The sequence below is a fragment of the Nycticebus coucang genome, chromosome X (genome assembly GCF_027406575.1).
Source record: "Nycticebus coucang isolate mNycCou1 chromosome X, mNycCou1.pri, whole genome shotgun sequence".
Lineage (NCBI taxonomy): Eukaryota > Metazoa > Chordata > Mammalia > Primates > Lorisidae > Nycticebus > Nycticebus coucang.
This window is the reverse complement of record NC_069804.1, coordinates 144,093,452-144,198,943: the sequence shown is the minus strand read 5'-3', so window position 1 is coordinate 144,198,943 and position 105,492 is coordinate 144,093,452. Positions and strand designations below refer to the sequence as shown.

Genomic DNA, 105,492 nt, shown 5'->3' with positions numbered 1-105,492 from the left:
ACCTGATAAAAGAGTAAATTTTTTTTTTTTTTGTTTGAGACAGAGTCTCACTATGTCACCCTCGGTAGAGTGGCATGGCGTCACAGCTCACAGCAACTTCAAACTCTTGGGCTTCAGTAATTCTCTTGCCTCAGCCTCCTGAGCAGCTGGGACTATGGGCTCTCGCCACAATGCCTGGCTATTGTTTTGTTGCAGTTGTCATTGTTGTTCAGTAGGCCTGGGCTGGGTTTGAACCTGCCAGCCCTGGTATATGTGGCTGGTGCCCTAACCACTAAGCTATGGGCGCCAAGCCTAGATAAAGAAGATTTAAACTTAAGACATGAAACTATAAAAATACTAGAAAAGAGTACCGGGAAAATGCTTAAAGATATTGGCCTGGGAAAATATTTTATGAGGAGTACCCCCCTGGCAATTTAAGCAACACCTCCCCAAATATATATATACCTACATACACACACAGTCTCAAGCTGTTGCCCTGGGTAGAGTGCTATGGTGTTATAGCTCACAGCAACCTCCAACTCTTGGGCTCAAGCGATCCTCTTGCCTCAGTTTTTCTATTTTAGTAGAGATGGGGGTCTCACTTTCGCTCAGGCTAGTTTCAAACTCGTCAGCCACCCAGAGTGCTAGGATTACAGGCGTGAGCCACTGCGCTCAGTCCAACATCAAAAATACATTACTGGGATCTGATCAAACTAAAAAGCTTCTGCACCCCTAAGGGCACTGTAAGTAAAGCAAACAGACAGCCTTCAGAATGGGAGAAGATTTTTGCAGGTTATGATTCCAACAAAGGTCTGATAACTAGAACCCACAGATAACTCAAATGAATCAATAAGGAAAGAACAAACAACCCCATTTCTTTGTGGGCAAGAGACTTGAACAGAAACTTCTCTGAAGATGACAGGCACATGGCCTACAACACATGAAAAAATGCTCTTTAAATCATCTTTAATCATAAGAGAAATGCAAATCAAAACCACTTTGAGATATCACCTAACTCCAGTAAGATTAGTCCACATCACAAAATCCCCAAACTGCAGATGTTGGCGTGGATGTGGAAAGAAAAGAACACTTCTACATTGCCGGTGGGACTGCAAACTAATACAGCCATTTTGGTAAGAAGTATGGAGAATTCTCAAGGAACTAAAAGTTGACCTACTATTTGATCTTGCAAAATCATTACTAGGTATCTATACAGATTAAAAAAAAAATCATTTACAACAAAGACATTTGTACCAGAATGTTTATTGCAGCCCAATTCACAATAGCCAAGTCGTGGAAGCAGCCTAAATGCCCATCAACCTATGAATGGATAAACAACTTGTGGTATATGTATACCATGGAATACTATGCAGCCATAAAAGAGGGAGATTTTACAACTTTTATGTTTACCTATATGGAGCTGGAACATATTCTTCTTAGTAAAGTATCTCAAGAATGGAAAAAAAATGTATCCAATGTACTCAGTAGTATTATGAAACCAGTACATAAACACACATTTACTTGAATGATAAAACACAAAGACAGTCCAAAAAGAAAGAGGAGAAAGGAGGGAGAGCGGGGGTTGGGGGGTGGGGTGGGGGAAGGTGAGCGAAGGGAGGGCATTTTGCAGGATCTCACCTAATGTGCACAATGCAAGGGTACATTTCAAAACAACTAAGAGTGTATTATAAATGTCTCACCATAAAAATAAGTGAGGTGATGGTTATGTTAGTTTGATTTAAGTATTCCTCATTGTATATCAAATCATCATATTGTATCCCATAAATGTATACAGTTATTATTATTTTTTTTTTTTTGGTTTTTGGCCAAGGCTGGGTTTGAACCCGCCACCTCTGGCATATGGGACCGGCGCCCTACTCCTTGAGCCACAGGCGCTGCCCATACAGTTATTATTTAATAAAAATTAAGAAAAAAATGCCCTCTCCACTTGAGTTACACATGAAGACTATGAGAAGCAATTAATTCTTGTCAGTTATGTGAAGAATTTCTTTTTCTCAGCTTCATGATGAGTTGGGCAATGACCATAAATAACTACTTTGGCTCAAGGAAGTCATTGAATTCCATAAGGCAAAACAATTACTTGATTTGAATTTTGAGAAAAAGCTTATGTCTTTCTGGAACAAAACCCATCACTCTGAATGATGATAAGCATGATCAGGATTAACTTTGAACAACTTAAATTTATGCTTGTATGACAAGTTTCCTCAGCATTGGACCTTGCAAGAGAAACTGAATGCAATGACTGTAAAGACTGTAGCTGCAGCACACATGCCTTGATGGGGATCATGAGGCCGGGTATTAAATAGTTTTTATTGTCAGAATTATCTAGCTGTGATTGTAACTAAAGAACTTACTGAAAACTTTGTTGATCATAATGAAGAGACTCTTGAAATGCTGATTAAGTGTCTTCTGAAGAATTTTCCCAAAGTGGATGGCAGTGGTGAGTGGCTAATTGTGCCAATTTGGGTCCTCTAGGAAGCAGATGCTAACATGGAGTTTGAAATACAAGATGCTGATTGGGGATAATGTCTGTGAAAGATAAATGGCCAAGGAGCAAGTTTGGGTAGGAAAGCCTTCAGATCATAAGGCAGATCCACTACATGTGAAAGGACAAGGGGAAGAAGCAGAATTGGATAGAATTGCCTCAGATGGTAAAGCAGAGGTGACAAAGTCTTAATCAACTCAATGGGGGGAGTTCTAGAGGAAAGACTGCCAATTAGAAGACTGCTACATTGGGCAGAGATGGCCAGACCCTAGTATTGCCATCATGCTTAGGCATTGACTGGAGGCTGCCCAACATGGCCTTTTCAAAGACACTGCAGCTGATTTCTGAAGGCCTGTGATTGTCAGCTAACTGCACACCTCACATCTGTATGGCAAATTCTTTCTTTCTGAAGGCAGACCATCAGAGCTGTGCACCTTCATGTGTGGGCACACTTCACTTTTTGCACTGCATGTATTAAATTTTGCAAACATGTTTAGAATTCCTGTGAACCTCTCTTCCTGAGGGAAAACTTAGAAGAGAAGGTTACAGTTTCAGGGCTGCCACTGATCTCATCTTCTGCCTTCTTCACTATCCATTCTATATTTGTACTGATCTGCTGCCTGCTTAATCTGTTAATTACTGACAGAGGGGTGTGAAGTGTTCAGTGATAATAGTAGATATATTTATTTCTTCTTGCAGTTCCATCAGTTTTTGTCTCATTTATTTTGAAGCTTTGTTGTTAGGTGCATATATGTTTTAACATAGTACTGTCTTCTCAAGAATTGACCCTTTTATCATTATTAATAAAACCTCTGTTTTATTCTTGATAATATTCCTTGTTATGAAGCCTACTTTGATAGAAGTATAGCTACTCTTACTTTCTTTTGGTTAGCATTTTATTGGTATATTTGTGGCTATCCTTTTACTTTTATATTTAAAGTGGGTTCCTTGTAGACAATATATAATTGGGTCTTATTTTTCATCCACTCTGACAATCTGTCATATATATATATATATATATATACATACATATATATATACATATATATATAGCCATTTTATTTCAATCACACAAACAAAGTTAGCATGTAAGAAATTTAAATGAAATAAAACTTAAGGCTTGGCACTGTAGCTCAGTGGCTAGGGTGCCAGCCACATATACCGAAGCTGGCAGGTTCGAATCCAGCCCTGGCCTGCCAAACAATGACAACTACAACCAAAAAATAGCCAGGCATTGTGGCGGGCACCTATAGTCCCAGCCACTTGGGAGGCTGAGGCAAGACAATCACTTTAGCCCAAAAGTTTGAGGTTGCTGTGAGCTGTGACCCCATGGCATTCTACTGAAGACAACATAGTGAGACTGTATCTCAAAAAAAAAAAAAGAAAGAAAATTTAAATGAAAACAGTTACAGTAAAAATGGCAGAGAACTGAAAAATCGAAAAAATACACCTAAAGCATGAGAATTCAACATTCATTAGTGTTTCATCTTTACTTTTGATTGACACTTGATGCTGGCAATTTTTTAAAATTAATTAATTAGTCAATTTTTTTTGAGATGGAGTCTCACTATGTCCCCTCAGTAGAGTGCTGTGGCATTACAGCTCACAGCAACCTAAAACTCTTGGGCTTAAGTGATTCTCTTGCCTCAGCCTCCCAAGTAGCTGGGACTACAGGTGCCTGCCACAATTCCCAGCTATTTTTTGTTTATAGTTGTCATTGTTGTTTGGCAGGCCTGGGCTGGGTTGGAACTCGCCAGCTCCTGTGTACATAGCTGGCGCCCTAGCCACTGAACTACAGGTGCTGAGCCGATGATGGCAAACTTTTAAACTTTTAAATCATCATACTATTCTGAAGAGATTTCAGCACTAGCACTAAGATTTGTACATTGAGTTTGTTTGCAATTGACTTTTCAGCCATTTACATAGTGTATAATACAGATTTGACACAGGTCAGATCAGTGTTGAGGAAAGCAGTACTTTCCTGTAATTCAAAAGGATCCCCTCAACTGTACTTAGCGTAAGACATCAAATGTACAAGAGTACAAAAAACCATTATAATAATGTGGTTCTGGGAAACATAGTTTTGATAAAATAACTTAAGCTTCTATTTCCCATTTTAATTACTGAAATCTCTAACAATGATACAACTGTCATGTATTACAAGAAATGTATATAATAATTCAATCTAACTTTATGGAAAGAGCATATTCAGCAATCTGGGATAATGCAAAATGATGGAAAATCTAGTGTGATTTAACCTGGTTCTTCTTTGTCATTTTACACAAACATGTTAATATTAGACAGAGGCACAAAACGTTTACTGCACAAACCAGTTTAAGATTGAGCATTTTAGGGGTGGCATCTGTGGCTCAGTGGGCAGGGCACCAGCCCCATATGCTGAGTGTGGCTAGTTTGAACCCAGCCCCAGCCAAACTGCAACAACAAAAAAAATAGCTGGGCCTTCTGGAGGGCACCTGTAGTCCCAGCTACTTGGGAGGCTAAGTCAAGAGGATCACTTAAGCCCAGGAGTTGGAGGTTGCTATGAGCTGTGATGCCATAGCACTCTACCAAGGGTGACAAAGTGAGACTCTGTCTCTAAAAAAAAAAAAAAAGATTTAGCATTTTATTTTAGTATTTTAGTCTATTATTATTATTATTATTCTTTAAGGTTTTTATTTTAGTTTGGACCACTTGTACCCAGTACTCTACCGACTATAGACTATTCAACTTACCCAACAAAACCAAAAGAGATTTCTGACAAGGTTTATAGAGGACATAAATGTTTATAATGTTAAAGTATTTACATAAACAAAAGTATAATAATAAAGGTGAAAATGCCTCCTATTTCTTTTAGAAAATAGTACATTATAAGTTTGCTTCATCTTTGATGTCTTTACTATTTCTGCATGACAATGAACACTTGATTAGAAAAGAACTGTATATTAGAATTATGATAGCTCATCCATCACAATTTAATCTAAGAAGAAATTTATATAACAAAAGGAACTATTTTAACAAGGAAAAAAAGGTCTCCCAAACATCTTTGTAGTGGTAATGGCTGCAAATTTGCAGCATTGAGAAAAATATGCCATCAACAAGCTTTGTTTTATGAACTGAGATTTTTTTTTTTTTTTTTTTTGGTAGAGACAGAGTCTCACTTTATGGCCCTCGGTAGAGTGCCATGGCCTCACACAGCTCACAGCAACCTCCAACTCCTGGGCTTAAGCGATTCTCCTGCCTCAGCCTCCCGAGTAGCTGGGACTACAGGCACCCGCCACAACGCCCGGCTATTTTTTGGTTGCAGTTTGGCCGGGGCCGGGTTTGAACCCGCCACCCTCGGTATATGGGGCCGGCGCCTTACCGACTGAGCCACAGGCGCCGCCCATGAACTGAGATTTTAATATGAATCTCGAAAGCAGGTGAAAGTGAATTATTTCTTCAAAAATTTGGCAAAATTTCTGATATTCAAAGATTTCAAATGGCATATAACAACTCAAGCATAAATCAAGATGGAGAGCCTGGAGGATTTTTGATTTCCTAAATTTTCCAAAACACTACCGTTTTCGTTTTTTTTTTTGAGACAGAACCTCAAGCTGTTGCCCTGGGTAGAGTGCTGTGGCATTATGGCTCACAGCAGCTTCCAACTCCTGGGCTTAAGTGATTCTCTTGCCTCAGTCTCCCAAGTAGCTGGGACTACAGGTGCCCACCACAATGCCTGGCTGTTTTTTGGTTGTAGTTGTCATTGTTTGGCATGCCTGGGCTGGATTCAAACCACCAGCTCTGGTGTATGTGGCTGGTGCCTTAGCTGCTTGTGCTACAGGTGCTGAGCCCCAAAACATTACCATTTCATCATACAGGATTTTTTTTGTATTTTAATCTTACCAGTTTTTTTTTTTCTTCTCTCTCTTTTTTTTTATTGTTGGGGATTCATTGAGGGTACAATAAGCCAGGTTACACTGATTGCAATTGTTAGGTAAAGTCCCTCTTGCAATCATGTCTTGCCCCCATAAAGTGGGACACACACCAAGGCCCTACCCCCCTCCCTCCATCCCTCTTTCTGCTTTTCCTCCCCCCCATCACCTTAATTGTCATTAATTATCCTCATATCAAAATGGAGTACATAGGATTCATGCTTCTCCATTATTGTGATGCTTTACTAAGAATAATGTCTTCCACTTCCATCCAGGTTAATACGAAGGATGTAAAGTCTCCATTTTTTTTTTTTAATAGCTGAATAGTATTCCATGGTATACATATACAACAGCTTGTTAATCCATTCCTGGATTGGTGGGCATTTAGGCTGTTTCCATATTTTGGCAATTGTAAATTGAGCTGCAATAAACAGTCTAGTACAAGTGTCCTTATGATAAAAGGATTTTTTTCCTTCTGGGTAGATGTCCAGTAATGGGATTGCAGGATCAAATGGGAGGTCTAGCTTGAGTGCTTTGAGGTTTCTCCATACTTCCTTCCAGAAAGGTTGTACTAGTTTGCAGTCCCACCAGCAGTGTAAAAGTGTTCCCTTCTCTCCACATCCCCGCCAGCATCCGCAGTTTTGAGATTTTGTGATGTGGGCCATTCTCACTGGGGTTAGATGATATCTCAGGGTTGTTTTGATTTGCATTTCTTTAATATATAGAGATGATGAACATTTTTTCATGTGTTTGTTAGCCATTAGTCTGTCGTCTTTAGAGAAAGTTCTATTCATGTCTCTTGCCCATTGATATAAGGGATTGTTGGCTTTTTTCATGTGGATTAATTTGAGTTCTCTCTCTACAAACAAGCGAGCAGAGTTCTGATATCCTCCTATTTTATCCCATGGGAGAGACCCTCTAAAAACCAGAACTCCTTCCCCAGAGAGGACTCACTAACACTAGTGGCACTCTCCCACCGAGCATAAAACTGTATATATTCTCTACTTGTAGTTCCGAACTCCCAGCACTCCCCTCCACACTCACCCCGAGGTCTGGAAGCCTGACCCCATGGAGTCCAGATTCTGGGGCATTTTCTCAAGAGGTGTGGACAAGGCGTGGGCTGTTGCAGGTCTGTGCTGATTCTGTGACATTGGGGTAAAGAGAGGACTGTGGACTGAGAGGGAGAGGGAGAAGTGGTGCCCTGCAGCACAGAGCATCAGTGGCAGTGGTGGGAACACTAGGGCTCATACCCCTGGGGATATTGTGGAGAGACACTTCTTGCCTCTCGTGGCAACTGGTGGCAGCCACTGGCAGAACAGATCTGGGGCAGAAACGCAGGCCCCATGAGTAAAGGGTATGCCTGAGGTGGTACCTTCCCGGGCAGGGTGCTGTGGGGACAGAGACCAGAATATGTGCCCACAGAGATGGCATACTCCCAAATGGGGCTGGGTCAGAAGTGCTGCTTTAGTGAGCCTAAGAAGCCCCCAGCCCCCAGGGGAACATAGCTGAGACAAAAGCAGGTGGGGCAACAGCACTAGCCCAGGGAGAAATAGATACTGAGAGCCGAGTGTGAGCTCTAACTGTGCCCACCCCAACACAGAGTGCAGCAGAGACAGAGAGGCTCCATGAGAATTGGTACATTGGCAGTGGCACAGGGCAAGTCTGAGCCGCAGTTTCTGTGAACTCAAACAGAGCCTGGCCTGCAGGGGAATATAGCCAGGACAGAAACACTAATTCTGCAAGACTATAAGTGGCAGCAACATCAATCTGGGGTGGGGCTGGAACTGAGTAAATCGCCCCAGTTCCCATTAAGCACCTGAGGTTGTCCAGCTTCAGCTCCCCCTGCTGGCTGGTGGCAGAATGCTGTGGTCTGGCAGAGGAGATATAGATCTCCCTGTGACTCAGGCAGGCACAAAATTCTAGAGCATCTGCTCTTTGGAGGGAACTGGGTCACAGTCCTGCGGGATTACCAGTGACTGGGTGTGACAGAGGTGCAAGGTGGAGAAGGAGGCATCAACCTTCCTGGACTAATTCATTTGCTGGGTGGATCCTTCTGACTCCACGGAGCACTAGAGTGAATCATACTTGAGCTTCCAGCAGACCCCTGCTATCTAGTTGCATGAGACCTTTTGAATCCTCACATTTGAGACTGGGTCCTGACTTGGACAATTGATTTGGAACTCTTGACCTGGGCCAATCATCTGAGGACTATCCAAAGTGGTACCCTGGGTGTGTATTTCTGGGAAGGTTTTATTTTCCTTTTCCAGTTGTTGCCTATGGGGGCAGGGTGACTTAGTTGCTGGTATTTCTCCACAGCTGAGACTTCAACCCAGAGTTACTGATTCACTAGGATTGGACAGAGACCAGCTGAAAACAAGACAGAGCCACTTAGCCCCACCACACCAAGCAGGTCCCCAGTGTCTCAGATCATAGCACTGTACGGGTCCTTTGCAAAGCTCTAGGGGAAAAGGTACAGACACCAGTCCCAGCTCTTGGGCAAAGGGCTGGTTAATCCCTACTCCAGAGCCCCCAACCCAACTTCACCTTATCTGCTCATCTAGCCAATGGTGTAAAATAATCATGGGGCAGAATCAGCAGAAAAGTTCTGGCAACATAAATAATCAGAGTAGATCAACTCCCCCAAGGAACAACATGGCGGACACACCAGAAGATCCCATTCATAAACAAATAGCTGAGATGTCAGAAATTGAATTCAGAATTTTGATTGCAAATAAGATTAATAGAATGGAGGTAAAGTTGAAATTAGAAATTCAAGGAGCATTTCAAAAGTTGTCTCAAGAATTCAATGAATTCAAAGAGAAAATCACCAAAGATTTTGACACAGTGAGACAGGAACTTGCAGCCATCAAAGATCTGAGAAATACAGTAGAATCCCCCAGTAACAGAATGGAACAGGCAGAAGAAAGGATTTCTGACATTGAAGACAAAGCTTTTGAATGCTCCCAAACACTCAAAGAGGAAGAGAAGTGGAGAGCAAAAATGGATCATTCTCTCAGAGAGCTCTGGGATAATTCAAAGAAAGCTAATATTTGCCTTCTAGGAATTTCTGAAGGCTACTAGGTGGCTTGGAAAGGCCCAGATGCTCTACTCCATGAGATAATCAAAGAGAACTTCCCAGGCATGCCAAGAGATTCTGAAATTCAGATATCAGTTTCAGAACCCCAACACTACTCAACCCAAATAAGACGCCTCCCAGACACATTATAATTAACTTCACCAAAGTTAATGTGAAGGAGAAAATTCTGCAAGCAGCTAGACGTAAGAAAACCATAACCTACAAGGGGAAGAATATTAGAATGACTGCAGATCATTCTGTTGAAACCTTTCAAGCTAGAAGAGGGTGGTGATTGACTATTAATCTCCTAAAACAAAATAATATTCACCCAGGATCCTGTATCCAGCTAAACTGAGTTTCATTTCTGATGGAGAAATTAAATACTTTAATGGCATTCACATGTTGAAGAAATTTGCCATAACTAAACCAACTCTCCAGGATATTCTCAAACTTATCCTCCATAATGACCAGCGCAATCCTCTACCACCAAAGTAAACTCACTCAGAAATTTTTGATCAAATCCTAACTTCAACAGTGGCAAAAGAATTAAAAATGTCCACTGGATTTTCAAAAAACTTGATACCCAGGCTTATCAACATTCTCAATTAATGTGAATGGTTTAAATTATCCTCTAAAGAGGCACAGGTTGGCTGACTGGATACAAAAACTCAGGCTAGATATCTGCTGCATATAAGAATCTCATCTTACCTTAAAAGATAAATATAATCTCAGGGTGAAGGGATGGTCACTTATATTTTGGACAAATGGAAATCAGGAAAAAGCAGGTGTTGCAATTCTATTCATAGATACAATATGTTTTAAAACAACAAAAGTAAGGAAAATAAGGATGGACACTTCATATTTGTTAAGGGTAACACTCAACATGATGAGATTTCAATTACTAATTGAGCAACTTCTTCAGCACCATAATAGTCAGAGATTTTAACACTCCTTTGGCAGTGTTGGATAGATCCTCCAATAAGAAACTCAGCAAAGAAATTTTAGATTTTTTTTTTTTTTTTTTTTGTAGAGATGGAGTCTCACTTTATGGCCCTCGGTAGAGGGCCGTGGCCTCACACAGCTCACAGCAACCTCCAACTCCTGGGCTTAAGCGATTCTCTTGCCTCAGCCTCCTGAGTAGCTGGGACTACAGGGGCCCGCCACAACGCCCGGCTAAGAAATTTTAGATTTAAACTTAACCATTCAACAATGGGATTTAAGAGACATCTACAGAACATTTCATCCTAATGAAATGGAATACTCATTCTTCTCATCAGCCCATGGAACATCCTCCAAAATTGATCACATCTTAGGTAACAAGTCTAACCTCAGCAAATTTAAAAGAATAGAAATTATTCCTTGTATCTTCTCAGACCATCATGGAATAAATTTGAAGTCAGTAACAACAGGAATCTGCATACTCAGACAAAAACATGGAAACTAAATGATCTTATGCTGAATGATAGCTGGGTCATAGATGAGATTAAGAAGGAAATTACCAAACTTTTGGAACAAAATGATAATGAAGATATGAATTACCAGAACCTCTGGGATACCGCAAAGGCAGTCCTAAGAGGGAAATTTATAGCACTGCAAGCCTTCCTCAAGAGAATGGAAAGAGAAGAAGTTAACAACTTAATGGGACTTCTCAAGCAAGTGGAAAAAGAAGAACATTCCAAACCTAAACCCAGCAGAAGAAAAAAAAATAACCAAAATTAGAGCAGAATTAAATGAAATTGAAAACAAAAGGATTATACAACAGATCAATAAATCTAAAAATTGTTTTTTGAAAAGGTCAATAAGATAGATAAACCTTTGACTAACCTAACCAGGAAAAAAAGTAAAATCTCTAATTTCATCAATCGTAAATGGCAAAGATGAAATAACAACAGACTCCTCAGAAATTCAAAAAATCCTTAATAAATATTACAAGTAACTCTATTCTCAGAAATATGAAAATTTGAAGGAAATAGACCAATGCTTAGAAGCATGCCACCTTCCTAGACTTAGCCAGAATGAAGTAGAAATGTTGAACAGGCCTATATCAAGTTCTGAAGTAGCATCAACTATATAAAATCTCCCTAAAAAGAAAAGCCCTGGACCAGATGGCTTCACGTCAGAATTCTACCAAACCTTTAAAGAGGAACTAGTACCTATATTACTTAACCTTTTCCAAAATATAGAAAAAGAAGGAATACTACCCAACACATTCCATGAAGCAAACATCACCTTGATTCCCAAACCAGGAAAAGACCCAACAAGAAAAGAAAATTATAGACCAATATCACTAATGAATATTGATGCAAAAATATTCAACAAGATCCTAGCAAACAGAATCCAGCAACACATCAAACAAATTATATACCATGACCAAGTGGGTTTTATCCCAGGGTCTCAAGGCTGGTTCAATATATGTAAATCTATAAATATAATTCATCACATAAATTAATTAAAAAACAAAGACCATATGATTCTCTCAATTGATGCAGAAAAAGCTTTTGATATCATGATCAGAAGACTTAAGAAAATTGGTATAGAAGGGACATTTCTTAAACTGATAGAGGCCATGTACAGCAAATGCACAGCCAATATCATATTGAATGAAGTTAAATTAAAATCATTTCCACTCAGATCAGGAACCAGGCATGGTTGCCTATTGTCTCCACTGTTTTTCAACATTGTAATGGAAGTCTTAGCCATAGCAATTAGGCAAGAAAAGGTGATCAAGGGTATACATATAGGATCAGAGGAGATCAAACTTTCAATCTTCACAGATGATATGATTGCATATCTGGAAAACACCAGGGATTCTACTACAAAACTCTTAGAAGTGATCAAGGAATACGGCAGCGTCTCAGGTTACAAAATCAATACTCATAAATTTGTAGCCTTTATATATACCAACAATAGTCAAGCAGAGAAAACAGTCAGGGGTTCTATTCCTTTCACAGTAGTGCCAAAGAAGATGAAATATTTAGGAGTTTACCTAACAAAGTACATGAAAGATCTCTATAAAGAGAACTATGAACCTTTAAGAAAAGAAATAGCTGAAGATGTTAACAAATGGAAAAACATACCATGCTCATGGCTGGGAAGAATCAACATTGTTAAAATGTCCATATTACCCAAAGCAACATACAATTTTGATGCACTCCCTATTAACGCTCCACTGTCATACTTTAAAGATCTTGAAAAAACAATACTTCGTTTTATATGGAATCAGAAAAAACCTTGAATAGCCAAGACGTTACTCAGAAATAAATCAAAGTGGGAGGAATCACACTACCAGACCTAAGACTGTACTATAAATCGATAGTGATCAAAACAGCATGGTACTGGCACAAAAACAGAGAGGTAGATGTGTGGAACAGAATAGAGAACCAAGAGATGAACCCAGCTACTTACCGTTATTTGATCTTTGATAAGCCAATTAAAAACATTCACTGGGGAAAAGATTCCCTATTTAACAAATGGTGCTGGGTGAACTGGCTGGCAACCTGTAGAAGACTGAAACTGGACCCACACCTTTCACCATTAACTAAGATAGACTCTCACTGGATTAAAGACCTAAACTTAAGACATGAAACTATAAAAATACTTGAAGAAAGTGCAGGGAAAACTCTTGAAGAAATCAGCTTTGGCAAATATTTTATGAGGAGGACCCCCCCTGGGGCAATTGAAGCAACACCAAAAATACATTACTGGGATCTGATCAAACAAAAAGCTCTTGCACAGCCAAGAACACAGTCAGTAAAGCAAGCAGACAGCCCTCAAAATGGGAGAAGGTATTTTCAGGTTATGTCTGTGACAAAGGTTTAATAACCAGAATCCACAGAGAACTCAAACATATAAGCAAGAAAAGAACAAGTGAGCCCATCTCAGGGTGGTCAAGGGGCTTGAAGAGAAACTTCTCTGAAAAAGATAGGTGCACGGCCTACAGACATATGAAAAAATGCTCATCATTCTTAATCATCAGAGAAATGCAAATCAAAACTACTTTGAGATATCATCTAACTCCAGTAAGATTAGCCCATATCACAAAATCCCAAGACCGGAGATGTTGGTGTAGATGTGGAAAGAAGGGAACACTTCTGCACTGCTCATGGGAATGGAAACTAATACATTCCTTTTGGAAAGATGTTTTGAGATCATTTAGGGATCTAAAAATAGACTTGCCATTCGATCCTTCAATTTCTCTACTAAGTATATATCCAGAAGACCTGAAATCACTTTATAACAAAGATATTTGCACCAGAATATTTATTGTAGCCCAATTCATAATTGCTAATTCATGGAAGAAGCCCAAGTGCCCATCAAGCCATGAATGGATCAATAAATTGTGGTATATGTACACCATGGAATATTATGCAGCCTTAAAGAAAGATGGAGACTTTACCTCTTTCATGTTTACATGGATGGAGCTGGAACATATTCTTCTTAGCAAAGTATCTCAAGAATGAAAGAAAAAGTATCCAATGTACTAACCCCTACTATGAAACCAATTTATAGCTTTCATATGAAAGCTATAACCAAACTATAGCCCAAGAAGAAGGGGAAAGAGGAGAGGGAGGGGAGTGGAACGGGGAAGATGGGTGGAGGGAGGGTAATTGGTGAGACCACACCCACGGTGCATTTTACAAGTGTACATGTTAAATTTACTAAGTGTAGAGTATAAATGTCTGAACACAATAACTAAGAAAATGCGGTGAAGGCTATGTTAACCAGTTTGATGAAAATATTTCAAATTGTATATAAAACCAGCACATTGTACCCCAAGATTGCATTAATGTACACAGCTATGATTTAATAAAAAAAAAAAAGGAAAGAAAAAAAAGAGAATTTCTTAAGCCAAAGAGTTTGAGGTTGCTGTGAGCTGTAATGGCACAGCACTCTACCAAGGGAAACATAGTGAGACTCTGTCTCAAAAAAACAAAAAAAAAAAAGAAGAAAAAACAAAAAAAATACTGCTGTCATCAATGTTATTTCTTGTATTTCAATATAACAAAACTCAAAAGCAGCTTCTTGGGTGGTGCCTGTGGCTCAGTGAGTAGGGCTCCAGCCCCATATACCAAAGGTGGCGGGTTCAAACCTGGCCCCGGCCAAACTGCAAAAAAAATAGCTGGGCATTGTGGCGGGCACCTGTAGTCCCAGCTACTTGGGAGGCTGAGGCAAGAGAATCACCTAAGCCCAAGAGCTGGAGTTTGCTGTGAGCTGTGACGCCATGGCACTCTACTGAGGGCGACAAAGTGAGACTCTGTCTCTCTAAAAAAAAAAAAAAAAAATCAGCTTCTTGGTTAGTAATATGTATGGTAACACCTGTGTAACTCCAGGGCCACCTAGGTGACAATAACTTCCAAATTCAGTGATCAAGCTTTTCAGTACTACAATAAGATATAATTCATATGAAGCTCAGAATCATGATTTAGACTATTGAAATTACTGGGTAAAATACAAATAGCTCAAGACATGATGTAGAAGATTAAGTACTTGGTTATGTGACATATTTACCAATTAAAGTCACAAAATATTCCTCATTATTATTCATGCAGGTGAGGTGATTATGAAAAAAGTGCAGAAATTGACTTATAATAAAAAATTATTCCCTCCTTTCCTACCACTCTCCTATTATGCTACAAAATTTTTCCCTGGGACTAAACCTTGAAAAGGCCACTACATATTAGTGTGACATTCATTACCGTCTGTGATTTTTTTTTTTTTTTTTTGAGACAGAGTCTCAAGTTGTCATCTTGGGTAGAGTGTCATACTATCACAGCTCACAGCAACCTCAAACTCTTGGGTTTAAGCAATTCTCTTGCCTCAGCCTCCTGAGTAGCTGGGACTACAGGAGCCCACCACAACACCTGGCTATTTTTTGGTTTCAGTTGTCATTGTTGTTTAGCAGGCCCAGGCTGGTCTTGAACCCGCCAACCTCAGTGTATGTGGCTGGTGCCCTACTCACTGAGCTATGGGCACCGAGCAACTGTCTATGACTAAAAAAGCTAACTTGGTGGTGACTGTAATAACATTATGAAAATGTCCACATGCATAAATCTAAAAATGGTTGAAAACCTACAGTAAATCTACGATACATTGTTTTACATTTGTCTACTAGTTTGTGTTATGTAGAAGTCATAGATTTGGTAAAGCATTGTAACAATTTAGGAAGGCATCTAAATCCTTAAATTCTGGCCAGGAACCGTGGCTCACACCTATAATCCTAACAGTCTGGGAGGCCGAGGCAGGTATATTCCTTGAGCTCATGAGTTTGAGACCAGCCTGAGCAAAAGGGAGACCCAGTCTCTACTAAGAATAAAACAAACAAACAAACAAACTGAGGCAAGAGGATTGCTTGAGCCCCGGAGTTGGAGGTTGTTGTGAGCTATGTATGACAACAGGGCACTCTACCCAGGGTGACAGCTTGAGACTCTGTTTCAAAAAAAAAAAAAAAAATCCTCAAATTCTAGACTTCCTATCATTCTAAAATTCCTCAAGCTGGACAAACATTTTTAGGACACTTTCTTTTTTTCTTTTTTGATACAGAGTCTTACTATGTTGCCCTGGGTAGAGGGCGGTGGCGTCCCAGCTCACAGCAACCTCAAACTCCTGGGCTTAAGCTATTCTCCTGCCTCAGCCTCCCAAGTATCTGGGACTACAGGCACCTGCCACAATGCCCAGCTATTTGTTGTTGTTGTTGTAGTTGTCAATGTTGTTTAGCAGGCCTGGGGCAGGTTCGAATCCACCAGCCCTGGTATATGCCACCTGCGCCCTTGCTGCTGAGCTACAGGTGCTGAGCCAGGACACTTTCTTATAAATATCAACCTCTGAAACAATTCCATTTGTTCCACATTTTATGATCTTAACCATATAGGGCTGATCTCAATTATTCATGGAATATTAAATATGATAGTGATACAAATTACGATACAATAGCGTAACTTACTAAATTCTTCATCAGTCCTTTCTGAAGAAAAACTTCTGAAGCCTTTATCCCCTTTATCTTAGCAATGAATGGATAGTGGAAAATGTGCAATTTTATCTTGACATGAAAATATCTCAATGCACGGTGATCTTGCCTTATGAGTTTAATATTTTCTGCATAACCCTTATAGGAACTCTTTTATTTATTTATTTATTTTATTGTTAAATCATAGCTATGTACATTAGTGCAATCAAGGGGTATAATGTGCTGGTTTCATATACAATCTAAAGTAATCTCATCAAACTGTTCAACATAGCCTTCATGGCATTTTCTTAGTTATTGTATGTAGACATTTGTATTCTTCATTTAGTAAGTTTCGCCTGTACCCATTCTAAGATGCACCATAACTGTGGCCCCACCCATTACCCTTCATTCCACCCCCCTCCCTTCCCCTTCCTTGGCCGTTTCCCCATATTCTTGTGCTATAGTTGTGTTATAGCCTTCATGTGAAAGCTATAAATTAGCTTCATAGTAGGGCTGAGTGCATTGGATACTTTTTCTTCCGTTCCTGAGATACTTTGCTAAGAAGAATATGTTCCAGCTCCATCCATGTAACCATGAAAGAGGTAAAGTCTCCATCTTTCTTTAAGGCTGCATAATATTCCATGGTATACATGTACCACAATTTGCTAGTCCATTCATGGGTCAATGGGCACTTGGGCTTCTTCCATGACTTAGCGATTATGAATTGGGCTGCAATTAGCATTCTGGTACAGATGTCTTTGTTATATTGTGATTTTTGGTCTTCTGGGTATATACCTAGTGGAGGAATTATAGGGTTGAATGGCAGGTCTATTTTTAGATCTCTAAGTATTCTCCAAACATCTTTCCAGAAGGAACGTGTTAGTGTGCATTCCCACCAGCAATGTAGAAGTGTGCCCTTTTCTCCACACCCACGCCAACATCTCTGGTTTTGGGATTTTGTTATGTGGGCTACTCTTACTGGGGTTAGGTGATATCTCAGAGTAGTTTTGATTTGCATTTCTCTGATTAAGGATGATGAGCTTTTTTTCATGTATTTGTAGATCGTGCATCTGTCTTCTTTTAGAGAAGTTTCTCTTCAAGTCCTTTGCCCACCCTGAGATGGGATCACTTGTTCTTTTCTCGCTAATACATTTGAGTTCTCTGTGCATTCTGGTTATTAAACCTTTATTGGAGGTATAACCTGCAAATATTTTCTCCCATTCTGAGGGCAGTCTGCTTGCCTTACTTACTATGTTTTTGGCTGTGCAGAAGAACACACAGTTTATTGTGATCAGGTTCCAGTAATGTATTTTTGATACTGCTTCAGTTGCCTAGGGAGTCCTCCTCATAAAGTATTCACCCAGGCCGATTCCTTCAAGAGTTTTCCCTGCACTTTCTTCAAGTATTTTTATAGTTTCATGTCTTAAGTTTAAATCTTTTATCCAGTGAGAGTCTATCTTAGTTAATGGTGAAAGGCGTGGGTCCAGTTTCAGTCTTTTACAGATGGCCAGCCAGTTCACCCAGCACCATTTGTTAAATAGGGAATCTTTTCCCCACTGAATGTTTTTAATTGGCTTGTCAAAGATCAAATAACGGTAAGTGGCTGGATTCATCTCTTGGTTCTCTATTCTGTTCCAGACATCTACTTCTCTGTTTTTGTGCCAGTACCATGCTGTTTTGATCACTATTGATTTATAGTACAGTCTCAGGTCTGGTAGCATGATTCCTCCTGCTTTGTTTTTATTGCTGAGTAATGTTTTGGCTATGCGAGGTTTTTTTCTGATTCCATATAATATGAAGTATTATTTTTTCAAGGTCTTTAAAATATGACAATGGAGCTTTAATAGGAATTGCATTAAAATTATATATTGCTTTGGGTAGTATAGACATTTTAACAATGTTGATTCTTCCCAGCCATGCATGGTATGTTTTTCCATTTGTTAACATCTTCAGCTATTTATTTTCTTAAAGTTTCATAGTTCTCTTTACAGAGATCTTTCACGTCCTTTGTTAGGTATACTCCCAAATATTTCATCTTCTTTGGCACTACTGTGAAAGGAATAGAGGCCTTGAGTGTTTTTTCACCTTGGTTATTGTTGGTATATATAAAGGCTACAGATTTATGGGTGTTGATTTTGTAGCCTTTACAGGAACTCTTATGCGACTCTCTTCTCTTCTCTTGTAAAGATCAGAAAAAAGCAGCTGAGAGGGAAATAGCTCATCGCCAGAATCATAGTATCTGAAGGTTTTCAGAGGATGTTGTTTTTTCCTCCTTCTGAATGTTTGTCTCTATTTTCTTTTTTATTTTTTTTTGAGACAGTCTCACTTTGTCTCCCTTGGTAGAGTGCTGTGGTGTCATAGCTCACGTTAACCTCAAACTCTCGCGCTCAAGTGAGTCTCTTGCCCTCTCCTCCAGAGTAGCTGGGACTACAGGCGCCCAGCTATTTTTTAGAGCTGGGGGTCTCGCTCTGGCTCAGGATGGTGTCCAACCTGTGAGCTCAGGCAATTCGCCCACCTGGGCCCTCCCAGAGTGCTAGGATTGCAGGCTTGAGCCACCATGCCTAGCCCTCCATTTTCTTCTAACTGCTCATACAAAGTAGCTTTTGCTACGTTTTGTTAACAGTAGTTGTAGGATTTTGTCCTCCAATCCTATCTCTCCTTAGTTTGTTTCTCTGTGCTCTATTTAACGTGCTCAGCTCCTGCCTGTTTGCATCAAGGAGTTCTTCTTTAAGCTTTGTTAATTCTTTTCTCATTTCATCTAAAATGTCCTGTTTCTGTCTGTCCTACTCGAGTCCTTCTGTCTGGACTCCATTGGCACTGGGCTGTGATATGGCGGGTGTGGAGTTGGGTCCGGAGATAAGAGGTGAGTCGCTGCTATTTTCCTCCTATTTGTTCTTTGCCTCGGTTTGCTTGTTGGCTCAGGTCGACTTATTGAAGAGTCCTTAGAAGTTACAGACTCTGAATCTTCACTTGCGTCTTCTGTTCTGTTTCTGTTGTTGATCCCTTTTCAGCAATTCGTCTCCTCCTGGTCAGCAGGGCACTCATTTCTTACATTAAACCACTGCCCCCTAAACAAAGGGATCCATTTCCACCGCCCGCCGTGTCTGTTTCAGATGAAGCATTGGCATTCCCTCCGCTTGGGAAAGAGGTAGCCTTCCTCCTTGACACCTTCCTAAGTTTTCTCCAGCAATTGCTGCTGCAAGTCCAGTTAAGGGGGGATTGTCTTCTGACTTGGATCCCGAAAAAAATCCCCATGCGGGGTGCGGTGGGGGAGGGGCAGGAGTCGGTACTCGGTTAGGAAGAGGAGCGGGAGGAGGTGGCTGGCGGCCGGGGGCTCGGAGCGGGGACGTGGAGGCGGTGGAGGGGTCCTGGGGGAGGAGGAGTGCTGCTGAAGCCTGGAAAGGACCCGGTGGGAGGGTGGAGGGGGTGGAGGTGCAGGGAGTCCCAAGACAATGCCCTGTCCGGCTGGAGTCTCGTCCGACTGAGAGGCTGCCTGCAAGCCTGGCTCAGAAGCAGAAGAGTCTCTCACCGCAGTTTAGAGTCAAAGGCAGGGGCGGCCGCATTTGATATTCTGCGCTCTCTTTCCCATCCCAACTGTTCCCTTTCTGTCTCTGTCGCTCCCTTTCTCGCCTCTCTTGTTCCAGCCTCTCCAGCCTCTCACGTTCTCGTCTTTCTCGCCTCTCCCACTCCAGGCGTTCCCGCCGTTCCCTTTCTCGGTCTCTGTCCTTTTGTCTCCAGCGGTTCTTGCTCCAACCTTCCCCTTTCCATTCTTTCCCTTTCCAGTCGTTACTACTCCAGATCCCTTTCTCCTAGTTATCCCTATTTCACCTCAAACTCTTCAGCAGAACTGTAAACCCTCTCCACGTGCCAAACACAGCAAGTTATCAGGTTTTGTGGTTTTCTGGGTTTTGACTTTCTTCTTCTCAGAAACATCAGGAGCCCTCAGCCCTTCTGGCTCCAACCATGCGATGCGTTGTTCCCTAGGTTTTGTTTTCACCTTAGTCATAAAGAATGGCCTTATTTCTTTCCTGAGTTGGATCCCTGTTTTTCTGGATCCTCTTATAGCTTCATCATTCTTGTTTCATTCTCATTTTAACAGAACACATCTTCCAGTAGTTTCCAAGGAAGAGAGCCAATGTGTCTTTTAATTGGTGCATTGAGACCATTCACATTTAAAGTGATTATTGAATAGTCAGATTAATCTCTACTCTATCTTTATAACTTTTTATTTATTTTAATTCATACACGTTAGATGTATGCATTTTCAGGGTACATATGATAATTTGATACATTCATATAGTCAAAGCAGGGTAATCGGGATGTTCATCACCTTAAATATTTATCTCTTCTTTTTGCTAGGAACATTCAAATTATTCTCTTCAAACGAAAATGTACCATCAATTAATGTTAACTATAGTACCCTACTGATTTATCAAAAACTAGGTCTTACTTCTTCTTCTTTGTGTGTGTGTGTGTGTGTAGGTGTGTGTATGTGTGTGACAGTCTCCCTCTATTGCCCAGTCTAGAGTGCTGTGGCATCAGCCTAGTTCACAGCAACCTCAAACTCCTGGGTTCAAGTGATCCTCCTGCCTCAGCCTCCTGAGTAGGTGGGACTACAGACACCCACCACAAGGCCTGGGTATTTTTTCTATTTTTAGTAGACATAGGGTCTGGATCTTGCTCAGACTGGTCTGGAACACCTGAGCTCAAGTGATCCACCTGCCTTGGCCTCCCAGAGTGAGGATTACAGGTGTGAGCCATGTTGCCCAGCCTAGATATCAATCTTCGATAGTCCTCTAAATGTCTGTCCTTAGTATAGAGTGATCCAAGTCCCTTTGGGGAAGGACTGAAACTATTGTTATGTTATAAAATTGTCATGGTGTTGGAGGATTGTTCCTCCCGGGGATCTAGCCACCTCTTCACTCACTGGGTCCTGGGTCTGATAACTGATTCAGATCCTGGAACCGGGAAGGGAAATCATGGCTTTTCATTGGGGTGATGACCCTTCACTTCCTGTTCATCATTTGCTGCTTTAAAAAGTTATTTAATTAATATCCTTGTTGGCAGTCCATCTATTTTGTTTCTAGAGACACCATGCTCTATTAATCCTCTTGACTCCCTGAGGGTCAAGTCCCTTTGGCTGCCCACTGATTGCCAGTCATTATGATAATTGCAGCCTCCTGGCTTTGGGCAGTTAAACACAGCCACCTGGCATTTATTATAATACTTTGGATTCTATTAATAAGCCCAGCTCTGTAGTTGCCTTTCCTACCATCCACCTTGGCCTGCAGAGAAAAACCACCACAGAATGTCTTGATGATGCTGGCTCCCCTCTCCCCAGTGCACTCCTCACGGCATTGGTGAATGGTGCGTCTCCTGAGCCCTGCCGTACAACATACTTCTCTTCTGGCCCTAGGTAATATATCCTCTCCAGCATGTTCACCTCCTTGAGGCTTTGAGTTTCATTCTTTACCACCTGCCCTGGAAATTCAGGCATTTCACCCTCACTCAGTGTAGGTCACCACTTTCCCCAGGCTTCTAAGGGTTAACCTAACTGCAAGTTTGCACCTAGGGTCCTTGCCAGGGTGTTAAGTCTTGTATTTCAAGAGAGTGCTCTGATATCAATAAATGTTCCCTCATCTACTCTTATGTTTTGGCCCCATTGCTGGGATACCCTTGAAATCCAGTCCAGGACCTCTGTGACTCCTACCAGCATATGTTGGTGAGGTCTTAAGTGCCTTTGAGGTATAGACCCTTTCCTTTCTTACCAGGTCCAGCACATCCCTGGCTGGCTTCCCAATCTGCCTTAAACTTACTTATATTCAGGAGAAAAGGTGGAGGCAGTTCTTGTTGCCGTATAGGGGAAAGACCTTTGTACTGTTTTCCCTCAAGAGGTGGGGTAATACCAGCCCTTAATAGGGAGGGAATACTTACGTTTTCAGATTCGAAGGGTTTTGAGCAGGCCCTGAACAGTCTTGGGAGCCAAAATCTTTGGCTTTCATACTGAGTTTTTAATTGATAACTGCCCTCAGTAGCCTAATTATCTCTCCATAGGATGTCAATGCAACTTAATAACAGCCAGCCAATTCCACCGTCCTTATATGCAAAGGTATCAGTTTTTATTTTTCTTGCACCTGCCAGGGAATCTTTTTTTTTTACCAGAACATTCTCCCAAGTCATTACCAGTGAAACGTTGCCATTTTGTACCAGGGACTATTTGCAGTCCACATGTCACCTGGGAGGAAGTCCTCATCTCATTTCAGTTAGTGATCCAGTGCCAAAGCCCAGCCTACCCCTGCTTTCTCAGACCAATGCTGGTACCAACCGCATCGGTTCAGGTCCTTTGGGAAGCAGACACTGAGAGTGCAAGAAGTTTGTTGGGGATCCTGCCTATGAAATACAAAGGGCAAAGGGGTCAGGACTGGTTTCTTCTGAGGGCTATAAGGGACAATCTTTTCCATGCCTCTTTCTTTGCTTCCCGTGGTTTGCTGCCAATCTTTGGTGTTTCTTGTCTTAGAGATGTATTGCTTCAATTTCTGCCTTCATCTTCATGTGGCTTTTCTCCATATCTTCGTCTCTGTGTCCAAACTTTCCCTTTTTGTAAGGACACCAATCATACTGAAGTAGGGGCCCCTAACAATCTCATTTTGTCTCCATTACCTCTGTAAAGACCCTCTATCCCAGTGGTTCTCAACCTTCCTTATGCCACGGCCCTTTAATACAGTTCCTGTGGGTCGCGACCCACAGGTTGAGAACCGCTGCTCTATCCAAACCAGGTCACATTCTGAAGTACTGGGGATTAGGGCTTCAACATGTCTTTTTTGATGAGGCTACAATCAAACCCATAACACCAGCCCTTTTGAGGTGTGGGATAAAAGAGTAGAATATTTATATTTGTAAACCAAAGACTAAGATATTAACATTTAGTACATGGATTGACACAATGGGCATGCTCACCTAGTTGTAAGCCTGCTTGTTGGGTTCAGAAGCAGAGTAGGAAGCATTCTGGAAGAAGACTAGGAGTTCCACAACACAGAGGGTTTGGCGGTGGCGCCATCCTCATTCTTTCACTTCTAGTGTACTGCAGTGTTTTGCTTTTTACTGCGCCAAGTCTAGCGAATTTATGGATAACATGATCTTGCTTTAACTAAAATAACTCTTACAACATGTAAAAGTGGATTAAAAAGATTTCTGTTAAAACGAATACCCCTCTGCTCAACCTCTCCACAAACCCAGCCATCTGATTAAAAATTTCACTGAGATTAAAAATAACACTAATATATAAAAATATCAATAATGTACCAATTATAGCAGTTGTAATGCCAAACAACTGTGTATAGCCCTGATGTACGTCACCAGTACAATAGAAAAATAAACATAGCCTATTCATAGAACAAAATACTACATGGCTATAAAAATGAACAAATTATAACTCTACACATTGATAGATGAATTTCATAAATACAGTGAAGGGAATCAATTGCAGAATATGTGCTATATAATTCCTTTTCTGTGAAGTTTCAAAACATAATAAACTACTGTGTATGGATAGATGAATATACGGTAAAGGAATAGTGATTACTACTGGAGTGAGAGGGAGTGGCATGGGATCAGAGGAGGTTGAAACTGCATGTTTTCTTTCCTTTTCTTTTCTTTTCTTTCTTTCTTTTTTTTTTTTTTGGAGACAGAGTCTCGCTTTGTCGCCCTTGGTAGAGTGCTGTGGGATCACAGCTCACAGCAACCTCACATTCTTGGGCTTCAGCAATTCTCTTGCCTCAGCCTCCCAAGTAGCTGGGACTACAGGTGCCCACCACAATGCCTGGCTATTTTGAGAGACAAGGTCTCGCTCTGGCTCGGGCTAGTCTCGAACCCCTGAGCTCAGGCAATCCACCTGCCTTGGCCTCCCAAGTGCTGGGATTACAGGCATGAGCTACTGCGCCCAGCTACATGTTTTCTATTACTTTAAAAAGAAGAAAATATGGGCTTGGCACCCATAGCTCAGTGGTTAGGGCACTGGCCACATACACCAGGGCTGGCGGGTTGGAACCTGACCCTGGCCTGCTAAACAACAATGACAACTACAACAACAACAACAACAACAAAAATAGCCAGGCATTGTGGTGGGTGCCTATAGTCCCAGCTACTTGGGAGGCTGAGGCAAGAGAATCACTTAAGCCCAAGAGTTGGAGGTTGCTGTGAGCTGTGACACCACAGCACTCTACCCAGGGCAACATAGTGAGATTCTGTCTCAAAAAAAAAAAGAAGCAAATACAGTAGAACCTCCATAGTTGACCACCTCCTTCCATTGACCTAATTTTCATAGACTGGCCATGCACCACATGCATGTATGTATCAGTACAATGGGCCTTGTTCCTTATGTTGACCACCTCCATATGTGAACCAGTTTGTCACAGTCCCTTGGATGGTCAAGTTATATTAAGATTTGACAAAGATCAGTCATGATAATGTCATGGCATGGCCTGAATTATCATTTGATTAAGCCCTTAGTGTGTGCTAGAAATGACTCATTTGAAAAAGTATCATTAATTCGGTATCATCTATGTATGTGTGTGTGAGAGCTAAAGAGCTTAAACAATTTGGTACCACTGCTATTTTCTCACCTTTGGGGCTGCTTCTTTCTATTTGCACTATCCCACATTTAGAGTTATTTGCTGAACAGGGAGCATGGTTTTTCAGTTTGAAACTCATTTTATTTAAGACAAAGGTCAGCAAATGTTTTCTGTACAGGACCAAATAGTGAGTATTTTGAGCTTTATGGGCTATATGGTCTCTGTGGCAACTAGGCAATCTGCTGTTGTAGTGCAAAGGCAGTGTGATCGGCAGAATTCTTAAGGTGGCCTCCGAGATTCCTGGGCACTTGCTGCACACAAACTTTATCTCAGTTATTTAATCAGTTACTAATCTAGGTGCTGCTGTGAAGAGATTCTAGTAATGTCATTAAAAATGTCCCAAATCAGTTGACCTTGACATAGGGAGATTGTGCTTGGTAGGCTTGACCTACTCAGGTGAGCCTTTTAAAGAGATGGGCCTCTTCCCAGTAAGGGAGATTTAAAGTGTTAAAGAGGCTCAATGTGAGGGAGAATCTGCTGCTGACTTTGAAGATGGAGGGGCCATGTGGCAAGGAAGAGAGGTGTCTTCTAGTAGCTGAGGGGCATCGGTGGCTGATGGCCAGCACAGGTATGGCAGCTCAGTCCTATAACAGCAAGGAAGTGAATTCTGCCAACAGCTAACATGAGCTGGAAAGAAGACCTGGAGCCTCAGAGGTCAGCCAGCCGACCTCTTATCTATTAATTAGCATCATACAATCAAAAGAATAAAGAGTACTTCCTTGGGGGGATATAAAATAAATAAATACAATAAAAAGAAAATGAGCTGTAACTCATTTTTCTAATGATTGATTTCAGCCTGGTGAGACCCTGAAAAAAGAACCCAACAAAATCCTGACTGGATTGCTGACCCACAGAAACTGTGAGATAATAAATTTGTGTTGTTTTAAGTTATTGGGGCTGTTTGGTAATTTGTTAGATAGCAATAGGAAACTGATACAAACAGCTATAGACAATATGTAAGTGAATTAGCAGGGGAGGCTGTGTTCTAATAAAACTTTATTCATGGACACTGAAATTTGAATTTCATGTAATTTTCACGTGTCCAAAATATTCTTCTTTTGATTTTTTTCTCCTAACCTTTTTAATATAGAAAACCACTCTTAGTGGTGGGATGGATTTAGCCTGTGGGTTATAGTTTTGCAACCCCCTGACCTAGGAATTGGAGTACTTTTGGTCAAATGCTCTGAACTTTTGAGAATATTTCAGGTTGCATAGGAGTATGAAAATGAGTCTCTAAAACATTCTTTTGTTTAAGATTTGAAACGAGTTGCAGCTCATTTTCTTCAAATAACATTTGCAAATACACAATACATTTTAGAACAATTTTCTCTAATGGTCTAAATGTCTTCTAAATATCAAATGTAAACCATAAAACCATTTAATTTATACATCAATTTCTAAGACTCAAATAGGTTCAAAGGAACATTGCCAACTCTAATGAAAATATTGTATTTATTTATTTATTTTATATCCCCCAAGGAAGTACTCTTTATTCTTTTGATTGTATGATGCTAATTAGTAGATAAATATGCGTGGCCTTTCTGAAGACATGTTAATTAGTATGAATGTTGCTATAACAATCTTCTGGCAATTTACATTTTCCACATATCTGGTATATCATGCATTAATTTTTACCATTTAATGGAATTGCTAAATCAGGAATTTAGAATGCTGTGCTTAAACTTTCTTTAATGAGAAGTGGAGTTATAAAAGCAGGTATGACTGTTGGAAATGACAGTTTGATAGCATAAGATAGACATATTTGGGGGAAGACTTTCTGGATTTGTTTCCTGTGTGGAGAGGGGGGTAGGGTCTGGGCTGCTATCACAGAGTACCACAAACTGAGCAGCTTACAGCAATAGAAATTTGTTCTCTCACAGTTCTGGAGACTAGCAATCTGACATCAAAGTGTCTTTAGTGTCTGCTCCCTCTACACCCTGGAGGTAAGAATTCTTCCTTGTAGGCTTACCCTTGTAATCCCAGCACTCTGGGAGGCTGAGGCAGGTGGATTGCTTGAGCCCAGGAGTTGAGACCAGCCTGAGCAAGAGCAAGACCCCATCTCTACTAAAAATAGCAAAAACTAGCTGGGCTTTGTGGCAGGTGCCTGTAGTCCCAGCTATTCTGGAGGCTGAGGCAAGAGGATTGATCACTTGAGCTCAAGAGTTTGAGATTGCTGTGAGCTATGATGCCACAGCACTCTACCCAGGGCAACAGAGTGAGACTCTGTCTCAAAAAAAAAAAAAAAAGAATTTTTTTCTTGCCTCTTTCTAGGTTCTGTTATTCTCTGACAGTTGGCATTCCTCGGGTTATAGACAGATCACTCCAATCTCTGCCTCCGTAACCACATGGCCATCTTCTCCTTGTGCATCCCTGTGTCTTCTACTCTTTTCTTATAAGGATGTCAACCATATTAGATTAGGGCCCACCCTAATGACCTTGCCTCAGCTGATCACATTTGTAATTATTTCCAAATAAGGTCACATTTACATTCATAGGTACTGGGCATTAAGACTTCAACCTATCATTTTGGGGAACACAATTCAACCTCTAACACTTTCCTAAAGAAAAAGATAAGAATGTAAGGTAGAACCAGAATGTTAGAAAGACCTTAACGGTTTTCTATAAGAAGTACATTTTACATTTGGGGAAACTGAGGCATGGAGCAATTAGGAGATTGCTCAAGGTCATAGAGATGGGAAAGGACAGAACTGGGACTGGAATTTGGTAATGATAGAGAGATACACAAATCATGCAAATATGCTTCTGGTTCCAGGGGTTGCCAATCTGTGGCCCACAGTCCACATGCTAATTTTGTGAGGACTTTTTTGCTTGTCTGTGATGTCCGATATCACAAGAAGTATGCATGGACCTTTTGTTTGTTTTGCTAATTAGATTTCATTAGTGTTTGTGTATTTACTGTGTGACCCAAGACAACTCTTATTCTTCCAAAGTGCAGCAGAGGAAAAAAAAACAAAAGTTGCAGCAATAAACACCTAAAATGCTCAAGGCTGGCCTAGAGAAAAAGTGGGAATTAGACAGTTTCTCTGAGTCTTTCTCACCTCCCTTCATTCCCCCTTCCCTCCCTGTTGGAACCTCCTTAGCTTCATTCTTTCTTCTAGGAACAGGTGACATTTACTGAGTGCTTCCTATGTGCTGGTCGTCGTGCTACACCTTCTGTGGTGCTATCTCAGTTAATTGTCATAACATAGAGGCAAATGATATAATAGTCCTATTTTACCAATGTGGAAACAGCTTCTGAGAGGTTAATGAACTTGTCCAGAGTCTCAAGCTTGTAAGAGGCTGGGCTAAGATGCAAGCCAGGCAGAGCTCAGCCTCTGAACTATTCTGTTCTGCATCCTCCTCCTTGCCATCATCACCCACTACCATATGCTCGCTCCCCCTTTATACTTTATCCTCCCCAGAGGCTCTTCCTAAGCCTGCTTTCCCAGACAGGGTCCTATTATTTCAGAATCATCTTTTGGACTCTGCCTTTTTCAGTGATGAGGCGAGAAAGAACCATCTGGCTGTGTGAGCAAGGCTTCCTGAGGGCCCAGGGTCTGTTCCTCTAACTTGAAGACTCATAACCTTTGTCTTATTGCTTTCCCTAGAAGTGTTCGGGCTTAGAGATAGAAATGCCCTACCTGAATTTACAAGTGGTTGATTGCTAATCTGGAATACCAATTTGGGTATACTCTAAGAAGTATGCCTGCCAAGCGTTGCAACCAGACAGTGATATTGGAAAGGGATCGCTGCTTAGACCTTGCCAGGGGACTGTTAGTGAGATTCTTATGCCTGTGAGCGGGGGCCTGGTTTCCCAGCCCCCACCCCCCAAAAGAGACCAGGGCAAATGAGGCAGGAGTGCTGGCTGCAGACTCAACTCCTGGGTAGCAGGGTTCTAGGGGCTGGGTTGTCTCAGGGCTTTTCCTCAGGCAGTCAGGCAGAGAGCCAGATGCTAGGGGGAGAAGGGCCAACATTCTAGCAAGAAAGCCAACACTGTGATTTGGGTCTAGAGGACAGAAAGGGGAACGTGAGGAGGGAATTCAGTAGCCCAGAGAGATCTGGGCAGGAGAGCAGAGAGGACAAGCAGTGCAGGGTCATTTGCACAGTCTGAATGTCGCCTCTGACTCTTTGCATTTAGACCTGTACTAGGTTATCCTGGTGACCGAACCTCAATTTTCTCCTAATGACTTCGACTTGACCTGACCTTCAGGTTCATGGCAGCCTATGCTGCTTCTGGCAGAAGTCTCATACTCTGGTGCTGGCCCCACAAATCTTAGTGCTCCCCAAGATGGGAAGACTGGGATATTTAGCCACAAATACATAGTTCTTGGGGTCCCCACTAGCTACCCTGGCAGTGCCCTGCCACTCACTCTCCACTCCCTGAGTCTATGATGATCCAGAAGGAGAATGCACAGTTCCATGGGTAGGTTTCCATGTTGGCAGACCAGAAAGCACAAGTGAGGGCAGAGTTGATTCCACAGTCAGTTTGAAGAGCTAGAAAGCAGACTTTTGTAGGCAGACATTTTACAAGAACTATGTTAGATTTTCCCAATGCTGATTGCTTTTTTCTTTTTGCATCATTAGATTCATGTTTACTGCCTCTGTCATGGTTTCACTCACTTTTGGACATCATTGTGCTAGGCATTTACTTTTTATTAGTTGCCATTAATCATACACAACTGACCTATACAGCTTCTAAAGAGCTACATGAATTGTTCCTGTGGTTCAGTCACCCTGTTTTTTCTTTCTTCCTTTTTTTTTTGTTTTTGAGACGGAGTTTCACTTTGTCACCCTCGGTAGAGTACCATGGGGTCACAGCTCACAGCAACCTCAAAATCTTGGGCTCAAGTGATTCTCTTGCCTTAGCCTCCTAAGTAGCTGGGACTGCAGACACCTGCCACAACGCCGGCTATTTTTAGAGAAAGGATCTTGCTCTTGCTCAGGCTGGTCTCGAACTTCCAAGCTCAGGCAATCCACCTGCCGTGACCTCTTGGAGTGCTAGGATTACACGTGTGAGCCACTGTGCCTGGCCCTGGTTCAGTCACCTTCTCTGACACTTGGATGAGCTGCCTTGGCTCAGAGCATTGGCTGTTAATCAGCAGTAGGCACCAAACATGTAGAAGTAAATATTTGTTGAATGAATGAATGAATGAATATGTGATACAATGTAAACTTTGAAGGTGGATGAAGGTGGCTCACGCCTATAATCCTAGCACTCTAGGAGGCTGAGGTGGGAGGATTGCTTGAGTTCAGGAGTTGGAGACTAGTCTGAGCAAGAGCAAGACCCCATCTCTAATAAAAATAGAAAAACTGAGGCAAAAAGATTTCTTGAGCCCAAGAGTTTGAGGTTACTGTGAGCTATGATGCCACTGCATTTTACCTAAGTAGCTCTCCATGTCAGCACACACAATGCTGCCTCCATATTTTCAAACTATTGCATTATATATATATTTTTTTTAATGTTTTTTTTTTTTTTTTTTTTTTTGAGATTGAGTCTTACTATGTCACCTTTGGTAGAGTGCTGTGGGATCACAGCTCACAGCAACCTCAAACTCATGGGCTCAACCGATTCTCTTGCCTCAGCCTCCCAAGTAGCTGGGAAAACTGGCCCCTGCCAGAACGCCTGGCTATTTTCTGGTTGTAGTTGTCATTATTGTTCTTTTTTAGCAGGCCCAGGCCAGGTTCCGCCAGTCCCAGTGTATGTGGCGGGCGCCCTAGCCACTGAGGTACAGGTGTTGAGCCTGTTGCAATTTATTACACTCTGTGGATATACATTTAAAAACCAATGCAATGCCCTGTGGTAAGACATTTGTATGTATCCAAATTTTATTATTATAAACCATTTTATGCATAATAAACATCCTTATTATATAGGTTCACCCATATTGTACATTTTTTTTTTTCATATTGTACATTTTTGTAGAATAAATTCCTGACGTGACAGTGGAATCACTGGTGTCAAAAGGTATCTCGTGCATTTAGCATTTTAACTGATATTGCCAAATTACACTCCAAAAAGTTTGTACCAATGGTGAAAGAGTGTATATTTTTCCAAAACTTTGTTGACATCTGTTGATTTGTACTTTTCATTTCTATTTCTGAATTAAGAGCGGAGCATTTTCTCATATATAGTCATATGTAATAATGATCTATTTTTCATATTTTTTTGCAAGTATTTTCCTTAATTTTATGATTTTTAAAGAATTCTTTTCTGGCCAAGTGCGGTGGCTCATGCCTGTAATTCTGGAACTCTGGGAGGTTGAGGGGGGTGGATCGTTTGAGCTTAGGGGTTCAAGACCAGCCTGAGCAAGAGCAAGGCCCTGTCTCTACTAAAAGTAGAAAAACTAGCCAGGGTATTATGGTGGATGCCTGTAGTCCCAGCTACTCAGGAGGCTAAGGCAAGAGGATTGCTCAAATGCAGGCATTTGAGGTAGCTGTGAGCTATGATGCCACGGCATTCTACCCAGGGTAACAGAGTGAGACTCTCTATCAAAAAAAAAAAAAAAAAATTCCTTTCTGTGACAGAATCTCATTTTTTCACCCAGGCTAGAGTGCCATGGCCTCAGTATAGCTCACAGTGACCTCAAACCCCTAGGTTCAAGCCATCCTCCTGAGTAACTGGGACTAATGGTGTGTGCCACCATGCCTGGCCAATTTTATGCTTTTTGACTTTGGTTATGAAGCATCTTTGCTGTTTACGAGTTGTACAATTTTATATATCCAAGCGTTTGAATCTTTTCCTTTTTGGATTCTAGATTCCAAAATAAAGTATTCTGTATTTTATTTTACTCCCTGTATTGTTTTATTTTGAAGTTGCAATCGTAACTCCATATGGAATTTATTGTGTGGGCAGTGAGATACATCCAGCTGTATGTTTCTACATGGCTAGTGAATTAAAGATCTTTTGGTGCTAGGAAAGGAACTAACTCAACCTACCTTGATGGGGAAAGGGGGGGAATTGATCATGAGAATATGGAGTATTTCCTTGGAACAAGGTCTGGGATGGAGCTTAATTTCCCAAAAGGCTGGGATCTGAGAAGGAAAAGGTGTTAGAAAAGCAGAGTATTTTATTTTCCCTTCTCAGCTCTGCTGCCCCTGGAGCTGCCACTTCAGTCATCCATCCTGTGGATGGGCCTCCTCTGCTACTTGGGCCTGGTGGTAGAGGCTGACCATAGCAAAGCTCGGTGACTGAGAGTTTAAGTCTTTTTTCTTCAAGATGTCAACTCTTCAGATTGGAAAAGACTCTGCTTAGTCTAGCTTGGGTCAGGGGTTCACCTTTAGGGGGTATAGGCCATTTAATGTAAACATGGTTGTTGTGGACTCACTCCTGAAACCCTGGGGATTAGAATGGAGATTAGAATGGGCATTCTCTGGGAGGAATTACTGTGAGCTACGCAGACGTATCTTCTATACCATTGTTCTTGTACCATTTTATTTTTATTTTTTTTAATTAAATCATAGCTGTGTACATTAATGCGATCATGGGGCACCATACGCTGGTTTTATAAACCATTTCACATATTTTCATCACACTGGCTAACATAGCCTTCCTGGCATTTTCTTTTTTTTTTTAATTGTTGGGGATTCATTGAGGGTAAAATAAGCCAGGTTACACTGATTGCAATTGTTAGGTAAAGTCCCTCTTGCAATCATGTCTTGCCCCCATAAAGTGTGACACACACCAAGGCCCCACCCCCCTCCCTCCTTCCCTCTTTCTGCTTCCCCCCCATAACCTTAATTGTCATTAATTGTCCTCATATCAAAATTGAGTACATAGGATTCATGCTTCTCCATTATTGTGATGCTTTACTAAGAATAATGTCTTCCACTTCCATCCAGGTTAATACGAAGGATGTAAAGTCTCCATTTTTTTTAATGGCTGAATAGTATTCCATGGTATACATATACCACAGCTTGTTAATCCATTCCTGGGTTGGTGGGCATTTAGGCTGTTTCCACATTTTGGCGATTGTAAATTGAGCTGCAATAAACAGTCTAGTATAAGTGTCTTTATGATAAAAGGATTTTTTTCCTTCTGGGTAGATGCCCAGTAATGGGATTGCAGGATCAAATGGGAGGTCTAGCTTGAGTGCTTTGAGGTTTCTCCATACTTCCTTCCAGAAAGGTTGTACTAGTTTGCAGTCCCACTAGCAGTGTAAAAGTGTTCCCTTCTCTCCACATCCACGCCAGCATCTGCAGTTTTGAGATTTTGTGATGTGGGCCATTCTCACTGGGGTTAGATGATATCTCAGGGTTGTTTTGATTTGCATTTCTCTAATATATAGAGATGATGAACATTTTTTCATGTGTTTGTTAGCCATTCATCTGTCATCTTTAGAGAAAGTTCTATTCATGTCTCTTGCCCATTGATATATGGGATTGTTGGCTTTTTTCATGTGGATTAATTTGAGTTCTCTATAGATCCTAGTTATCAAGCTTTTGTCTGATTGAAAATATGCAAATATCCTTACCCATTGTGTAGGTTGTCTCTTTGCTTTGGTTATTGTCTCCTTAGCTGTACAGAAGCTTTTCAGTTTAATGAAGTCCCATTTGTTTATTTTTGTTGTTGTTGCAATTGCCATGGCAGTCTTCTTCATGAAGTCTTTCCCCAGGCCAATATCTTCCAGTGTTTTTCCTATGCTTTCTTTGAGGATTTTTATTATTTCATGCCTTAAATTTAAGTCCTTTATCCATCTTGAATCAATTTTTGTGAGTGGGGAAAGGTGTGGGTCCAGTTTCAGTCTTTTACATGTAGACATCCAGTTCTCCCAACACCATTTATTGAATAGGGAGTCATTCCCCCAAGGTATGTTCTTGTTTGGTTTATCTAAGATTAGGTGGTTGTAAGATGTTAGTTTCATTTCTTGGTTTTCAATTCAATTCCAAGTGTCTATGTCTCTGTTTTTGTGCCAGTACCATGCTGCCTTGACCACTATGGCTTTGTAGTACAGACTAAAATCTGGTATGCTGATGCCCCCAGCTTTATTTTTGTTACAAGGCACTGCCTTAGCTATACGAGTTTTTTTCCGGTTCCATACAAAACGCAGAATCATTTTCTCCAAATCTTGGAAGTACGAGGTTGGTATTTTGATAGGAATGGCATTGAATAGGTAGATTGCTTTGGGAAGTATAGACATTTTAACAATGTTGATTCTTCCCATCCATGAGCATGGTATGTTCTTCCATTTGTTAATATCCTCTGCTATTTCCTTTCTTAGGATTTCATAGTTTTCTTTATAGAGGTCCTTCACCTCCTTCGTTAGGTATATTCCTAGGTATTTCATTTTCTTTGAAACTATGGTGAAGGGAGTTGTGTCCTTAATTAGCTTCTCATCTTGACTGTTATAGGTGTATACAAAGGCTACTGACTTGTGGACATTGATTTTATATCCTGAAACATTACTGTATTTTTTGATGACTTCTAAGAGTCTTGTGGTTGAGTCTTTGGTGTTCTCTAAGTATAAGATCATGTCATCAGCAAAGAGGGAGAGTTTGACCTCCTCTGCTCCCATTTGGATTCCCTTTATTTCCTTGTCTTGCCTAATTGTATTGGCTAGAACTTCCAGCACTACGTTGAATAGTAAAGGTAACAGAGGACAACCTTGTCTGGTTCCAGTTCTAAGAGGAAAAGCTTTCAGTTTTACTCCATTTAGTAAAATATTGGCTGTGGGTTTGTCATAGATAGCTTCAATCAGTTTTAGAAATGTGCCACCTATGCCTATACTCTTCAGTGTTCTAATTAGAAAAGGAAGCTGGATTTTATCAAATGCTTTTTCTGCATCTATTGAGAGGATCATATGATCTTTATTTTTGCCTCTGTTAATATGGTGGATAACGTTTATAGACTTGCGTATGTTAAACCAGCCTTGCATCCCTGGGATGAAGCCTACTTGATCATGATGAATGACTTTTTTGATGATAAGCTGTGATCTATTGGCTAGGATTTTGTTGAGAATTTTTGCATCTATATTTATGAGTGAGATTGGTCTGAAATTCTCCTTTTTGGTTGGGTCTTTTCCTGGTTTTGGTATCAGGGTGATGTTTGCTTCATAGAATGTGTTGGGGAAGATGCCTTCTTCCTCAATTTTTTGGAATAATTTCTGCAGTACAGGAGTAAGCTCTTCCTTGAACGTTTGATAGAATTCTGGAGTGAAGCCATCTGGACCAGGGCATTTTTTGGTTGGAAGATTTTTTATTGTTTCTTTGATCTCAGTGCTTGAAATTGGTCTGTTCAGGAGCTCTATTTCTTCCTGGCTGAGTCTAGGGAGAGGGTGTGATTCCAAATATTTATCCATTTCCTTCACATTGTCAAATTTCTGGGCGTAGAGTTTCTGGTAGTATTCAGAGATGATCTCTTGTATCTCTGTGGGATCAGTTGTTATTTCCCCTTTATCATTTCTGATTGAGGTTACTGGAGATTTTACTTTTCTGTTCCTCATTAGTCTGGCCAATGGTTTATCTATTTTATTTATTTTTTCAAAAAACCAACTCCTTGTTTCATTAATTTTCTGAATGATTCTTTTGTTTTCAATTTCATTGATCTCTGATTTGATTTTGGATATTTCTTTTCTTCTACTGAGTTTAGGCTTAGATTGTTCTTCTTTTTCCAATTCCATAAAATCTCTTGTGAGATTGTTGATGCTCTCTCTTTCTGTTTTTCGAATGTAGGCATCTAAAGCGATGAATTTTCCTCTCAAAACTGCTTTTGCAGTATCCCACAGGTTTTGGTAGCTTGTGTCTTCATTGTTGTTATGCTCAAGGAAGTTAATGATTTCCTGTTTTATTTCTTCCTGCACCCATCTGTTATTCAACAGAAGATTGTTTAATTTCCATGCCTTTGGGTGGGGTCGAGTATTTTTGTTAGAGTTGAGTTCCACCTTTAGTGCCTTATGGTCTGAGAAGATACAAGGTAAAATTTCAATTCTTTTGATTCTGTTGATATTTGTTTTGTGTCCCAGGATATGATCAATGTTGGAGAATGTTCCATGGGGTGATGAGAAGAATGTATGTTCTTTATCTTTGGGATGGAGTGTTCTATATGCGTCTATCAAGCCCAGTTGTTCTAGGGTCTCATTTAAATCTCTTATATCTTTGTTTAATTTCTGTTTAGAGGATCTGTCCAGCTCTGTAAGAGGAGTGTTAAAATCCCCTGTTATCATGGTATTATCAGATATCATATTGCTCAGACTGAGTAAGGTCTGTTTCAAGAATCTGGGAGCATTTATTTAAATTGGGTGCATAAATATTTAGAATTGAAATGTCTTCTTGTTGTAGTTTTCCCTTGACCAATATAAAGTGACCATCTTTGTCTTTTTTGACTTTAGTTGCTTTAAATCCACATGTATCTGAAAATAAGATTGCAACTCCTCTTTTCTTCTGAATTCCATTTGCCTGAAAAATTGTCTTCCAACCCTTGACTCAGACCTTTAATTTGTCTTTTGAAGCCAGGTGTGTTTCTTGCAGACAGCAGATGGATGGCTTGTGTTTTTTAATCCAGTCAGCCAATCTATGTCTCTTCAGTGGGGAATTCAAGCCATTGACATTTATTGAGATAATTGATAAGTGTGGTAGTATTCTATTCGTCTTATTTTGTGAGAGTCCATTGCTTAGTTTTATCTTTTGCATCAGTGTGGAGGTTAGGTTCTGTCCTTTAGTTTCTGAGTTCTTACTTTGCTGCTGATCCATTGTGGTGGTCAGTGTGCAGAACAGGTTGAAGTATTTCCTGTAGAGCTGGTCTTGTTGTGGCGAATTTCCTCAATGTTTGTATATCCGTAAATGATTTGATTTCTCCGTCAATTTTTAAGCTTAGCTTAGCAGGGTACAGAATTCTGGGCTGGAAATTGTTCTGTTTAAGTAGATTAAAGGTAGATGACCATTGTCTTCTTGCTTGGAAAGTTTCATTAGAGAAGTCTGCGGTCACTCTGATGGATTTGCCCCTGTAGGTCAACTGGCGCTTACTCCTGGCAGCTTGCAGAATCTTTTCTTTTGTCTTGACTTTGGACAGGTTCATCACAATGTGTCTTGGAGAAGCTCAGTTAGAGTTGAGGTGACCTGGGGTCCGATATCCCTCTGAAAGCAGTGTGTCAGAATCTTTGGTGATATTTGGGAAATTTTCTTTTATAATATTCTCTAGTATGGCTTCCATTCCTCTGGGGCATTCTTCTTCCCCTTCTGGAATTCCTATAACTCATATGTTGGAACGCTTCATAAAGTCCCATAATTCTGACAGTGAATGTTCTGCTTTCTCTCTCTTCTTTTCTGCCTCTTTTACTATCTGAGTTATCTCAAGAACTTTGTCTTCTACCTCTGAAATTCTTTCTTCTGCATAGTCTGACCTGTTGCTCATACTTTCCATTGCATCTTTAAGTTCCCTAATTGACTGTTTCAGTTCCTTCAGCTCTGCTAAATCCTTTCTATATTCTTCATATCGTTCATCTCTTATTTGATTCTGTTTTTGAATTTCCTTTTGGTTATTTTCCACTTTATTAGCAGTTTCCTTCATTGTTTCCATCATTTCTTTCATTGTTTTCAACATGTGTATTCTAAATCCCCTTTCTGTCTTTCCTAACATTTCTTTATAGGTGGAATCCTCTGCAGTAGCTACCTCATGGTCCCTTGGCTGGGTTGTTCTGGACTGGTTCTTCATGTTGCCTGGAGTTTTCTGCTGATTCTTCCTCATGAGTGATTTCTTTTATCTGTTTCCTTGCCCTAATTTTCCTTTCACTTCCTCTTGCTCTTTAAGTTCTCATGCCTGTGGAAGTTGTGGGCGGGTTTAGATGGATTGAACACACGCGACCACTTGCCGGTTTTCCACTGTTTTAGTCCTCCTCTTGGGGTCCAGAAGTCTCTCGCTGACTCCCTGTATCCTCGCAGGGGTGATGATAGGCAGATCCCACCAGCCAGAGATGCCTGGAGTCCTATCTCCCCAGACTCACAACCAGATAGTCAGAAATGAACCCAAAGGGGGAGTTGGGGGCTGCCCACAGGGGGTGGCAGCTGGACGGCAGCTGTCTCCGTGCTGGTTTATTTGAAGCCAGTCTCTTGGGGACCTTCTAGTACAAAGCAGGCCGGACCTTGCCGGATGGGTCTAACTCAGAGCGGGCCTCTGCTCTCTCCCCTCCTCAGGCCTCACCTTCCCGGCATTTTCTTAGTTATTGTGTTAAGATATTTATATTCTACATTTACTGAGTTTCACATATACCCTTGTAAGATGCACTGTAGGTATAATCTCACCAATTACTCTCCCTCCGCCCATCCTCCCCCCTCCCTCCCCTCTCTCTCCCCCTTCCCCATATTCTTAGGTTATAACTGGGTTATAGCTTTCATATGAAAGCCATAAATTAGTTTCATAGTAGGGCTGAGTACATTGGATACTTTTTCTTCCATTCTTGACATACTTTACTAAGAAGAATATGTTCCAGCTCCATTCATGTGAACATGAAAGAGGTAAAGGCTCCATCTTTCTTTAAGGCTGCATAATATTCCATGGTGTACATATACCACAATTTATTAATCCATTCGTGGATTGATGGGCACTTGGGCTTTTTCTATGACTTAGCAATTCTGAATTGGGCTGCAATAAGCATTCTGGTCTTGTACCATTTTTGAGGAATGTGTCTTATCCCCACTAACGTTCTCTTCCATTCTCCTGGATGACTTTTTCACACTGCATGAACAGTGGCAGGTGAACAGAGTTCATTTCTTAAAGGAGACTTACAGGCATTCAATGGCAATGTTTACAAATAGATAGTTTATTATACAGGAAAATGATACAGCAAGGGATCTGGAGAGGTCAGACACGTGATCCCATTGTCCTCTATGAGGGCCTGAGCAGGACACATTTTCTCACTCAGGCCAGGAACCATTGACATGTTCATGGAATGCCTTCGAACTAAGGAGTCCAAAAAAGAGTCTTGGTTGGTTATTTTAAAATGTTTTCTCAGTCACATATCCCAGCTTCAACAGTAGAACCTTTTGAAGGAGGGGCAGGTGTCACACTGAGACCAGGTGCAATTGATCACTGTCATCAATACTGTAACGCTGACAAGCCTTGAGTCTCCTCAAGCCCCCTGGTTACAAAACAACATTAATCAGGGCGTTTCATTCCTTGGCCAGGGGTCAGTGTTATGCAGGAACCTTAACAAAACAGCTAGGGCTAATTCTAGACCTGCTGGAATTAACCTCACAACACACACTTTCTCCTCTCCTCTGTTTCTGCATTCTGATATTTTATAACTTGTGATCTGAAAGATTTTTGTAAACCTTTTTTCTGGTAATTGAAGTCTGAGTTCTATTTGATTTCCTTTAGTTTGGATATTTATTGAATTCAAAAATTACCACTTGGACTATAGGAAAACAACAAGGATTGAGAACTGAGAACACTTTATTCTATAGGTAGTTGATACATTTTTTTGAGTTGACTTGTTAATCAGTAAGAAAATTACTTGGTACCTTAGCACCTGTAGCACAGTGATTATGGCACCAGCCACATACACTGAGGCTGGCACCATAGGCCAGCTAAACAACAATGACAACAACAAAAATAGCTGGGCATTGTGGCTGGTGCCTGTAGTCCCAGCTACTTAAGAATCACTTAAGCCCAAGAGATTGAGGTTGCTGTGAGCTGTGATGCCCCGGCACCTTACCCAGGGTGACAGCTTGAGACCCTGTCTCAAAAAAAAAAAAAAGAAAAGAAAAGAAAATTATTTGAATAATTCAGTTCTTACCCAAATTCTCTTGTGTCAGCTTTTGGGTTTAAAGAAAAGTTCAACTTGCAGTATTCAAATACAGTGGAAACTTTTGCATTTAGTGGTTTTGAACCCATGCAAGGCAAAAACATCTTACCTAAAGAGCTTTCCAAAATTTCATGATTAAAAAATATTTTCAAATTGAATTACTTTATTTCAATTATGCTTTACAAATGGAATGAATTGAAATGCATTTAAAACTAGAAAACTGTCTTGTCACTATCTTACGTAATTTCAAATGTTGAAAATATTATATTTTACAAAAGGCTTGAAGCAGCCCATAATGGGCTGTCCTACTCTTGTTTGTACTCATCTTTGTTAGAGAAAGGACATGGTTCCATTAGCCCCTGGGCATTTTCAGGCCAAATACCCAGAAGCATTCACTGAATACATAGAAATCTCAATTAGGCAGTGGTTTTTGCCAATAACATAGGGAGCAAAACATTTTGATTAAAGTTGGGGGTGGGGAGGGGCAATTTTGTCCCCATTGCAAATACCTGATTAGCTATGAAAAGGGAACGTGTTGTCTCTAAGCTTTGAGTTAATAATTTTAAAACCTATTCCTGTGGCTCTTGTTAAAAAAACAATCAGATGTGACACTGAAGGCAGAAAGCATTAAAAGAAAAAAAATGAAAGCTTAGACCAGATTTTTCAAAACACTATTAAAATACCATAAATAATGCTGCAAGTCAAACAATGTATTTGGAAATAAATTTGCAACGCACATGACATGATTCTAACAAATTAAGATACAAAGAAGACACATGCTCAAGTAGGAAAATTAACAAAGGACCCAGTTATAATACAAAAGAAGAAATACAAATGCAAATAAAGATGAAAAGCTGTTCTGCTTCACTGGTGATCAAAGACATGCAAATTTAAATAACTTCGCTAGTTTTAAAAACCTATCAAGGTGATGAAGATCAAAAGATTAGTAGTGCTGAAAAGACTCGGGGGGAAGGGCATTCATACATGTTACCGATGAGAAAGTCAATTGAGGGCTATATGGAAATGTGAGTCAAAACCGAAAATGTACATAGTCTTTATTTAGCAATTTCATTATTCAGAAATCTATATTTTACACAAGCACAAAAATATGTTTAAAGGTACTTGTCGCAGCATTATTTACAGCTGCCAAGGTCACAGCAGCCTAACTGTCCATCGAAAGGGAGCTGGCTAAATTAATTATGGTAATGGATATACTAAACAACTTTAGTTTTATTTTATTTTTTTGAGACAGAGTCTCACTATGTCCCCTCAGTAGAGTGCTGTTGCGCCACAGCTCACAGCAATCTCAAACTCCTGGGCTTAAGTGATTCTCTTGCCTCAGCCTCCCAAGTAGCTGAGACTACAGGTACCCGCCATAATGCCCAGCTATTTTTTGATTGCAGTTGTCATTGTTGTTTGGCAGGCCTGGGCTGGGTTCGAACCCGCCAGCTCTGGTGTATGTGGCTGGTGCCCCTAGGCACTGAGCTACGGGCACCGAGCCTACTCAACAACTTTTAAAAATGACAAAGTAGATCTGGGGAAAAATCTCAAGAGCTATTACTGAAGAAAGTAGGTTCTAAACCACAAAATATGATCAGTCTCGAGTTCTACTCGTTCCATCTCTTTGATTCGTTCTAACTGTTGGGAAGTTCTCCATTACCATTAACTTCAGTGGTGCTAAATCTGATGTTCGGTTCTTGGTCCTCACATTATTCGAAATAGTATCACATCTTCCACCTTGAAACACTTTTCACTTGGCTTTTAGGATCCCACACTCTCCTGATTTCTTTTGACCTCATGGGCTCCTTTCTCAATCTCTTTGATCCATCCCTTTTCCTTTCTCTAATTTCTCCAACATTAGAGTTTTCCAAGGGCTCTGTTCTGATCTACTTCTTTTCTCTCTCTCTTCTTGCTCCCCGTCTACTCTATGACTTCATACATGATCCATGTGCTGCTGTCTGTCTGATTTACTTCTTCAGCCAACCCTCTCTCCTGAACTCAGACTCGTATATCCAAATGGTTATTTGACATTTCCTCTTGGCTGTCTAAATAGACATCTTACACCTTTCCTGTCCCAAACTGAACTGTCGATTTTCACCAACCCTCCCTCATAATTCATCTTCTGTTAATCTTCTTTCTACATCTCAGTGAACAACAGCTCCACTCACCCAGTTGCTCAGGACAAAAACCTTGATATTGATGTTGTCTTTGACTCCTCTTTCTCCCCAACACTTTCTCTCTCTAAATTTACTATGTAGCTGAGGGACATCAGAGCCGCTCACCTGCAGCAGCTAGTAGGATAATATGGTCATATGCTTTTATGAAATTTGAATCACCAAACAGACACCATTAGCTTTTTTTGATGAATATCACTTTTGGACAGTGTTTTGGCACTTCATCTTCATCCAACCATTGTGCCCAATGCTTGCAATTGCCAAAAGAATCCTTTTAGTAAATTTCAGATTATCGTGAGGGCACAAATGTTTACATTACAATGTTTGTGTTTGTTAGGTAAGGGTCCCTTTTGCAGTTTGCTCCTCACCCAGGAGATGTGCCATATATGCTTACATTGTGCCCATTAGGTGAGAACACATCAAATCCCCCTCCTTCTTATTCTCTCCCCTCAGCTTGAATTAAATTGAGTTTTTCTCTTGTGTGGGCTTGTGAACTAACACAAGTTCATCTACTGGCTTCATATTAGTATTGAATACATTAGATACTTGCTTTTCTATTCTTGTGACACTTTACTAAAGAGAATGTTCTTCAACTCTATCCAGGTTAATACAAAAGACAATTTCTCTTCTGATGGTCACTTAATTCATACAACTTTAATTCATAGAATGCGTCTATACAACTTCTTTACCTTGCTGATTTGTTTCAAATAGTCCAATGTTGTTGGAATAGTAATGTCAAACCTTGCTGCTAATTCATGAGTAGTTTGAAATGGATTCACTTCTACTACAGCTTTCAGCTCATTGTTATCCACCTTGGTCTTAGGTCACCCACACGGCTCATTCAAATAATCAGAATGGAACTTTTTAAACTATCCACGTACTGTGTGTTCATGAACCAAATCCTTTCCAAACACTTCATTGGTATTTTGAGCGCTCTGTGCTGCACTTGTTTCACAATGGAACTCATATCTGAAAATAAGACAGATTTTTGACTTGTCCATGGTTTCACAAAAATTGCTGTAAAAATTTAAAAGATAAACAAGGCAAAATGAGCATTTGGAAGAATGAGGATGTGCCCTCATAATAAAAATAAATGCAAGAAGTGCCAAAGTGAAATGTCAGAGATATCGACTGCCAAACTTAGTACTTAAGGAAATTAGACATTTCATACTTAATGACAAAGTAAAATATGTTAATTGCAATCAGTTAAGATAGCAGTCTCTTTCCACTCCAACTCCCCTCTATCACCCTTCTATCACAGTGGGGTTGGCATTAGGGTGGCTGTGGACATTGCTGCAATCATGCAAAGGGGAAGCTGAATTGAGTTTACATTTATTTCGGATTTGATCAGATACAGGTAGTATATTTACATGGCCAACAGTCACTTCTATGCCCTTGCTGGCCACCTCAGCATAGGAATGGCTTTTGGGAATACTCCTACCTCATACTGAGCCGATTAATGGTGCAGAGCCAAAGATCACATCTTGATACTAATGCCTCCTACAGCACCCAGCATTGGAAATCAGTGTATTCAAGGAGAAAAAATTTTGCAGTGTACAGAGCCAGAAACAAGTCTGTGAAAAATTATTCACTGGACATGTAAACTATGAATGGAGGATTCAGTACTGCCTAGTCATTTTTTTGTCTCTAATATACTTGATAATGCAGCATATACAACTATAAATACAGCGTACTTTTTTTTTTTTTTTTTTTTTGCAGTTTTTGGCTGGGACTGGCTTTGACCCCACCACCTCCATCATATGGGGCTGGCGCCCTACTCCTTTGGGCCACAGGTGCTGCCCGTGCAGCATACATTTTTTATTGTGGTAATACTTAACATAGCTACCCTCTTCACAAATGCTTAAGTAAAAAATACGGTATCATTAAGTGTAGGTACAATTTTGTACAGCAGAACTCTAGAATTTCTTCATCTTGCGTAACTGAAACTTCATAACTGTTGAGCAACTCCCTATTCCCTGTCGCACCACAGCCCTGGGCAACCACCATTCAACTCTATGAGTTTAATGACTTTAGATACATGTACCACACATAAGTGGAACCATGGAGTCTTTGCCCTTCTGTGACTGGCTAATCTCACTTAGCATGATGCCCTTAAGGTCCATCTGTGTCACAAATGGCAGGATTTCCAATTTCCTTCTTTTTGAAGGGCGAATAATATTCCATTGCATGTATACACCACATTTTGAAAATCCAGTAAGCTATTGATAGATTTAGGTTGTTTCTTCATCTTGGCTATTGTGATTAATGCTGAAATGTATGTGGCTGTGCAAATATCTCTGAGACCTTCATTTCAATTCTTTTGGATAAAGGATTGCTGGATGATATAGTTGTTCTATTTTTAATTTTTTGAGGAAACTTCATACTGTTTTGCCTAGTGGTCATACCATTTTTAAGGGAGTCTTGTGAAATAGGATTTATCAGAAATCCTGTATTTTTAGAGCACAAGCCTGTAGCAGTACTATAAACAGTGATTTTTGTCTGTTACGAATGTGCCTTTTTTACACATCTTAACATATTGAATCACGTTATCATGTATCTGACTCATTTTGTTCTGATGAAGCCTAGCAGTTTCAGATGAAATGGCATATGAAATTGTCACGAACACGGGGAAATAGCCTGGAGAAACAAGTGTCCTAATCACAAAAAGCCTCAATGTAGTTTTCGGTGACTCAATGTATGGAGTATTAAAAGGAATTTGATTATACAATTGGATGACTCAATCCAATGCAGTGTCAGTTTTTAAATGCATGCAAATTGTTCTTATAAATGCCTCATTTTCAGATTAATTTGTATTGTTCTATAGAATGTTTGATGATCCCAAATTTAAATAGGATAGGAAAGAAGCCAAAGATGTAAACTGAGAGAAGACTGCCCTGTCAAAATCTGTGGTATTATTACAATGGCAAGTGCAAACTCTATTATAATTACCGTGATCTGATCACTATGCAGTCTGTGTATCAAAACATTGCTATGTACCTCATGAATATGTACAATTCTTATTTGTCAATTAAAAAACTATAAAAACAAAAAGTGTCAATAATAAAACACAAATTTTGGTAAACTCTGTTAAAGGAAAGACAGATGGTGGATGTGGTGGCTCACACATTGTAATCCAAGCAGTCTGGGAGGCTGAGGCAGGTGGATTGTCTGGGCTCAGAAGTTTGAGACCAGCCTGAGCAAGAGCAAGACCGTGTCTCTACAAAAAACAGAAAAAAAATTCGAAAAACAATTAGCCAGATTTAGTGATGAGTGCCTATAGTCCCAGCTACTAAGGAGGCTGAGACAGGATTGCCTGAGCCCAGGAGTTGGTGGTTGCTGTGATCTATGATGACACCATGGCACTCTAGCCTTGGTGACTGAGACTCTGTCTCAAAAAAAAAAAAAAGAAAGACAAGAGGGACTCTACCTAACAAATACAAACATTGTAACCTAGTTGTTTGTACCCTCTCATTAATCTGGAATAAAAAAGACAGAATTATCTTTCTTTTTTTTTTTTTTTTTAATTTTTTTATTAAATCATAACTGTATACAATGATATGATTATGGGGCATCATACACTCACTTCATAAACCATTTGACACATTTTTATCACAGTGGTTAACATAGCCTTTCCGGCGTTATCTCAGTTACTGTGCCAAAACATTTACATTCTACATTTACCAAGTTTCGCAAATACCCCTATAATATGCACCACAGGTGTGATCCCACCGATTCCCCTCCCTCTACCCACCCCCCCCTTTCCCACTTCCCCCTATTGTTAAGTTGTAGCTGGGTTATAGCTTTCATGTGAGAGTCCCAAATTAGTTTCATAGTAGGGCTGTGTACATTGGGTATTTTTTCTTCCATTCTTGGGATACTTTACTAAGAAGAATATGTTCCAGCTCCATCCATGTAAACATGAAAGAGGTAAAGTCTCCATCTTTCTTTAAGGCTGCATAGTATTCCATGGTATACATATACCACAATTTATTAATCCATTCGTGGATCGATGGACACTTGGGCTTTTTCCATGACTTAGCTATTATGAATTGGGCTGCAATAAACATTCTGGTACAAATATCTTTGTTATGTTGTGATTTTTGGTCTTCTGGGTATATGCCCAGCAGAGGAATTACAGGATTGAATGGCAGATCTATTTTTAGATCTCTGAGTGTTCTCCATATATCTTTCCAAAAGGAATGTATTAATTTGCATTCCCACCAGCAGTGCAGAAGTGTTCCCTTTTCTCCGCATCCACGCCAGCATCTCTGGTCTTGAGATTTTGTGATATAGGCTAGTCTCATTGGAGTTAGATGATATCTCAAAGTAGTTTTGATTTGCATTTCTCTGATGATTAAAGATGATGAGCATTTTTTCATATGTCTGAAGGCCTTGCGCCTGTCTTCTTCAGAGAAGTTTCTCTTCAAATCCCTTGCCCAGCCTGCGATGGGATCCCTTGTTTTTTTCTTGCTGATGCGTTTGAGTTCTCTGTGGATTCTGGTTATTAAACCTTTGTCAGAGTTATACCCTGCAAATATCTTCTCCCATTCTGAGGGCTGTCTGCTTGCTCTGCTTACTGTGTTCTTAGCTGTGCAGAAGCTTTTTAGTTTGATCAAGTCCCAGTAGTGTATTTTTGAAGCTGCTTCAATTGCCCGGGGAGTTCTCCTCATGAAATACTTACTCACCCAGACCAATTTCTTCAAGGGTTTTCCCTGCATTCTCCTCTAGTATTTTTATAGTTTCATGTCTTAAGTTTAAATCTTTAATCCAATGAGAGTCTATCTTAGTTAATGGTGAAAGGTGTGGGTCCAATTTCAGTCTTCTGCAGGTTGCCAGCCAGTTCACCCAGCACCATTTGTTAAATAGGGAATCTTTTCCCCACTGAATGTTTTTAATTGGCTTGTCAAAGATCAAATAGCGGTAAGTAGCTGGATTCATCTCTTGGTTCTCTATTCTGTTCCAGATATCTACTTCTCTGTTTTTGTGCCAATACCATGCTGTTTTGATCACTATCGATTTGTAGTAAAGTCTGAGGTCTGGTAGTGTGATTCCTCCTGTTTTGTTTTTATTTCTGAGTAATGTCTTGGCTATTCGAGGTTTTTTCTGATTCCATATAAAACGAAGTAATGTTTTTTCAAGATCTTTAAAATATGACAGTGGAGCTTTAATAGGGAGTGCGTTGAAATTATATATTGCTTTGGGTAGTATGGACATTTTGATAATGTTGATTCTTCCTAGCCATGAGCATGGTATGTTTTTCCATTTGGTAACATTTTCAGCTATTTCTTTTCTTAGAGTTTCATAGTTCTCTTTATAGAGATCTTTCACGTCTTTTGTTAGGTAAATTCCCAAATATTTCATCTTCTTTGGCACTACTGTGAATGGGATAGAGTCCTTAACTGCTTTTTCAATTTGACTGTTGTTGGTGTATATAAAGGCTACTGATTTATGAATGTTGATTTTGTAACCTGAGACGCTGCTGTATTCCTTGATCACTTCTAGGAGTTTTGTAGTAGAGTCCCTAGTGTTTTCCAGATACACAATCATATCATCTGCGAAGAGCGAGAGTTTGATCTCTTCTGACCCTATATGGATACCCTTGATCGCCTTTTCTTCCCTAATTGCGGTGGCTAAAACTTCCATTACAATGTTGAAAAGCAATGGAGACAATGGGCAGCCTTGTCTGGTTCCTGATCTGAGTGGAAATGATTCCAATTTAACTCCATTCAATATGATATTGGCTGTGGGTTTGCTGTAGATAGCCTCTATCAGTTTAAGAAAAGTCCCTTCTAGACCAATTTTCTTGAGTGTTCTGATCATGAAGGGATGCTGGATATTATCAAAAGCTTTTTCTGCATCAATTGAGAGAATCATATGGTCTTTGTTTTTTAATTTGTTTATGTGCTGAATTACATTTATAGATTTACGTATATTGAACCAGCCTTGAGACCCTGGGATAAAACCAACTTGGTCATGATGTATAATTTGTTTGATGTGTTGTTGGATTCTGTTTGTTAGGATCTTGTTGAATATTTTTGCATCTATATTCATGAGTGATATTGGTCTATAATTTTCTTTTCTTGTTGGGTCTTTTCCTGGTTTGGGGATCAGGGTGATGTTTGCTTCATAGAACGTGTTGGGTAGTCTTCCTTCTTTTTCTACATTTTGGAACAGGTTGAGTAATATAGGTACTAATTCCTCTTTAAAGGTTTGGTAGAATTCTGACGTGAAACCATCTGGTCCCGGGCTTTTCTTTTTAGGGAGGTTTTGTATAGTTGATGCTATTTCTGAACTTGATATGGGTCTGTTCAACATTTCCACTTGGTTCTGGTTAAGTCTTGGAAGGTGGCGTGCTTCCAAGTATCGGTCTATTTCCTTCAGATTTTCATATTTCTGAGAATAAAGTTTCTTGTAATATTCATTAAGGATTTTTTGGATTTCTGATGAGTCTGTGGTTATTTCGTCTTTGTTGTTTCTGATTGATGATATTAGAGATTTTACTCTTTTTTTCCTGATTAGGTTGGCCAGAGGTTTATCTATTTTATTGACCTTTTCAAAAAACCAGCTTTTTGATTTATTGATCTGTTGTATTATTCTTTTGTTTTCAATTTCATTTAATTCTGCTCTAATTTTGGTTATTTCTTTTCTTCTACTGGGTTTGGGGTTGGAATGTTCTTCCTTTTCCAGTTGCGTGAGATGTCCCATTAAGTTGTTAACTTCCTCTCTTTCCGTTCTCTTGAGGAAGGCTTGCAGTGCTATAAATTTCCCTCTTAGAACTGCCTTTGCAGTGTCCCAGAGGTTCTGATAGTTTGTGTCTTCATTGTCATTTTGTTCCAAAAAATTGGTGATTTCTTTCTTAATCTCATCTCTGACCCAGCTATCATTCAGCATAAGGTTATTTAACTTCCATGTTTTTGTATGGGTATGCAGATTCCTGTTGTTACTCAATTCAAGTTTTATTCCATGATGGTCCGAGAAGATGCATGGAATAATTTCTATTCCTTTAAATTTACTGAGGTTAGACTTGTGACCTAAAATGTGATCAATTTTGGAGTAAGTTCCGTGGGCTGATGAGAAGAATGTGTATTCAGTTTTGTTGGGATGAAATGTTCTGTAGATGTCTGCTAAATCTAAATATTGGATGGTTAGGTTTAAATCTAAGATTTCTTTGCTCAGCTTCTTTCTGGAGGATCGATCCAACACTGCCAAGGGAGTGTTGAAATCTCCAACGATTATGGAGCTGGAGGAAATCAAGTTACTCATGTCTGTTAGAGTTTCTCTTATAAATTGAGGTGCATTCTGGTTGGGTGCATAGATATTAATAATTGAGATCTCGTCATATTGAGTATTACCCTTAACAAATATGAAGTGACCATTCTTGTCCTTCCTTACTTTTGATGGTTTAAAGCCTACTGTATCTGCAAATAAAATTGCAACACCTGCTTTTTTCTGATTACCATTTGCCTGAAATATGGATGACCATCCTTTCACCCTGAGTCTGTATTTGTCTTTTAAGTTGAGATGTGACTCTTGTATGCAACAAATATCTGGCTTGAGTTTTTGTATCCAGTCAGCTAACCTATGCCTCTTTAGAGGACAGTTTAAGCCATTCACATTGATGGAGAGTATTGATAAGTCTGGTGGAATTTTGGGTATCGAGTTTTTCAAAGGTCCAGTGGACATTTTTAATCCTTTCGCCAGTGTGGAAGTTGGAGTTTGATCCGAAGATTCTGAGTGAGTTTACTTTTGTGGTATAGGATTGGGTTGGTCATTGTGGAGGATAGGTCTGAGAACATCCTGAAGAGCTGGTTTACTTATGGCAAATTTTTTCAACATATGAATGTCATTGAAGTATTTAATTTCTCCATCATAGATGAAACTCAGTTTAGCTGGATACAAGATCCTGGGTTGAAAGTTTTTTTGCTTTAGGAGATTAAAAGTTGATGACCAGCCTCTTCTTGCTTGAAAAGTTTCAGCAGAGAGATCTGCAGTTATTCTAATATTCTTACCTTTGTACGTTATAGTTTTCTTTCGCCGGGCTGCTTTGAGAATCTTCTCTTTCATGTTAACTTTAGTGAAGCTAATTATGATATGTCTGGGAGATGGCTTATTGGGGTTGAATCGTGCTGGGGTTCTGAAGCTGTCTGCTATCTGAATTTCAGATTCTCTAGGCATGTCTGGAAAATTTTCTTTCATAATTTCATGTAGAAGGGCCTCTGTGTCCTTGGCAGCTACTTCATCAGTCTCCGAAATTCCTATAACCCTTATGTTGTTTTTTTTCGAATTATCTGAGAGCTCTCTGAGTGAGTGATCCGTTTTTGCTCTCCATTTCTCTTCCTCTTTGAGAGATTGGGAGCGTTCGAAGACTTTATCTTCAATGTCAGAAATCCTTTCTTCTGCTTGCTCCATTCTGTTACTGAGGGATTCTACTGTATTTTTCATATCTTTGAGGGCTGTAAGTTCTTGTTTCAGTGTGTCTAAGTCTTTGGTGGTTTTGTCTTTAAATTCGTTAAATTCTTGAGACAATTTTTGAATTTCTCCTCGAATTCCTAATTCCATTTTATTAATCTTGTCTGCAAACCAAATTCTGAATTCGACTTCTGACATCTCAGCCAGTTGTTTATGAATGGGATCTTCAATCACATCTGCCGTATCTTTTCTTGGGGGGGTTGATCTATTCTGGTTATTCATGTTACCAGAGTTTTTCCGCTGATTCCGCCCCATGGTTTACTCCCTTTGGTTTTTCCCCTGGGGTTTTATCGAGGGCCCGTACAGTGTTGTGGCCTGAGAAACTGGGGCCCTGTCTGGTGTGGTGGAGCAAAGTGGTTCTGTCTTGTTTTCAGCTGGTTTCTGTTCGATCCTATTGCAACTTCTACTCTGGCTTGAAGTCTCAGCTGTGTGGAAAAATCAGCAATTAAGTCACCCCGCCTGCCCACCTCTGGCCCCAGTTGGAAAAGGAGAATCAAACCTTCCTACAATCGCACACCCAGGGCACCGCCTGAAGAGTCCTCAGTCTATTAGCCCAGTTCAAAAGGTCCGAATCAACTGTCTCAATCGGCACTTGTCTCGGGTGGAAGGGTTCAAGAGGTCTCTGGGAACTGGATCACAGGGGCCTGGTGACTCCTCTGACACGGCTCACCCCGGTGCAGCGTGGAGTCAGGAGGAGCCACCCAGCAAATAGAGCAGTCTGGGAAGGTTGACGTCTCCTTCCCCACTTTGCCCCTCCGTCGGACCCAGTCACTGGTATCTCTGCAGATGGCTAACCCAGTTGCCTGCAGTGAACAGACACTCCAGGGGTTTGCACCTGCCTGAATCGCAAGGAAGTCTGCCAGGCCCCCGCAGACTGCCGCTATCTAGCAGGAGGAGATGGGGCCTGACATCTTTGAGTGTTTGATGCAGGTGATGGGAAGGAGGTGTTCACTCAGGCTTAGCCCCGTCCCTGATGGATGCTGCTAACAGAACAGAACAGAACAGACAACTTTGTGAGGTTCTGTCTCTGTTCTTGTCGTCGCCTACAGGAGACGGGCTGTTTTGAGTTCAAACGTCTTTGCTGCTGGAGAATTGCGTCTGAACACCTCTCTGGGTCGGCCCCGCCCTGGAGGCTTCCGGGTTTGTGAGCCGTGTCACCGGTGGCCTCCTCTGGTTGCCCAGGGAGACAGGGGGTGTGGCCTCAGAATATCCAGAAGTGAGCGTTCTGCTGTTAAAGAAAAAACGGCTGTTGATCTACCTCCAGGGAACTGCTGCTCTGGTGTGGGCACTCAGGCGACCCTTTTCTCCTCTGTCCCGTGCCCCAGAGTCAGCACTGAGCGGCCGCAGTTTGTGCTGGGTCCACACCCCTTAAGAGATCCCCCAAGAATCAGAACTCTTGGGGGATGGGCCCCCAGACCCCGATTGGGAGTGGGGCGGGGGGAAGCTAGAGTTTCATTCAGTTTCACGCAATACTACGGTCCGGGGAGGGCTCCTGCACTGCACCGCAGGGAAGTGCCGCCAAGGCTTGATTTCCCCTCAGCAGAGTGCCCTCTCCTCGCTCACGTGTCCCAGAGTCAGCGCTGACCTGACGCAGCTCAGGCACTGTGCACTCCCCTCGAGAAATCACCCAAGGAGCCGAACTCCTGGGGGATAGGCCCTCAGACCCCGAGTGAGAGTAGGGGTTCTCAGCTCTCAGCGGGGAGGCCAGAGTCTGATTCAGTCTTGGGCCCCCTATGCCCGGGGAGGGTTGGTGCACTGCACCGCAGGGAAGTGCCGCGAGGCGTGACTCCCCCTCAGCCCGGTGCCCTCTCCTCACTCGGCGCGCCTCAGAGTCAATGCTGACCAGTCGCACTCAAGGGGACTGTCCACTCCCCTTGAGAAATCACCCAAGGATCCGAAGTCCTGGGGGACAGGCCTCCAGACCTCAGTGGGCGGGAGGGGAGCGCCGGGGATTCAGGGTTGCCGGCAGAGGATTCCCAAAGTTTTATTCAGCCCTATGTCCGGCAGGAGAACGCCACGGCACCCCAGTAGGGGAGGTAGGTCCAGTTTTTAGAAGGTCTCTCCCGTGGAGAGACCGTGGAAATTAAAGGGCTCTAATTTCTGCCCGCTTGTTCAATTTCTGCCCGCTTGTCCAGTTGTGGGGCTCTAGAGCCGGTCTCATGGGGGAGGGGGACTCCCGTCCGCTTGGTGGTGGATTTTGTACCTTTTGTTTGCGTCCTTGTGATCACAACTTGCCTCAGCGGTGTTGATGTGCGTTCTTCAGCCTTCTCTCTTGGTGAGGCTCAAGTCCACCAGGATACTTACTAAATTCCTGTCCCTTAACTCTCCTTCTGGACGGGAGCCTTTGTTGAAAGCTGGCTTCAGTCTGCCATCTTGTCTCCCCCCAGAATTATCTTTCTTTATAGAAAAGATTATAAAATCATTTGGGCAGATAAACAAATAGTATGCAACCCATAATACAAGATAAACAAATAGTATGCAACCCATAATACAAGATAGTTATAGGGGTGTGCCAGGAAATTAATAATATTTTTCTATATTTTCTGAAATTTATAGTATTTGTAAGCTTTTATAAATTCATAATATATTTTGATTTCTTTTCTCCATTCTTGTGATATTTTGCCTAGTATAATGATCTCCAATTCCGTCCAGGTTGTCACAAAAGATATAAAATCTCCATTCTTCTTTTTTTGTGGCAATTTCTTTTTTCAATTTATGTATGTATGTTTGTATATATGTGTATATTTGAGACAGAGGCTCACTCTGACACCTGGGTAGAGTGCCATGGTGTCACAGCTCACAGAAATGTCAAACTCTTGGGCTCAAGCAATCCTCTTGCCTCAGCCTCCCAAGTACCTGGTACTACAGGCATCTGCCATAATGCCCGGCTAATTTTTCTTTTCTTTTTCTTTTTCTTTTCTTTTCTTTTCTTTTTTTTTTTTTTTAGTAGAGATGGGATCTTGTTCTTGCTCAGGCTGGTCTCGAAATCCTGAGCTCAAGCAATCCACCCACCTTACCTCCCAGAATGCTAGGATTATAGGCATGAGCCACCATACCCAGCCCTCTTTTCTCCATTTAAAAGCATATTCACTTTTGTACCTAATTTTGTATTCTGCTTCTTAATGGAGAATCCCCAAATTGTGTGTCAGGTCACAGAAGCCTAGATCTATCCTTGCCAATATCCAGTTCTTTATAAAATACTTTCGGTTCTACCTTTAACACATAACATATACAGAAGGTGAACACTTACCATCATCTCCACTGTCACCATCTTGGTCTTAGCCATCAGCCACCATCATTTTATGCCAGAATTATTGCAATAACCTCCTAATTTTTCTCCTTGCCAGGTCCTCTTCAGTCTAATGTCAACACAGCAGCCAGAGTGATCTTTTAAATTCTAGTCATATCAGGTCCTTCCTCTGTTCAAAACTCTTCAGTGGTTTCTATCCTCACTCAGAGTTAATCCAAAGTCCTTTTGGGTCCATCAGGAAACTACAGGATCTGTGCTCCTTCAAACATCTCTGACTTCCTTTCCCACTAATTTACTCCATTCCAGCCACCCTGGAATTTCTGAATATTTTTATTATCTTTATTATTTTGTTATTTCTTGACCAATCCAAACATGATTCTGCCTTGGGACCTTGGCATTGTCTGTTCCTCCTGCCTAGAATGCTATTTTTTCCGATGTCTGCATGGCTTTGCCCTCATTTCTTTAAGGTCTCTGCTTAAATGCCACCTTATGAGTGGGACCTTCCTTATATAAAATTATAACCTCCTCATCACTCATCACTCCCTTATCTGCCTTATTTTTCGCTGTATCACTCACCACCATCTGATATAGTACATACTTCCCTGTTTATTTGTATATTTTCTTTCTCCTCCATTAGAAGTAAATTTTGCAAGGGGAAGAGCTGTGTTCTATTCACTAGTGTATCCTCGGCACCTAGACAATGTGCTTGGATGTAGCAGACATTCAATAAGTATCTGTTGAATGAATGAAGGACAAATACTACCTGCTAATTTAAGAAGTGGGATTAGAGAGTGAGCTCTTCAAAAAATAATTTTTAAAGAGTATATTTTTAAGAAATATACATAGCATAAAATGTACCATTTTAACCATTTTTAAGAGTACAGTTCAGTAGCATTAAGTATATTCACATTGTTGTGGAACTGTCAATACCATCTATCCCACAGATCATTTTCCTGAAAAACTGAGACTCTGTACTCTATTTCTTCTTTATACACTAGGTTAATGTCTGAATTTATTACAACAAACATTTATTATCACAATGTCTAAAGGCCATTTTCATTTTGGAAACTGACTAATGGGCAATTTATATTCATTTTATAAAATGATAATTGAGAAAAGACTGTGTTCCTATTCCTTCAACAGATTAAGTGTAAAACTGTCCAGCTTTAAAAATGATTCATTAACGTGTTCCTCTGGGAGCTTGAATATTCACTACCAGCTGTTTTCCTCACGAATATTTGAATTTAATACTTTATGAAATTCTATGCTAAAGGAATAGTAAATATTTAACTACTTATGGTATTATTCTGTAGACATATTTTCTTTAATTTACAATATAGTTGTAGTTATGCAACATCAGAATACACAGAAGGGGGAGTAGAGGGGGCATGTGTTGACAGCCTACTAAGTGCTTTGTTGGATGTAAAGTGGCCTCTGTTTCTTCAGATCTTGCTCTCTTGGCAATGAACTCCATACTGATTTTCACCATCTTATTTTGTGGCAGATGTTCTCAACAAGATCTCCAATTATTTCCCTGTCACTAAATTCCAGTAGACACTTTTCAGTCTTTATTTGCTTGGCCTCCTAGCAGCAGTTAGCACAGATGACCATCCCCTCTTCTTATAAAAACCCCTTCTTCCTTTGGTCCATCTTCAAAGGTTTTTGATTCTAATTTCTGAATATTTGTATTATCTTTCTATTTCTCTCTATATCCACTATCTCCACCCCAACTAGTCTGACATCACACTCTTTCCTGGACTGCTCCTAGAGCCTCTTAAAAGGTCTTTCTGTCTCCAATGCCTCTCACCCACCCTTGATTTGTTCCCTATACGACTGCCAACGATCTCTCCAAGCTATGATCATATCATGCCCTGGATTATAACTCCTTGGTGGATTCTCCTTGCTCTAAAGTTCAGAATCCTTGTTGTGGGGTCTACAGAGTTCTTCTCCCTCTGGTTTCTGCCTGTCTTGCCAGACATAGTTTGAGCCCCTCTCTTTTTGATCTATTTTTTCTTTCTTTCTTTTTTTTTTTTTTGACAGAGTCTCACTTTGTCACCCCAGATAGAGTGCCATGGCATCACAGCTCACAGCAATCTTACTCTTGGGCTCAAGTGATTCTCTTGCCTCAGCCTCCCAAGTAGCTGGGACTACAGGTGCCCACCACAACGCCCAACTATTTTTTTATTTTTTTTTGCAGTTTGTGGCCAGGGCTGGGTTTGAACCCGCCACCTCCGGCATATGGGGCTGGCACCCTACCCCTTTGAGCCACAGGCACCGCCCAATGCCCAACTAGTTTTAGAGACAGGGTAGCACTCTTGCTCAGGCTGGTCTCCAACTCAAGTGAGCTCAGGCAATCCACCCACCTTGGCCTCCCAGAGTGCTAGGATTACAGGCGTGAGCCACTGTGCCTGGCCTTATTTTTTCTTTTTTGTTTGAGACAGGGTTTCACTCTGTCATCCAGGCTAGAGTTCAGTGGCATGATCAGAGCTCACTGCAATTTCCAAATCCTGGGATCAAATGATGCTCCTGCCTCAGCCTCCTAAGTAGCTGGGACTATAGGCATACACCACTACACCTGGCCTCACTCTTGCTCAAGGTGATTTCGAACTCCTGAGCTCAAAAAATCCTCCCACCTTGGCCTCCCAGAGTTCTAGGAGTACAGGTGTGAGCCACCATGCCTGCCCTACTCGAGACCTCTTTATGTTTCTTGAAGAATTCTTTCATGTCTGGATCTTTGCATATGTCCTTCCCTCTGCTTGGATTACTATTTGTTCATTTATTTATTTGCTCAACACATGCTTATTGAATGCTTACCAGGTGATAGCAGGTACTGTTCTAAGTAGGTATTGGGGATACAACACTGAACAAAATTTCCCTTTGGATAAATACCCAGTAATGGGATTGTTGGATCCTATGGTAGTTCTACTTTCAGTTTTTGAGAAAACTCCATACATTTCAAGTCCTCTCTCTTAGCTATTTTGAAATATACAATGTATAATTGTTAACTATAGTCTCTGTACTGTGCTAATAAACACTAGAATTTATTTTTTTCCATCTAGCTGCATGTTTGTGTTTGTACTCATTAACCAACCTCTCTTCTCCCCCACCATTCCCATACCATTGCCAGCTTCTGGTATCTGTTATTTTACTCTCTACCTCCATGAGATCCACCTTTTTACCTTCCACATATGAGTGAGAACATGCTATATTTGTCTTTCTGTGCCTGGGTTATTTCACTTAATATTATGATCACCAGTTCTATCCATGTTGCTGTAAAAGACATGATTTCATTCTTTTTTTATAGATGCAGAGTATTCCATTGTGTATATACACACATTTTCTTCATCCATCCATCCATCCATCCACGGATGGACACTTAGATTGATTTCATATCTTAGCTATCGTGAATAGTGCTGCTATTAGAAAAAGACTCCTATGGCTGGGCATGGTGCCTCACACCTGCAACTGGAGCACTCTGAGAGTCTGAGGCGGGTGGATTGCTTGAGCTTACAAGTTTGAGACCAGCCTGAGCAAGAGAGAGACCCCATCTCCAAAAAAAATAGCTGGGTGTTGTGGTGGGTGCTTGTAGTCCCAGCTACTCGGTAGGCTGAGGCAAGAGGATCGCTTGGGCCTAAAAGTTTGAGGTTGTGAGCTATGATACCATGGCACTCTATCCAGGGTGACAAAGTGAGATCCTGTCTCAAAAAAGAACCATTTTTAAAAAGACTCTTGGCTCAGTGCCTGTAGCTCAAGTGGCTAAGGCAACAGCCACATACACCAGAGCTGACGGGTTCAAATCTAGCCCGGGCCTGCCAAACAACAATGGCAACTACAACCAAAAAATAGCCTGGAATTGTAGCGGATGCCTGTAGTTCCAGCTACCTGGGAGGCTGAAGCAAGAGAATTGCTTAAGCCCAGGAGTTGGAAGTTGCTGTGAGCTGTGATGCTATGGCATTCTACCCAGGGTGACAGCTTGAGGCTCTGTCTCAAAAAAAAAGACTCCTCTGCTTATAGATTTTGTATTCTAGAAGAAGGAGAGAGATAAAAAAAAAAATAAATATGTGGGTCACTATGAAAGTTTTGAGACAGACTGTGTTATGGTCCATTATTTTACTTCCAAGAAACGCAGTCAACAACGTCCTTTCTGATTTACCCATGCGAGTTTCAGCTTGCTCAGCTTATCAGTGTTACTGGGAGGGCTTCATATGTTTCCTCCTGCATGGATTTTACACTTTTTTTTTTTTTGAGGTACAGTCTCACTATCTCACCCTCGGTAGAGTGCTGTGACGTCACAGCTCACAGCAACCTCAAACTCTTGGATCTTAAGCGATTCTCTTGCCTCCGCCTCCCAAGTAGCTGGGACTACAGGTGCCTGCCACAACACCTGGCTATTTTTAGTTGAGGTTATCATTAATGTTGTTTAGCTGGCCCTGGCCGGGTTCAAACCCGTCAGTCTCGGTGTATGTGGCTGTTGCCGTTAACTACTGTGCTACGGGCGCTGAGCCAGAATTTTTCATTTCTTGATTTCCATGTATCTCAAAGCTTTCGTAATGACCCACATATAATAATAAGCAAACCACATAATGATAAGTCCTATGGAAAAAAGAAAACAGTAGAGACGAAGGTGAATGGGATGAAGAGTACAAAGGAGAGTGAGAGGGTAAAATTCTCAACGAGGAGGTCAAGGTCAGCCTCATTGAAAGGGTGACACTTAAGCAAAAACTTGAAAGAGGTGAGAGAATAAGCCACGTGGATATCTGAGGGAAATGTTCTAGGGAGGGGGAGCAGCCAGTGCAAACCTGTGAGGGGGACTCCTGTGTGGGGTGTTGGAGGAACAGCGAGGAGGACAGTACGGCTGGAGTGCAGTAAATGAGGACATGCGCAGTGGGAGATGGTGCTGGAGGCTGGGCCACGAGGGAATTGGGAAGCTATAGGAGGAGTCTGAGCATAGCAGTTAAGACCTCTGTCTGCTCTGTTGAGAATAGACTGAAAGAGGGAAGATGAGGGTAAGGGGGCGAAGCAGGGACACTGGTCTAGACACTATTGCAGTAATCTAAGGGAGAGATGATGGCTGCGCGGACCAGAGTTGCGGCATTCTAGGTGGTGAGAACGAGTTAGACTACGAATGTACTTTCATAGTGTAACTACCTAGCCTGGCTGTTTGGATACTGAGTGTGAGCAGGGTCGTGTCCTGTATATATGACCAGAATGTTATTTAATTTGGGGGCCTTATTTTAAAAAGATACAGGGCTTGGTGCTCATAGCACAGTGTTTACGGCACCGGCCACATGCACCAAGGCTGGCGGGTTAGAGCCCTGCCAGGGCCAGCTAAACAATGACAACTGCAAAAAAAAAAAAAAAAAGCCGGGTGTTGTGGCGGATGCCTGTAGTCCCAGCTACTGGGGAGGCTGAGGCAAAAGAATTGCATAAGTCCAAGAGTTTGAGGTTGCTGTGAGCTGTGACGCCACAGCACTCTACCGAGGGTGACATAGTGAGACTGTGTCTCAAAAAATTAAAAAAAAAAAAAGATAAAAAGATACAAAATAAAGTACGAAAGTGAGTATATATTTGAAATGATGAATAAAAAATCACGAATCACAACAATCAGGGAAACTTTGTCAGGACATGATGGGTCAGATACTGTAAGACATGATTTGATGTGTCAGATTTATTTTGTATTTTATTTTATTTTTTGAGATAGAGTCTCACTATGTCACCTACAGTAGAGTGCCGTGGCGTCACAGCTCACACCAACCTCCAACTCTTGTGTTTAAGCGATTCTCTTGCCTCAGCCTCCCAAGTAGCTAGGACCACAGGTACCCACCACAACGCCTGGCTATTTTTTGTTGTTGTTGTAGTTGTCATTGTTGTATAGCAGGCCTGGGCCAGGTTCAAACCCGCCAGCCCCGGTGTATGTGGCCAGCGCGCTAACCCTATGGGCGCTGAGCCGGTGCGTCAGATTTATAAACCCTGTGACTTCATACACGTGCTCATTGCTTGTAGTGTTGCTGTAGGTTTGTGCCCTACAAATGTAAAGATTCTAACAAATTCTAGTTAATGGGATTTCCATCAAAAAAAGAATAAAAGGGTATAGTGCCCTTATCATTGTGTATGCTCTGATATCTAGCATGTTCTTTTTTTCCCTCCAGTACGTTCTTAACAGGAGAGAAATCCCATTTTAAAGTATCAGTGAGAAAGAAATGTTCTATATATGATGATATATTTTAGAAGGATTTTCTACAGACTAATTTCTGTCTGTGTATATTTCTTTCTTTCCTTTTTTTGTTTGTTTGTTTTAGCAGGCCTGGGCTGGGTTTGAACCCACCAGCCCTGGTGCATGTGGCCCGTGCCCTAACCAGCTACAGGCACCCAGCTATGTCTGTGTACATTTCAAGCCTTGTATTACCTCTACATTTCCAGTGCCAAGTACCTTAGGACAGAGTCATAGCACAATATGGCTTCTGTGCCTCTACTGTTCTGTCACTACAGCAGTTGAGTCATCACAGTGGGCTCTATAGAGTGTTTCTGGAAGCCAACTTTTCACAGAGACAGCAGGCAGTATGCAAGGAAATGATTGCAAACTATATATACACAGGGTGTCCATAAAGTTTGTGTGCAATTTAAAATTGCATGCTATTTTAAATCACACATGAACTTATGGCTACCCTGTATGTATCTTGTCAAAGTCCAGCTAAACGTATCCTCACCTCAACTTCACCCAGGCCAGATCCCGAAAATGTCTTTGGTTGCTCCAACAGCACCTAACACAAGGGGAAATGTGACGGGAGAAACTTTGGAGTAGAAAGAGACAGTGATCTTAACTGACTGCAGTAAAAAGATCTTACCTTTCTAAATTTTACAAAAATATATGACAATGTGAACATATTCCTAGGGATCTTTCTAGGTCCTTGGGCTGTGCAGATCCCTGGAGCTAAAACTTCATTAGCTTCAGGTAAAGCTGGCACTGATATGGGGCAATGCAGGAAGGGAGACATTAAGGATGCTTCTGACGTTTTGGGGCTGAAGAATGAGAAGGATGAAATTTCCATTTCTGAGAGGGTGAAGACTATAGGAGGGAAAGGTGGGGCAAGTATAGGGGTTGGGGTGAAGGTCAAGAGTGTAGCATGACCTTGACAAGCTGAGATGCCAAGTGGAGATGTCAAGTAGCTCTTCTTATTCCTACTCCCCTTTTACAGCTCAGCAAAGCTCCTTCATCTGGGACTCAATGGGCAAGGTCAAGTACCCTGTTATACACTCTATAGCACCCTGTACCTCTCCTTTTGTAAGACTCAGTACCTCCATGATGATGCCTTTAATGGTTGTCGCTATGCTTTGTATGTTTGTCCCCATCAAATCTCATGTTGAAATTTGATCCCCAATGTTGGAGATGGGGCCTAATGGGAGGTGTTTGAGTCATAAGGGTGGATCCCTCATGAATAGATAGTATGCAAGGAAATGATTGCATACCCTCCCTTGGGAGTTCCTGTGAGAGCTGGTTGTTACAGAGTCTGGCATCTCATCCTACCTTCTCACTTCCTCTCTTGCCATGTGATCTCTGCACACTCTGCCTTGCCTACACTTTCTGCCATGAGTGGAAGCAGCCTGAGGCCTTCACCTAATGCAGGGACTGGTGCCGTGCTTCTTGTACAGCTTGCAAAACTGTAAGCCAAGTAAACATCTTTATAAATTACCCAGCCTCAGGTATTTTTTTATAGCAACACAAAATGGACTAAGAGAGTCATCTGTCCTGCACAGCATTACACAAAGCTGGGATTGTGCATTGCTGTCTGTCCCTAATGTATAACAGAGTGCCCAGCATTGGGTAAGTCCTCAGGAAATGTTTGTTGAATAAATGGCAAGAGGTCAAGTAACTTCCCATCTCATAACTAGAAAATGGCAGAGCTAAGATTTTACAGGGGCATATTGTCTCAATGTTAAGGAAAAACAAAGCAAAATACACATGAACAAAGTGCACTTAACACCAATAGATTATCATAAGTTGAACATACTTAGGTAACTAGCACTCGGACCAAGCAATAGAGAGCACTGGCAACATCCCAGAAAGCCTCTCATGCCACCCTTCTAAATCACTATACCTCTTTCTTCCTCTGACATAACCACATCTTGATTTCTAACATCAGAAATCAGTTTTTCCTGTTTTTGAACTTTGTATAAATGAAATATTGTAGTACATATGCTTATGAGTCTGGCTTCTTTTGCTGTATGTTTGTGAAATTTATGAATGTTGTAAATATGGCAGCTCTCAAAGTTTTGGTCTTTACATTTATAAAAATTATTGAGGAATCCAAAAACTTTTGCTTATGTGGATTCAATATATTGATATTTACTGTATTAGAAATTCAAACAGAAATTTTAAAAAATAGTTCTTAATTAAAAAACCCATTACATGTTAATATAAATCAATAATATATTTTCATGCAAATAATTATATTTTACAAACAAAAAAATATTGATGAGAAATGTGGCATTGAGTATGAACTAGAGTCTTGGCACATATGTCAACAATACTGACACTACGTGCAGCTGGAAGTGCTCAGCTTCCAGGAGTGTCAGCCAAACCCTAGGAGGGCACAGGGATGGTGGCACAGTTCCATCATCTTGGGTTTCATGCTCCAACAAGCAACAGGTACAAATAAGCGTTTCAAGGAGACAAGATGTTGGTACATAGAAGTTACCCAATAAATTTGGTAAATGTGCAAATGTATGACTTGATGAAGAAAGTTGATTGGTTTGGGCAGGAAGTGAAGAGGATGAGAGGGCACTGACCAGCCACAGAGATGGGAATGGTGGCAGAAAGCAATACCTATTTAGGAGGCAGAAGATCTACTTTTCAGGTACTCAGCAAACTCCTTAGTGTGGTATTCATGGTCCCAATCTGCTTTCCAGGCCCATCATCACTCTGCTCAATGCTCCAGCCACTTCATTCCTTCCCTAGACAGTTGTTTTCTCTCTCTCTCTGTCTCTCTCTCACGCACGCCCCCATCTCTGCTACTGTTCACGCTGCTTTCTTTATATGCAGTGACCTCTCCCCTCCCGCTTCATGGCCGAATTCCTGATGACCTTTCAAGACTCAGTTGAAATGCTTCCTTCTCAGCAGCTTCCCAGGTGCTGACTCTCTTCCTCACCTCCCCACCTTAGCTAATCCTTCTCTTCCATGCTCCCAAGCACTTTGTGCTCATCCTCATTTTAGAACTTGACACTTGTATCATCATTGTCCAAGTGCCTGTCTTCCCCTCCAGACCGTGAACTAGGGCAAGCCATAGTCTAAGGTACCTGTGAGTCCTCAACCCCTAACATAATTCCAGGCATATAGTAGGTGTTCAATACATGCTCAGTGAATGAGTGAATGGCTAGGGTCTGGAGTGCTTGTCCTGCAGGTTCAAGTGGACAGCCCAGCTCTTCATGACCTGCAAAGACACTTGTGTGTTTTTTTGTAATAGGCTGTCTCCTCTTTAATAAATAGTGATGGTTCTGCTGAAAGCTGTGAAGCAAGAATAGATGGACTAAGACAGAAAGGAGGGAAAGATAGTAAGAGTACTCTAATTTTGTATACAAAAACCATCTATCTGGGACTATTTGTTTTCACTAAGGGACAGTAGAGGTAGCCCTGGTCATGGCATTGTAGTAGGAAATGGAGGTGCCCTGTTAGACACCTTCCTCACCACGTCAAATCCCCTATGTCTACCTTCTGGACAGAGGCAACATCACTTCTTTCCCCTATCCCAAGGCTTGGGCTTTTTTATTCCTTAGGAGTCAAAGACTCTCTGAGGTTATAAACACATTTTAATAAGGGCCATGAGGAGATAATTTCCTGCCTTTACTATCTTCCACAGTCAGCGCATGTTTTCTATTTTTTGAGTCCAAACCTTCTCTCCTCTGGGAAGCCTTTCCTGAGAAAAGCCCACCAGTTGTGACTCATTTGGCTGGAGAGTTGAGTGACTCAGTATATGAGAGTATAAAGATGGAAATGTTTCACATGCAGGCTCTCTCCCAACTAGATTTGAGCCCTTATTTCCAGAGATAGTGGCACCTGTTTTTCTGTCCACGCCAATGTTTCATATGAGGCATTGCACATAACTGTGCAGTAAATATTTGCTGATTGATCATGGATGGGTGGGGCAGGCTGGTCTGCACCTTTTGGAGAGGTCATGCCCATTTACTTTGTCTGTGGCTGATTAATTAACCTATTGTCAAGTTGTCCCTGGAGGTGGAAAGATAAGAAACAACCCTGTCTCAACTACAGATTTTAGAGGTCAGGAGATCTTGGTCTCTACTTCACTTTCCTTCATTAAGTGCTGTGGACTTGGGCAAGCCAATTAGCTGTTTTAGGCCTCAGTTTCCCTGACTGAAGAATGTGAGACATACGTTTCATGCCCACGATGGAGTAACGGAGTCCAGATTTACCCTCTTGCATGAAATAATAAATACAGACAAAAAATACATAAAATTATGTTGGTTTTTTTTTGAGACAGTGTCTCAAGCTGTTGCCCTGGGTAGAGTGCCATGGCGTCACAGCTCACAGCAACCTCAAACTCTTGGGCCTAAGTGATTCTCTTCTGTCAGCCTCCCAAGTAGCTGGGACTACAGGTGGCCTCCACAACACCAGGCTATTTTTCTGTTGTTGTTGTTGCCATTGTTGTTTAGCTGGCCCTGGGCTAGGTTCGAACCCACCAGCCTCAGTGTATGTGGCTGGTGCCCTACCCACTGAGCTACAGGGGCCACCAAAATTATGGTTTTTAAGACATTGAACATTAGGCAATGAAGGAAAGGAATCCCAGAGAGATAGGGACAAACATGGCAAGCCCTACAATAACATTACCCTATTTCTGTGAGAAAGTTTCGGACTATGACATATAGGAAGGGGAACTGAGGTAGAGCCTGTTTGACCTCCCCACCCCGCCAAGCTAAGGAGACAGAGTTCAGAGAGACCAAGGCAGATGGAGTTCATAGGACAAAACACCGGAGAGGGAAGATCTGCACGGAGAGAGTACTGATCAGCACATACGTGTGAGCAAAGAACCGTCTATGATGATTAGAGGGAACTGAACCTTGTGTTCACACGGGGCCAGAAATAGTCCTTGACTAGAAAATTTCATAATTCACAGGGCACTGGGCAGAATACTCAGGAAGATCTTTTCTTGGTACTGGGAAATAACTAGCTAAGACCAAAGGTTGCTATGAACCCATCTAACCAACCATAAAAGCAAGACCCAAAAGGATTTAAACTGCTTCCAAGTAATTTAACTGATCATACAAAACACTGATGAGAAGGTGGAACAAATGGAACTCTCATGCACTGCTGGTGAGAATGTAAATGGTAAAATGCCCTTGAAAATAATTTTGACAGTTTCTAAGAGAATGTTAAACATGCCCCCACCATATGATCCAGCCATTCCATTCTTAGATATTTATTGAAGAGAAATGAAAGCCTATGTACATACAAAGACATATACATGAACGTTCACAGCATCTTTATTTATAACAGCCAATAAATGGTAAAAGCCCAAATCCCATCAATAGGTGAATGTATAGATTGTGTATTCATAGAATACAATACTACATGCAATCATATGAATAAATCTTTTTTTTTTATTGTTGGGGATTCATTGAGGGTACAATAAGTCAGGTTACACTGATTGCAATTGTTAGGCAAAGTCCCTCTTGCAATCATGTCTTGCCCCCATAAAGTGTGACACACGCCAAGACCCCACCCACCTCCCTCCGTCCCTCTTTCTCCTTCCCCCCCCACCATAAACTTAATTGTCATTAATTGTCCTCATATCAAAATTGAGTACATAGGATTCATGCTTCTCCATTCTTGTGATGCTTTACTAAGAATAATGTCTTCCACGTCCATCCAGGTTAATACGAAGGATGTAAAGTCTCCATTTTTTTTAATGGCTGAATAGTATTCCATGGTATACATATACCACAGCTTGTTAATCCATTCCTGGGTTGGTGAGCACTTAGGCTGTTTCCACATTTTGGCGATTGTAAATTGAGCTGCAATAAACAGTCTAGTACTAGTGTCCTTATGATAAAAGGACTTTTTTCCTTCTGGGTAGATGCCTAGTAATGGGATTGCAGGATCAAATGGGAGGTCTAGCTTGAGTGCTTTGAGGTTTCTCCATACTTCCTTCCAGAAAGGTTGTACTAGTTTGCAGTCCCACCAGCAGTGTAAAAGCGTTCCCTTCTCTCCACATCCACCCCAGCATCTGCAGTTTTGAGATTTTGTGATGTGGGCCATTCTCACTGGAGTTAGATGGTATCTCAGGGTTGTTTTGATTTGCATTTCTCTAATATATAGAGATGAACATTTTTTCATGTTTGTTAGCCATTCGCCTGTCATCTTTAGAGAAGGTTCTATTCATGTCTCTTGCCCACTGATATATGGGATTGTTGGCTTTTTTCATGTGGATTAATTTGAGTTCTCTATAGATCCTAGTTATCAAGCTTTTGTCTGATTGAAAATATGCAAATATCCTTTCCCCTTGTGTAGGTTGTCTCTTTGCTTTGGTTGTCATCTCCTTAGCTGTACGGAAGCTTTTCAGTTTAATAAAGTCCCATTTGTTTATTTTTGTTGTTGTTGCAATTGCCATGGCAGTCTTCTTCATGAAGTCTTTCCCCAGGCCAATATCTTCCAGTGTTTTTCCTATGCTTTCTCTGAGGATTTTTATTGTTTCATGCCTTAAATTTAAGTCCTTTATCCATCTTGAATCAATTTTTGTGAGTGGGGAAAGGTGTGGGTCCAGTTTCAGTCTTTTACACGTAGACATCCAGTTCTCCCAACACCATTTATTGAATAGGGAGTCTTTCCCCCAAGGTATGTCCTTTTATTTTTTTATTAAATCATAATTGTATACATTGATATGATCATGGGGCATCATACACTCGCTTCATAAACCATTTGACACATTTTTATCACAGTGGTTAACATAGCCTTTCTGGCGTTATCTCAGTTACTGTGCCAAAACATTTACATTCTACATTTACCAAGTTTCGCAAATACCCCTGTAAGATGCACCACAGGTGTGATCCCAAGGTATGTTCTTGTTTGGTTTATCGAAGATTAGGTGGTTGTAAGATGTTAGTTTCATTTCTTGGTTTTCAATTCGATTCCAAGTGTCTATGTCTCTATTTTTGTGCCAGTACCATGCTGTCTTGAGCACTATGGCTTTGTAGTACAGACTAAAATCTGGTATGCTGATGCCCCCAGCTTTATTTTTATTACTAAGAACTGCTTTAGCTATACGGGTTTTTTTCTGGTTCCAAAACGCAGAATCATTTTTTCCAAATCTTGAAAGTACGATGTTGGTATTTTGCTAGGAATGGAATTGAATAGGTAGATTGCTTTGGGAAGTATAGACATTTTAACAATGTTGATTCTTCCCATCCATGAGCATGGTATGTTCTTCCATTTGTTAATATCCTCTGCTATTTCCTTTCTGAGGATTTCATAGTTTTCTTTATAGAGGTCCTTCACCTCCTTCGTTAGGTATATTCCTAGGTATTTCATTTTCTTTGAAACTATGGTGAAGGGAGTTGTGTCCTTAATTAGCTTCTCATCTTGACTGTTATTGGCGTATACAAAGGCTACTGACTTGTGGACATTGATTTTATATCCTGAAACATTACTGTATTTTTTGATGACTTCTAGGAGTCTTGTGGTTGAGTCTTTGGTGTTCTCTAAGTATAAGATCATGTCGTCAGCAAAGAGGGAGAGTTTGACCTCCTCTGCTCCCATTTGGATTCCCTTTATTTCCTTGTCTTGCCTAATTGTATTGGCTAGAACTTTCAGCACTATGTTGAATAGTAAAGGTGACAGAGGACAACCTTGTCTGGTTCCAGTTCTAAGAGGAAAAGCTTTCAGTTTTACTCCATTCAGTAAAATATTAGCTGTGGGTTTGTCATAGATAGCTTCGATCAGTTTTAGAAATGTGCCACCTATGCCTATACTCTTCAGTGTTCTAATTAGAAAAGGAAGCTGGATTTTATCAAATGCTTTTTCTGCATCTATTGAGAGGATCATATGATCTTTATTTTTGCCTCTGTTAATATGGTGGATAACATTTATGGACTTGCGTATGTTAAACCAGCCTTGCATTCCTGGGATGAAGCCTACTTGATCATGATGAATGACTTTTTGATGATAAGCTGTAATCTATTGGCTAGGATTTTGTTGAGAATTTTTGCATCTATATTCATGAGTGACATTGGTCTGAAATTCTCCTTTTTGGTTGGGTCTTTTCCTGGTTTCGGTATCAGGGTCATGTTTGCTTCGTAGAATGTGTTGGGGAAGATTCCTTCTTCCTCAATTTTTTGGAATAATTTCTGCAGTACAGGAATAAGCTCTTCCTTGAAGGTTTGATAGAATTCTGGTGTGAAGACATCTGGACTAGGGCATTTTTTGGTTGGAAGATTTTTTTTATTGTTTCTTTAATCTCAGTGCTTGAAATTGGTCTGTTCAGGAGGTCTATTTCTTCCTGGCTGAGTCTAGGGAGAGGGTGTGATTCCAAATATTTATCCATTTCCTTCACATTGTCAAATTTCTGGGCATAGAGTTTCTGGTAGTATTTAGAGGTGATCTCTTGTATCTCTGTGGGATCAGTTGTTATTTCCCCTTTATCATTTCTGATTGAGGTTATTAGAGATTTTACTTTTCTATTTCTCGTTAGTCTGGCCAATGGTTTATCTATTTTATTTATTGTTTCAAAAAACCAACTCCTTGATTCATTAATTTTCTGAATGATTCTTTTGTTTTCAATTTCATTGATCTCTGATTTGATTTTGGATATTTCTTTTCTTCTACTGAGTTTAGGCTTAGATTGTTCTTCTTTTTCCAATTCCATAAGATGGCTTGTGGGATTGTTGATGTGCTCTCTTTCTGTTTTTCGAATGCAGGCATCTAAAGTGCTGAATTTTCCTCTCAAAACTGCTTTTGCAGTATCCCACAGGTTTTGGTAGCTTGTGTCTTCATTGTTGTTGTGCTCAAGGAAGTTGATGATTTCCTGTTTTATTTCTTCCTGCACCCATCTGTTATTCAACAGAAGATTGTTTAATTTCCATGCCTTTGTGTGGGGTCGAGCGTTTTTGTTAGAGTTGAGTTCCACTTTTAGTGCCTTGTGGTCTGAGAAGATACAAGGTAAAATTTCAATTCTTTTGATTCTGTTGATATTTGTTTTGTGTCCCAGGATATGATCAATTTTGGAGAATGTTCCATGGAGAATGTTCCGTGATGAGAAAATGTATATTCTTTATCTTTGGGGTGGAGTGTTCTATATGCGTCTATCAAGCACAGTTGTTCTAGGGTCTCATTTAAATCTCTTATATCTTTGTTTAATTTCTGTTTAGAGGATCTGTCCAGCTCTGTAGGAGGAGTGTTAAAGTCCCCTATTATTAGGGTATTATCGGATATCATATTGCTCAGACTGAGTAAGGTCTGTTTCAAGAATGTGGGAGCATTTAAATTGGGTGCATAGATATTTAGAATTGAAACGCCTTCTTGTTGTATTTTTCCCTTGACCAATATAAAGTGACCATCTTTGTCTTTTTTGACTTTAGTTGCTTTAAATCCACATGTATCTGAAAATAAGATTGCAACTCCTCTTTTCTTCTGAATTCCATTTGCCTGAAAAATTGTCTTCCAACCCTTGACTCGGAGCTTTAATTTGTCTTTTGTAGCCAGCTGTGTTTCTTGCAGACAGCAGATGGATGGCTTGTGTTTTTTAATCCAGTCAGCCAATCTATGTCTCTTCAGTGTGGAATTCAAGCCATTAACATTTATGGAGATAATTGATAAGTGTGGTAGTATTCTATTCGTCTTATTTGGTGAGAGTCCATTGCTTAGTTTTATCTTTTGCATCAGTGTGGAGGTTAGGTTCTGTCCTTTAATATCTGAGTCCTTACTTTGCTGCTGATCCATTGTGATGGTCAGTGTGTAGAACAGGTTGAAGTATTTCCTGTAGAGCTGGTCTTGTTGTGGCGAATTTCCTCAATGTTTGTATATCCATAAATGATTTGATTTCTCTGTGAATTTTAAAGCTTAGCTTCGCAGGGTACAGAATTCTGGGCTGGAAATTGTTCTGTTTTTAAGTAGATTAAAGGTAGATGACCATTGTCTTCTTGCTTGGAAAGTTTCATTAGAGAAGTCTGCGGTCACTCTGATGGATTTGCCCCTGTAGGTCAACTGGCGCTTACTCCTGGCAGCTTGCAGAATCTTTTCTTTTGTCTTGACTTTGGACAGGTTCATCACAATGTGTCTTGGAGAAGCTTGGTTAGAGTTGAGGCAACGTGGGGCCCGATATCCCTCTGAAAGCAGTGTGTCAGAATCTTTGGTGATATTTGGGAAATTTTCTTTTATAATATTCTCTAGTATGGCTTCCATTCCTCTGGGGCATTCTTTTTCCCCTTCTGCGATTCCTATAACTTGTATGTTGGAACGCTTCATAAAGTCCCATAATTCTGACAGTGAACGTTCTGCTTTCTCTCTCTTCTTTTCTGCCTCTTTTACTATCTGAGTTATCTCAAGAACTTTGTCTTCTACCTCTGAAATTCTTTCTTCTGCATAGTCTAACCTGTTGCTGATACTTTCCATTGCATCTTTAAGTTCCCTAATTGACTGTTTCAGTTCCTTCAGCTCTGCTATATCCTTTCTATATTCTTCATATCCATCTCTTATTTGATTCTGTTTTTGGATTTCCTTTTGGTTATTTTCCACTTTATTAGCAGTTTCCTTTATTGTTTCCATCATTTCTTTCATTGTTTTCAACATGTGTATTCTAAATTCCCTTTCTGTCATTCCTAACATTTCTTTATATGTGGAATCCTCTGCAGTAGCTACCTCATGGTCCCTTGGCGGGGTTGTTCTGGACTGGTTCTTCATGTTGCCTGGAGTTTTCTGCTGATTCTTCCTCGTGAGTGATTTCTTTTATCTGTTTCCTTGCCCTTATTTTCCTTTCACTTCCTCTTGCTCTTTAAGTTCTTGTGCCTGTGGACTAAGGTTTCGATGAGTCCTTTTGGTACAGGACCAGAAGGATGAGAAGGTTGAAGAGCAAGGAAGGGATTAAAGAAAGGAGGAATGAGCGAAAAGAAAAAAAATATAGAGAAAGGAGAGGGTGTGGGTAAAAGGAGTATTAAAAAAAAAGAGAGGCAGCCACAGAAAGAGGGAGACAGAGCAATATAGGTGTACAGTAGGGTACTTACACAACCTTAAAAAAACTCCACCTTCTGGGGGTGCCTAGTTGGGTCGTTCCTTTGCTAACCTGGTCAAACACAGTACCCCACCTCCACCAAGTAGAGAGGAAAGACAAAAGTGCTATAAATCAAACCAAAACAAGCAAACAGAAAACTTTACGGGATAAAATTGTGTGAAAAAACAAATAATAGCAGTAGAAACACTAGCAAAAATGAAGTTCTAGTTATTGAAAAAGGCAGCAATGGGAAATTATAATTATACTAGAAAAATTGAGAAAGAAAAAAATCTGTATGGAAAAGGTTGAAATTAAAAAACAAAACATCAACAACATCAAAATAAACAGAAAAACAACCAAACCAAAAAAACAGAAAAAAAAAACAAAACCACAACCAAGAACAAAGCAGTATGTATATGTTGTTGAATATTGTCTGGGCAACACGTGGTCTTCTGGGGTATGAGCGTTAATCACAGTGCTGATACAACTGGAGGCTGTAGATTTCTCTAACCCCAGCAGGTAGACACCCTAAATCTCTCTTTAGCCCTCTTAAAAGGCACTGTGAACTTGTAAACTTGCTGAGTAGAAGCTTTCCCAGGAAAGTGCCGTCACTGGAATCACTGCTGAAGTGGCTATCCACTTACCCAGTGTGCCAAAACTGGTCTCACTCTGCCCTGAGGGTTAGGGCTGTAAGGCAGCTCAGACTCCGCCCTTAGGCTACTCAGTCGCTGGGTTACCAGCTCCCGCCCGATTCTTGCTCTGTGACCCTGAGGGCGGAGCTTGCTGGGGCAGATCACTCACAATGGCTTCCTGTGGCCCACAGCCAAACACTATTAGCTCCGTCTGGCTCAGCAGCTCAGACTGGGGCCCTAGACAACAGCCAAAGTTCTCCACACTCCCGCTCAGGCTCTCCCCAAGGCAGTTCAACTGAGTACCAAGTCCAAAGACACCAAAACAGTTCACAGGTAAGGCCTTTCTGGTTTGCAGTCTCACTACTACTGTACTTACTTACAGTTGCTGGCGGGTTTAGACCTATTGAACACATGCAACCACTTGCCAGTTTTCCACTGTTTTAGTCCTCCTCTTGGGGTCCAGAAGTCTCTCGCTGACTCCGTGTATCCTCACAAGGATGATTATAGGCAGATCCCACCAGCCAGAGATGCCTGGAGTCCTATTTCCCCAGACTCACGGTGCCCAGATGCAAGGAAGCTGTTACTCGGCCGCCATCTTGCCTGTGGTCATGTGAATAAATCTTAAAATAATTGTGCTGAGTAAAAGAAGAAGCTAGACAAAAATAGCACATACTTTATGATTCCATGTACATAAAATTCTGGAAAATGCAAACAAATCTGTAGTGACAGGAAGCAGACCAGGGGTTGCCTCGGGATGGTTTGGGGAGGAGAAAGAAGTGTGTAGGCACGTGAGATAACTCTTGGTGTTTTAGATACTCTCTTTATCTTGGCTATAGTGCTTGTTTCACAGGTTTCCACATATATCAAAACTTAGCAGATCAGATACCTTAAATATGTACAGGTTATCGTATGTCAATTATCCCTTAATACAGTTGTTTAAAAGTTCATTAATCTGTCTTGTACTTTGAATTGATCTTTTATCCATGCTTGGTTTTGGTATGGCATTCATTGGTCATCTGGAAAATATTGTTTTACTGAGTTGCATAGGCACAGTTTCCAATTTTTTTTTTTTTTTTTTTTTTTTTTTTGAGACAGAGCCTCAAGATGTCGCCCTGGGTAGAGTGCTGTGGCATCACAGCTCATAGCAACCTTCAACTGCTGGGCTTAAGCAATTCTCTCGCCTCAGCCTCCTAAATAGCTGGGACTATAGGCACCCGCCACAACACCCGGCTGTTTTTTGGTTGTAGGCGTCATTGTTGTTTGGCAGGTCCGGGCTGAATTTGAACCTGCCAGCTCTGGTGTATGTGGCTGGCACCTTAGCTGCTTGAGCTATAGGTGCCGAGCCGCTTCCAAATGTTTTTTTTGTTTGTTTGTTTGCCTGTTTTTTTTTTCTTGTTGTTGTTGATTGTTTTGTTTTTTTGAGACAGAGTCAAACTCTGTCTCCTTCAGTAGAGTGCCTGTGTCGTACTCACAGCAACCTCCGACTCTTGGGCTCAAGTGATCCTCTTGCCTCAGACTCCTGAATAGTTGGGACTACAGGCACGTGCCACAGTGCCTGGCTATTTTTAGAGAGGGGGGTCACTCTTGCTCAGGCTGGTCTGGAACTCCTGAGCTCAAGCAGTCCACCTGCCTTGGCCTCCCAGAGTGCTAGGATTATAGGTGTGCGCCATGCACCTGGCCAGCTTCCAAATATTGACATATTTTACTGTATATTATCCCTAAAATCACATTTATTAGTATTGCCAAAGGTTTTATTAGGAGAGTCTTTAGGAATTGGAAAGAAGTCAAGGTCAAATAAATTTTCCAAAATTTGTTTTTACTTGAAAGTCCCAAAATTATTATTGGTAGCAAATACTGTCAGTTAAGTAAAAGACTCACTTTGTTCATTCTCAAGGGAACTGCCAACAGCTTAAATCTGAATAACCAGTTTATCTGTCAGTCATTCTTTCAAGAAAATATGATGTTCTATGAAAAGTGTGTAGTTCAGCTCAAGTCAAACAAATACTTTTCCTTGAGACAACCATCGTACAGTGGTATGTAATAGACATGCTTTATGCGTCCCTCCTAGTTCATCAAATGGAAAATAATCATTTAAGTGGACCCAGTTATTGAGGCTTACTAAAACTGATTTTTACTGCTTCATCTAAAACTTTGTTTACTGTGAGTGCGTGGGAGATGAATATTGTAATAAATACCAACATCGGTGGTACCACTGCCTTGATTTGTGCTAAGCTGATGGTAGTTTTGTTTTTAAATATATAACTTTATTTTTGCCCCATCAGTACAAATGTCAACATAGTGAGAAAGGCAAATAGCCTTTTAGTATTATTATGAAAATGGTTTTGACCTTGAGGACTCCCCATGAGGGTTTTGGGGACTCCCTGGAGGTCCACAGATCACATTTTTGAGAAGAGCTACAGTCCAATATTTTATTTTAGGAATATGCCACAATTTATTCTCATTATTTTCAGATATTTGGAACAGTCTGTTTTCAGCTATTACACATAGGAGTGATAGAATAACTTTGTATATTTCTCAGAGCCGCACATGTGCATGCATTTGTGCCAAATATGTTTAGGAGTAAAGTTGCTGGCTCATAGGGTGTACGTACGTTCAAGTTTAGTAAATTATGCCAGATGGTTTTCCAAAGTGGATGTATTACTTCACACTCCCACTAGCAGTGTCTGAGTCTTAGGGAATTTGAATTCAGATGTGTCTGATTGCAAAGTTCAGGCCCTATACAGTGATAAATTTTGTTTTTTAAGTAAAATCGATAGTTGCTCATGGTAAAAATTCAAACAGTATAGAAGAATATTTTTATTTTTTTATTAAATCATAGCTGTGTACAATAATGCAATCATGAGGTACAATGTGCTGGTTCCATATACAGTCTGAAATATTTTCACCAAACTGGTTAACATAGCCTTCATGGCATTTTCTTAATTATTGTGTTCAAACCCTTATACTCTACACTTAGTAAACTTCACCTGCACCCTTCCAAGATGCATCCTAGGTGAGTATAGAAGAATTTAAAGTGAAAAGTAACATGGAAACAAGAATACCTCTATATAAGGATTTGTGTACCAGGATGTTAGTAGTAGATCAGTTTGCAGTGGTAAAAAGGGGAAAAATTAATACCCATCAGTATTTAATGGTATATCCATATTACTGAGTATTGGTCATTGAAAAGGAAGAATTAGGCCTATACCAGCAGACCTAGAGGGATTCCTCAAAGTATTGTTAAGTGGGAAAGATACACTCCTGAGAAGTATATCTACACACACACACACACACACACACGTGCGCGCGCGACTCCACTTTTATAAAGCAAATAACAAAAACAGTCTATACATATATGAATAGGCTTGTATATGAATAACTGGACATAACTAAAGGTGCTGAAGGTCACATATCAAGCTAATTATGTTTAGGGATGGTGCAAAAAAGGTGTGAATAAAAGTGTCCATGAGAGTAATCACTTATGTGCAGCACATATACTGAAATCTGAATGATACAGAGAAGATTGGCCTGGCTCCTGTGGGAAGACAACATGCAAATACATGAATGCAAATACATTCCACTTTTTTTTTTTGAGACAGAGTCTCAAGCTGTCGCCCTGGGTAGAGTACTGTGGTGTCATAGCTCACAGCAACCTCCAACTCTTGGGCTCAAGTGATTCTCTTGCCTCAGTTTTTCTATTTTTGGTAGAGACAGGTCTCACTCTTGCTCTGGTCTTGAACCTGTGAGCTCAAGCAATCCACCCACCTCAGCCTCCCGGACTGCTAGGGTTACAGGTGTGAGCCACCGTGTCCAGCCTTGTTTCCACTTTTTGATGTTGACAGGTAGGGAAACTGAAGCTCTGATAGGTGAAGTGACTTACCCAATTGAGGGCTCTTCCAGCTTCATACTCCATTCCCAGCTCCTCATCCCCAAAATTTGTCCATGATATAAACAGCATGTATGAGATCCCATCCTGGTAAGAGTGTGTGTGTGTGTGTGGTGTGTATGTGGATGCATGTAGTCACTGTCTGTTTTCTGTTGTTATAACTGACTACCTGACACTGGATTATTTATAAGGAAAATAAATTTCTTACTTACAGTTCTGGACGCAGGGAAGTTCAAGGTCAATAGGCCACATTTCGTGAGGGCCTTCTTGTTGTTATAACATGGCAGAGGATATCACATGGTGAGAGCAAGAGCATGCCAAACTCGCTTTTATAGCAGACTCACTCTCATGATACCTAATCCATTAGTGGATGAATGGATTAATACATTCATGAGGATGGAGCCTTCATGACCCAATCACCTCTTAAAGACTTCACCTCTTAATACAGAGACATTGGGGATTAAGTTTCAATATGAGTTTCACAAGGGACGCATGTTCAAACGATAGCAATCACCAAAATGCAATTTGTGCTTATCTCTGGGTGGTGGGATTTTTTGAAGGGATGTTTTCCTTTGTTTTTTTTTCCTTAAAATTTTATTTATTTATTTATTTTTTTTTTTTTTTGAGACAGAGTCTCACTATGTCACCCTCAGTAGAGTGCTGTAGTGTCACAGCTCACAGCAACCTCAAACTCTTGGGCTTAAGCAATTCTCTTGCCTCAGCTCCCAAGTAGCTGTGACCACAGGTGCCTGCCACAGTGCCCAGATATTTTTGTTGTTGTCGTTGCAGTTGTTGTTTAACTGGTCTGGGCTGGGTTCAAACTGGCCTGTCTTGGTGTCTGTGGCTGGCGCCCTAACCACTGAGCTATAGGTGCCGAGCCAATTTTTATTTATTTATCATTAACTTTTTAAAGAATAAACATATGCTATTAGGTCAAAGACGAAAACTTTTTTTTTTTTTTTTGAGACAGAGTCTGACTTTGTCTCGCTCAGTAGGGTGCTGTGGCGTCACAACTCACTGCAACCTCAAACTCTTGGGCTTAAGCAATTCACTTGCCTCAGCCTCCTGAGTAGCTGGGACTACAGGTACCTACCACAGTGCCCAGCTATTTTTAGAGATGGAGTCTCACTGTTGCTCAGGCTGGTCTTGAACTGTTGAGCTCAGGCAATCCACCTGGCTCAGCCTTCGTGAGTACTAGGATTTCAAACATGAGCCACCACGCCCAGCCTTCATAAAGACAGATTTTTAGGGCAGCGCCTGTGGCTCAGTGAGTAGGGCGCCGGCCCCATATACCGAGGGTGGCGAGTTCAAACCTGGCCCCGGCCAAACTGCAACCAAAAAATAGCTGGGCGTTGTGGCAGGCGCCTGTAGTCCCAGCTGCTCGGGAGGCTGAGACAAGAGAATCGTGTAAGCCCAAGAGCTGGAGGTTGCTGTGAGCTGTGTGAGGCCACGGCACTCTACCGAGGGCCATAAAGTGAGACTCTGTCTCTACAAAAAAAAAAAAAAAAGACAGATTTTTAAATGGGACTGGGTATACTGACTGGCTATCTGGAAAAATATTTCCAAACTTCACACTGTACACAAAAATCAACTTTAAATGGATCAAGGATTCAATTGTAAACCATGGAACCACACAAATATTAAAAGAAAATACGAACAAATTTCCCTTTTTAATCTTGGTGGGGGGAAAGGCTCTTTAACCATAACTTAAAAGCTATAGGCAATAAAAAAAAATTGATAAATTTGACTACATAAAAAAATGGCATGGCAAAGAGCCCCATTGAAATCAAAGTCAAAAACCAACAAATAAACTGGAAAAAAAGTGCAACATCTGTACTGAATAAAGGACTAGAATTGCTTTTTTTGTTGTTTGTTTTATTTCTTTTTTAAAGGGCTAGAATTGTGACTATACAAAGAAATCTTCAAAATCGATGAGCAAAGTTTCAAAAACCCTATAGAAAAGTGGGGAGATACATGAACAATTATCTAACTTTCTATCTTTCTATCATAATGGCCCTTTATTTTTTTAAATTGTTTTTTATTAAATCATAACTTTGTACATTGATGCATTTATGGGGTTCAGTGTACTGCTTCAATATACAATGTGAAATGCTTACATTGAACTAAGTAACACATCCGTCACAATTATACTCACTTCTAAATAGTTTTGAAATGTACCGTTGCATCATGCACATTAGGTGAGGTACCCCCCAAAGACCCTCCCTCCTCCCATATCCCCCTCCCTCCCCTCTCTTGCCTCTTCCCCCAAATACCCTCCCTCCTCCCATATGCCCCTCCCTCCCCTCTCTCGCCTCTTCCCTTCTACTTTCTGGACTATAGTTATATTTTGCAATTTATATGAGTGTGTAGGTGATTATATATAGATTTCATAGTAGTATTGAGTACATTGGATACTTTTTTCCCATTCTTGAGATACTTTACTAAGAAGAATATGTTCTAGCTCTATCCAGGTAAACATAAAAGATGTGAAGTCTCCTTCTTTTTTATGGCTGCATAATATTCCATGGTGTACATATACCACAATTTGTTAATCCATTCATGGGTTGATGGGCACTTGGGCTGTTTCCATGTCTTGGCTATTACAAATTGGGCTGCAATAAACATTCTGTTGCAAATGTCTTTGTTGTAAAATGATTTTTGATCATCTGAGTATATACCCAGTAGAGGAATTGCAGGATTGAACAGTATGTCTACTTTTAGTTCCTTGAGTGTTCTCCAAACTTCTTTCCAAAAAGGTCGTATTAGCTTGCATTCCCACCAGCAGTGTAAGTGTTCCCTTCTCTCTGCATCCACTCCAACATCTGTAGTTTTGAGATTTTGTGATATGGGCTAATCTTACTGGAGTTAGATGGTATCTCAAAATGGTTTTGATTTGCACTTCTCTGATGATTAAGGATGATGAGCATTTTTTCATGTGTTTGTAGGACATGCACCTGTCTTCATCAGAGAAGTTTCTGTTCAAGTCTCTTGCCCACATAGAAATGGGGTTATTTATTCTTTCCTTATTGATTAGTTTGAGTTCTCTGTAGATTCTAGTTATCAGACCTTTGTCAGAAGCATAACCTGCAAAAATCTTCTCCCATTCTGAAGGTTGTCTGTTTGCTTTACTTACTGTGCCTTTGGCTGTGCAAAAGCTTTTTAGTTCGATCAGATCCCAGTAATGTATTTTTGGTGTTGCTTCAATTGCCCGGGGGGGGTCCTTCTTATAAAATATTCTCCCAGGCCAATTTCTTCAAGTGTTTTCCCTGCATTCTCTTCTAGTATTTTTATAGTTTCATGTCCTAAGTTTAAATTTTTAATCCAGTGAAAGTCTATCTTTGTTTATGGTGAGAGGTGGGGGTCCAGTTTCAGTCTTCTACGGGTTGCCAGCCAGTTCACCCAGCGCCATTTGTTAAATAGGGAATCTTTCCCCCACTGAATATTTTTGATAGGCTTGTCAAAGGTTAAATGGCGATGAGTAGCGGGGTTCATCTCTTGGTTCTCTATTCTGTTCCATAAATCTACCACTCTGTTTTTGTGCCAGTACCATGCTGTTTTGATCACTATAGATTTATAGTATAGCCTGAAGTCTAGTAATGTGGTACTTCCTGAGTTTTTCTTATTTCTGAGTAATGAACGTATTTGCTATTCAAGGTTTCTTCTGATTCCATATAAAATGAAGTACTATTTTTTCAAGTTCTTTAAAGTATGACAATGGTGCTTTAATAGGGATTGCATTAAATCTGTAAATTGTTATGGGTAGTATGAACATTTTAACAATGTTGATTCTTCCTAGCCATGAGCATGATATGTTTTTCCATTTGTTAACATCTTTAGCTATTTCTTTTCTCAGAGTTTCATAGTTCTCCTTATAGAGATCTTTCATGTCCTTTGTTAGGTAAATTCCCAGATATTTCATCTTCTTTGGTACTATTGTAAGAGGAATAGAGTCCTTGATTTTTTTTTCAGCTTGACTATTGTTGGCGTATATAAAAGCTATTGACTTCTAAGTATTGATTTTGTATTCTGATATGCTGCTATATTCCTTGATCACTTCTAAGAGTTTTGAATTGAGTCCTTGGGATTTTCCAGGTATAGGATCATATCATCAATGAAGAGTGAGAGTTTGATCTCCTCTGACCCTATTTGGATACCCTTGATCACCTTCTCTTGCCTGATTGTGATGGCTAAGACTTCCATTACTATGTTGAATAGCAGTGGAAACAGTGGGCATGCTTGCCTCATTCTTGATCTGAGTGAAAATGTTTTTAATTTTATACCATTCAATATGATATTGGCTAAGGGTTTGCCGTAGATGGCCTTATTAGTTTAAGAAATGTCCCTTCTATGCCTATTTTCTTAAGAAGTCTGATCATGAAAGGATGCTGGATATTAGTTTGGACTTGTGGGGGGAAATATCTGTTCAATTTTATGACTGGTGGGGTGGTGTCTAGGTTCATAAGTGGGACCTCCCTGGAGAAAGAAACCTGGAGTTTAGCGGCTCTCTCCAGTGAGGTAAAATGAGAGGTCTTTTTTTCCCTGCTTGTTCGATAGCCTGAGGCAGGCCCCCTGCTTGGGGGAGGGGTCCATCCTCTAGTTGATCGACTTTGTACCTGTAATTTGTTTTCTTGAATGCTCTTCCTTGGAGTTACAGCTTACCAAACTTCTTTTTTGGCTCAGCTCCCCCTCTTTGGCTTCATAGAGTCTGATTCCATCCAGTTTTTCTTCCTCTTCTCAGGAGCCTCTGCCGAGGGTTGCTACCAGTCGGCCGTCTTCCCAGAATCCCTCCATAATGACCCTTTAATCTTCCACCCTCACATGTAATTGGAGAAATGCACATTAAACCAACACCAGGATGTCATTTCTCCCAAACACATCAGCAAAAATTAAAACATGACAACACAAGTAGATTCTTTTGGTAAGTCCATGGTTCTACAAAGAAATAATCTAATTCATACATACAGAGAAGGGAAGGCCTTGTGTCACAGTAGAATGCCAGTTAATAAATGTAGAAGGAATGATGGAAATAGAAAATGACCATTTGGCAAATACACATATCACAGTGATAATTGTGTTAGGCAAGGATCATGAAAGGATCAGTGTGTGGGCAAAGTATGATAGAAAGAGGATATTTACATGGACTCAAACTCTCTCTACAAACAATTACAAAAGGGAAAGTGGAGAAGCCCAGTAGTCAGGCCTTAGGCAAGCAATCCCAGTTAACATAACCAATAATGAGAAACATTTACATTGTGTACTTCCTGTTAGGATGCCATGCAAATGGTATCAATTCCATGGTTTTCTTCCTTCAAATGCATAACCTGTATTTATTTTTTTCTATCAAAAAGTTTATTAATACTTTAATACAATTAATATAATAAATCATCCAATTTTTTAGTCTTTATAATGTTTTGTTTTAAAGATTAAATTTATTTTTTATTTTTATTTATTTTTTTGAGACAGTCTCACTTTGTCACCCTTGGTAAAGTGCTGTGGCGTCATAGCTCACAGCAACCTCAAACTTCTGGGCTCAAGTGATTCTCTTGCCTCAGCCTCCTCAGTAGCTGGGACTATAGGTGCCTGCCACAACGCCCAGCTATTTTTTTAGAGATGGGGTGTCACTCTTGCTCAGGCTGGTCTCGAACCTGTGAGCTCAGGCAATCCACCCTTCTCAGCCTCCCAGAGTGCTAGGATTACAGGTGTGAGCCACTGCACCTGACCGAGATTAAATTCATTTCAAAAGTCCTCATATAAACCAGTCAGACACAAATGAAGCTTTTTGTAATAGATTTCTCAAATCCATTCAATAATTATCTTTTTTCTTGGGAAGACAATAGCATTATTATCATATTATTAAGTTTTCTTATTTTTATTAAAATTAGCTCTTTTCAAGGTTGTTACTAGCAAACTTTGATTTTTATTAGTGTGTTATAGCCAGATAGAAACAAACTTTAAAATTATGTTTAAATTTCTTGTGAACTATTTTATAGTAGAAAACTATTTGGCAGTAAGTATTCATATGCTCATATTTTATTTTTTAATCTGTATAAATTTTCTTTTTTTATGGAAAAAAGTATCCAATGTACTCAATCCTATTATGAAACCAATATATAAACACTTACATATTCCTATGAATGATAAAACACAAATATAGTCCAGAAAGTAAGAGGGGAGGGGAGGAGGGAGGGTGAGTAGAGGGAGGGTATTTGGCGGGATCTCACCTAATATGCACAATGTAAGGGTACACTTCACAACAACTAAGAGTATATTATAAGTGTCTTACCACAAAAAATAAGTAAGTGAGGTGATGGTTATGTTAATTAGTTTGATTTAAGCATTCCACTTTGTATATCAAATCGACACATTGCACCCCATAAATGTACACAGTAATGACTTAATAAAAATTAAGTTTAAGAAAGCTTAACCTTTTTTTCCCATTCCTGAGATACTTTACTAAGAAGAATATTTTCCAGCTCTATCCATGTAAACATAAAAGAGGTAAAGTCTCAAAAAAAAAAAAATGTAGCAAGAAAGCTTAACCTGTATTTAATCATGAGAGAACATCAGACGAACCCAAATTGAGAGACATTCTGCAAAATAGCCAATTACTTTTCAAAAGTGTCAAGGTTATGAGAAACAAAGACCAAGAAGTTATCCCAAATTGGAGAACAGGGAAATGGAACAGCTAAATACAAGGTGAGATCCTGGATTAAATCTTGGGCCAGAAAATGAGCCATAATGGAGCAATTGACAACTTTGGCAAGGTCTATAAGATTAGTCAGTAGTATCATATCAATGTTAATTTCCTGGGTTTGAGAATTGTATGGGATTATGCGAGATATTAACACTTGCCAAGCTAGGGTATATGGGAATTCTTGTACTATCTTTGCAACTTTTTGTTAAGTGCGAGATTATTTAAAAATAAAAAGTTAAAGTATGAAAAAAGAATAAACATATATTGCTTATACTCTAATCAGAAAAAATGCTCAAGGAGAAATTTGAAAAGAAGGAAAACCAGAAAAAAACAATATCTTTATTGTGAAAATAGGCCAAAATTGAAATAACCCTCGAGCTTTGTAAAGTAAAATCTCCTTTTCCTTCACCCTTATCCCCAGCTCTGTCCCCCAGAGAGATTACCACTGTTATCATTTTCTTGTTTACCTTTTCAGGAATTTTTGCTTTATATAAAAGCACGTGGTGTGTGTTTATGCCACTTTTAGACAGACACATACAGATGAGATCACATTATTGATACAATTCTGCTTCTAATTCTTTTCACTGAGCAGTATATTTTGCCTACATAGCAGCCCACCCATCTATAGACGGACCTCTTCCTTTCACTGTCTGATCATCTGATCGTGTCTTTATCAGTTGGCCAGTCCCTTTTGATTGCCATTTACAGTGGGTCTGGTTTTTCACAGTTATAAGAAATGCTGCAGTGAGCACCCTTGTCCACGCATCTTTGTGTAAATATAGAAGGGTGTCTCAAGAAGAAAGTTATTCTTCACTTGGGGGTTGAAATCACCTTCCTTGTTGTACTCTGGCTGGAGAGTGAGCGAATCTGCATTAGACGCCTGTGGAGTCTGGTCCATGTGGAAAAATGAGCTTAATTTGGAAAGCAGTGGGGCCTGGACCCCTGCTCCATGCTAGAGTACCCTTCTTGTGTGGCATAGATGGAGTGTGTTTTTCCCCTGAATGGGGAGATAAATTCTTACTGCCCAATTCTGTATTTTCAATGTTTTATCAGTTGCCCCACATTTCTGTCATGCAAACTCTTATTTTACAAACGCTTCTATCATGCTTAACATGTGTCAGTTGCTGTTTGAAATGTTTTGCAAATGTTAACTCATTTTGTCCTCATAGTAATCCTATGTATACAGTACTATCACTATCCCCATTTGGCAGATGAGAAAACTGAGGCACCTGGATGTTAAGTAACACATCCAAGGATACACAGTTGGTAGCTCTAAGGTTATCCTACTCTTCCTCCTTCATGAGTTATTTTCTTCTAGTGATTCTCGTATTACAAAGCCGAGGGTTGGGCTCACATTCCACCCCCTCCACCCCTACCCCCAGTCATTTGTCCGGCAGCCACTTTTCCCTGCTGCTCCCATGGGCCAAAACTCAGTTTTCTGCTGGTCTCCTCCAGACATCCAGCCCAAAAGTCCCCTCCAAAGGAAGATAAACAGACACTGAATGAAGAGAAGCCACATCTTCCTATCATGTCCTCCCATTTTTCCTTCCTAACATCACTACCAGGGTTGTACAGATTTTGCAGAAGGATTGGGGATAACTGAAAGGAATTTCGAGTACAGGGACTTTAAAAAAATAATCAATTATTCATATGCTCATATCCACGTCCTTAGACCAACAGAAAATTACCAGAGAGGTAGGTCCATCATGGAAAGAGCCCTCATGCCCTTCATCCTTGAATACAGCTTCATCTTGCTTCTCCTTTTTCACCCCGCCAAGAGAAGCTCTGCCCACTCGAGCTTAGCCTTGCCCCAGGCCTCACCTCTCTCCATAGCAGCACATTTGCCCACATCTTAGTTACTGAGCCTGGCATATTACTCTGGGCCTTCCTTCCAACAAGAAAGGTTAGGGTTGGCTCGGCGCCTGTAGCACAATGGTTACGGCCCTGGCCACATACACTGGGGCTGGCGGGTTTGAACCTGGCCTGGGCCTGCCAAACAACAATGACAACTACAACAAAAAAATAGCCGGGCGTTGTGGTGGGCACCTGTAGTCCCAGCTCCTTGGGAGGCTGAGGCCAGAGAATTGCTTAAGCCCAAGAGTTGGAGGTTGCTGAGAGCTGTGACACTATGGCACTCTATCGAGGGAGACAAAGTGAGACTCTGTCTCAAAAAAAAAAAAAATTAAATAAAAAATAAATTCCTGATCACCCACTTACCAGGTGTGTGACCTTCAGGAAGATACTGTGCTTTGGTTTCCTCATCTCTGAAATGAGAATTATAATTATTCTTACATTAAGGGGCTGTTATAAGCCTTCAATGAGAATATCCACAGCCTTACCTATAGCAAGCGCTCACTGAATCTTACTCATTATTTTATCCATTATGAGTCTATTTCTCATGCCCTGAAAATGGGAAGGTAAATAAAGGGAAAGGGGTATTTCTCTGCATAAATATGTGAGGTGCCTGTGAGCTAGGGAAGTTAGGAAAATGTTCATTTTCTCTCCCTTGGATTTTAGACTGCTCTCTCTCTGAGAATCTGTTGTTTACCCATGTGTATCTGTTTTCATCTAACTGTTAGCTACTAGATACCAGGAAAAACAAGAGAGAATGTCTCTCTGTGGTTGCTATTGATGGAGACCTCTGCAAAGGATGACCTTTGGAATGCCACAGTTGACCCTAACCTTTCTTTTCTTTTCTTTTTTTTTTGAGACAGTCTCATTATGTCGCCCTTGGTAGAGTGCTGTGGCGTCATAGCTCACAACAACCTCAAACTCTTGGGCTTAAGTGATTCTCTTGCCTCAGCCTCCCAAGTAGCTGGGACTACAGGCGCCTGCCACAATGCCTGGCTATTTTTTTGTTGCAGTTGTCATTGTTGTTTAGTAGGCCAGGGCTGGGTTCGAACCTGCTAGCCTCAGTGTATGTGGCTGGCGCCTTACCCACTGAGCTATGGGTGCTGCCTGTGATCAGGGATTTAAACTGGACAGTCAAGTGTTCAGAGCCTGTGTACTTTCTGTGACACCTAGACTTACAAGAGGTTAACAGTTTCCTAACAAAATTTTAAAAAGAAAAGAAAAAAGAAGAATCATAAATGGTGAAGCTGAGATTTGAACTGACATAGTTTGACTCCCAAGTCCAAGGTCCCAGTTAGTTAAAGGCAGCCACTTACCTACACTGGCTTTGCAATGTCTGTACAGTCTTCCTTTAAACTCTCAGCTGAGGCCTTACCCTCTCACTGTTCTTGAAGAGAATAGAGGCAATGTAAATGTTTATGTTCCGCTAGTACAAGCAAACCCCTAGTGATCCTCTCATGATGAGCATTCTTCTGAAACTGTCTAGATTGAGAGCAGATGAAAGACCGCTGGGGTTGCCATTGTTTTGCTTGGTTTGGTTTTAGCATTTCTTCCCGTGGCTCTAAGCAGAAGAGCTGGAATTTATCTTGGGGCAAACCTGCTCTTTCTCTGGGAGAGACCACTTCATCCAGGCCTCTTAGTGAGTTACCTACCTGCCAGTGCTCTTGCATGCTAGTGGAAAATAGATAAGTAAATGCTTCCAACTGGTACAAAGGTGGTCTCCACTGGGTTTTGCTTCAGTTGGCTGGATCTGGGGACGAGGTACAAAGAACGGAGATTTGGCCAACACCAAGGGATGCAGAAACCACTTTCAGTAGATGTTGGCCATCTATTTGGGGGTGATGTGATAACCTAAGACAGAGCAGGGTTATACCGCTGCCTTATACTCCCTGCCTGCTGAATGGGTGGAGTAGGGTCAATACTAGAGATACTGACTTGCTCCAAAATCTCCCATATTGTGTCTTTGGGTGTCTCTTTTTGCAGCATTGGACCCTAAGGGTGTAGAGTACATGGTGGGGTGCTGGTTGGGGTTGAGATTGACTGAGCCTAGTAAGGAATGGGGACAGATAAGATGAATACACATAAAAAGGGGGCAGCTGGAAGCGAAGGTGACAGTGTTCATAATCTCTGAGAATATGATTTGGCCCTGGGAGTGGTCCCTAGATATATAATAGGGGCAGATGGAGGAGACACTGTATGGGGAGAGCAAATGTAGATGTCCTATGGGCCTCCTTGGGGGAACCTAGAATGTTTCTAGTTAGTGACAAGGCTCTTTTTTTTATTGTCACATCCCCATAGACCTGCTGCGTACAACTGTTCACTGCACAAGAGAATCTGGCTGAGGGGGCCAATGGGGACTAAAATCCAGCCTTCACTGTACTCACCAAGTCATGCATGTTGGCACAGAAGGATCTGTCTGCAGCAGGAGTGCCTTTTTCAAATTTGCACAGAGGTAACTCATGTGGGCAGCCATGACCCTCATATTCAGCACAGTGTCTGCTGCCTAGTAGGTAATTGCCATCTGTTGCCCAAAAGCAAAGGGTTGTGATACAGCTCGTGGTATGAGTGAGAAGTCCATAATTATTGTGAAAAATGTAGATGGGTACAGAGCATGACAAGCAAATTTAGCATGTGGGAGGTGTGTGGCCCAATCATCTTATTGGTTGAAGGTGGATGACAATCAGAAGCCTCCTCCAAAATTTAGTTAGCTTGTGCTGGTAGCAATCTCTTTGGGGAAGAGACTTGTTTCTTGTATACTTTCCTTCTACTGGAATGTGAGTTGCTTGAGGGCAGAAACATTCTCTGCTTTGTCCATCCCTACATCCCAGTGCTTTGAATCACACCTTGTACAATAGTAGAGGCTCTGTAAGTATTTGCTGAAGGAAGGAATGACTGAATGGAATAGCCATTCAAAGATTCTTCCTGCTCTTACTTCCAGTCCTACTAATCAGAGTATCACTTGATACTCTTGAGACTCTTTTGAATATTTTGAGGTGGTTTTGTTGTTGTTGTTATTTTATTGGTTATTTCCACAATTCTTTTTTTGTTGTTGTTATTTGTTTTTTTTATTAATATTAAATCATAGCTGTGTACATTAATGCGATCATGGGGCACCATACACTGGTTTTATAGACCGTTTGACACATTTTCATCACACTGGTTAACATACACTTCCTGGCATTTTCTTAGTTGTTGTATTAAGACATTTATATTGTACATTTACTAAGTTTCACATGTACCCTTGTAAGATGCACTGCAGGTGTAATCCCACCAATCACCCTCCCTCCCCTCCCTCTTCCCCTTCCCCCATTCCTAGGTTATAACTGGGTTATAGCTTTCATATGAAAGCCATAAATTAGTTTCATAGCAGGACTGAGTACATTGGATACTTTTTCTTCCATTCTTGAGATACTTTACTAAGAAGAATATGTTCCAGCTCCATCCATGTAAACATGAAAGAGGTAAAGGCTCCATCTTTCTTTAAGGCTGCATAATATTCCATGGTGTACATATACCACAGTTTATTAATCCATTCGTGGATCCATGGGCACTTGGGTTTTTTCCATGACTTTGCAATTGTGAATTGGGCTGCAATAAACATTCTGGTGCAAATATCTTTGTTGTAATGTGATTTTTGGTCTTCTGGGTATATACCTAGTAGAGGAATTATAGGATTGAATGGCAGGTCTATTTGTAGATCTCTAAGTGTTCTGCAAACATCTTTCCAAAAGGAATGTATTAATTTGCATTCCCACCAGCAGTGCAAAAGTTTTCCCCTTTCTCCACATCCACACCAACATCTCTGGTCTTGGGATTTTTTGATATGGGCTAATCTTCCTGGAGTTAGAAGGTATCTCAAGGTAATTTTGATTTGCATTTCTCTGATGATTAAAGATGATGAGCATTTTTTCATATGTCTGTAGGCCATGCGCCTGTCTTCTTCAGAGAAGTTTCTCTTCAAGTCCCTTGCCCAGCCCGTGATGGGATCCCTTGTTCTTCTCTTGCTTATACATTTGAGTTCTCTGTGGATTCTGGTTATTAAACCTTTGTCGGAGACATAACCTGCAAATATCTTCTCCCATTCTGAGGGCTGTCTGCTTGCTTTACTTACTTTGTTCTTGGCTGTGCAGAAGCTTTTTAGTTTGATCAGGTCACAGTAGTGTATTTTTGAAGCTGCTTCAGTTGCCCAGGGGGTCCTCCTCATAAAATACTCGCCCAGACCGATTTCTTCAAGGGTTTTCCCTGCACTCTCTTCTAGTATTTTTATACTCTCATGTCTTAAGTTTAAATCTTTAATCTAGTGAGAGTCTATCTTAGTTAATGGTGAAAGATGTGGGTCCAGTTTCAGTCTTCTACAGGTTGCCAGCCAGTTCACCCAGCACCATTTGTTAAATTGAGAGTCTTTTCCCCACTGAATGTTTTTAATTGGCTTGTCAAATATCAGATAACAGTAAGTAGCTGGATTCATCTCTTGGTTCTCTATTCTGTTCCAGACATCTACTTCTCTGTTTTTGTGCCAGTACCATGCTGTTCTGATCACTATGGATTTATAGTACAGTCTCAGGTCTGGTAGCGTGATTCCTCCTGCTTTGTTTTTATTGCTGAGTAATGTTTTGGCTGTTCGAGGTTTTTTCTGATTCCATATAAAATGAAGTATTATTTTTTCAAGATCTTTAAAATATGACAATGGAGCTTTAATAGGAATTGCATTAAAATTATATCTTGCTTTGGGTAGTATAGACATTTTAACAATGTTGATTCTTCCCAGCCATGAGCATGGTATGTTTTTCCATTTGTTAACATCTTCAGCTATTTCTTTTTTTAAAGTTTCATAGTTCTCTTTGTAGAGATCTTTCACATCCTTTGTTAGGTATATGCCCAAATATTTCATCTTCTTTGGCACTACTGTGAAAAGAATAGAGTCCTTGACTGTTTATTTTATTTTATTATTTTTTATTAAATTATAGCTGTGTACATTAATGTGATCATCGGGCACCATACACTGGTTTTATAGACCGTTTGACACATTTTCATCACACTGGTGGTATATATAAAGGCTACAGGTTTATGAGTGTTGATTTTATAGCCTGAGACATTGCTGTATTCCTTGATCACTTCTAAAAGTTTTGTAGTAGAATCCCTAGTGTTATCCAGATATAGAATCATATCATCTGTGAAGAGCGAAAGTTTGATCTCTTCTGACCCTATATGGATACCCTTGATCTCCTTTTATTCCCTAATTGTGATGGCTAAAACTTCCATTACAACGTTAAAGAGCAATGGAGACAATGGGCAACCTTGCCTGGTTCCTGATCTAAGTGGAAATGATTCCAATTTAACTCCATTCAATATGATATTGGCTGTGGGTTTGCTGTAGATGGCCTCTATCAGTTTAAGAAATGTCCCTTCTAAACCAGTTTTCGTAAGTGTTCTGATCATGAAGGGATGCTGGATATTATCAAAAGCTTTTTCTGCATCAATTGAAAGAATCATATGGTCCTTATTTTTTAGTTTGTTTATGTGCTGAATTACATTTATAGATTAACGTATATTCAACCAGCCTTAAGACACTGGGATAAATCCTACTTGGTCGTGGTGTATAATTTTTTTTTTTTGATGTGTTGTTGGATTCTGTTTGTTAGGATCTTATTGAGTATATTAGCATCAATATTCATTAGTGATATTGGTCTATAATTTTCTTTTCTTGTTGGGTCTTTCCCTTGTTTAGGGATCAATGTGATGTTTGCTTCATAGAATGTGTTGGGTAATATTCCTTCTTTTTCTATATTTTGGAAGAGGTTTAGTAATATAGGCACTAGTTCTTCTTTACAGGTTTGGTAGAATTCTGACGGAAAGCCATGTGGTCCTGGGCTTTTCTTTTTAGGGAGATTTTGTATAGTTGATGCTATTTCAGAATTTGATATAGGCCTGTTCAGCATTTCCACTTCATTCCGGCTAAGTCTTGGTAGGTGGCGTGCTTCCAGATATTTGATTTCTTTCAGATTTTCATATTTCCAAGAGTAGAATTTCTTGTAGTATTCATTAAGGATTTTTTGAATTTCTGAGGGGTCTGTTATTTCATCGTTACCATTTCTGATTGATGAAATTAGGGATTTTACTCTTTTTTTCCTGGTTAGGTTGGCCAAAGGTTTATCTATGTTATTGATCTTTTCAAAAAACCAACTTTTGGATTTATTGATCTGTTGTATAATTCTTTTGTTTTCAATTTCATTTAATTCTGCTCTGATTTTGGTTATTTCTTTTCTTCTGCTGGGTTTGGAGTTGGAGTGTTCTTCCTTCTTCAGTTGCTTGAGATGTCTCATTAAGTTATTAACTTCCTCTCCTTTCGGTTTCTTGAGGAAGGCTTGCAGTGCTATAAATTTCCCTCTTAGGACTGCCTTTGCAATATCCCAGAGGTTCTGATAATTCATGTCTTGATTGTTGTTTTGTTCCAAAAATTGGGTGATTTCCTTCTTAATCTCTTCTATAACCCATCTATCCTTCAGCATAAGGTGGTTTAGCTTCCACGTTTTTGTATGGGTATGCAGGTTCCTGTTGTTATTGAGTTCAACTTTTAGTCCATGATGATCTGAGAAGATGCAAGGAATAATTTCAATTTTTTAAAATTTGCTGAGGTTAGATTTGTGGCCTAGGATGTGGTTGATTTTGAAGTATGTTCCGTGGGCTGATGAGAAGAATGTGTATTCAGTTTTGTTAGGATGAAATGTTCTGTAGATGTCTGTTAAGTCCAGATGTTGAGTGATTAAGTTTAAATCTAAGATTTCTTTGCTTAGCTTCTTTTTGGAGGATCTATCCAGCACTGCTAAAGGGGTGTTAAAATCTCTAACTACTATGGAACTGGAGGAAATCAAGTTGCTCATGTCTGTTAGAGTTTCTCTTATAAATTGAGGTGCATTCTGGTTGGGTGCATAAATATTAATAATTGAAATCTCATCATATTGAATATTACCTTTAACAAATAGGAAGTGTCCATCCTTATCCTTCCTTATTTCAGTTGGTTTAAAGCCTATAGTGTCTACAAATAGGATTTCAACACCTGCTTTTTTCTGCTTTCCATTTGCCTGGAGTATAGATGACCATCCCTTCACCTTGGGTCTATATTTGTCTTTTAATGTAAGATGCAATTCTTGTATGCAGCAGATATCTGGCTTGAGTTTTTGTATCCAGTCAGCCAACCTGTGCCTCTTTAGAGGACAATTTAAACCGTTCACATTAATTGAGAATATTGATAAGCCTTTCGAGAGTCTGGTGGACATTTTTAATCCTTTTGCGACTGTGGAAGTTGGAATTTGATCAAAATTTTCTGGGTGGGTTTACTTTTGTGGTCGAGGATTACTCTGGTCTTTATGGAGGATAGGTCTGAGACTGTCCTGGGGAGCTGGTTTAATTATGGCAAATTTCTTCAACATGTGAATGTCATTGAAGTATTTAATTTCTCTGTCATAAATGAAACTCAGTTTAGCTGGGTACAGGATCCTGGGTTGAAAGTTATTTTGTTTTAGGAGATTAAAAGTTGATAATCATCCTCTTCTAGCTTGAAAGGTTTCAGCAGAGAGATCTGCAGTTATTCTAACATTCTTTCCCTAATAGGTGATGGTTTTCTTTCATCTGGCTGCTTTCAGAATTTTCTCCTTCATATTAACTTTAGTGAAATTGATTATGATGTGTCTGGGGATGTCTTATTTGGGTTAAGTCATGCTGGAGTTCTGAAACTGTCTGCTATCTGAATTTCGGAATCTCTTGGCATGTCTGGAAAGTTCTCCTTCATAATCTCATGGAGAAGAGACTCTGTGCCTTGTGAAGCCACTTCGTCACTTTTGGGGATCACTCTAAGACGAATATTGGTTTTCTTCGAATTATCCCAGAGCTCTCTGAGAGAGTGATCTGTTTTTGTCCTCCATTTCTCTTCCTCTTTGAGAGTTTGGGAGCGTTTGAAAGCTTTGTCTTCAGTGTCAGAAATCCTTTCTTTTGCTTGTTCCATTCTGTTCCTGAGGGATTCTACTGTGTTTCTCAGATCTTTGAGGGCTGCAAATTCTTGTCTCAATGTGTCAAAATCATTGGTCATTTGGTCTTTGAATTCATTGAATTCTTGAGATATCTTTTGGGTTACTGCTTGGAATTCTGATTTGATCTTATTTGCTGTCCAGATTCTGAATTAGATTTCTGACATCTCAGCTATTTATTTGTGCATGGGGTCTTGCGTTGTGTCTGCCCCATGGATCCTTGGAGGAGTTGATCTACTCTGATTATTCATATTGCCAGAGTTTTTCTGTTGATTTCACCTCATGATTGTTTTTCACCATTGCCTCTGGCCGTCCTCAGAGTTGGGGAGGTGTCTCTCCAAGATTAGACCCCAGCAGGATCACTCTATTGTTGCTGGATCTTTGTAGGGCGTGACCCTGTGTAGTTCCTCTGGGGCTGTCCCAGCCAGGGAGTTCTGGTTGTGGAAGCAGCTCCAGAGTGTGACACACCTGAATCCAGCAACAGGGCGGGACATGGTGCGTACAGTTCTGGGAGTGCCTGGCGCCCAGTGACTTTGGCACAGAGAGCCCAAGGCTCCAGCAGTCTCTGGCCAGGGGAGGGTCTCTGCACAGAGGCAGGGAGGGCTCCGGAGGGCACGCAGCTACCAGAGTCTCTGGCCAGACAAGTGGGCCGGTGTGGAGGCAGGGATGGTGCAGGAGGGAGGACGCAGGGTTGTGCGGCTCCTGGAGTTCCTGGTCAGGGCATGCGGAGGCCCGGCGGGCACAGGTTGTTGGTCAGGGGTCACGGCGCAGCTCTAATGGATGTCCGGGCAGCACCAAGCCCAGGAATTTGAGGTTGCTATGAGCTGTGATGCCATGGCACTCTGCACAGGGCAACAGCCCGAGGGTCCAGTGTGCAAAAACTGGTCTCAGTCTGCCCCTGAGGGTTAAGGCTGTAGGGCAGCTCAGTCCCCACCTTTAGGCTGCACAGTCACTAGGTTACTAGCTCCAGCCCGATCCTTGCTTTGTGACCCTGAGGGCCGAGCTTGCTGGGGTAGTTTTCTCACAATGGCTCCCTGTAGCCCACAGCCGAACACTATTAGCTCCGTCTGGCTCAGTGGCTCAGTCTGGGGCCCTAGATAATGCCCAAAGTTCTCCACCCTTCTGCTCAAGCTCTCCCCAAGGCAGTTCAACTGAGTGCCAAATCCGAAAGCAGTTCACAGGTAAGGCCTTTCCAGTTTGCAGTCTCACTACTGCTTGTACTTATGGCTGCCAGTGGGATTAGGTCAATTGAACACACGCAACCACTTGCCAGTTTTCCACTGTTTTTCTCCTCCTCTTGGGGTCCAGAAGTCCCTTGCTGACTCCCTGTATCCTCAAAGGGATGATGATAGGCAGATCCTACCAGCCAGAGATGCCTGGAGTCTTATCTCCCCAGACTCACCGTGCCCAGTTGCAGGGAAGCTGTTACTCAGCCGCCACCTTGCTCCTCCTCTCCAGTTTTTTGAATTTCTGAGGAGTCTGTTGTTATTTTGTCTTTGTCCTTTCTGATTGATGAAATTAGAGATTTTACTCTTTTTTCCTTGTTAGGTTAGCCAAAGGGTTATCTATTTTATTGAGCTTTTGAAAAAACCAACTTTTTGATTTATTGATCTGTTGTATAATTCTTTTGTTTTCAATTTCATTTAATTCTGCTCTAATTTTGGTTATTTCTTTTCTTCTACTGGGTTTAGGGTTGGAATGTTCTTCCTTTTCCAGTTGGTTGAGATGTCCCATTAAGTTGTTAACTTCCTCTCTTTCCGTTCTCTTGAGGAAGGCTTGCAGTGCTATAAATTTCCCTTTTAGGACTGTCTTTGCGGTATCCCAGAGATTCTGATAATTCGTGTCTTCATTGTCATTTTGTTCCAAAAATTTGGTGATTTCCTTCTTAATCTCATCTATGACCCAGCTATCATTCAGCATATGGTTTTTTAACTTCCATGTTTTTGTATGAGTGTGCAGATTCCTGTTACCAAGTTCAAATTTTATTCCATGGTGGTCGGAGAGGATGCAAGGAATAACTTCTATTCCTTTAAATTTACTGAGGGTAGACTGTGACCTAAGATGTGATTGATTTTGGAGTATGTTCCATGGGCTGATGAGAAGTACGTGTATTCAGTTTTGTTGGGATCAAATGTTCTGTAGATGTCTGCTAAATCCAAATGTTGGATGGTTAGGTTTAAATCTAAAATTTCTTTGCTCAGCTTCTTATTGGAGGATCTATCCAACACTGCCAAAGGAGTGTTGAAATCTCTGACTATTATGGTGCTGGAAATAAGTTGCTCGTGTCTGTTAGAGTTTCTCTTATAAATTGGGGTGCATTCTGGTTGGGTGCATAAATATTCACAATTGAAATGTCATCATATTGAGTGTTACCCTTAACAAATATGTAGTGACCATTCTTATGTTTCTTTACTTTTTTTGGTTTAAAGCCTATTGTTTCAGCAAATAGAATTGCAACACCTGCTTTTTTTCTGATTACCATTTGCCTGAAATGTGGACCACCATCCTTTCACCCTGAATCTATATTTGTCTTTTAAAGTAAGATGTGACTCTTGTATGCAGCAGATATCTGGCCTGAGTTTTTGTATCCAGTCAGCTAACCTGTGCCAGTTAAGCTGTTCAATTAATGAAGAATATGGATAGGTCTGGTAAAATTTTGGGTATCAAGTTTTTCAAAAGTCCAGTGGACAATTTTAATCCTTTCACCATTCTGTAAGTTGGAGTTTGATCAAAAGTTTCTGAGTGAGTTTATTTTTGTGGTAGAGGATTGGGGTGGTCATTATGGAGTATAGGTCTGAGAATATCCTGGAGAACTGGTTTGGTTATGGCAAATTTCTTCAACATATGAATGTCATTAAAGTATTTCATTTCCCCATCATAAATGAAACTCAGATTAGCTGGATACAAGATCCGGGGTTGATAGTTATTTTGCTTTAGGAGATTAAAAGTCGATGACCACCCTCTTCTGGCTTGAAAGATTTCAACAGAGAGATCTGCAGTCATTCTAATATTATTCCCTTTGTAGGTAATAAATTTCTTGTGTCTAGCTGCTTTTAGAAGTTTCTCCTTCATATTGATGCTAGTGAACTTAATTATGACATGCCTGGGGGATGTCTTATTCAGATTGAGTCGTGCTGGGGTTCTGAAACTGTCTGCTATCTGGATTTAAGAATCTCTTGACATATCTGGAAATTTTTCTTTCATAATTTCATGGAGAAGCACCTCTGTGCCTTGCAAGGCCACTTCATCACTTTCAGAGATTCCAATGATGTGGATATTAGCCTTCTCTGAAGTATCCCAGAGATCTATGAGAGAATGATCCATGTTTGCTCTCCATTTCTCTTCTTCTTTGAGAGTTTTGGAGTGTTCAAACACCTTGTCTTGAATGTCAGAAATCCTTTCTTCTGCCTGCTCCACTCCGTTACTGAGGGATTCTACTGTGTTTTTCAGATCTTTGAGGGCTGCAAATTCTAGCTTCGGTGCATCAAAATCTTTGGTGGTTATGTCTTTAAATTCATTAAATTCTTGAGACAATTTTTGAATTTCTCCTCGAATTTCTAATTCTTACTTTTGAATTGGTCTTTGGATTTCTAATTCCAAATTTTCCTCCATTCTGTTAATCTTGTTTGCAATCCAAATTCTGAATTTGATTTCTTACATCTTGGCCAGCTGTTTATGAATGGGATCTTCAGTTACATCTGCCATATTTTTCCTTGGGGGGGGGTGTTGATCTATTCTGGTTATTCATATTACCAGAGTTTTTCCGCTGATTGCGCCCCATGATTACTTTACACCATTTGATTTTTGCCCTGGAGCCTAGTCGAGGACCCGTGCAGTGCTACAGCCTGAGACGTTGGGGACCTATTTGATGTGGTTGGGCTAAGTGGTTCTGTTGTTTTCAACTGGTCTCTGTTCAACCCTAGTGAAACAGTTACTCTGGGTTGAAGTATCGACTGTGGAGAAATACCATTAATTAAGTCACCCCACCCCCCACAGGCAACAATTGGAAAAGGAAAATCAAACCTTCCTACAACCACACACCCAGGGCACCACTTGAATAGTCCTCAGGTGATTTGCTCAGTTTAAAAGGTCCAAATCAATTGTCTCAGTCAGTACCTGTCTCAGGTGGGAGGGTTTAAAAGGTCTTTGGCAACTGGAACCCAGGTGTCTGGTGACAACACAAATATGACTTGCTCCGGTGCTCCATGAAGTCCAGGGAACCCACCCAGCAAATAGATTAGTCTGGGAAGGTTGATGCCTCCTTCCCCACCTTGCAGGTCTGTCACACCCAGTCACTGCTAGCCCCACAGGCTGTGACCAGTCAGTTGTCTCCAGTGAGCAGATACTCCAGAGGTTTGCACCTGCCTAAATCACAAGGAAGTCTGTATCTGCTCAGCCAGGCCGCTGCTCTCTCCAGCATTGTGTGGTGAGGCCTGTCAACCTCGGGCGCTTGATGGAGGCTGGGGGGTGTTCACTCAGTTCTAGCCCCGCCCTTGATTGATGTTACTGGCAGAACACAGCAACCCTGTGGGAGTTTGTTTCTGTTCCTGCTAAATTCCTCTGTAGAAGAGGGGCTGGTTGGGTTCCCAGAACCTGTGCTTGAGGCCCTGTCTTTACTCCTGCAGGTTTGTATTGGCAGCATGGTTAGCTGTCAGCTCTATCCTCCTGTCCTCCTTTGTCTATAGGCTGGTGATCCCCTGAGGGCCAGGTGCATCTTAAGCTCAGTAAAGTGGTCCTCTGGGTCAGCCCCGCCCTGGGAGTTTCCCGGCTCTGCGCATGCGTTTTCTAGTCCCCACATTTCACCCAGGCCAGTACCGCGTCAGGCAAACCCTTTACTCACAGGGCCTGAGTTTCAGTCCCAGATCTGTTCTGCAGTGGTTGCCATCTGAGAAGATGCCTGGCCTCCTCTGGTTGCCCAGGGAGACGGGGAAGTGGCTTCAGGATATTTGGGGGTGGGCCTTGTTATTGCTAAAGATGGCTGCTGCTCTGCACCTCAGTGCACTGCCTCCCTGGCGTGATTCATTCTCAGCCGACCGTCGTCTCCTCACTCCCATGCTGCAGTATCAGCACTGTCCAGCTGAAGTCCAGGTCCTGTATACGCCTCTCGAGAAATCACCGAAGAATCTGGACTCCTGGGGGAAGGCCTCCAGACCTCAGAGTGAGAGTGGAGGGGAGTGCTGGGAGCTCAGAATCGCAGGTTGTAACACCAAGCTCATTGAGACCAAATGAGCAAATAAACAGATACAAAGGCTACCAGACACACGAGCCCATAGATGCACAAACAGAGACACTTAGACATAAAGACAACACCCATGACAACAACAACAAAAAACAACTACAATATAAATACTGATAATCATGAAATAATTTAAAAAAAAGAAAAAAGTGGTGTTCATAAAAAAGTTAAAGAAGAAAGGAGAAATTAAAAATAGAAAAAATAGAAATAAAAAAAATCTATAAAAAAATAATAAAAAGTTAACCATAGCTCCTCCAAGAAAATTGTGAGGAAAAAAACAGAACAAAAAAAAAAAGGTGAAAAGAAAAAAAGGCACCAACCACAAAAATATTATTCTTGTATATATGTAGAAATATACATCTATATGTATGATGTAGGGATCAACTTTCGTAGGATTATATTTATAATGCAATATACTTTCTGGACACCAGGTGGCGCTTTGAGTGATTCCCAGGCTTATACCTGATTCACAGTTTATACTGTTAACACGGTAACCACCCTACCTGGCTGATGGCCATTTTGGAGTTTCTGTAAAAGTTTGTCACCTAACTATTGTGCAACCTCAGCTGCTCTGTTCCAGACGGCACTCCTATCTGACCTCTCCACTCAGTGCAGGAGTCCACGCTTCACAAATCTTTCCACTCTGCTCCCACGTTCTCCTGCAGTCTGGTAACTGCAATCAGCTGTGGGTGAGGGTGCTGCTGGCGGCTTGTGCAGCTGCTGGCAGCTTGCACGGCTGCTGATGGGTCCTGCGGCTGCTGAAGCGTCCCGCAGCTGCAGCCGGCTCCCGCGGCTGGAGCACTCGGGGACCTTATTCTCACTTTTGTGCTTCAGAGTTTCTGTTTTGAATCGGGACCCACCAGTTCGCTGCACCACCTGAACTGTCAGCCTCCTCCAACATTCCCCACCAGGAATGCTCTGGTCTATTTAATCACTCCTATTGTTCTGGGAGAAGGCGTCCGCCATTTCGAATAGTTCAAAATGTGTGTTTCCCGGGCGGGATCTCTTCCCTTCAATTTTCTATTGGGTTGCCTAGCTACCCGTGGTTTTTAGTGGCTCTCCTTTTGGGTGTCACCCTCAGCTCAGGAATAAATTTTTGTCAATTGGGTTTTGCCAGTATTTACAAGCTGCTGTCCTCCGTAAGGGTGGGGCCTGCCGGCCAGCATGGCCAAACAGGGAAAAATCTCTACAACAGAGTCTGAGGTTTTAAATTACCCCTCATATACAGCAATCCACCAATTTGCTGCGCGTCTCCAGCTGTTTGTCCAGCTGGAGAAAGGGGAAAGGGTCCAGACCCCTCTTTTATCACCTAATGACTTGGGAGAGGTGGGTTACACATCCATCCTGTCCACCATCATGCTCTGCCTCTCTGTATTTCCACAATTCTTTTTTTTTTTTTTTTTTTTTTGTAGAGACAGAGTCTCACTTTACTGCCCTCGGTAGAGTGCCGTGGCATCACACGGCTCACAGCAACCTCCAGCTCTTGGGCTTATGTGATTCTCTTGCCTCAGCCTCCCAAGCAGCTGGGACTACAGGCGCCCGCCACAACGCCCAACTATTTTTTTTTGTTGCAGTTCAGCCGGGGCTGGGTTTGAACCCACCACCCTCAGTATATGGGGCTGGCACCCTACTCACTGAGCCACAGGTGCCGCCCCACAATTCTTAATAAGAAGCTTTTTCTTCAAAATCTTGATTTATTTCCTTTAAACAATATTGACTTTCTTTCCTTTTTTTGTTAGCTCCTCAATTAGTTTACCTTCAATCTTTTGTGTAATGTACTTGAACTTCCATTTATACTTATCTTTTGAAGCTCTACTCTCTCAGTTGAGGAAATTACTCCAAATTCCTCCCAGTTATTAGTTTTACAGTATTAGAGTTTAGATCATTTTCATATTTACATTCTGCAGGCAGAATGGGGACCAAAGACCCCATTCTTGGCAGAGGAGGGCACACCCAGAAAAAGAGAAAATTAAAAAGTAAGCTGAGGGCATTAATGTACACAGCTATGATTTAATAATAAAAAAAATAAAGTTCTCTGAACACAGAGAGCACATGTAAATATGAGCTAATACTACTAACATTATTCATCAGAAAACCTGTTTCAAAGGTTATACTCTGTTGGGTAAAATTTTATTAACTCTTTCATGTCTGTGATTTAAAAAATACTCAAGCCTATTTTAATCAAGTTTTTGTGTTTGCTATATTTGCCTATTTACCAATAATAAAAGTCATCTAAAAAAAAAAAAAGTAAGCTGAGGGAGTTGGAACAAAGAAAATTCAGCTAATTTACCTTTAAGCTAGCTATTGCTAAATTTCTTATCTGTACAAGTTTCTGGCCTTTCCTGAAACTCTGGCCTACTGGGGATACCACTTACACAAACACCCCTGCTGAGTCTGTGAACACTCTGAGGAAAAACACAATGGCCATAGAAGAGGCTGTGGCAAGACCTAGAAAAGGTACATCATCTAGGTCATTTCCTGACCATTAAGCAGACAAAGCAAATACCCGTTGAGATTTACATTTGGCTGGGGCCAAGACCCAAGGGAATAGCTGGAGCCCTGAGGTATGGGCAGGAGGGCTTATATCCCTTATCGCAGAGGAAAATCCTCCGTGGTGGTGATGAGAGGAAAAATGTTTCTCTCACCAGTTCCTCAGAGGAGATATTAATGCCAGTGGCATTTTTACTCCAAGTGAATTAGTGGAGTTTAACACCTTCCTAGGAATCTGCGTGTGTGACTCCAGACAGGAGGCTTCCCCCACACAAGGCTCAAGTTTAGGATTTCTCAAGACTGCTCAGGTCCTTAAAGTTAATAATAATAACAATAGGAGCTGATATGCTCGCTCAGAGAAACTGCTGGCATCTTTGTTCCCTCCCATAGCTTACCACCTGGGCAAAGAGATTTGAATAAAAGCTGAGTGGGAGCTACTTGGGAGGCTGAGGCAAGAGAATCACTTAAGCCCAAGAGTTTGAGATTGCTGCGAGCTGTGACGGCACAGCACTCTACCCAGGTGACAGCTTGAGACTCTGTCTCAACTAACTAACTAACTAAATAAATAAGAAAGCTGAGTAGAGGGCGGCGCCTGTGGCTCAGTTGGTAGGGCGCTGGCCCCATATACCGAGGGTGGCGGGTTCAAACCCGGCCCTGGCTGAACTGCAACCAAAAAAAAAATAGCCGGGCGTTGTGGCAGGCGCCTGTAGTCCCAGCTACTTGGGAGGCTGAGGCAAGAGAATCGCTTAAGCCCAGGAGTTGGAGGTTGCTGTGAGCTGTATGATGCCATGGCACTCTACCAAGGGCCATAAAGTGAAACTCTGTCTCTACAAAAAAAAAAAAAAAAAAGAAAGAAAGCTGAGTAGAACAGACACCCAGAGCCAGTCAAGAAAGCTGAGTAGAACAGACACCCAGAGCCACTCACTGGAGCCCATGAACAGGTGTTGTCCTCTGAACTCTCACCTTTGAAAATTGTGTCTTGTGTCTCTTTCTTTATTGTCATTCTTAACTTTATATTTCTTCAGTTGGTCCTGCCAGTCCCATAGGTCTTAGCAGACCCTGCCCCTGGTGCGAGACCCCAACAACATTATTCTGTAACTTTATCTTTCATGCTTTCCCCTTAGGTTGATTATGAAAGTCAATGAAGAACACTTACAAAATTATGATTTTTGTAAATATTACTTGTTACACAATCAGAGTGTGTGATTTGACCTCCTATAGCCCTACACCTGGGCCACCCAAAAGGGAAGAGTACAAATTTCCACTTTGGATAGTTTCTCTCTTTTTTATTATTATTAAATCATAGCTGTGTACATTAATGCGATCATGGGGCACCATACCGGATAGTTTCTCTTTTCTTACACTCTACCAACTGCTTAGTCATGCCACATTTTAGATTGTTTTAGATATGGACCATGACGTTTTGAAGAAATTTGCTTTACCTAGAGTTTCTAACTTATTTTTTTGGCAGAAGATATACATGTCTTTGTCACCGTATTATTGCCATCTTTCAGCTACTTACATAGACTACTTATTAAATTCTCTGATATGTTCGGATGCTTCGTAAGCCTCCTTCCTCCACAGCTTTCATTTTAGAATTTTTTGTCATTGCATTCGTACTCTAGTATCTCTATTTCTTAGATCCTAAGTCTTCTCCCCACCCCCACTTTTCTTTCTGAGACAGAGTCATACTCTGTCACCCTGGGTAGAATGGTGTCATAGCTCACAGCAACCTCAAACTCTTGGATTCAGGTGATCCTCTTGCCTCAGTCTCCCAAGTAGCTAGGACTATAGGTACCCACCACAACGCCTGGCTAGTTTTTCTATTTCTTAGTGCAGATCAGTTCTCGATCTTGCTTAGGCTGGTCTCTAACTCCTGAGCTCAAGCAATGTACCCACCTTAGCCTCCCAGAGTGCTGGGATTACAGGCGTGAGCCACCATGCCCAGTTTCTTCCTTTTTTTGGAATCTTTCTTTTTGTTAGAGTACTATCCTCAAGTAATTTATTTTTTTCAGGAGAAGAGGAATGGGAGTTAAAATTCTGAGTTCTTTCCTGCCTGAAAATGCCTTTTTAATTTTTGTTGTTATATTTGACTAATATAGAATTCTAGGTCTAAAGACCTAGAATTATACTCTACTCTTAGTATATTTGACATATACCCTTGCAATATGCACAGTAGGTGAGGTCCCACTGATTACCATCCCTCCACCCATCCACCCCCCCTCCCCTCCCCTCACTCTCCTTCTTTCTGGGCTATAATTGTGTTTTATCTTTCATATGAAAGTGTGGGTGATTATATATTGGTTTCATAATAGTATTGAGTACATTGGGTATTTTTTCCACTCTTGAGATACTTTACTAAGAAGAATATGATATAAACACAACAATTAAATAAGTGAGGTAAATGATATTTTAACCAGTTTGATGTAAACATTCCAAATTGTATATAAAATGAGCACTTTGTACCCCATAAATGCAGTAATGTGCACAGTTATGATCTAGTAAAAAAGAGTAATTTTTCCTCATACTTTGCAGCTATTATTCTAGTATTTGTTTTGTTTTGTTTTGTTTGCATGTAGTTCTGCTAATGAAGATTTCCATTTCTTTGTAGACAATCTTTTTCTCTTCTCTCAAGAAGCTTTAAGGATCTTCCCTTTATTCTCAGTATTTATAGAATTTTACAAGGATGTATATTAGGTGCAAGTCTTTTTATTCTTTCATACTACTTCCCACTCAGTGATCTTTTCAAACTGAAATCTTTCTTCAATTATGAGAATTTTTCTTCTGTGCGTGTGTGTGTTTTGAAACAGGTTCTCACTCTGTTGCCCCCTCCCCCACTAGAATGCAGTGGCATCATCCTAGCTTATTGCAACCTCAAACTCCTGGGCTCAAGCCATCCTCCTGTCTCAGCCTCAAAGTAGCAGTGACTACAGGAGAGCGCCACCATATCTGGCTAAGTTTTCTGTAGAGATTTTTTTTTTTTTTTTTTGGTAGAGTTGAGTTCTCACTCTTATTCAGGCTGGTCTGGAACTTCTGGTCTCAAGTGTTCTCCCACCTTGGTCTCCCAGAATGCTAGGTGTGAGTCACTGTTCCAGAGCCTCTTCTGTTTTTCAAATTACTTCTTCCTCTCTTTTATTTGTTATTTCTTTCTGGCATTCCATATAAATGAATGTTGACCCTCCTGAATGAATAGTTTATATGTATTTTGAAACTTTCCTCCCAAATTTCGCTGGAGTTGAGACCAGACCTAGACACACTTGCATGAAAGCATGCTTTGAAAAGAAGACTAAAGGTGTGATTTTAAATATGGGAAGCCCAGGCCTCAGGTGCATATAGAGGTCTATACCAGCAAGGTGGTCCCTGCAGTCTTTTCTATACAAATTATACCTCAGGGTAATCAAATATGTAATGATGGGAAGTTTCTTTTCTTACAAATATTCTAGTTTGTGAGCCACGGTACTCACCTGATAACTGGGCACTTTTGACTGACTGAACTGGAGCCCACTCAATACTAAAGTGTACAATCTCTCTTCCTGTGCCCTGTCTCCTAAACACACATCAGTGTCTATTTGCGTCTATACATATTATGTGGGGTCATTTGCTTTGTGACCATGAGGGAAGGGAAGAGCTTTTCGTGTTGAGAAGGGCTAAAAAAGGATAAGGGGAGCTCTAGGGGGTGATACGGTATCGATTCCTTTTCTAGACCTTTAACGCTCATGGTTAAGCACATGATCACTGTAAATTACTGGACCTGCCTAAGGGAGACTTTGGGAGACTGAGCAAAAGCTGAACTGTTTCAAGGCTCAGGTGACAGAGTGTAGCATAGAGTTGGGGAGGATGCCTTTCTAATCCAGGACAATTTGGACATTCCAAGAATCACAAGCTCTGGGGGGCTCACAGAAAGCACTGTTAGTGTGGGCACTGGCATCTCAGCATGACCACTTAGCAGTTAGACTTCAACAGGTAGCCTTGCAAGCAAAAGATGTGAAGAAGTGGAAACTGGAACAACATAGGAAAAACAGGGTGGGCCTCCATGAAATAAATGGGGTGGGACACTTGAAAGTGGTGTGTGGTTTGACTATTATGCAGACTGTAACCTAATAAGCACACACAAATTAGTAATAGCAAAAGGTGGAACAGTCTTCTTTTCTAGAATACGTAATAACATCCTCCAGGGGCCAATTTTAGGGACCCTCTTGATACTTTAGAGTTGTTTGAAGTTCTGTGCAGGGACAGAGGGATATGGCAACTCCTCTGAGTAGTCTGTTGCCTGGAGCTCAGCAGATTTCCCTGTACAGAGAATTACTGTGCCTTGTTCATTCTCGACCAAGAAGTTTCTTACCTTCAGTTCTTAGCAGGTTAGATTTCGACAGGAGCCCCACAAGATCGATAGTGAGTGTAGGAGTCTGGTATTGACCTATGTAGTGTCTAGGAGGCTGCATAGTAGATGTCACCCGAAGCCTTCAAGGAATGGCAAGAGCAACATAAAAAAACTTTGTATAAGTTCTAGTAAGCAAGAAGACAAGACAGGGATACAATTGACAATGACATACTGATGGATGATAAAGATAGAGCAGAACTTCTTGTTCTCACGTTGTACCTGTGTTTTCTAGTACCTGATGAGATTTGCATTCTGAAGAGTCTACTCCAGTGCTTTTCACTTTTAACATGTATATGCGTCACCTAGGGATTTTGTTAAAATGAGATTTTGATTGGTAGGTCTGAGTGGGGCCCAAGAATATGTGCTTCTAACAAGCTCCCAGGTGAACATGCTGTTGGTCCTGGAAACACACTTTGAATAGCAAGAGTTTGGACCAGATATTGGTAAAGGAAGAAAAGTCCAGGGGAGGTAAAGTGGTTGTCAAAAGAGTATCTCATTGCTTTAACTAAGTTCAAGATGTCTGGTTTGGACAAATTATCTCTCTCAGTGTATTGGGAGAACTTGCAAATAAGATCTCTAAGCCATTATTGGAGATCATTTTATTTTCATCAACTTGGAGAATAGGAGAGATGCTAAAAGCCTGAAGACAGGCAAACGTGATCATAGATTTCCAAATGGAAATGATAGAGGAAGTGTAAATGGATAGATCAGTAAGCTTGATATTGATTCTAAGAGACAATACTAAATTGATTATTTTTAAAGGATGATTTATATTCACTGGACCCAGTGTGATTTCACTGGGAACAGACTAGTTTATCTTTGATGGGTTAACTAGAATGATAAGTCAGGGCAGTATGGTAGACAGAGAAATAAGTGAAATTTAGCAAAACACATCTGAGGACTTTCATGGTATTATTTACACCAAGCAGCACAGTAGGGACTGGCTGTAAGAATAATTAGGGGGATTAGTATCTGGTTGATCAAGTCTGCCCAGAGGGCCCATTAATGATTAATAGCTCCCAAAGGAATGTCTGCAGGCCTATCATAAATCTTCAACCTTGGCCTGGTCAATTTCAGCAATTTGATTGATTTTTAGATCAGTGGTTCTCAAATGCTAAGAGTACTCAGAATATTTGGGGGGCAGGGGATGATTGTTAAAAATGTAGCTTCCGGGCGGCACCTGTGGCTCAGTCAGTAAGGTGCTGGCCCCATATACCGAGGGTGCAGTTCGGCCCCGGCTGAACTGCAACAAAAAAATAGCTGGGCGCTGTGGTGGGCGCCTGTAGTCCCAGCTACTTGGGAGGCTGAGGCAAGAGAATTGCTTAAGCCCAGGAGTTAGAGGTTGCTGTGAGCTGTGTGATGCCACGGTACTCTACCGAGGGCCACAAAGTGAAACTCTGTCTCTACAAAAAAAA

The 105,492-nt window shown here is 40.8% G+C and overlaps 2 pseudogenes; one reads left to right on the top strand and one right to left on the bottom strand.

Moving 5' to 3' along the window:
- Nucleotides 1-19,021: 19,021 nt before the first annotated feature.
- LOC128577029 (protein enabled homolog) lies at nucleotides 19,022-98,172 on the bottom strand (annotated as a pseudogene).
- On the top strand, nucleotides 74,987-75,102 carry LOC128578794 (uncharacterized; annotated as a pseudogene).
- Nucleotides 98,173-105,492: the final 7,320 nt, after the last annotated feature.